General features: G+C 37.5%; 3 protein-coding genes and 1 non-coding gene across 5 annotated transcripts; 1 reads left to right on the top strand and 3 right to left on the bottom strand.

Moving 5' to 3' along the window:
- Positions 1–4805: 4805 nt before the first annotated feature.
- LOC148845482 (small ribosomal subunit protein bS16m/bS16c-like) lies at positions 4806–40291 on the top strand. 2 transcript variants are annotated; one of them, XM_088953128.1, is made up of 4 exons: positions 4806–4944; positions 10392–10578; positions 30506–30551; positions 39576–40291. In XM_088953128.1, exons 2-4 carry the CDS (start codon positions 10446–10448, stop codon positions 39808–39810), a joined length of 414 nt encoding a protein of 137 aa, XP_088809254.1. In that variant the 5' UTR covers positions 4806–4944; positions 10392–10445; the 3' UTR covers positions 39811–40291. The 2 variants fall into 2 exon arrangements, with proteins under 2 accessions (XP_088809254.1, XP_088809255.1); XM_088953129.1 differs by lacking the exon at positions 4806–4944 and adding an exon at positions 4989–5203.
- A 3681-nt stretch (positions 40292–43972) lies between these two features.
- BIN4 (double-stranded DNA binding protein) lies at positions 43973–54222 on the bottom strand. Its single transcript, XM_088953127.1, has 10 exons — positions 54084–54222; positions 49330–49636; positions 49073–49128; positions 48874–48927; positions 47025–47142; positions 46475–46521; positions 46295–46321; positions 45290–45365; positions 44710–44849; positions 43973–44615 (listed from the first exon to the last, which is right to left on the bottom strand). The coding sequence occupies exons 1-10, from the start codon at positions 54132–54134 to the stop codon at positions 44520–44522; spliced, it is 972 nt and encodes a 323-aa protein (XP_088809253.1). The 5' UTR covers positions 54135–54222; the 3' UTR covers positions 43973–44519.
- Positions 54223–54255: 33 nt separating this feature from the next.
- On the bottom strand, positions 54256–54327 carry TRNAQ-UUG (transfer RNA glutamine (anticodon UUG)). Its single transcript has one exon. It is a non-coding gene; the product is annotated as a tRNA-Gln (tRNA).
- Positions 54328–67531: 13204 nt separating this feature from the next.
- Positions 67532–94117, bottom strand: LOC148845479 (Ribosomal protein S5 domain 2-like superfamily protein). The gene is made up of 8 exons (XM_088953126.1): positions 93776–94117; positions 93427–93540; positions 92750–92850; positions 83032–83052; positions 82747–82819; positions 82615–82682; positions 72881–73013; positions 67532–67942 (listed from the first exon to the last, which is right to left on the bottom strand). Exons 1-8 carry the CDS (start codon positions 93879–93881, stop codon positions 67827–67829), a joined length of 732 nt encoding a protein of 243 aa, XP_088809252.1. The 5' UTR covers positions 93882–94117; the 3' UTR covers positions 67532–67826.
- Between the last annotated feature and the right edge of the window lie 13831 nt (positions 94118–107948).

Below are 107948 nucleotides of genomic sequence, written 5' to 3'. Positions count from 1 at the left end.
TTGAGCTAGGATGAAGGTGGTGTAAATTTTGCATTTGTTTTTGGGATGCAAACTTTGCACTTGTTAACGTGTGCAAACGTGGCAAGAAGAGACAATTAGAGAGAGGGAGAGAGGGGGGGAGAGAGGGAGGGAGGGAGGGAGAGATGCGAAGGAGTACTCTCACCTCTAATGGCATGTTTGTTTGCTCTGAAGTCTGACATCTAAAAGTGCAATAATTACACTAAGAGGTATATTGGTATTGATGAACTTTTATTTCCTCTGGACTTTAAATGCATAGAATGTTGTTATGAATTCTGAAAATGATCAAATATCCATTTTGACCTCATATATGAGAGTTCTTGTTTGTCTTTTTGGATGTATCATTGGAAAACAAAAAGTTATATGATACACTTTAAGAAGTAAGAGATAAGAGGAAACGAACAACTATTTTTCTTTTAAAATAAAAATATTCCTATTAAGAGATAAAAGTTAAGAGGAAAAAGACATGCCCTAAGTTTGTTCTCTTCAACTAGTTTAACTGAAATCAATCATCTCTTTGTTTTCCACTATGAATGAATCCTTGGACAGGTGACAGTGGGTTCTATGGGAATCACTTAATAAAATCCTTGTATACTGGTGATGGTCCAAGAGAGAACTCTAGCATGGTTTTGTGTATATTTTTAATAGTCTAGGTGGTTCTTCTTCCACCTCAAGCATTGTTTATAAAATTGAAATGGATGGCTGATTAGACCAATTGAACTTGTGGTTCTTCCTAAACATTATAGGGGACTGATGTTAACCAAAGAACTAGAGAATTAATCCATTTCACTATATATGTTTATGCCTCCTTAATGCATATATTGTTTTAATCCACATGCATTTTAAAGGAAATGTAAGTGGATAGGCTTGAACCCTAGTTATCTACCTTGTAAACTAAGGAACTAGCATATATCCGCTACATTCAAATATTATATTATATGTAAAGTATATTATATATAGTGTTTACATGACATGAAAAATATATATGTATGTCATGTCATCATGGTTTGACCTTCCATTGATCATGGTTGAACTTCTAACCATTGAAACTTTCCATTTTAAGATTCTATGTTAGGCTTGGTTCTTTGAACATTGGGCTCAATTTGGGCAGTTATATCTTAAAGCAGGGAGACCTCAAGTGGTGGTTTTGTCCATGTTTTTTTTCCCCAATATGAGCATCAATGGGCCCATGCCTTGCATGAGGGGATTGATGAGCATCAATGGCAAGGTTGTTAAAAATGAACAGTTCAGGGATCTGGTTTTGGGTCAAATGATCCAATCGTTCGAACCGAATGAATGGCCTGTTCTGACAAAAAAAAAATAAATAACAAAAAACCACTATATGGTTCAAACGGTTTGGTTGCTTGGGTCAATGGTTTGTTAATCAAATCAACGGTTTTTTGGCCAAAAGACAGTTATGGGGTAAAACGGAACTAGCTAGGTGACCAATTCCTTTCCCCCCTGATTCGATCGTCTGATCGGGTATAGTTTTGAAAACATTGGTCAATGGGATCATTATATTCAATTTCTCAATTAGTCCCTCAATATCATAAAATACATCAATGATGGACAAACTTATATTGGATCTGGATATTGGTGAAGTAAGGCATCTCAAATGCTGGTAATACTACCTTTACGTTTCTTATAATAGTGAACGACTCTTGATCTGTAATCTAAAACAATATTTATGGAATTTTGAACGACTCTTCACACCAACTTGTTTCCTCAAAACCGATCAATCTCGGACATTTGGATGTATCACATCTATTAAAGATGCTATATCCAACTCATAATCTATATTACCATTAATTAAAGGTGTGAATGAGAGTGTGAAATTTTTGTTTGACTAAAACATCCAAAGTTTTAAATTTGTCCCTTCTAATTGTAATAATAGAAATATAGTTTGAACAATCGCTTTTCTCCACATTCAAATCCCTCCCGTTATGTATTGTATTTAAGGTATTAACTTTCATTAACGTTCATTGAATCCTGTTATTGACTAGAATACCTCAATCTTTTAATTTTGTCCCTCTTTAATTGTGAGGGTATAAAATGTAATTTGAACTACTACATTTATCTTCATTCAATTCTCATTCATGATCTTATATTTTAAGGTATTAACTTATATTCCTATATTAATTAACCATAATAGAGTAAAATAAGTGTGATAAATAATAATTGTTTTTATTGATGATAGAAATAAAATATAATTTTAAAACTAACCCCCAAAGAGTTATTTTCCTATTTGGAAGGGAGTCAACAATTAAACCTTTTGGGCAAATGTGTAAACATTTAATGACGTGTTAAATAATAATAATAATAGTAGTAGTAGTAGTAGTAATAATAATAATAATAATAATAATAATTAAAAAGGATAAAAAGCACAAATGTATGGCATACAAAAAAAATGTAAAATCACTTGAGCACATTTCTAATACTGTATATTCATCATATTAAACAAAATAAGTGTAACAAATAAGAATAATTCTTATAATTATAGAAATATAAAAAAATAAAAAATGTTGAAAACATATTCTTTAATATTACCATCATTATAAAAAGTTGTCAAGTGCAAAGCATGTGCACGTTTACTCGTATAATAAAACAACAAGACAAAGAATGATCGAAATCATTAATGGTATCTCCCATACAATGACTTGGCAATTTTGTGATGAAAAGAAACAACTTCCTCCAACATGATCTGGATTATAGCTAAAGTGTCTCTTTCAAGTATGATCCAACAAAAACTACTTGAGACAGTTATAACTTATAAGAAACCTTTTATCACTTTCCATCCCACTACATATAAGCGAGGTGACTCAGGTTACATGGTGTTTTAAGTTACTAACATCTCAAATTAAATAGCAACATAGGAATGGGGAAAGTGAGATGCTTTGGCACATGAAACACTTCACAATAACTTATTATAGGCAGTGTTACTCCACTTAAATGCCATATATGCATGCAATAACTTCAATATATGAAAATCATATTTGGTTTAGGCAAATGTAACTTTGAAGGATACTTTTTACATTAAGGGCCCATTCATTTGCTAGTAAGTTGGGGGGGGGGGTCAACATGGAATTTGATCAACTTCTTTGCATCCTTTTTGTCAGGAAAGAAGTATAAAGCCCATGAAAAGTGCTTTTCTTTGTTAAATGTTTGGACCACTTTATTAGGTAAGTTTTGCCCTTCTCCGAGGTGGGTAAATCATTTTACCCATGGAAGAGGAAAACTGTACAAATTATTGTGGAACTAAAATACTCCTGTCAGTACATAAAAGTCAAGGATCTTTGGAGAATTTGTCTCATTTGCCTAGCTGTCATTTTCCGTGGAAAGATCATAGGTAAATGCATCTATCCAACCGGGTAAACAAATTCTTAACAAACAAACAACTCATAAGTTTTGTAATGGATGTTTGTGAAAATATAAATAACAGGTTTCTAATATTCAAGGGGCACTTTTGCTCAAGTGTATGGTACCTATGTGCCTAAAATTTATAACCATGGTTTTAAAAACTGATCCGGAAATGGAACCACTTTGACCACCAGCTCCTGTGTCAAATGGTTTGACTGTCCAAGAAAACAAAGATGCTGTCTTGATTGAGTATACCATTGCCATTGTGTTGCCTCTAACAATGAGTAATGGGATAAGATAAACAATCAAGAGGAAATAAAGAATATAATCATGGATAAGCTGATCCAGGGAGACAATGATGCTGTCTTGATTGACAAAAAAAAAAAAAAATCCAGTATTAGAACTGATTTCATACATAAAATGGTTTCTATGTGCATTATTCACTTATTAGTAAACTTTAGAATTTTATAGGAGTGCTGGTTAGAGCTATCTATTGATCCGGTCTACTTAATAGAACCGAACCGACCAAACTGATTATATTGGTTATGGTAATGTGACTGCACTGATCTGTGTCCTAATTAATAATTGGGTTGGGACTGGCTTGTACTGCATGAATTAGGACTGTTAATGGAATGGATATTGGTCCAATCTAATCCCATCAAATATGAGTCCATTATGGATGAATCTGGTCCAATCCAAACCAATGAATGCTTTAGAATATTCTAGACTGGTCCAATTCAATGTCTAAACTGTCCAAACTGTTTAATTTGGTTTTGATTTAGATCGGCTCCAACCTAAACCTGGTCCATTAATACTTGTACTCTTATATCAATGGACCAGATATTAGTTTAATTCAACACAATCCAATATAAATCCATTACAAACAAACCAAGTGCAATCCAATCCGATAAATACTTTTGACTATTTAATTTGGACTGATCCAATTTAATGTCCTACTGGTTCGTTCAATCTATTTAAATTGATTTTGATTCAGACATGTCCAATCTAAATTCGGTCCATTGACACCCCTAATTCGGATCATAAAACTTGAACCGATTAGATAGTTAATAATATAGAACGTCTCCCAATTTTCTTGTCATTTTTGTTATATTATTTATGTTTAAAAGGTGAATTTCATAGGCGGTATATAATTTTGGTTTACTATTTAATGGGTAGTCACAAAATAGGTATAGTCGGGTTAATTGGGTCAAACCCGATTAATATTTGGTTCGATTTTGGATATAAGTAGAACCGATTAAATAGGTCTATCACTTACCCACCGTAACCCGAACTCGAATCAGACTTGAACCGATTAACATTTTCCTTCTGACATTTGCTGATTTTTACCACATGACAATCCAATTGGCAAAATGGTAGTCTAATTTGTCGGATTTCAAAACCAAGGGGGCTGTCAAGCAGTCGGGTTTGATCGAGGTTAGGATAACCCTTGCAAAGTCCGATCCAGGATGGTCAAGCCTCACTTAAAACACGTTTCATTCCCACTCTTGGCACTTCTTTTGGCTGCGGTTGGCCACGACGGCGGATTCCGGTGACGGAGAAACACGCAAGGTGAGTTTCCATTTATCCCCAGCTGCAGTTTCTTCATGTTCGCCATCATTGTCATCTTCACCGTCTTCTTATTTTTCTTGTCCGGCGACTCAACCCCGGCAATTGCCAGTGGTAAAGTAGTTCTGATATAGAAAAGGGTTCTCTTATTCCTTTGTGGCTGTCCCCCTGAAACCACATAGGCGTCGGTTCGGGAGGGGTTGGTGGTATCAGACGGTCGGTGCTGAACAAAGATTTATTTTGTTTCTTCTCCTGCTTGAAGGTTGCTTCATTCCAGCTTCTAACTATAATTCACCTCTATCTCACTCTCTTTCCTGATCAATTCCACAATTAGTTTGGGTGGTTCTAAATTTTGGCCTTAAGCCAAGAAACTCATTTGACGATATATACCATGTCGTTGTTAATGACTATAGAGGGGTTTGCTCTTGTGGTTCCCCCCGCCCCCCTCTTCTCCGGTGTGACTAAATACAGCAGTTCACAACTCCACTAAACCTAGCTTGCTGATTTCTATATCCACCCGTTCTAGATTATAGTTGACACAAAAATGGTGGAAAAACAAACAACTCTAGAATTTAGATAGAAATTTTATGCTATAATTGAACATGTCAAATAACTATGTAGTTTCACATGTAACAGCCAATTAGTGAAGCAATGATCAACTTTCTGAGTGTAGATGCTTTTATATTTCTTTCAATGGCATTTATGATCATTAGTTGGAGCTGCTGAAAGAATTCTAGTTCTGTTTTCTTAGAATGTAAATTTGTATGGATTCCTTCAGAACATTTGAAGTTCTGCTTATGATGACTAATAAGGATTTTTCTAAGCTTGGTGACTTGATTTATCTCTTGATTAGACAAGTTATGAGAAACATGGTTGATCCCGAGTAACCAAAAATATTGGAATTTATTTATTTATTGATAAATGAAGAAATTTATTAATCACAGAACATAAGAGATACAAGTGACCCAAGAAGAGGCACGAGGTGTGACATATTCAGAAAAGCCAAAAGAAGATTCTTAAAAATATTTTGAAAAAGTTACAAGGTAGTCCAAAACAGACTGTCCGAGGAACCCCTTGTTTGGCTAGTGAATCAGCTATAGCATTTGCTGATCTGCTCACCCATTGGACACTAACAGTCATGTTGCTAGTCAGACAATTCACTTTTAAGGAGGTCTCTATAACTCCACATGGCAGAATCTGGGTTCAGGAGCCATCCCACCACCACCTGTGAGTCACCTTCAATTAAAAGATGCTCCACCCCACTCCGGTTAGCAATCTGAATCCCTTGTACAGCAGCTAGTATCTCTGCTCTCGTGGAGTCACCACTCTCACCGGTCCTGAATATAAGGAAATAATGTTGCTATCCTTATTTCTTAGGACCCCTCCTATACCCGAAGGTCCTGGGTTACCCTGACTACTCCCATCAAAGTTCAGCTTAATGATACCCTCTGAAGGAGGTGTCCATTCTACCACTCTTCTAAGCCTCCTAGAAGAAGTATTAGCAACTGTTAGCCAATTCCTCCGAATATCATCAAAGGAAAAATCAACAAAGAAGTATGAAGTTTTCAGCCAATGGATTGCCCTTGTCAATATGCAATCCTGCACTTTAGGGAGATTCCTTTCCTTTTATAGGAATATTCTAGCATTCCTTTCTTCCCAAATAGTCCACACAAGAGCTGCTCTGATACATTTCCTCATAATTCTCCCTCTTTGTGTGCTTCAACTGAAATAAGAAGGATTAAACAACAATTACATCGGATGGCAGGTTCAACCTACATTCAAACAAGCCAAAAATTCAATTCCATAAAGCTACAACAAAAGGACAAGTTATCAGTAAGAAGATTGGAATTTATTTTGCTTGTTGTAATCATACCTTTTTGTTTCTTGTATGAGTTTTACTTTACAAATTTTTTGAAACTGATTTTTCTTAGAGCATGCCATTCATTGAGTGGAATAGTCAAATAGGTTTTGTGTAACTAGCCTCATATAAGTGGGATAATCTTCAGAACTTGTAAGATGTGATCTGTTAAAAGTTCTTTTGAAGAGCTAGGGTAGACCAGAAAAGGACATGAGTTGAAGTAGTGTAAATGACTTAAGGGCTCATAATTTAACAATAGATATGGCATTTGAACAGAATGGAATGGCAAGACAGGATTCATGTAGCCAACCCTATATGGTTGGGAGTCTTGGGAAAAGGTTTGGATGATGATGGGGTTCTTTTATTTGAGTTGAATTGAATACTTTTTCTTAAAATATTTTTACTTACCCAAAGAAAATCAGTTACAAACAAAGTTTTGCTTATAAACACTCTCCTGCATTTCTTATAATTGTTCTGCCAAACCCCATGTTAAACTAAGGTAGTTGGAACCGCAAACGCAATGATGCCTTGTCGGTAATGGCCAAGTTAAGTAAGGCTTCAATTTGTTTGATCAATTCCCCTGATTTTATTTTCATTAGTTGATGTCAACTCCCAACTCAGCTCATTTCAACTAAGCCTTGTCCTAACTGTATAGGGTTGGCTACATGAATCCTGTTCTTTTCAGTGCCATATCCCAGTTTTTCAAGAGAAGAAAAAGAGTTGTGATTAAAGCATGTCTTATTTTTATAAAAGGAGGGAGCACATCCCTAGTTACCATGTCAAAAGTGATGTTTTGAAAGGACAGGCACCCCTATGCACCTGTATCATGTGGCAGCTTAAATTTTAGTTGCATGACAGCCCGACTTTTGACTTTTTGATTGCAGGAAATTGAGCAGTTTGGTTTCTATTTGTGGTCAGAATTTGGACTGATTGACCACTTGATTGGGGTTGTTTGACAACTTGCATTAAGCTTTTTTACATACATACGTTGTCAGTCTCAACTCCATTGTGGTCTGTTGGATCAGTTGTATTGTCTGCCTATGAGTTATACTTATCAAATGTTGGAATATGACTAATTTAATACCCTTGGACCTACTAGGCCATTTTGATAATAAGCTCATGGATTTGACATTCCATGAGTAAGTAATATGACCTGCATAAGTCGTATATATTAATAATGCCTTGGTGTGAAATCTAACTTCACAGTTTTATCCAAATAGTAAGATTAGAATTCATGTGCATAGTTGTCAAGTTCAGAGTTTTATCCAAGGTACATGCTAACAATATACCTTGGTGTGAAATCCAAATTCAGAGTTACTAATACCTTAATAATTGGATTTGGTGTAATTATCAAAAGAAAAAAAGGATTTGGTGTGCTTGGTTAGATTTAATGCATATTTAATGAAATTAGTGATATATATATATATATATATATATTTTTTTTTTTTTGAACATGGTGCATGTTACTCCAACTAGGAAAATAATATAGGGATTTAGTTTTTTTTCTTATTTTCATTGTTTAGGTGATGCCTAGGCAGGTACTTAACTGGCAACAAAGTGCTCCTATCCTTGCCTATGTTCATTGACAACCATGATTCGTGTGTGGACTCCGATAATCTTGTTTATCATTTTGACAATTAACTTTTTATACTAAAAGAGTTCTATTGTAAGCTTTCCAATACCCATGCATCTGGGTTTGCCCATGAATTCCAATTGAAATGATTCAAATGCACCTTGTGATGTAGGACTGATGTGATCTAAGGCTGGACTGATAACAGAGTTATGGGAAACTGGAAAGTAAATTATAATGGTAAAGGGTTAGGTCCAAGGTTCGGGGTCAAGGGGCTAGAGTTAGGTTCTTACTTTATTTAGGGTAATATGGCTGTATGATGTGATTAGATATGCAGAAACTTCTAGAGAGAGTAAACAAAAAAAAAACAAGTAATATCTCAAGATTGGAATATAATTTTTTTAGGTTGTTTCAGAAGAAGGTTTATGTAAGTGAAACAAAGAAGGCGGTTGAATTTGGAAGGGTTTTGAGAACGTCTGGCACAAAAAGATGGGGGTTTTCAAAATTAGAAACTTTTTGGGAACTAGGATTTTGGAGGGAATTTTTGAAAACTGTTTTAAGGGGATAAAAATGAACCTTAGATATAGGGGGGGTGTGGCTAAAATGTGGTTTTTATCAAGGTTTGGTAAGGAATGGAGTGGAGACTTACCTGGGATCAAGCTCAGTCCTTTAATGATATTGAATGGTGGTTTCTGATTGCCATTTCACAGCTATTTGATTGCTATAAGTGTCTGAACTTAAACTTTGAGACTGTCTAGGAACCCTAAGAACGATTTCTAGGCTTTACACAGAGACGTACACACACACACACGTAGGCTATCTAGGCTTGGCCGAACTACTTTCTAAACTAGGAAACCTCAAAAGTACAATTCTGCCACTCATAAACCAATTTAAAGAAAATAACTATAAACTGATCATTTTGAAAACTTAAATAATTAAACTATGACTAGACAAATCAAACTAATAGGCTGGACCTAACAAACACATGCTAAAATGACCAAAATTCTCCCACTGTCCAAAAATACAGATATACATAAAAAACCTGAAAAATTCAAATATTGACTCTTTTGCTCCTGCATCACCTTGTGTTCATAGTTGTCAAGGCAATGCCTAGGTGACAAGGCGCCCTTGGAGGCTCGCCTTGCCTAGTTGCCAAGCAGTTTTGCATACTGTCTTATAAAATACTTTTATATTATTTTTTTTGAGATTATAATTATAAAATAGACATTATTAAACAAAGATATTCATTTTTTGTGTTTATAAACTAAATTCTTTTTATTATTTTCTTATTTGCTAGGGTTTAATCAACACAAACATTGCTAACTGCTGTATTGAACCCTCAAAGACTTCAAAATCTGAACCAATAAGTAAGGGAATAACTTAAAATTTTGTCTAATCAACACATTTCTTCTTCCACATCTTCTTCTTCTTCTTCCACCTTTTCCTATAACAAAAATAGGGGTTCAACCCCTATATTTTTTGAATTTTCTTTTGTTTCTTCTTTTTCTTCTCATACATATGTTGATTTTCTAGACTTAAACAGGAAGCTTATAATTTTCTTATGAAAATTATGGATAATTATTAAGGAAAGATGGTTATGGAACCTAGGGAACTACCCTAGGATATGTGGTTTTTACTTAAAAAATCCATTGCCTAGGCGATGCCTAGGTGCCCCCCTGTTGCCTAGCCTTGCCTAGGCGCTTGAAAACTATGCTTGTGTTGCATGGACACCTTGTAATAGATATGTGCCATTTTTAAACCTGGGTGATATGCATAGTTCATTCTTCTATTTTCATTATTTTACACATTTTAAGGGTATTTTATCTTGGAGGAATCTAATATGGCATGATTGTTAGATTATAAAACCCCTTGCAAGATGTTTTGCATTTGATGAGAAACATAGTTTTATTGTTTTATTACTTTGGTTTGAGGTCAATAGTTAATTAAAAATGGTTCAGCCTTATCTCAAATGGTATGCTAAAAGTTCCTGTATTTTTTTTTTTAATTTTTATTGATTTCCAGATATATCAAAGCATTTGGTGAAGTAGATAAAGAAGAAAGAAATCAATATCTAAAATGGTTGTTAGACTTCGGTTATCAAGGTTTGGATGCAAAAACAAGCCATTTTATCGAATTATGGCTGCTGATAGTAGGTCTCCTAGAGATGGGAAACATTTGGAAGTCTTAGGTTATTACAATCCATTGCCAGGTAATCTTGTGTACAGTAGCTTACTCCATCCATTCCAATCGGTATTTACCAATTTCACTTCTTTGGGTTTTTACTTTTGATAATGTGGTCTTACTCAATGCCACTTTTTTGATGTTGATTTGTTTTCGTCTTTCATCTGTTTCTTCACTTGATGTAAGGTTGAATTTGATATTTTTCCTTGTGTTTGTCTTGTTTATTTGTTAAAATCTCTATTTCATAAATGTAGATGTTTCCCTTCTTTAAAGGTTTGATTTTTTTGGTGGATAACGGATTGTCATCCAAGAGGAACAAAATGAGGATGGGAGTGACCCTCTTGATCCTCTTGCAGTACATGTTTTACCTATACATGGCTAGGTTGTGCTTGATAGGAATCGATCAGCACCCTTGAAGACTTATTCTAGAAAGAAGAAGGCCTTACAACAGGTCCTGATATGGCATAGTAATGGTACTTGGGATTTGGATTGAACTGAACACCAAGGGTATTGTTTCCATTTTATAATTTTCTCTAGGGTCCAATAATAGGGTTTTATCGTCTAGTAATAGTTTGTTTATATTTAAAATTTCAGTCATTGCATAAGTATGATTAGAGTTATTGAGTCTTCTTTGAATTGAAATAGGACATGACAACTTAGTTTGAGTCCTACTAGGAGTATTGAGTCTAATAGTTTGACTGCTAAGACTATTATGAGTCTAATAGTTTGACTCCTAGGATTATTTTGAGTTTAGAGTCTATAAATATGTATGGATGTTTTACACAAAGGAAATGAAGTTTATTGAGTTTTCTTCAACTTATGCTAGCTATGGTGAGCGATTCCTATGCCCTAGAGTGATTCTAGGCACCTTGTGAGTGATTCCAGGTATTTTCTCTCTTCTTTCTCTCCTTATTTTATATCTTATTCCTTCAAGAAGCCATTACAGCCATCAACAACCTTAAAAATCTGATCAAGAAGACCATTCAACATTCTATAAGGACTAAAACTGAGATGGTCCTACATCAATTGGTATTGGAACTAAGGTTATAGGCTGTTATTATCATGGCTACATGTAGTGGCAAGCAGTACAGGGGTCGGCCGACTGATACACAAAGAGATTCATTGATTTCTATCCTTTGTAAGAGAGTTGAAACCCTTGAAGCACAAGTAAAAGAACTTCAAGAAGCTAAGGAAGAAGAAATCCAACAAGAAGCACCCCTAATCAATGAAAGGGATGGAGGGCAAAACAACGGAGCTGTCCATGAAGATGAAAGTGATAAAAAAAAGATAATGGTGAAGATGAAGGATTTGTTAATCTTAGAGGACGACACAGAACTGCAAACTGCACAAGGGTACCACCTACACAAGTTAATCGAGCCCGAAATACTCATCAAAGGATTGATCAAGAAGCATTACTCACAAATCTATTTGATGAGAGGATGGAACAAGCTGAACATGGTGGTTATGTAGATGATATAAGGTGGATGTTTCTAATTTCAATGGAGATTTAGATCCTCAATCTTTTTCAGATTGGTTGGCTGCACTAGAGGAATATTTTGACTGGTATAACATGACTGATGATCGGAGGATCAAATTTGCACGTATGAAACTTGGTGGTCGTGCTAAAGTATGGTGGAGAAGCATGGAGCGACGATTGGAGAATAGAGGTGATGGTCTTATTTCTACATGGTCAGAAATGAAGAAACATTTGAGGGACAAGTACCTCCGAATGGACTTCCAAGATGAGTTAAAAGAGGAATTGACTAATTTCAAGCAAGGTACGCTATCTGTAGTTGATTACATGTGTAAATTTGATGAATTATCTATCAGATGTGATACTATTGAAAGTGAGAGGTAAAAGTTGGCTCAATTCAAGAATGGACTAAGGGCTGAAATAAAAAAAGAGATGGTAACTGCTACTAATGAGAGACTTTCTTTGGGAGTCGAGAGTGGAGAAGAAGGATCATAGGGTCAGATGGGAAGTGGTATGTGGATGTAAGAAGGATGGGGGTTTGGGAATTCGGAATATAAGGATTAGGAACTTAGCACTGTTGGGGAAATGGCTGTGGAGATTCTCATTGGAGAAAGAAAGACTGTGGGTTAAGATAGTGGGAAGTATACATGGGCTGGCAGGCAATGGATGGGACTCTGGGATCTTAGCAAGGACTACAAGAGCTTCTCCTTGGAAAGCTTTTCAAGCCATCTTGCCCTTGTTCTAACCATGGGTCAGGTATGACTTACACTCAGGTAACCCCATTAAATTTTGGGAACATGTGTGGGTTGTGAACTCCTCTTTGAAAGATCAATTTCCATGCCTCTTTGCTATCTCTACCCTTAAAAATGAGCCAATTTTCTCCTTTCTTGTTCTTTCTAATTCACCTTCTGGGTTTGGTTGGAATTTGAACTTGAGAAGAGATGTCAGGGACATAGAGTTAGCATGCATTTCAGCCTTATTATCCATTCTTGATGGGGTCTTCATTGAGCCATCGAAGTCAGATAGTAGAATTTGGACACTCACTCCCTCGGGTTCCTATTCCTGTGCCTCTTTCTTCAAAGCCCTTTTATCCCCCTCTCTTGTTGGACTGTCTTTTCCTGTTAAAGAAGTGTGGTGACGACCTATTCCTCCAAAGGTTGGGTGCTTCTATTGGGAAGCCTTTATGGAAAGAGTTAATATAGGGGATCTACTTCAAAGAAAAAGGCCCAGTAGCTGCTTGTCTCCTCATTGGTGTGTTCTTTGTAAATCTGATGGTGAGTCTAGATATCACTTTTTAATTTCTTGCCAGTTTGTTAAAGTCATTTGGGAATGGTTTACTTCTTTGTTTGGTTGCAGGTGGACTGCCTCTTCGGATGTGCAACGCTTATTTACTTCCATGCCCAACTGGTTAACCAAAAGGGCCAAGATCATGTGAAGATGTGGTAGAGCTGTAGTGTGCTGGACTATCTATGAGGAGAGGATTTTAAGGGTATTTTCTGATAAGGAGAGAAGCTTGGAAGTAATCCTGGAAGCTATCCACATTAGGGTGATTCACTGGTTAAAAACCTTGGAGTTGTTTGCAGTGTTCTCAGTTGATGAGATGGTCAGAAAGTGGAAGGAGATTGTGGAGTTAGGCTCAATCAAGAAAACCTCAAATTCCTACTAGACAACTTCACCTCAGGGGTTTACTAAATTGAATTTTGATGGTAGTAGCATGGGTAATCCAAGGCCCTCCGGAGTTGGGGGAGTCATACGGGATGAAAATGGAAACCTGTTAGCTATGTACTCTGGCCCAATCAGGATGGGAGGTTCCTTGAGGGCTGAGATTCTAGGAGCTCTTAAAGGGATTCAGAGGGCCAAGGAAACAAATTTAAAAAAATTGATCATAGAAGGTGATTCAGAAATTGTAGTAAATTGGCTAAAAGAGGACAACTCTTCACTCTGGAAATACAACAATGAAAAGTGGCTCACCAAGGATATTGAAATCTGTTGTACATGGATAGTGAGAAGCGCTAATGCACTGGCAGATGGTCTAGCTAGGCAAGGGGTGAACAGAAGCTCAATGTTTTGGGCTGTTTTGTAATTGTTTCATGAATTCGAGTTTATAAGGTATTTGGGAGTTAAGATTTTTTAGCTCCATTGTAATTCAGCTTTTCCATCTTATTAATAAAATTCATTGTTATTGATAAAAAAAAGAGATGATAACTGCTCGAGTCTTTGACTTAGAGGATGCCTACCAAGTTGCTGTCAAAATAGAGAAGAGTTTAAAGCAAACAAATACAAGGCAATTTGTTGTATCACAAGTTGGGGAGTATGCAACTTGTAAGCAAGCTGATGGGGGAAAGACTTCTAGGCCGGTGGTGTTACTTAGAAAAAAAAAGCCTAATACTAGTTGCTTTAGATGTGGAGGAAAGGGCCATATGGCTTACCGATGTCCTACCAAAAGCCTTAATATCATTTATGAAGAAGGCATTGAAGCGGTAGGTGACCCAGATGATGACTTAGCTGAAGAAGAGGATTTTTCCTTCATTGATGATGATGCTTTAGATGAAGACAACAACAATGTTGGTGTAGTTCGGCGTATTCTTGCATCCCCAAATGAGGAAATCAAGGAAGATTGGCTTCGTACAACAATATTTCAAACTATAGTAAAGAGTGGAGACAAGTATTGTAAGCTTATCATAGATGGTGGCAGTAGTATGAATGTAATTTCTGAAGGCACTATGGATTGGCTAAAGTTAACACCACAACCACATCCACAACCATACAAGATTCGTTGGGTTGATAAGACAACAATTCCGGTAACTAAACAAGCCCTTGTTACTATTTCTTATGGTATTCTGATTCTATTTGGTGAGACATTGTTCCCATGAATGTTACACACATATTGCTTGGAAGGCCTTGGTTGTATGATCCCTCTACCATTGTGGAAGGGAGAACACTTATCATTTCCTATTTAATGGGAAGCAAATTATCATGAAGCCAATGCCACCGGAAGTTATTAAAAATGCATGCCAAGCCACCTCAAAAGGAGACTACAGCCCAAGAGCCTGTTGCTGAATCTAAGAAAAAATCATTGCATTTGCTTTCCTAAAAAGAGTTTGAAGTAGAAAGCAAGGAGGCAGGAGTTGTATATATTGTAATATCCAAGGAGGTAAAGCAACCAGGTGTTGTTTCACTTACTAAAATGCCTAAAGAAGTGGTCTAAGTGTTGGATGAGTTTTCAGATTTGGCACCAAAAGAGCCACCTAATGAGTTACTTCCCATGAGAGACATTCAACATGCTATTGACTTACGGCCAGGGTCACAATTGCCCAACTTATCAGTTTATTGTATGAATCCTATACAGCAGGCTGAACTTAAACGACAAGTTGATGACCTCCTAAAGAAAGGTTTTATGAGAGAAAGCCTTAGTCCATGTGTTGTTCCAACTCTTCTCACTCCAAAGAAAGACGGTTCTTGGCGTATGTGTGCTGATAGTAGAGCAATCAACAAGATTACTATCAAGTATAGGTTCCCAATTCCTAGGCTTGATGACATGCTTGATATGATGACTGAAATGACCATTTTTTCTAAGATCGATCTAAGGAGTGGCTATCATCAGATACAAATTAAGCCTAGTGATGAGTGGAAGACAACATTTAAGACAAGATGGCTTATACGAGTGGTTAGTTATGCCATTTGGACTAACCAATGCCCCTAATACTTTCATGAGGATGATGACCTAGGTACTTCGATTCTTCATTGGTCATTTTCTAATTGTTTATTTTGATGATATCCTTATATATAGCCATAGTCCAGAAGAACATATTAATCATCTACATCAAGTGATGAGAGTTTTACGCCAAGAGAAACTCTACATCAACTTAAAGAAATGCTCTTTCATGTCACCTAGAGTAATATTTTTGGGGTTTGTTGTTTCTGCTGAAGGAATAAGTGTTGATCCTGAGAAAGTAAAGTCTATCTTAGAATGGTCCCTCCCTACCGGTTTTCAAGAGGTTAGAAGCTTCCACGGCCTAGCAACTTTTTATAGAAGATTTATTAAGGGGTTCAACACTATTATGGCTCCAATTATTGATGCAATGAAAAGAGGTGAATTTAATTGGACCAAGGCAGCAACAAAGGCATTTGAGACTATCAAGAAGAAAATGACAGAGGCACCTATTTTACAACTTCCAGACTTCTCTAAAGTCTTTGAAGTGGCATGTGATGCCTTTAGTGTAGGTATTGTAGGGGTTCTCATGCAAGAAGGCCATCCCATTGCATTTCATTGTGAAACTAAATGAAGGCAAGCAAAAATATTCAACTTTTGACAAGGAGTTATATGTAGTAGTGCAAGTTCTACGACATTGGCGACACTACTTAATATCCAAGGAGTTTGTGCTATATTAAGATCATGAAGCTTTAAAGTACTTGAATTCCCAAAAGAAACTAAACTATAGGCATGGGAAGTGGGTTTCATTCCTACAAGAATATATACCTTTGTTCATAAGCACCAAGCTGGAAATGAGAATACAGTGGTAGATGCGCTAAGTCGGATGGCTTACATACTGTAATTGCGGTGGTAAGGCGACGGAGGTTGGTCAAGTCTCCGAAGGTTCGGAGAGGACGACAAGAAAGACAGAATGTGGGGAGGAATACTGATTGTAGAGGACGGTGGGAGAAGATGAGAGAGAGAGAGAGAGAGAGAGAGAGAGAGAGAGAGAGAGAGAGAGCTCCTCTGAGAAGCCCTAGGTCAGGGTTGCATGGTCTCGTCTGACGTGGGGGAGAGTTATTCCCCTTTTATAGCGAGGACCCCAAGGCTATAAGGAGAATGATCTAAAAGGAGATCTTTAGGGAGGGGGATCTTTATCTTTATGTTGGCTATTAAGGGAGCATCATTGGGATTTTGCCTTGTGTTCAACGAGATCCTTTAAGGACAAAGTTTCCCTTCTCCTAAGGGTTCTTGCACGGTGCATGTAGGCTACGTCCCCTTACGGGTTTCCCTATAGTAGAAATCTGCTGAATTAAAAACTATGAAAGAAAATAATGTTTTCTTGAAGAAGAGAAGAAAGAGAGAAGAAGAAGAGAAGAAAACTTGAGAAAGAAAGAGAGCAATCAGACTTTTCGCCCCCTTCACTTAATATTTATATTAGAAATATAAGAAGAGTACACAGGCTACTATGTCCTTACGGGGCGGCAAACACTAAAAGGCACATAAAAGACTCAAATAAATAATAAATACTGGACCCAACATAATTGCTGTGGTCTCCACTTCCTATCTAACAATGAACATAAAACAACTACTCCTAAAACAACACAAAACAGACTAAATCTTCAATACTCCCCCTCAAGTTGGGAGTAAATGTCACACATTCCCAACTTGCGTAAATCATGTTCAAGCTTGTTCTTTGCAACCCTTTTAGTGAGGACATCAACCAACTGCAACTTTGACGAAACATAATGCAAGCAAACTTCTCCTATTGTTACCCTTTTTCTTATGAAGTGCCTATCAACTTCATTGTGTTTTGTTCATGCTGAATTGGATTGTGGGCAATAATGATTGCAGCCTGATTGTCACAGTATAACATCATAGGTTACTCTGCTTTTACCCCAATCTCGCTCAATAGGGATCTAACCAAAGTAGTTCTGAGACACCATGAGCCATGGATCCATATTCAGCCTCTGCACTTGACTTAGCCACAACTGCCCGTTTTTTACACTTCCATGAGGTCATGTTTCCACCTACAATGGTACATACACCTGATGTAAATCTCTTGTCATCTAAACAACCTGCCCAGTCTGCATCTGTATAGGATTCTAGCTTCAGATTTTCATCATCTGAGAAAAGGATACCTCTGTCGGGGTGCTTTTTTAGGTATGCGAGAATTCTCTCAATAGCTTCGCAATGCTGAACCCGAGGTGCATGCATGTACTGACTCACAACATTGACGACATAGGAAATATCTGGTTGTGCCATACACAAATATAACAGTCGGCCCACCATTCTTTGGTATCTCCCCACATCTTTTACCAACTCACTATCTACAGCATTAATTCTATGATTTGGATCAATAGGAGTGTCAGCTGGTTTGGTTCCCAACTTCCTAGTCTTTCGCAATAGGTCTAGTACATACTTTCTCTGAGAAATGAAGATCCCATGCTTAGGTCTTGTAACCTCACTCCCTAGGAAGTATTTGAGCTCACCAAGATCTTTGATCTCAAATTCTTGTTGCAACGGTTTTTTAAGAGCATCAATCTCCTTCAGATCATTTTTTGTAACCACTATATCATCCACATACACAATCAGAATTGACACAAGGGCATCTCTCTTCTTCACAAAGAGGGTGTGATCTGACTGGGTTTGTGTATCCAAAACGAGTAAGTGCCCCTCTGAACCTGCAAACCAAGCCCTAGGTGTCTGTTTCAGGCCATACAATGATTTTCTCAGTTTACAAACCTTTCCCTTACCAACATTTTCATTAAAACTTGCTAGAATATCCATATATACGTCCTGCAAATCACCATTGAGGAATGCATTTTTAACATCAAGCTGAAATAGGGGCCATGAATGGGTGGTTGCTAGAGACAAGAGGATACTGACTGAACTCATCTTAGCAACCAGTGCAAAGGTTCCCAGATAATCAATGCCATTGGTTTGAGTATACCCTTTTGCAACCAACCTTGCCTTGTACCTCTCTATTACGCCATCGGCCTTGTACTTCACAGTGAACACCCATCTACATTCGACTGTCTCCTTGTCTGGAGGAAGTCAACTATTTCCCAAGTTTGATTTTTAACCAAGGCTTCCATTTCTTCTTGCATGGTTGTTTTCCACTCAGGTTTGGTGAGAGATGGTGTGAAATGCAATGGGTTGTACGCTTTCTCTTCCCTTTGCGAAGTGCAATGGGAAGATCAAGGTCAATGGGATCAACTGCAACAATAGTGTTAGGTATAGGAACATTATTATCAGAAAAAATAACAGGCTTAGGCTCAAGGGGAATACCCGGAACTGTATCTGCTGAATCTGGAGCCTCAGAATGAGTAATGGAGAGTGGTGGGGGTTGAGCATGTGTGGAGTCAACCATCGTCTGGTGGCACTGATAGTGCTGTGAGGCTGCCTGTAGTGGCTTAGGTAATAGAACTGATGGAGGTGCTGATGGTAAAACTAGGGGCACAAGGGAAACGGGAAGAGGAACAGACTGTGAGTTCTCCTCCTCAAGACTCTCCTCCTGAGGAGAACCACCCTAGAAAAAGAAGGTAGACTAAAAAAAGGTAACATCCATAGTGACAAATCTACTCCTCGACATAGGGTCATAACAACAATACCCTTTTTGGTTTTGAGCATACCCAAGGAAAACACATTTCTTGGCCTTAGGATCTAATTTCTTGCGGTGGGGGCCAAGAATGTGAACAAAGGAAACACACCTAAAAACCCTTAGAGGTATGTGAAACATTTCCCCATCCGGAAAAAAAGAAGACTGAATGGTGCCTTAGATCCCAAAGTACGTAAAGGAACACGATTAATCAAGTGTACGGCTGTAAGAATTGCATCTCCCCATAAATAAATAGGAACTGAAGCACACACCATAAAACTTCTTGCCACGTCCACAATGTGCCTATTTTTTCTCTCTGTTATTCCATTCTGTTGCGGTGTATATGCACAATTACTTTGATGAATTATACTATGTTCCAAAAGATATGTGGTCAAATCCTCCTCAAAATATTCTCTGGCATTGTTTGATCTGAAGGCCTTAGTTCTCACTCCAAATTGTGTGAGAACCATCTGGTGGAACTGTCGTACTAAGTTAGGAACTTCATTACGGGATCTCATCAAATATGTCTAAAAATACCGAGTATAATCATCCACAAACAAGAGAAAATAATGGTAGCCACCCATGGAAAGAATATGATATGGTCCCCATACATCGGTGTGAACAACATCAAAAGCAAAAGCACTTCTTTTATTACTTGGTTTAGAAAAATGTCTACAATGTTTTCCCAACTGACAACTCTCACACTCTAAGGTAGATAACTGAGCGGACTCAAACAACTTTGGAAAAAGGAATTTTAATCAACTAAAAGAAAGATGACCCAACCGATTATGCTAGAGCATAATCTGACTCACTAACTTCGATCCACTACTACTACTTTTGCTAACATGGTGACTCTGATGTCTTGGGATCTCATCCAGAAGGTAGACTCCATTCACCTCACGACCACTCCCAATCATCTTTTTTGTTTCCAGGTCCTGCAAAACACAATTACCAGAAAGGAAGGTCACTGAACAATTCAATTTTTTTGTCAAAGAACTAACAGAAAGAAGGTTGGTATGAAGTCAAGGGACATGTAAGGCAGAAGATAAAGTAATGTCATTAGTCACTTTAGCTGTCCCCTAATGGGAATATGTGAACCATCTGTTGTAGAGACTTTGTCTCTACCAGAGCACAATTGATAAGAACTGAAAGGGGTAGGGATATTAGTCATGTGCTCAAATGCTCCTGAGTCTATAATCCAGGGAGGTCCCTCCTTACCTGAAGTGGATGCAAAATTTGCAGTTGCATATGAACTACCTGTATGAGCAAAAGAGGTGGTGTAGTTGGCTCTTGCACTCTGTTGTCCATCTAAAAGGCTAGAACTAGTTGCATCTTTCTTACTTATAAGCTGTCCAAACCTCTCTAATTCTGTTCTAACTACTGCTACTACAATGGACTCCCAATCAGTTTGGGAAAGGGGGCCCGAAGAGTCTCCTGTAGTGGCCACATTTCCATTTCCCTTCTTATTCTTGATTCGAGCAGGCATGAGATGTAGATGGAGCTTCCAACAAGTGTCTCTGCTATGCTTAGGCTTCTTACAATAATCACACACCAAGTCTTTCTTATCCTCCCTCCTAGTCTCACTGCTCCCCTTGTCTCCATTTGGCTTAGGTTTGGTTGTACTAACCATAGCAGACTGGTCAATCCTAGGCTGTCTCAGCATGACATTCCTCCTGCTTTCCTCTCCAGAAACAAAGGCATAGGCTTGAGAGAGTGTCACACTCACTCTAGAAAGGATATGCTGCCTAGCAATGTCGAATACAGGGTTTAGCCTTGCCAAGAACTCAAAAACCCTATTTTTCTCTACTAGTTCTTGATAGGTTGCTGCATCATTCGCACTTTCCTACACCACAGTTTTTAAGTGATCTATCTCTTGCCAAAGGGTTTTAAACATGGAGAAATACATGGCAAGGGGTTTATCTCCCTGTTTTATACTAAACACCTGATTCCTTTACTTATAGTCTCTAGCTACATTCTACTTCTGAGAATAGGTTTTAGTCACTCCATCCCAAATCTCCTTTGCAATATTAGCCCATAGAAATTTTTTGCCAATGTGAGGTAACATAGAATTACACAGCCAGGACATCACCATGTAATTCTCCTGTACCCATCGAGAAGAATCTTATCAGGTTTTTTCTCCTCCCCAATGATGTACCCTAATTTTCACGGGCACCAATAGCCATCTTGTCTGATTGTGCCCATTTTAAATAGGTTGTACCATCAAGCTTTACTGTAGTAATGATTCCAAACCAAAAAATATCACTACTACCTCCAATGCCCAATCCCATGGTACCAGTGGATTTCAGCTTGGTATTCCAACTCTCCATCTTACTTCAAACAATTCAGCAGTAAGAAAAAAATAGGTTGAGAGCCTCCAAGAGCAATTCGAACTCTCACACATAGGAACAAACCCTTTCGGAAGAAGAAAACCCTATCTGGAGTGAAATCTCTCTCCTCCCACGGTTTCCCACCAGAGAGGAGTGAATTGGCCACTCTAGGAGGCCTAGAAAACACTGAAAACCTAATCACCCCTACAGAAAATCAAAAGAAATCCAACGATACCTGAGCGCCCAAGATCAAATAAAAAATCAAGAGTCTAGCTTTTTTAGGACTCTTTCCCGTACTCTAGTTCTTCCTGATTTTGATGCCGAAACATAGATCACCTTCCTGGTGACTAGATCCCACCAAAAAATCCAAGAACTGGGCAATCTGTAGTAGATCGATCAGCCCTTTATTACTTCATGCAGTCGTCCGATCTAGGGCTGCATGAGAAAACTCCAAGAAGCCTAGCCGAAGTTTTGATACCGAGTAGAAATTTGCTGAATTAAAAACTATGAAAGAAAAGAGTGTTTTCTTGAAGAAGAGAAGAAAGAGAGAAGAAGAGAACTTGAGAAAGAAAGAGAGCAATCAAACTTGCTGCCCCTTTCACTTAATATTTATATTATAAATATAAGAGTACAAAGACTACTATGCCCTTATAGGGTGACAAACACTAAAAAGCACATAAAAGACTCAAATAAATAATAAATACTGAACCCAACATAACTACTGTGGTCCCCACTTCCTATCTAACAATTAACATAAAACAACTACTCCTAAAACAACACAAAACTGACTAAATCTTCAACACCTGTGGACACGTGTCAAGGGCAAGACCTGGATATGACTGGTGTGCTCGGGTGTTCTGCCTATGAGGTGCCTTGTCACAACTGGCTATGAACAGAAGGAATGCCAATTTTCTGTAGGCGGGTGTTGCTGTCTATCCTTCATTAGTTACAACGGGAGTTGCCATTTCATGCTCATTTTAGACTTGTTATATCATTTTATGTTCATCACAAGTTTCAGGTGACACTGATTGCTTATCGCAGGTCCGTGGAGGTGTTTTATGTTCATTGCAGGTCTCGGATGGTGCTTCATGCTCATCGCAAGTGTGTGGTACATTACTTTGATAAAATGTCGTTGTGCCATCACAGAGGTGTCCCAGTTGGGATTTCTCCGTTTTTCTTTTAACATCCCCACCGCAGTCCCGGTGATGGTGAACTGCATGTACTTACACATACTTTCCAAGTCATTGATTTTGATCAACTAAAAAAAGATTATGCTGGTTGTAAGGATTTCAGCATCATCTATATTGTCTTACACGATGGGAAGCAAGATGAGTATCCTTCCTTTTCACTATATAATGGTTATCTGTTTTATGATACTTGCTTATGTCTACCAAATACCTCTTTACGGGACTTTGTTATTTTGGAGTTACATGCTGGAGGTGTAGCAGATCATTTTGGTAGAGATAAGACCGTTGCTATGGTGGAAGATAGGTTTTATTGGCCTAGTTTGAAGAATGATGTTGCTTGTATAGTAAAGCAATGTAGGACATGCCAACTTGCCAAAGGACGGAAGCAGAACACTGGGCTATATACACCCCTACCTATTCCTCATGAACCGTGGCAAGATATATCCATGGATTTTGTCCTTGGATTGCCCAAGACTGCTAGGGGTCACGATACAATCTATGTTGTGGTGGATCGTGTCTCCAAGATGGCTCATTTCAACTTTGCAACAAAACACATGATGCTTCACATATTGCTACTATATTTTTCAAAGAAGTGGTTCAACTTCATGGAGTACCTTCTACTATTGTATCAGATCGGGACACCAAATTTATGAGTTATTTTGGAATACACTTTGGAAACTACCCAATACTCTGCTGAAATTCTCTACATCGTTTCACCCCCAAACAGATGGTCAGACTGAGGTAGTAAGGAGAAGCTTGGGAGATCTTTTACGGTGTCTAGTTGGTGATCATACTTCTAGATGGGATCTAGTGCTTCCAATAGCTGAGTTTGCTTATAACAGCTCGGTAAATAGATCCATAGGAAGAAGTCCATTTGAAGTGGTGAATGGTATTCAGCCTAAGCAGCCAATTGACTTAGTTACCATACCACCGGATATACATACTAGCATTGAAGCAGAAGCATTTATTAGGCACATAAGAGAGATACATGATGATGTTACGAGAAAAATTGCATTGAGCAATGATTTATACAAGGCTAGAGCTGATATTCATCGATGGTTGGCAAATTATCAAGAGGGAGACATGGTTATGGTACGTATACGACCAGAGTGTCTTCCTAAAGGTGTGCACAAGATGCTCCACTCAAAGAGTGCCAGTCCTTACAAAATCATCAAGAAGATAAGTTCTAATGCCTATGCTCTAGAGTTTCCAGATGACATGGGAACTAGTCCTTTCTTCAATGTTGAAGACTTGACTCCTTACCATGGACATGTGGATTCTTTTAAGACTCCTATACCTAAATTGGCAACTATTGCAGCTCCAAATGACATTCCAGATGATGTTTTAGATGAGGAAATAATATGTAATTATCTACTGCTAAAGGAGTGTATCAGAAATTCCTTGTCAAGTGGAAAGGCAAGCCTATGTCTGAGAGTTCTTGGATCCCTGCTGAAGACTTTCATCATCTTAACCCAGATCTTTATGAAAGGTACCATGCTTTTAACTTGCCAGGGTCGAGTTTTTTCAAGCCGGGGAGAGATGATTGGAATCAATCAGCACCCTTGAAGACCTATTCTAGAAAGAAGGCCTTACAACATGTCCTGATATGGCATAGTGATGGTACTTGGGATTTGGATTGAATTAAACACCAAGGGTATTTTTGCCACCTTATCATTTTTTGTAGGGTCCAATAATAGGGTTTGATTGTCTAGTTATAGTTCGTTTATATTTAAAATTTCAGAGATTGCATAAGTAGGATTAGAGTTATTGAGTCTTCTTTGTATTGAAATAGGATATGACAGCTTAGTTTGAGTCCTATTAGGAGTATTGAGTCTAATAGATTGACTGCTAAGACTGTTATGAGTCTAATAGTTTGACTCCTAGGATTATTATGAGTTTAGAGTCTATAAATATGTATGGACGTTTTGCACAAAGGAAATGAAGTATATTGAGTTTTCTTCAACTTATGCTAGCTATGGTGAGTGATTCCCATGCCCTAGATTGATTCTAGGTACCCTGTGAGTGACTCCAAGTATTTTCTCTCTTCTTTCTCTCCCTATTTTCTCTCTTATTCCTTCAAGAAGCCATTACATCCATCAACAATCATAAAACTCTGATCAAGGAGACCATTCAACATTCTCTAAGGACTAGAACTGAGCTGGCCCTACATTGGTGCTCCTATGTCTTGTCAGGCCAGATGATCCAACTGACAAGTTTGCCTGCCTATATAATGTAAACATATGTAATCCAACATCATAATCATCAACTAAGTTTGTAATGTTCTACCAAAGTTATGTTTTTGTGACAGCGCCAACTTTATCAACATTCATTGCAGGTCTCTGAATGTTTTTTTAGTAATAAATAAAAAGAAAATTCATTAAAAATTCAAAAAATCCATTACAAGATGGCAGGAGATGAGAGATCATCCAACAACAAGAAGAAAAGCATCAATGCAGTTAACTTCTCCCATCTTCCAAATCTAAAATTGACTAAAAACCCAAGCCAAAACTCTTTTACAACTCCTAGAAGTTATGGTAAGAGCAAAATCCAATCCAGAAATTTCCGGTCTCTGAATGTTGAGTTGGTTAGCTGAACCTATTCCATCCCGAAAAATCGAAGCTTCTGCAGCAATGCTGAACCTCTTGCAAATAGATTTTGATAGAGCCAGCATGGTTAACCGATCAGCCCACACGGCCCAGGCCCATCATGAATGAGACCCAACCCAGGGAATCCCTCAGATCAGCCGTTCGAGACCACCTCTGAAAATTTGTTTACACATGCCGTCCATGTCAGGAGAGCTGAACGTGAAACTGTTAGCAGCCACCATCTATTAGCTACGTGTAAGTATAAATATCTTATAATAAGCATGAAGAGGATATGAATGAGAAACCCTATTTTCTATCCCTCTCTTCTCCTTCTCTTCTTCTTCTTCTTCTTCTTCTTCTTCTTCTTCTTCTCTTCTAATTTTCTCTTCTCTTACCATTTCAGGAGGGTGAGCTCTCTTGAACCAGCTCGTTACATTATCATTCAGCTTGAGAGATCGAGTACCTAACAATTTCTCAAAGCTCCTAAACATTTACCACTTTTGTTGTGGACTAACCAATGCATACATAGGTTTTCCAATAGCAAATCTCACAAAATTAAGTTTGAGCTGGAGTCTTTGTGGAGGCATGCATTGAATGCATCATATAATTTCTTTGTGTCATGAGGTAGGCACCACTTCAGCATTAATAAGTTGTATACATCTCTGGATTACCTTCCTGACCATAGAAGATGGTGTATATGAACTTTCTTTCTGAAAAAATTCATTCTTTATTAAAGCAAATACACTAGACCAAACATAGCAGCTTTTTTTTTTGAATAACTGTCAATAGTATTATTATTAATGATAAAGAAAAGTAAAGTGATAATTTGTACACTCCTATGAGGTAGCTAGCCTTGGCTAACTCCCTCAACAGAATGTACACTCATTTTACATCACTTCATCCCGGTACATTTATTCCTTCACAGTCCCTTGTTTTTCCAAAACATCTTCCAAACTATTGACAGATCAAGATATCCGTGTTTCATTTGCTCTCAGCTCCTCTAGCATCTTTTTTCAGAGCAATTCATCAAGCCACAATTCCTTCTTATTTTTTTGGTTGTTTTTTTGCTCATCTTCCCAAAGGTTAAAGTCTTCTGTTTGGAGGTTGCATTACAAATTATCATAACTTTTATGAGATGCTTCAAAAGTGAAGTAAGCATTGGATTGCACCTTAAGTACAGAACCACTTTATCTCTCTCTTTGGGGTACTTACACACGCCATCAAAATGTAAGTGATCTCTTTTTGGTCCTGTTAGTGCCTCGTGGCAATAGAAAAGCAAGAATTAATTTGGTACTGCACAAGAATATTGTGAGGTCTATGGGGTGAAAGAGATGTGTAGAGCAAGGAATCTTATTTACATCAGTTTATAGAACTCATCATTGTTCACTGGTTATTATCAAGTGGTGAGTTCAAAGGGATTTCCATGGACAAGAATTGTGACAGCAAAGAATTGTGACATGGAGGCCTCTGGAGCAAGGTTGGAAGAAATTCAGCTTTAATGCTTACAGTCTAGGCAACCCGGGAATGTTGGAAATTGGAATGGTTAGAGATGATATAGGAAATATTTTGCTTAGTTTCTTAGGAGTTGTAGGCAATGTTGATTCTTTGAGAGCCGAACTTCTAGCTTTACTACAATTGCTGGCTAAGGTTAACAGTAAGGAATGGTTGGATAAACCCACAAGTGGAAGGGCACTGTCAAGTTGTGATTAAATGAAAGACACTAGGGAATAAACACCAAGGTTGCCAAGGTTTCTACTTTTTCTTCAATGAAATCAGAGAAATCAGACACTATAAGATGCTGTTTTAGATGAGTTCCTAGAGAGCTTAATTGTATAGCCAATGGCTTGGCTAAAGCTGGGGCGGGAAGGGATTACTTGTATAGCAGGAATACTTTACCAATGTAAATTCTGGAGGGCTTCTTTTTTATGTGTTTTTGGTTTTTTGGTTTGTACATCCCCCCTTTTTGTTTTTAATGGAAGTTACCTTTTCTCAAAAAAAAAGGTGCTAAGGTGTCTGATTAGAGAAGCAATGGCCTTGGCCATAAATTTGAACTGCTTGTTCAAGGGGGTTCTAAGAGATTCAAATTCCCTAGAAGAATCATTAGCAAGATAGGAAGCTACAAGGGATAACATTATGGGTATATCCAGGGCTTGGGGATGAGCTGTAAAATCATTACTGTTTTCTGTCATCTAGGTTTTCTTTTTTTATCTTCCAGTTAACAGGGTTGAATATATGATATTTTCCTTGCACCCTGTTCCCCATGATCTAGGAATCATTCCTAGATGTAGTTGCATAAAAGAACTAAGGCTTGCAGCAACAAACAATCAAAATTCATTCATTAACCCCCAGCAGTTTGATGTTGACAACTATTTATATGCCAACATAATAGTGGGTAGGTTACTCATATAGATTAAATGAACCAAAATACCCTTGTAATTAAGAATTGAAAAAATGACAAATATATGATTTAGACTAAGTGTGCTACAGCTGGGTGTTTCCTGAGCAAGTTTTGGATTTTCTGTGACAGTGGCATGGCAAAGGACTAGGAAGCAGAGGTAAGCTGTACTGGAGTACGGTGACCCATGCAGTGTTGTGGGGTGCTTGGGAAGAAAGAAACAACAGGACCTTTGAAAGCAAAACCAGAAACATCGAAGATCTGATCTTTCATATTACTTTTTTATGCAACATTTGGGCTCTTAATTCTGAAGTTTTTAAAGGCATTTCTTTAAATGATCTTCAGAGAAATTTAGTAGATGTCCTCTATTCCTCTCCTGGGAGTGGTTTAACTCAAAGACTTTGTATTAGGGAGGAGGGACTGATAACTCTAAATTTGATGGGAGTGCTCAAGGATCCACAGGTCAAGCGGGAATTGGAAGAGTAATCCGTGGGAGAGGGGGAACATCTATTGGGCTTTTAGTGGTCCCATTGGGAGATCTGACGCTACCAAGGCAGAGATCTTAGCTGTTCTCACAGGTCTTCGTTATGTCAAAATGTTAGGCCTATCCTCTCTAACCATTGAAGATGATTCTGCTAATATGATAAAATGGCTAAGGGAGAAGAACAGAGGGCCTATGAGGCTTTCTCATCTGCTGACTGAGGCTAGAGATATTTTGGATTCTCTGAGTGCAAAGCTGGTTTAGATTCCTAGAGAACTAAACTCATAGCTGACAACCTAGCCAAATCTTGAGCTCATAGGGAGTTTATGTTTACTGATACATCTTTGCCTGTGTAACTCTGTGTCTGCCTCTGTAAGGCTTCTGTACATCTTCTCATGTTACCTGTTCTTTAAATAAAATTCTCACTTAACTTTTCTCAAAAAAAAAAAAAAGATTTAGACTAACCTCTTACGTAAGAGATTCAAAACCAACGACAAGGAAAGCTCAAAGGTCACCTGGAGAATACTAGTTAGGTTCATACAAAAGGGTAAAATCTACCTTTTAGACTAACCTCTTATAATTGCTTATGATCCCCACATTTATGGTAAAAATATTTCTTTGTACTTTATGCCAAAGTGAATAAATTATTTCCCTGTTCTATTGATTATCTTGAGTGATCAAATCATCACTCTTATTTTTTTAATCTCTGTTGTTGTAGACTTTTGGTATTTGAATAAACCAGATCTGAGGGTTATTCATTGATTAAAAAAACCCAGATCTGAGGGATTCTAGAGCAGTTTGCTAATTTTTCATTACCTACCATCCAGCAGGAGTCAACATGCAAAATTTCTGTGTTGTATCCAGAATCATATTTCCTACCATCAGAGTAGTATAGGCTTCCAGATTCATGCCCTCCACCAGTGATTTAAGAGGCACACCTCGATTGCCCAAATGAGGTGCATCTTAAGGTTTGCACCTCGTGTAGGCCCCAGAGCAGCCCCTTTGAAAAAAGGTACATGCCTATTGCTGCCTAGTGCACCTGGTGCGCCTTGTGCCTCAGCCCAAGTGTGCACTGTTTTGTTTTTTGATCAATAGCAGAACACAATTTTATTAATGAACATTAAAAGGGTACAAGCCTATTGCTGCCTAGACCTGGTGCGCCTTGTGCCTCAGCCCAAGTGTGCACTGTTTTGTTTTTTGATCAATAACAGAACACAATTTTATTAATGAACATTAAAGGGGTACAAGATGCCACAATAAACAAGGGGAGAGGTAAACTCCCTCAACCTTCCCCAAAGAAATTGTTTATTCAGGATTACAACAGTGCCCAAAACAAGCCATCTCTTTCCACCCTTGCTTAGCAAGTGTATCAGCAAAGGAATTAGCGCTTCTCTTCACCTACTGCAGTTTTATTTCCATACCCTGGGTTAGCCATTTAAACTTCTTTTTTATCTCCTTTGCCTTTTGTACGCCCCCAGGCATGTACCTTTGTTAAATTTTGCACTTTTCTGTTCTTTTTTAAGTACAGTGGCTGGGCCAGGGGCTCCCCTCCTCCCAGACCCTTGGGGCAAGCTCAAACAAGTCCATGTTAGGGTGTTAAATTCTTTCAAAACCCCTATAGCTATTGACTTTAGACATAAGACATAAAGCAGAAAACACTTATCTAAAGCCAAGTCCTCTAAAAGAGATTGGATTGATCACCTTTCTCTGCCTCATTATATGACCTCTATTGTTGTGATTTGAAACACCCTAAAGGAAAGGAAGCTACTATTGGGTGGATTACTTCTTGGAGTCACTGAGATGACTGACTTTATCAAAGACTCAAAGTTAGGCATAAGAGCTGCTGTTGTTTTATCCTGTCAAATATTAGTTGCAGATCAGCCTTCTTTGTTTCTTAGAGAAGAAAGGATACTGAGATATTAACTTGTCTCTTCATCTCAAACGATTCAATCGGGCTAGAGTTTTATTGAATATTTTAGGAAGGTTTTGACTTGAAAATGGATATACTTAATTCATTAAAATAAACAGTATGTACAAGAAAAATACAAAATGTTGAGAGCATAAGAACTATCTCCCCCCTCTTCTGTTCAATCTATTTGTTAATCAAATTTGTACTTTTCTATTAACATTTACTAGCTTTCTGTTAAATGTTTAGTGATTTTATGATTGTAAGCAATTAATTTTTCATTTATTTCCTTCTCATTTTTATAGGACAAGATGGTGGTAAACGAATGGGTCTGAATTTTGATCGAGTGAAGTAAGTTACCATTCTTTTGCAGCCATCTATTATTTGGGTGTAGATATGCTTCCTATTTTATTTATGTTTTTTCATTATTCTGATTAAGATAAGCTATGTTGATCAAGTTGTAGCAGTTCTTTCACAAACAGAAATCATGGAATTATCAAAAGAAAAATGGACAATAATAAGTAAAATGAGCTTCTAATCAGAAGTTAAATCATAAAAGAAGTTGAAAAACAATTGAATTGAAAAGAAGTTTTTTTTCTTCTTTTTTGAAGAAAAGGTAAAGTATGATGTATTAACTTGAAGAAAAGGTCCACTGTACAAACGGTATCTGTACAAGTGAATCAAAAGAAGTTTCAGACAACTGTCAGAAGAAGATAATGAGAGAAGTGTAAATATGCAGTTCAAGAAGGTTATAATGTGTTAAGAGATCAACTGGAGGCAGAATTTTAGAAGTAGATGTATTAAGTAACGGGATGGGAACTTTAAATACTTACACAACCTAGCAAATTGATGAAAAATAGAAAAAAATTATCTCTAAGCTAGTAATGGAGGATGAAGAGTTGACCACTCGAGATCTAGCACTTGTAGCCCCCCTCCCACACACACACACATACTCACTTTTCAGTGGAAGGCCTATCCTGGTTTAGGATTCTAGACAATGTAACCAAGAGTTTAGAGCAATCCTTTGATGTGGAGAAAGAAAAAAGGTGCTTTTGGAATGGGCAAGGTACCCAGCCTAGATGGTTATATCTTATATGATAGGGTTTTGTTAATATCATTGGGAAGTCATAAAGACTTGATAGTTGATAGCTGTTTTTGAGAAAAGTTTGTCAGGGACATAATCATTAGTGTTAATATAGCTTTCATCACCCTGATCCCAAAGGAAAAAGGAGTCTCTCTGCCCTAGATACTTCAGATCAATTAGTTTGGTAGGAAACTTATCGAAGGTTATACTTGAAGTGCTGGCCTATAGAATTAAAGATTTCATGGGTCATTCAATATTTCCTCAAGAAGGTGTTTTTGTTGACTGGTCTATTTTTTGATATGGTTATGAAGTGGTTTGGGTTTGGGGAAAACTGGAGGAAATGGATGGGGTGCCTTCACTCATCACACTTTCTCTTTGATGGATAACTTTAAAATTTTATTGAAATTGAATAAAAGAAATAGCATTTAAAATATGCCTACCACTCCCTTTCTTGCATCCTTTTTGCATTTAGTAGTCCCCAGAAAACTGTTCCCTATGTACTTGTTTTGGCGAAAGTGTCAGCCAATCTGTAAGCTGATCTTTGCATCCATGTGAATGTGATATCCCCCCTCCTTTAATATCTACCAATACTGCCAGTGTTGTTGTCCTTGTTATAATAGCCAACCCACTGCCACTCTTGAATCACCCTCCACTTGCATGTTGCTGTAATTTAAGGTTCTTGCCAATCTCAACCTTGCAAGGCTGCACTTGTTTCAGCCTCAATGGAGTTTCCTAAGCCCATAGGACCAAAATACATTGTTTGGATGGTTCTACACTTATCCCTGATAACTCCTCCAATGCTTGAAGGGCCTAGATTATCCAAGCTACACCCATCCTGCTGCCACCTGCTGCCATCCTCCAATTATATTATCCACCGATATGTGAGTGTAAGTGTTCATTGTCTTAACCTAGTGTGCCACCTTCACTGGTATTGAAATACAACCTCTTTTGTTTTTGTTCTTTCTTTTGATTTGAGGATTCTTTCATTCCTCTCTTCCCATATAGTCTACAAAACTGCAGCTCTAGTATATCTCCATATTATCTTCCCTCCCTTTCTAGGTGGGTTAAACCATGAAGATTTGAATAAACTCTCCATATCAGAAGGAGGGATTTACCTGCAACCAAAGAGAGAAAAGCCAATCCCAAATACTAGTGACAAATGGACAGGAAATTAGCAAATGATAAGTAGTCTCTCCATTTGTCATGCAAAAAGAGTAAAATGTGGGGATAAGTACCAATAGCATCCCCTTTTTTTGAAGAACATCATAGGCATTTATTTTCATATGATAGACTTCTCATGTGAAAGCTCTAATCTTTGGTGTCACTGGCTAGCACCAAATCTCCTAAAACAGAAAAGACTGAGAAAAGGGCAAAGTTGGGAGGGCTTTAAAAAAAGAAGCAACAGAACATTCCCAAAGACCCAAGTGACAAAATTCTCCCATTAGGGGAGGAAGGATCAAGGGACTATCATTCAAGGAGTTGAATAATTCAAGGACCATTGGAGTTTCAAAATTCCTCACACCTTTTCTAGTGCCAAGGTCCCAAGACAAAGCACCCATAGCATATTTAGCAAAGAGAGACATTTATTCTTATAGGTGGTTAAAGAGTATAGAGAAGGAAAACAGTCCTTTAAAAGAATGCGTTGGAGGACCATAGTGTTGGTCTATCATCTTCCCCACAAGTGCTGCTTTCGTGTGAAGACCAAAAAGTTTAAGACGAACAGAATCCCTTGAGGGGAAGCTTTCGTTGGGTTCCAGTTGCCAATTCTAAAGAAGTGGACCAGGATAAAATGGGAGAAGATAGGCCAAACCCAAGATATTCAAGGGTTAGGAGAGATGATTTTGAAGAGGAAGATGACGGGTGGGTAAGCTGCGATTCTTTAGAGGATTACTTTGAAACAGGGTCGAAAGCAGAGAACCACAGTCTAGGGGAGAATGCAGATCATAAAGGGGAGTTGGAAGACACTTTCAGTACAGCCATTCTCTTTTCTGAGGAAGCTGAAGATGTTACCTCTGTACTGAAACCCTCCACTGATTGTAGGGTGTTAAAGGATGCCGAGCTCTCCTTGGATGCTAGGGGGGAAACCAAACCTTGGGTAGAAAAAAAACCAAGCCAGAAAATAGACAATGGGCAGGGGACCTGTGAAAAAATAGCGACTGATCACCAGTCTTCAAACATGGTTATTTCAGCTGGGGATGAACAACAGAGCCTCGGAAGTTCTCACAAGGGTGAATTAAGTCTAGGTTGTGCCCTGGAAAACCCTATTCTGTTGAATGTCCTCCTTTCTCAGACCCAGATATGTTTGTTTTTTCGGGTTTTGATACCAACTCTTGCTCTGCCCCTGTTGATTGTCTTCCAGATTCCAGACCTGCCTACTTGCTGATTGCCCATGGTTTGGAAATTGACAGAGTTGGTGGTTTAGGGGAGATTCAGGAGGTGAGAGGGAGGAGAGGGTGTGGAACTTAATAATTTGACTAGGGTGGAATTAGAGAAGGAGAAGGTGATTGAGAGTAAGGATAGTGGGTCTAAAGTAGTCGAAGAAGAGATGGTGGAGCAGGAGAGGATGAGTGAGAGGCCTGAAGAAGGCAGAAGAGGAAAGAATGAAAAGGGAGAAGGAAAAGAAGATTCTCTAGCTGAATTTGTAGAAAAGCTAGGTTGAAAGTTAAAAAATCCGAATGAGCTGAAAGTTTATTTGAGGAATAAAAAAGGGGAAAGGAAGATGAGAAAAAGGAAGTTAGAGGTTGAAATTGGATGTGGAGGGGGACAAAGAATTCAGTGAGAGGAAGGGTAGGGGAAGGAAAGGAGGATCTTAGGGAGGAAGGTTAGGGGTGGGGGTAGATTAAGTTGGAATAATGAAGATTGTGAGATGGAATGCGAGAGGCTTGGGGAATGTAAGAAAGAGAGCTTTAATAAAGGAGGTCCTAAGGAAAGAAAACCCAGACTTCTTTCTAATCCAGGAATCTAAACTCATGGCCTTTGACAAGAGGTGGGCTAGAAGCGTATGGAGAGCAAATGGCCTTAGTTGGGTAATGAGCCCTTCTTGGGGTTCATCCGGTGGGTTACTCACTTTGTGGAAGGATGAAGTTGTGAAGGGAGTTGAAGAATTATATGGAGGATTCTCAGTTTCTGTCAAATTCAAGCAAGTGGAAGATGGGTACGAATGGGTCTTAACTAATGTTTATGGCCCTAATAGCTATGTACAAAGGAATGAATTATGGGAAGAACTAGGAGATATTAGAGGTTTGTGGGAACGACCTTGGTGTCTAGGAGGGGATTTCAATGTGATTAGGTTTAGTGAGGAGTGCAATAAGGTGCGAATTGTGTGACAAAGGAATACTACCAATATGAGGAAGTTTAATGAGTTTATTAATGCTTTTGAACTCAAGGAACTAGACCTCTTACATAACAGTTTCACTTGGTCTAATCTCCAAGCTGAACCAATTTGTTCCAAATTAGACAGATTCCTATTTACTACAAATAGGGAAGAACATTAGGGAGACCTGGTATCAAGGGCTTTACCTAGAGTTACTTTGACCATTGGCCAATTCTGCTAAGTAAGTTTGAGACTGGAACCAGTGGACCCTCCCCTTTCAGATTTGAGAATATGTGGTTGCATCACTCGGGCTTTAAGGAGAAAGTGAAGGACTGGTGGAATGAAAGCAATCCGAGGATAAATTGGGCAGGAATGAAATTCCATTGGAAGTTAAAAGAGCTGAAAGTCAAAATCAAGGAGTTCTTCACTTTGGGAGGTTAGAAGAAAGTAAGCAGCAATTGATTAACCAAATTGAGGAATTAAATGCAAAGGAAAATCTAGGTTGCTTTGGGGAAAGGGACAAAGAGTTGAGAAAAAATATGGAGGACACACTTTTTAAGGAAGAAATTAGTTGGAAGCAAAAATCTAGACACAAATGGGTGAAGGAGGGAGACAGGAACACAATTTTTTCCGTGCCATAGCGAATGGCAGAAGGAAGAGGAACTTTATTTCTAAGTTGGTGGTTGATGGTACAACTCTAACCCAACAGAATGAGATTGCAGGGGCTTTATGGAACATTTCAAATCCATTTTCAGAAGGCCCCTAAATAACAGATTGCAGATTGAAGGTTTGGATTGGCCTAGGCTCCCTGAAGGGTTGATTGAGTAGTTGGAAAGAATGCTCGAGTTGGAAGAAATAAGGGAAGCCATCTTTTCTATGGATAGAGCTAAAGCTCTAGGTCCTGATGGTTTCACGATGGCTTTTTATCAAGACTGTTAGGAGATAATTAAGGATGACATCCAAAGTGTGTTCTTAGAATACTTTGAAAGAGGGGTGATTTATCCATGTCTGAATTCTACATTTATTGCCTTAATCCTAAAAAAGGAGGGAGCTTGTCACCCTAAAGAGTTCAGACCCATCAGTTTGGTTAATAGCCTCTATAAGATCATTGCTAAGGTTTTATTCAAAGAATTAGAGAGGTGCTTCCTACAGTCATTTCCCCTAATCAAGGCGCCTTTGTGAAGAATAGACAGATTGTGGGTCAAATCTTAGTAGCAAATGAGAGTGTGGAAGGTCTAAAAAGAAGAGGGAAGGGATGGTGTGCAAATTGGATCTAGAAAAGGCTTATGATTTGGTTGATTGGTCTCTCTTGTTGGAAGTCCTAGAGTCCTTTGGTTTTGGGCAGAGGTGGTGTAATTGGATAAAAGGGTGTATCAGGACTTGCCACTACTCCATACTGGTGAAAGGCAGGGTGGTAGACCACTTCCCATCTTCTAGAGGTATCAGGTAAGGGGATCCCTTCCCCCCTTCCTTTTTACCTTGATTGCTAAAGTTTTAGGGAGGCTTATTGAGAAGGCAGATTCTAGAAGCTTGGTTAGTGGTTGGAGAATTGGGAGGGACAGGGTTCCGGTCACTCACTTACAATTTGCAGATGATGCAATTTTGTTTTGTGGTGGAGAGGAGATTAGGTGGATTAGGAATTTAAAAAAGGTGATTAATGTGTTTGAACAAGTGACTAACCTCAAAGTCAATTTTGGTAAGAATTGTATGGTCGACATTAACATGAGTGTTGGAGATGTGGAAAATAGGACTCGAATTTTGGGTTATGAGATTGCTCAGTGGCCATTGAAATATCCAGGGCTTCCACGAGAGGATAATCCTAGCAAAAGGAAAGGAGTTTTTGGAATCCGGTGATTGATATATTCACAAAAAGGTTAGCCTCTTGGAAGAAAAGCTACCTCTCTTTGGGTGGTAGGATAACTTTGATTGAGTCAACCTTGGCTAACCTTCCTGTTTACTTTCTGTGTGTGTTTAAAATTCCTAAGGGAGTGTGTAGGGTTTTGGAAAACTAATGAGGGATTTCTTGTGGGAACCAAGGGAGGAGAAAAGGGACCATAAAGTTAGGTGGGATTTGGTTACAAGAGCTAAAAGTGATGGTGGGCTTGGTTTGGGAAACTTATAGAAAAAGAATGAAGCTCTTCTAGGGAAATGGTTATGAAGACTGACAAAGGAGGATAAGCTGTGGGCTCAAGTAAACATAAGTGCTCATGGGCAAGAGGCAGATGGCTGGTATACGGGAGTCTCATCTAGGGATACAAGAACTTCTTCTTGGAAGCCCATCCATGCGATCCATCCTTCCTTCCTTCCTCTCATCAGGTATGACCTTTGCTCTGGCAATACTGTGAAATTTTGGGAACATATTTAGGTAAGAGACACTCCTTTGAAAGAGCAGTTCCCTTCCTTGTTTTCCCTCTCAAGGTTTAAAAATGATCTAGCAGCCACCTTCCTAACCTCTAACTCTGCTCTCGTTTGGAAGCTGGGATTTAGAAGGGACCTTAGAGATTCTGAATCGGACTCCATTGTAAATTTGCTTAAGATCCTGGATGAGGTAGTTATTGACCCCTCTAGATTGGATAGTAGGATTTGGGTTCCCTCTCCCTCGAGTATCTTCTCTTGTTCTTCTTTTTTCAAAGAATTAACCCAATCCCCTCTGGCCCTTGGTTATCCTTTTCCAGTCTTCGAAGTTTAGGGTAGACCAATTCCTCCCAAAGTAGGTGCTTTCTGTTGGAAAGCTGTCTTAGAAAAGTGTAACACTTGTGACTTTCTTCAAAAGAAAAGGTCTAATTGGAGTTTATCCCCACACCAGTGCATCCTATGTAAGGAGAATGGCGAGAGCTGCTATCACTTGTCAGTCCTGTCCTTTCGTATAAGAAATCTGGTGTTGATTTTTCTCTCCTTTTGGATGCAGGTGGCCCTCCCCTCCAAATGTGCAAAGCTTGTTTAACTCTACTTCAGTGAGGGGTTTAAAAAAGAGAGGTAAAATTTTGTGGAGATGTGTAAGAACATCTGTATGCTGGACGGTGTGGGAGGAAAAAAATCAAAGAACTTTCCATGAAAAAGAAAGAAACAAGAAATCCATCATTGAATTAATCTCTGTGAGGGTGGTACATTGGGTCAAGACTATGAAGCTCTTTGAAGGTTACTCAGCAGGAGATATCATTAGAAATTGGAAAGTGACTTGGTCTGCTCCCTTGAATACTTCCCCTATTCCAGCTTGGACTCCTCCAACTATGGGGTTCATTAAATTGAACTTTGATGGCAGCAGTGAAGAAACCCAGGCCCTTCAGGTATAGGTGGAGTGTTCAGGGATGAAGAAGGTTGAATTATTGTCATGTTTTCAGGACCTATAAGTTGGGGGGATTCTCTGAGAGCTGAAATTTTGGCAGTTTTGGAAGGCATTAAAAGGGCCCAGCAGCTAAATATTAAAAAACTGCTGGTGGAAGGCTACTCTAGGCTGGTTGGCTGTTGGCTGCAGAAGGAAGACTTAAGTCTATGGAAGTTCTTAAATGAGAAAGAAAATTAACCAGCTCACTCAGAACATGGAAATTCAGGTACAGTGGTCCAAGAGGAGTGCTAATTCTATGGAAGATTCTTTGGCTAAACAAGGGGTGGGAAGAGCTAATCTCTTTTGGGCATTGTTGTAGTCTGTTTTATACTTTTAGGGAGGGTTAAGTGATTTTACCCCTCCCTGTTGTAACTTTCTCTTTTCTATTCCTCTTAATAAAAGTTTCTATTATTGATAAAAAAAGGGAACCTTTCCTAACCAAATAACTTCCCTAAAATGTGTCTTGCCACCAAAGCAAACATCAAAACGAGTGAGTTGTAGAAACTGAGTATAACATGAATCGCTTTCCAAGGGGAGGTGAGAGTGACATGAATTGCCAGACCTGCATCCTAGCTGTTAGCTGTAAATCATGAATACTTGTAATCACCTTATGCCATAATTTGTATGTGTCGACTGGAAATTTCCATAGGGCTCAGTTTGAAAGGAGTACAAATACAAATATGTAGAGTGCAAAACCTTGTATTTTGCAAGTATTTGCACTATACATATTTGTATTTGTACTCATTCCAAACTCAACCTAGATGTTTTCCTAACAAGACCTTATTCTTCAACCCCAACTTATCTAGTCCTAAACCTCCATATTCTTTCTCCTAGAAATTATTTCCCATTATATTATTGACTCATCACACTTTACAATCCTAGTAAATGGGAATTAATAGAATGCTATCAGCTAAGAGCTAACTTAGACAGGGAGGTCCACTATCTCTCTTTCTTTTCTCTCATTGTTTCAAGGCTTGAAGATATGTTGTATGGTTTTGTATATGAAAAGCTCCTTGTCTTTTAGGCATATTTTATGGGACATTGCTAACTTCCAATGTGAATATCAAACTTTCTCAGATACCCAAAGTTTCCTGTTTTCAGTTGCAAATGGATGTTTTTTTCAGACAACACAATAAACAACTCTGGCCACACCCTAGTTTTGCGCCATCTGTTCTCAACACATGGAATTTTTTAAAAGGCAATGCACATAAGCGCATGTTTCTCATTGTCGAGGATGGGGTGGTGATGTGCCTAATGTTTAGTTACTAGCAGATCTGTACTCGTCTGAAAAGGTTTTATGCCACTGGCTTCTTTGCAGGCAAGTATAGGAGCAAGGGCCTTGGGAGAGATGATTTCTTTAGGGCTACAAGATTAAACAGAGATTCCTAAATGCCCTGGATACATTTTTGTTGGTAGTTCCATTCTAGATGGTTCTCGTTTATGTTCTGTTATTCATATTTCAGAATGTTGTATCCTTTTCTAAGATGGTGGTTGGTTTCTTCTAAACTTTCCAAGTTATTGTAATGTATTCTTGTTAGTAGATGTTGAGTCCTAATTATATTATTTTCTTGAAGTGAATAACATGGATTATACTTGTATTTGATTTCATCGTTTACTTGTTCTGCCTTCGATATATTTTTCTTTCTTCCCCAGGTATTGGTTATCTGTAGGTGCCCAACCTTCAGAACCTGTTCAACGTATTCTCTTTAGGGCAGGGCTTCTACCACCACCACCAATGCTTGCAATGGGCCACAAAGGTGGACCCCGTGATACCTGTCCAGTTGATCCTTTAAGTGGACGATTTGTGACCCCTGCAAAGCCTGCTGATGGTGATCAGGTCAAAGAAGTAGACAGTGAAGGGAGTGATGTTGAAGATGACAAGTCTTGACTCATGATGGACCCGGCTATTCTTGGATCTATGTTGTCTCGGGGGGTGGGTGGGAGGGTTGTTTCAGCTTCTTCATTTCCTAATCTCACACCAAGGATGGGCTTAATTTTGCAACCTTGTGAGAACTACTATAAGCCAAAGGACATCTTAGTTCTATAAAAGATGATATTTTTGAAGGATTTTTTTTTTTTTTTTTCTGCCTGCTAGTAAGAGTTTGGCGGCTTGGTGGAGAATTTGATACTTCCAATCCAGGGGGATTATGGTAGTTCAGCTTTTTAGATCTTGATTAAAAAATCGTCCTTATCTATGCAGAAGAAACTTCAGGTTTCCTATTCCTTACACGATCCATAATGCATCATCGTAGGGCAGTTAATGACCTGCCAACATCCAACGATCTTACCTCCCATTGCTTTTGTATCAGACGGTTTACATTCTTGTATTTGTATTGTTATTTTGCTATATTCGACCTTATTAAACTGCAGATGCTATGGATTCAATGCTTTGGAATCATGGGGTAGGACATATGATTGCGGGTTTAAGATTCAGTATGGAGATTGGGTCGGTCGAGACCCGTGCAATAGGAATTGGGGTATACGTGCAACCCCTGATCATTATAAAATAAAGGGTTTTTTATAGTTCAGCCCACCCCTAGGGGGAGCTAGGATTTCTAGGGGTGGACTGAATCCTGCCCGTGGATTGATGCTAAATTCACGGGCATGATGTGGTTTATAGGGGGGGGGGTATTAGTAGGTTAGGAGAGGGCTGTAATTCAGATTTCTGAGGTGGATTACAGTTCACTTATCCCTAAAATAAAAAGGAAAGAATAGATTATTGGCCTTATCGTACCTATACCTATTATGAAAAAAAAGTATACAAGTACAGAGATATGGACCTCAGCCAGTGAATCTTAGACCTTGGTTATTGCATGCAATAGATTCAGTCACCATTTCCCACATTTAATTTGGCTTTGTTATCAGAATTAGCATAGCTGTTTTACACAACTAAACTTGAAAAGGCATATAATTACGGGGCTTTTCTGATTGGAATATTTGAAGTCTACTTTGCAGTTTGCACCCAATGTTTAAAGGATTAATAAGTATCAGTCCATGTAAGCCATGTTTGCCGTTATATGTAAGCTTATGGAATGACCAAATTTTCATTCCATTCCACATATATCTATGGTATCAGTTTATAGTATTGGTATGCATCAGCTGATTCAGACCTGATTTGTAAGGTCGAAACGTAGAGTATTGAAAAAGCAAATTTAAGAGATATGCTTTAGATATACATAAAAGGTTGGAAAAATTAGGATACACATGTATACCCTAGGGAAACTCCAATAAATCTCAAAAGAATACATCAATAGCACTTGGTCCAAAGTCTTTAGATGATTACAAATGGAGTATATACAAGATTCAAAATAAACACAATGTGTGCAATACAGCTTGTATTTTATCAGTATCCAAAGGCATGGGCACATGGAATAGTGGAACATCACATACTGTTTATGGACCTATTGTAGTGGTCATACCACTTCTAAAAGTTCACAACTCAATTAACTTCTTTTTACCATCATCCAAACTTTTTGACATTTTTCATAGGCTGTCATGGTAGTTGGTCGGCCAACATATAACCAATTACACCTTGCGGTCCAACATTGTTAATTTGTTAGATCTATGGATTTTCTCCAAAAATTGAAAAAATCTAAAAATTATAAAAAATATTTTTTTATATGTTTTAAATGATTTTCATAGCAGGAAAGAACCATAAGATGGATCTATAAATGACATATTAAACTCATTGTTATAATGATATTTTATGCCAAAATTTTTGTCTTGTTTTTTAGAAAAACCTAAAAATATATTTTTTTATGTATTCTAAATGACTTCGTGATAAGGAAAAACCAAGGTTCAAAATGTCCATACGCCCGATATGCCATCGGGTGAATCAATACACATTTTGGTCCTTTTTTTTTATTTTTTTTTGCAACCGGTTCAGGGGACCGGTTTAGGTATTCTCTACCCCCTGAATCGGTCAGACCTCCGATATACCCATTGTAGGGGCGTATCGAAGGGGTCCCAGAACGATACGTATCGGCCAATACGTGTCAATACTTTGAACGTTGAAAAAAACTATAAGATAGATCTATTAATGATCCATGAAAATCATTGATCTAACAACAATTTAATATGTTTTGTAATGATTTTTTAGAAGATTGGAAGCTCAAACATTGTTTGATATATTATTTGTAAAGCTATTATATCTTATATGATATTCACATGTTCTAAACTACCGCATTGTTTGTTGTAATATATTATTTCATATAAACTATTAAGTGTGAATTTATTATATATACTTTATTCATAGTTATTTCAACCCAGGGGTGGAGACAGGGGAGCCATGCCCCCCCCCCCCACCCACTAAATCCACCTTGGGTTTTGGCCCCCCTCAAGAAATTTTTTTACCTCTGCCCCTATTTCAACCTTAGATTTATTATTATTGATGTATTTGTGGTATCTGTAATAATTTTCCCAATATATCTAAGCAAATCCACATCTTTCCACCATATTCATGCATATCAAAAGTGTATTGTGATATATATATTTATATTTTATATCTAAGCTTACCAATATAATACATGATGAACCACAGGGGTGTAGGCTGGGTAAGAAGGTGCCCTCTCTTTGTTCTTAATGATAATAGATTGCTATTTCAAGACCTAAATTTTATGCAAAGATTCAGAGGTTATAAATGAAGTATAAAATTAACATTTTTATGCGTGTTTGACCTTTTGAGACATGACGGAAATTCTCCAATTAAAGAACACTCGTTATAAATTTTCATAATCAATTTTTTTTTTTTAATTTTTTTAATGCACTAAGAAGAGAATTAACTAAATGATAAATCTTAAACAAATAAAATTGTAAGTAGGTATGACATATTGGTATTATTTGCAAGTTATTGATGGTTCAAATCTTCTTATTTCTCATATCCATTCTCTTTTTTTTTTTTTTTTTTCCGAATAAATGTCTCTCAATCCATCTTTGCAGATCTTGGAATCTTTAAATGAAAATGAAAAGCTGGAGGATGAATGAACTTGAAGAGAAATGTATTTTGTTGGCAGGTGATCCAAACGCCAAAATGGAGCTGTCAATGCGTCAAGTCAGGGTGGACCAATCTTGAACCAATTATTAATTGCTTGTTTTAGATAGACCTAGCCAGAACCAAACCAATTATTAATTGGAATAATCAGGTCTAATAATGGTGAGTTACTAGGGATCTAGTGCTTATTTGGTTGTGATGCTTGGAGACATACTACCCCATCTTGTGTAGCCCATTTCAATCTATGAAGAATAATTGGGTCTGATCCAATTGTGCTTGACATTTATATTTAGTAATGAAAAATGACTAACTTAGAAATTCATTTTATAATATAACCCAGTGTTTTCAACCCGGTTGAACCTCTCAAACTATCATCCCATCAAGATTTTAGGTCCGATTTGAGTAAAACCCAAAGAAAGGTAAAAAATTGTTGACTATCTAAAACCGTATGACTCAAGTGGTTGGACCATTTACCCATTCGACCTGATGACTGGGTCACAAGTTGCACACTAATGCATATTCAAATTTCGAGAAGCCATAACTTGGTACTCAAATGTCTGATTAAGGTGATTTTTTTTTTCATTTTCATTAAATTTTTGAGATCTATGCATCCTAAGGCACCAAAGGCGCCTTGCTCAGCTATTTTTGCCAAAAAAACACTTTTTTTTTGCCTCAAATTGCAATTTTTATTATTGTTTTACAAATAAAAAAAAAATTAAAATTAAATATAGGATAATATATATTACATGTAGAATATAATTATATATTATTTATTGATAAAATATATGTTTATCAATATACATCCATCTTGCTAACATAGCACAGCCCAACTTGTTCAACCCAGACAATCGAAATGGTAACCCATGACCTGAAGGCAAAAATGATTTGGCCTCCAAAGTTGGTTTTTAGAACATTGATATAACCTTAATAAAATGGCAGTAAAATAGTAAGCAGTTTATATGTTGATAAAACAAGTTTAACCAAAATTTTCTTATAATATTATTATATATCTGTAAAATTTATCCTTTTAGACAAATTATAATAAAAATTACAAAAAAAATGGAAAAAAAAACAGGAGACCTCTATGTATTATTAACCATATAATCAATTTAGAACAAGAACGTCCAACTCAATCATTAATCAGGCCACAAGCTACAGAACCGGAACCAATATAATTGGTATAATTGGTTTGGTTGACTCGGTTCTATCGGGTAGATCCAACCCATTGACAGCTCTAGATGGAAAGCAGCACTACCCAAACTAGGATATAACATTCTGGGTCAGCCGGAAGAGTTGGGCTCCCTTAACTGACTAATTGTCTCATTTTTCAGAGGAACTGGACGAACCATTAAGGATCCCATCCAAGAGATACTGAACTTGCTGATATGAAACGGCACCCTTGTACAGATACCTAGATATTTCATCCCATCAAAGAAGCAACCATGCTGTGGTCATCTAAATATGGGGTATACAGCTAGCTATTGAACACCAGACATGTACAACAACAGCTCGATTGGTATAATACTATAACAAGATGGCCTGCTTCATCAATCCCTAATTCCCTATGTAAACTTACAGTTTCTTTTGGCCAATGAATGCAATGCTACTTATTTTTTGGCACTTTTTGCCTTCTTTGGAGCTTGAGCTTTCCTTTTTCCTTTTTTTGGAGGTTTTCCTGCAGCTTTACCTTTCTTTCTGACCCCCTGCATCCAGATTTCATCCTATTAGCATACATGCATATTAAAATTTCACAGTTGGGTTTTATCATTTATGGAGAAGTGATGGCTCATGGCATACCAATGTCTTATCAACCTTTCCCTTGGTCTTTCCAGTGGTCTGTTCTTCAGCTTCATCGTTTTGGTCAGTCTGACAAGCAACAGCTGTAGGTATCTTGTCTGTCTCCTCCTCCGAATCAAAAGAGAATCCATCAAGCGTTCCTATACAAAGAAAATGGTGATATATGTTTGTTATGGGTAATAGAAATTAGAAACCGTGTTAAAAACATCAACTATACTAGTCTGCCAATTAAGTGAATAGCAAAGGAAAGTGATCTGAAAAATAGAATAACCAAACCCTGAGACAACCGACTTTGTAAACTAGTACAAAGTTCTTCAGTCTAGCTTGCCTCCTGAAAAAGAAAATGAATAAAAAAGGAAAAAAAATCTTGTGGCACAGTTGGTTGGTCAGCCACATCTTGATCATGAGATCATCATATTCCCAAATCCAGGTTATTCACCATCCAACTTCAAGGCTCCATCTCTGGCTAAATGGGTTGGCAACCACATTGCAATAAAAGATATATGTCCCAATCCAGGCAACCAAAACAAATAAAAAAAAAAGATAAAAAGCAAAAACATACGGTAGAAGAAGACTTAACCTTCAATCATTGTTTCAGCCTCATAAACATTAGATTGTGGCTTCAGCTGAATAAAGTCATTCATCACGGCTTCTATCTGATTAAGAAAGATAACATGTCAAAAAAAAGTATGTGTTTTCAGGATTAAGTACCACTCCTAAACCACGGATTAAAACTTTGGTGGTTATCGTTGAAAACTGTCTTAGCAAAGTCATAGATGATGTACAAAGTTCAGACCAACGCCACAACTTTCACTTATTATGTGCTATAAGTTGCTTGAAGTTCTACCTTTTTACAGGCTTTAACAAGTGTTCCCAAAATGTAACTAATTCAATGTACTATGCTTGAAATATATAATTATTTGCTTTCTGGAGATGAACTGGAAATTAAATGTCTTTTAAACCTGGCATTCAGAGTCCTTGTTCTCTAAAAGAGGTTTATTTCCAATGGGATTTGTCAGAACAAACAGATCAAACCGGCAGAACAATCCAAATTAGAGCTAGTGATGCTACAGTAGGAAAGTAACTACAAGGATTGCCAAACTAAATTCCATCAAGATGATTATAACGTCTTGGAAACTTTGTTTTATTCCCTAAAATTCACAGCCAATTTCTTATCATTCATATAGTCTTAGCAATAGGATACAAATAAACAACAAAATAATTTATTCTGTTCTTTATTGGTAACTAGATGAAAGAGATTTTATTTAAAATTAAAGGTGGCAACCCTTCTCAAAAGTCTGTGGTAGAAAAAGAGATTTTATTAAGAAAAGAAATGAAATGTAGGCAAAAGGAAAAACATTTCAAACTATATTTATTTTTTGGATCAATATATTTCAAACTAGAATTTGCTTTCTATGTATCAGGTGACTTGAAACTAAATCTCTTTGTATCAGTAAAAGGAATACATTGATCAGGAAGAAAATGAGGAGGTTGAGACCAGTGCATCCTATTAGTTTTGAAATTGGAAATGTATAAATTGGGGAAGGCTTGGAGAAGTTTCAGACCAGGTAATTCATTGACACACCTTTGCTTCTGCCTGACCAAAGCTAACCTGAACAAGGAGAGTTCAGTGTAAATTGTTAGCAATATAATCATTTTCTAAACACAGACAATTCATGTAAGCTTTTCTTAATATATAAGTAATAAAAACTTTGAGTGTACAAATGGCTGATTTGAATAGTTGAAATGGCAATGGATGACATACAACGCAAAATGTTCGGCATGGAAGTATGGTTGTTTTGTATATGGTTCCTGAAAATTAACACAAATACATCCAAATACTCAGATGATGCAAAAATACATTCGAACCAGAACTGATGGCTAACAAGTAAAACTAATTGAAATGGACTGTATTTTAATAAGGGGTCCGTCCCACTCATGAACTCTTTTTTAACATCAGGTTAGAATCTCTATAATGCCCATACCCAACTATGTATTTCCATATGTAATCTGACAGAAATTTTGAGGCAAAAGCTTCCTTTCATGTGAGAGGAAACTTATTAAATTATGACAAATTGTAAATAGGTCTTCCAGTGATGATATTAGGGCAAAATCATCATCACCATCAAGACCTTATTCCCGATTCTGGCTTCAGCAAATGAATCCTGATCTGCTACGGTCTAGAATGGTTTCAAACAACAAATCAAGATTCATCAAATAACATCACCAATAAAATGGATACTCAAGGACAAGCTAAAGTTTCTAGGATAGCTTTGATATACTAAAGGAAATGCCAAAATCAAAACATCCCATACCTTTTAAATCTAAAAGCATTTCATGATTTTTGGATTGTGTTTCTGATATTATTACTCGACCAACAGCACCAACATCACCACTCATATCTATGGATTCTCCTTCGCACTCAACAAGTGCCTGAATATAATACAAACATTTTTAAAAAAAGTGACAGATCCAATGGCATGGAACCATGGGTTCAGTTTCATGTAATAGGTACTACAGTTGCATTGCTGTCGTAAGTACAACTAATCTGCATCATCCAACTACATTTAGTTGGATGGTGCACAACGAAATTCAGAAATGCAACAATTATAGTCAGAAAGCACTGAAAATCTACAAAATTCAACCAAGCGTTGTATTAACCATTCAGGTTTGAAATTATGGTGCCGATTTAGAAAATCTGTGATGCCGGAAAGATATGATACCAGAAAGGTTTGAAATTATCGGTTACCACTTTTATGATGCTGGTTGGTTGGTTGTAAGCTTTTCTGGTATCATGTCTTTCTGGCATCATAGTCAAACCCTACTTTTAATTCTGGAATTCTCTCAGTTAAATAAAAAGTTAAATGCATTTCATTCAAAGAAGATCCCTTCAGATCATGATCCATTTATAGCCCTATATTATAAAAATTTTTACACCATATCAATGCCAACCCTCCATGGTTGGAGTTGGACAGCCCTATATTATAGCAATCATTAAAATCATATTTAGAAGGGAGTGCCTTGTTGTGTAGGTGCCTGGAGGCCCACCTAGGTCATGGATTTAAGAAATTAAGTCCAGTGTGCAGGACATTTTTCCATGGCATGTTTCCACTTTAATATTATTTTATATAGAAAACAATAATTAAAATGAGCCAACGAGCTTAATCCATAATCCTAACTAACAATATACTACGCCAATGATTCAGCATGCAATCAATTACTAGGCAAATCTACCATTTCTGATGCATTTCAATAATTGGGATAAATCCCTTCTTCCAAAATTTGACAAAGCAATAAGAAGAAGGTCAAGAAGAATGAAGCAGAACCCCTATTTTGCCATGAAACACCAAGAATGAGGTGAATGTATATCAAACACTTTATACCCTTTTCTTAACCCACATGTCCCTCTCTATCATGTTGAGGAGTTCGTGCAAGGTGACCCTAGGAAAGCACCTTGTTACTTGGGCATCATCTAGGAAACCCCCTAGGTGATGCCTTGACAACTGTGCTTCTACCAAGAATTTCTCTTCAATTCTTGCATCTTTTGGTCTGTTGTCATTCTCTGTATATTTGTATGAATGCTATTACTAAGAGCAATAAATCCTCATAGCAAATAGAAGAGTTCTCATCATTGTTTGACTTTGATTCCAAGTAAGATCTTTAAGAGAAAGAAATCACAAAGTTTCCCAATTTCTTGTTTGATCATTTCTGATATGTGATATGACAAATATAATTAAGGAACAGATCTTCAAGTTAGGTTGCTCAGATAAGAAGTCTACATTATTCAACCCTCCCCCACTCCACACCCCCCCCCCCCCCCAAAAAAAAAAAAAGGTACAAGTTTAAATGACCCACAATTTCCAGCCCAAAAACCCTTGATAGGTCTCTATAATAAACCCTTTTAGTGTCATTCATTTCAACTATAAATGGGAACTTTTGAACAGCTAATGTCACCCAGGGAGAACCCAATATAGGGTTGACATGGACTGCAGAGTGAAAATGGCCAATCTAGAAGTTCCCATCTAAGATGTTTGGTCTAGATTGTCAACATGATAAATCCAAGAAACCCAAATGGCAGAAATAGGTAGGTTCATCCCAGTAAGACTACCATTGTAAATGTGTTTACATTAGCATATGATAACTGAAATCAGAAGATGGGTCTACCTTCGAACGTTGGACTTTATCAGATAACAACAGAGGTAACCTTGAAGTAGAGACCTGCAAGTTATATACAAAGCAACATGTGGTTAATTCAGACAATCCATGACAACATTATATATTTTACGTAGCTTGGCTCCCCAAGGAGAACTAGTGAACTGATATAAATTGAGTTGTATGTGTAGTAACCATTGCAGCATCTTACATGAGGTTCAACATGCTTCCTCTCCAATACTTCTTCCTCCATGGCTTCACCTTTACCTTCATTCCATGTATCACTACTGGGTTATCACATAAAATATAGCTTAAAAAGGGTTACATAAACTAGAAGATGAAACAAGAAAACTCAGACCAAGACAAAGTGACAAACCCAATCTTTCATTTATATTTTGGTAGAATCTGTATATCTTGCTTATCTAATTAAAGTTGTCTTTAAACATTGTCATCCCTCCATCTACATACCTTCTATTTGGTTTTGATTTTCCACTTTCTTCTTCTTGGTTGGTTTTTTATTTTCTACTTTTTCCTGGGACTTTGGAGACTTTTGTTTCACCTGGGACTTTGGGGACTTTACTTTTGGAGTCTTAGTCATTGGAGATTCTCCTCCACTGTCAATAAGAAATTTTTCTTGATTCTGATCTCCTTCTGACAACTGAGGTGTTTTATGAATAGATTGTTCTTTGTGATCAACATCATCCTCTCTTACTCTGCTACCATCTAGAGAAGGCTCAGAGTCTGATGACAACGTCACAAGTGACTGTTGTGGTGCCTGCTCAACAAAGAAAATCCTTACGATTAGTATTGGGAAATGAAAGATATTTTAGTAGATTGTTTCTATTAGACAATGTCACAAGTGACTTTTTTTGTGCCTGCTCAACAAAGTAATCTCTTGCAACTAGTATTGGAAGAAACAAGATATTCTTGAGATCTTTTGTGACAGTTTTGAGGGGGCAGTTTTTGGGACATGTTAAGATTTTATTTTATTTCATTTTATTTTTGGATGAATTTGGAACATGTTAAGATTAATAAAGCCTAAAAAACATTTGGCAGTGCCATAATACTATAAGACCTATTCTCCCCATCAATTAGAGTACACTCTGGTCTAGTAGCAGAATATGCATTATGAGGATGCTGAAGGCCAAAAAGAATGATCATCCTGAAAATATGACCTTTCATATGTTTTTAACTGGTATAAATATACACTTATCTAGAAGAATTATAAAGATTAAATTTGACACCACATGGTTAGATCGTTTTCATTTATTTATTTATTTATTTATTTTGGATGGTGACAGATCAATAATAATTTGTTAAAATGAACAAAATGCAGATAGAATATGAAACACCCATTACAGGAGAATTGAATTACTAATACAAAGCCACTACTCCACCCTCAGATGGTAAATCCCACATCATATTGCTATTGGGGTGTAAAGATTTCATTTTCTCTTTCCAAAAGCCTAATTCACCCCAAATTTTCATTTTTCCTGAAAAGGGTTCTGCATTTACAATTTAATAGACTAATAAGATCCCACATAAATCCTTCTTAATGGCCATTCACTTTACTTCATCCAACAATAAATTTAACAAGGTTCAGAGTATTGAATTGTGACAATAACGACACTATCTATCGGTACATTGTACTTTGTAGCACACCCTTCCCTTTTTTTAGCTTTTTTTTTTCTCAAAAATAGGGCAAAGGGGAGGGACTTAGGCCTGCCTACCCCCTAAAATGGGTCAAACCCCCAAAATATGTATATTTTCTGTATCAGTGACACACTGATACGATACATATCGGCCAATACGACCCAATACGTAACGAAATTGTGAACCTCGAAATTTAAGTACTTGAAGTTGAACAACTCTTATGTACAAGATTTGTAGACCAACAACCTCCAAAATAAAAATGCACATGTGCACACACAGACATACACACAAAAGGCCTCTAATAACCAAAAAAATTCTGCCAGTGCCATAATTCAGAATATTTGCACTCCAATGTTTTGTCCGACATCAATTCAGAACTGTTGAATATCAATGATTGCAACACCTTTATCAACCCTTTGGTCATCTCATTGGTATATAGCCTCAAACCAGTAAGATTGAGATTGATCTTCCAATTAAATGCTATAAGATGGTCCAATACTTGTTCAGAAGAAGGGGATTTTCCCACAATGATATGTAGTTACATAATTGAAGGGATGGAAGATCCATCATATGAATGGTCGAACCCTGTAGGAAGATCGGGCGAAATTTCAAAAGTTTCTTTACTCCCATCCGAGAATCCTATTCCCAATTTAGAAAACTGCATTTTCAAGGTTCGCTCTTGTAACCTAACTGGAACAAATCTGAAACCAAATTAAGGGAGGGATATACCTGATACAGAATCCACGCAAGAATACTCCTCCCAAAGTAAGTGTTCACGCCCAAAGAGTGTACCAAATCCTCAATCCACTGAAGATGACACAGCTAAGGATGAGGTAGGATCAAGAAGTAGTTCTTCACCAAGAACTAGTGATTCTTCAGCAAGAATCGAATAGGACAATGAACACAACTTCTAAATTGTTTTTTTTTGACAAGAAACAATATCAATATCCAATATTGATCAAATCCAAGAACTAGAGATCGAACAGGGTAGGGCGGCAAGAGCAAGAAGAAAAAGAGTAGAAAGCAAGAGCAGTCTAACTGTGTTGTCTTCTCTCTATATCCAGCGAATGTGTGTTTGGAGGTTCGCCCTGCTCTCTTATTTATAGCCTTAAATGTAAAATCTCCTAATCCCATTAGGAGTTTCCTAATCCAAATCTTATATTTGGATTTGGACTCTTTAAGTGATAACGATAATCTCTTATCTTATCTGGAGATAAAGATTAACCTTCCTAATCAAATTAGAAGTTCCTCTTATCCAAATCTTTATTTGGATCTGGACTCTTTAAGTGGATAAGGATAATCCTTTATCTTATCTGTTGATCCAAATCCCAGATCCACCCCTATTTAATTAATCTAATTAACCTAGCTCGAAATGGGATTTTAGGCCCATTAAGCTTCCAGGCTCACTTCCACTTTAATGCTGTCTAGCTTGGCTTTCTTTGTATGGTGTGGGACCCTATCATTGATTTATAAATTAACCACATGGGTTCAGCCTAGCCTCTGTTACAAGGCCTGGCCGAGTTCTCTACTGAATATAGTGAACCCCTAAGTCCATCACTATGGTCTCTTAATGGGCCCAACATTTATACTAAATGATCATTGGGTCCAGCCATCTTATGAAGACCCAAGGACTGTGGGCAGATGCAAGATTAGCCTATCAGGTATAATTCTCAATGGTTTTACACTTAATCTCTCAGCCCATAATAACCAAACATTGTCCAACAAGAGAGGACATCTCCCTCGACTGCAAGGTGCAGTATATATATATATATATATATATATATATATATATATATATATATATATATGTATGTATATCTCTATATAAATATATTTTGCAAAACAAATTTAAACGATTGAAATCAACTGCCGACAGTTTAGGTTTCCATCAGAGAGAGTGCATCCCCGATCATTCACTTTGTCCGACAAAGGGGCTGATCCTATCACTATGATCACCCACTCAGATGAATTCTTTGATTGTCCCAACATTCCTAGGTTTTGACCCCCTCTAAAGATCTCACTGATTGGTATATCAAAGGCAGCCTAATCCGACACCTAGTGCAGTATCATAATTGAGTCTAGGGGTCAGGTGTAACATTCCAGTTTTGCCCATTTATCTCTAAGGTCCAGGGCAATATTGGAATTTTGGTCCGATTCAGGGTTTCAAGAAAACTCACACTGCATGTACCTCAGGTCTCACCCTGGCAACTGAGACAAGTCACCCCAACCAACTTAGTGGTACATTAGTATCAACCCTGATAGGATAAATCTCCCCAGATCTATCCAACGGTTGTAAAGATTCTAAACTAACACGAGTCTCATATGTGTCCAGTTTAAAGGTATTACACAGAAACACATCATAATAACATGAATCAAATATATACTTTATTCATTTACAATAAATGTCATAATGTACATGTTGATTGGAGCTAAAGACATACATTGTCTAACAATAATTTGGGTAAATATCACATAGGCAAGGGTTTTTTTTTTTTTTTTTTCATGTCTTTACTTGTAAAAGGAGGCAAGTTGTAGATTCAAGATGTATTGATGAAGCATAAAACTCCAAATTAACTTAAATATGTTCTTAGTCAATGCAATCAGAGAATACACAGCATTTTTTTCTTCAAATAAGGTTCTCAAGTATCCTTTGGCAGTATCTACCTAGTTCAACTACAAGAGAACTTCAAATCGAAATCGTCCAGGACAAGATTAAATGGCTAAATAAGAGCTTCCAAGGGTAATGATCCTGCCATCTACAAGGATGGTAGTTCCCACGTTTGAATGGCATCCTCTATTTAAGTTGAACGATTACATAAAGTTTCCCAAAACGAGCAGCTCATGTTGCAGAATACTACCAAAAATATATCCAGCGAAAGAACCATATGGGGTCAATTTTCCTCATTCAACTTCATTTGTATTCTTACGACATGCTTTTCGCTTCACTCAGCATAAGAGACACAATGTACGACCAAAATAAAACATTAAGCAGATACAACTCTTCAAACGTAGATCATGTAGACAAAATCAATCAGGCCATGGGCGAACTTTCATATCACTCACCTTCTTAAATCTATCTTCCAATTGTTTAATTAGGTGGTGGACTTCTTAGAAGTTAGGGATCTCCATCAGGATTCTGATTTGGATGACAATGAAGACTTGGGCGGACTAAAATCAAGAGTAGATTCACAATGTGTGCAACTCTGATAGATATAAACGAAAAATACGCATCTGTTTATAGCTGAAAAGTTAAAACACTCTTTCGAACTTTGAATTTACAGTAGAAAATAAATACAAGAGACTTATGCATTCGAGATAGTAAAACACTAAAATCATCACTAAAGAGAAAGACGGAAGGGAACAGAAATTGGAGTGAAGAAAATGATAACCCAGTTCTCAGATTCAATGATTGGTTCAGCTACAATAAGATATGAAGAAACAAAGCTACCATTCAAGTAGAAATGAAGAAATAAAGATGAAGAACATCCACCGTATGAGTGTTAAAGAGAGACAAACAACTGAACCAGTAAACACAATCGAATGAAGGTCACTGTAATTAGTAGTTTCACCTGGAAACAACGCAACCAGTCAGGGGATCCTTCGCGTGAGCTGCTCATCATTTGTCTACTCTGAAAGTGTAACCTGGTCAAGAAAACCGCGCGCCCCTTTTGTTTCTACAATTACTAGCAGAAAGTCCGTGAGATGCACGGGAAGTTAATTTGAAAGATAAAAAAGCAGATAAGGTCCTACCGGGAGTCGAACCCAGGTCGCTGGATTCAAAGTCCAGAGTGCTAACCACTACACCATAGAACCTGTTTGATTGCATCATGTAATTATTTTCTTATTATGATAGTTTGAAAAAGCGTTGTATTGGGAATCCATGAGGCAAAAAGAGGCTTTGATCAATCAAAACCTTATGACTTCGGGGGATGGCAATTTCTACCTATCCATCCTGTTTTCTTTTTTTGTTTGAAAAATGAATTTTGGGGGTAGGAATAGGTTTTGGGATTTTACTATCCATACATGTACATATAGGGTATGGTATTTGACTAAACTCGACTCATATGCCCTTATAATTAAATTGTTGTTGTAAGGCATATTAACGTGTGTATTATCAATCAAATATAGAATTTAATAATGTTTTGAATCTTATGTAAAGGATAATTGATAGCTTATGAGTTTTTTACATGTTTCAATTAAAAAATTAGAAATAAATGCAGGTTCTTGACCCAATCTACCCCACACTCAGATGCAAGAAGGGTAGGGCTGAGAAGGGTTTTGCATTTTTATGTACAAGAAGGGTTGAGCTCTAAAAATCCAATCCAATGTAAGGTTTGGGAAAATATGAGTTAAGAGGTTTAAGGAGGCAAGGAAAGCTTAGAATTCACAAAACCCTCCCCGAATCCATCTTTTTGCCATCCCTAGTTGACCATGCATCATTGTAATGAGTTTAGGTGGACTCCCCATGGTGTTCGTGCACCCACATGCACCCCACAACACATCACCCATCACGCGCTAGAGTAACAAGTTCAGATGGGTTCCCAACACAATGTCTGTGCACCACACATCTCCCCCATTCCAAAGATGTTCCTATTGCATGGGGGTGATGTGATGTGGGGCATGCTATATGGGGAGCCCATCTCAATTATAGAGTAATGGTGATATCATGCATGGTGAGGCCCACCATGAAGATCCTAATACTTTTACATATGAGTCCAGATTTGATCCTCATAGAGCGTCCTCACACCAACCTCATGACGCCTCTCAGCCACATATTGAGAACATCTACCGTATTTCGTGTTGTTATTCAATGGGAGATGTTCTCAATAAACTGTGGGATGGGATTGCGGGGTCATTGTGAGGTGTGCTCTGTGGGGATCAAATCTCGATTCTCTACATACCTGATAATTGGATATGTGTTGCTACGACATCCATGTCACTCATATGCTCTCCAACTAAGTATATTTTTATTGGGTCCAACTATATGGGACCCATCAATGAAATATGCCAATCTTGAACATCATACATGTTGCAATTTCTTTATGTGACTTTCCATTCACGCCCCATTTGCTTTTTAGTAAGTTGCTTACTTGGGTAAATGCATTTATCTACCCATATTCTTTTATTTCCCAAGTAAATAAGGCAATGACCATTTTAATCATAAAAAAATAATTATTAAAAGGAGCAATTTTATCCTTTTATCCCATTTAAGTGTTGGCAACTTCTCCCAAATGGGAAAGTTATTTACCTGCCCAGGAGAATGGGTATCACTTGCACAAGTAAGTAAAACCCAGGAAAATAAAATTTTCTTAGTCCCTACATAAATCTAAAAAAAACATGGATTTCTTGGTCAATGGGAACCAAAATCTTATTAACGAAATTTCCCCCTCTTAAAATCCAAAAACAGAACGCACTCTCAAAGCAAACCAGCTCAACTTAGCCATCATGATCCACCTGACGGTGGCCCAAAATGGAAGTAACAAATGGTTGAACCATATTATAGTGGAAATGGGTAGGATTAAAAGAGTGGCCACTTTTGTTGAGAGGACCCAAATAATTACATCTGAGTAAAGATATTCGGTACCATTGTTCCTATGATTGCACAAACTTTACTCTTTTCGAGCCTAAAACCCCTATAGCATGCATCCACTCAAGAATCAAAATATAGTATCACATATCATATCAATAAGCTTTGAAATGGATATGTAATGGCAAAATTTTAAATTAAAGAGAAAGTAATGAGAAAATTTGGAAAACCTTGATTAATGGGTGTAAATGGTGGAACTAGAATTAAATAATAGACATGATAGAAATGAGGATTGGATAGCTTGTATAAAAAAAATTGAAAGAAAACTTCCTAGCTCAGCAAGAGCTATTTTGGAAATAGAAAATCAAGACAACTTTGATTGAGGCAAGGTGATTTAAACACTTCTTTCATTAAAATCCGACAAGTGAGAATGGAAGCCAGATCATGAGGATATTGCTGCAATTTTGGTGAAGGCTTTTACAGATTAATTTACATCTTGTAGAAAAACACCATTTGAACCAATTGAGGGTCTTTTGGAGTAGGTGATTTCAGAGAAGGACAATGAGATGTTCATAACCATCCACACAATGGAGGAGATTAGAGAGTTAGTATTGTCAATATGCCCTCTAAAGGCACCTAACTATGATGTACCAAAGATTTTGGCAAGCTTTAGAAAAATATATTTATGGATTTGTGGTGGACATTTTCAAAAATAATAAGTTTGTGGGAAGGATAAATCAAAGTTTTATAACTTTAATTTTCAAGATTGTGAATCCTAGCATGGTGAAACATTTCAGACCAATTAGCCATAGCAATGTTCTATAAATTTCAACATGGCTAATAAGTTGAAACTCCTCCTCTATAAATGTGTCATTCTTCCAAATTGTGTTTATTCTAGATAGACAACTTCAAGACAATGTTGTAGTGGTTCAGGAAGTAATTCATTTCATGAAGACAAGGAGAGGCGGAGATGGCCTAATGGCAATGAAATTGGATACTTTAAAGGCTTATGACTCTCTTGAATGGGATTTCTTGTGGTGGGTTCTGAAATCTTTGGGATTCTTTGAGAATTGGTGTCATAGGATTAGGGCTTGTGTTTTAATTGTTAAGTTTTCTATGTTAATCAATGGCACTCTAAAAGGACAATCAGAGGTTTGGAGCCGATTAAGGCAAGGGGATCCAATTTCACCATATTTATTTGTCTTGGCTATGAAAGGTCTAACTAGACTGATCTATAAATAATGAAGAGAATAAATTCAAAGGAATTAAAATAGTTCAAAATGCCCTAGTTGTTTCTCATTTGCTTTTTATTAATGATGTGCGCTTGTTTGGAAAGGCTACTTGAGAGGAGGTTGTGGTTCTTGTTGAGTCGATAAATACTTGAAAAAAATTATCTAGTTTAATTGTCAATTCTCAAAGTTTTAAATTTATTTTAATAAAAGAACTCCTCTCTAAGGCTCTAGAATGATTAGATGTCAATTAAAGATGCCCCAACTTGGGGTGGATTTGAGTTGAGCCGAGCCAAATAGTACGAGGCTCAAGCTCAGCTCACCAAGGAAGTACAAGGCTCGAGCTCGGTTCGATCTTGGTTTGAGCTAGAACCTTGAGCTCGAGCTTGACTCGGGTAAAAAACTCTTAAACTCAAGCTCGATTTGAGAAAAATGTTTTATACAAATAAAAAAATTATATACAAAAAATATTTTTATTTGATATTTAAAAAATTAAGAATTATAGTAAATTTATTTTATATATATATATATATATATATATATATATATATATATATTCAAGCTCGACTCGTATATTAATTGAACCTGTAAATTGGGCTCGAGCTTAGCTCGAATCTCATTTGAAACCGATCCAAGCTGAGTTCAAATAGCTCGTGAAGAGATCGACTCATGGCCACCCCTAGCCCAACTAGTTCTAATGCCAAATACTTGGGGGTGCATCTCTTGTGGAGAATTGATAAATCAAAATCCCTTGAATTCATCTTAGAAATACTGAGATCAAAACTAAGCAATTGGAAATCTATTCCATTATCTTTTGCTAGCAAGCAGGTTTTAGTGCAATCAGTTCTCCAAACTATCCGTTACAATGTGTATACTTCACTAATTTGGAAAACCATAGCAAAGCAGTTAAAATGTATGTTCCCTTCTATTGGAGTCTAGGTGCCCATAAACTCTGAACTTAATATTTGGAATGTAGCTTAGGTTCTGTCTGATCCTGGTCTTAGATGCCTAATGGGGCCTGAACCTAGAGCTTAGCGAAATGTTACAAATTAAGGACCTTTTTAATGAAAATGTAAGAGAATGAAATGCTAACCAGTTGCATATCTTTGTGGATGAAAATGTTGAGAATATCTTGTCCACACATCTCTTTAACAAAAGGATGGATAGAATGGTTTGGACTGGTAATCCAAAAGGACTGTTCTCTATCTAAAATCAAGATATGAACAAATTGACCCTCAAAATGGGACTTTATAATCTCAAGGAGCAAAATGTTTAATTGGGGAATGTTGCAAGAAGACAGTTGTACTCCAAGTGGTAATGAAAAGGAAAATGTTTGGACTGGTAATCCTTTTGTGAGAGCTTTATTTTTTACTAGTCCTTGGGCTTTTACCTTTCAACCTAATTTGTTCAATGATGTTAACCAGTTTTTTTAGTTTTTATCTAATTTAGGTCCATCAAGTGCTGATTTTAAAAATCTATTATCTTGGATTGTTGTTGTTTGGTTTTTTTATGGCAAGCGTGCAATGAAAAAAAAAATTGTAACATAAATAGGTCTTGTAGTTGGGTTCTTCGTTCTGTCCAAAGAATTCTATACCTATGTTTCTGAGTGGATACCCCTCCCATCAAACTAAACTCCTCTCTGGATCAAAACGTTGTTGGCATGGGAAATAATAACATTTTTTCTTTTTTGTGATAGAGGAGTTGATAAGTTCTCTTTTGCAACTTTTGGAGTTTGTGCCTTTTCTTACAAGCTTAAATGTTTAATGACCATAGGTAGGAGATTAGAAAAGATTCTGGATCAATTTGAAGTAGAATGTGCTGCTATTTGGGAAGCTCTGTGCATGGCAAAATCTCTAAATTGGTCATTAATTTGCATTATTTTAGACTCTAAAATCTTTAATGGAGGGTTGTAATGGATATCTGAATGGCATTTCTTGTCAATTTTTTTGTTGTGTCAATCAAATTTTGAAGTTGGTATATTATTTTGAGTCAATTAAGTTTTTGTATAAAAACATATCTCAAATAGTTTGTGCTCAAACACTGGTTGAGAAGGCCAAGTTATTTAGGTCTAGGTCAATTTGGTGAGGATAATCCCTTATATTGGTTGGAACCTTATACTTATTTTTCCTTCTTAGTTAATGTTATATCTCATTATAAAAAAATAAAAGGTGGAAACCACAATCAATATGGGACATCAGTTTAAATTTTGAATTTTAGAATTGCCAAATTTATACTAGTTGATTATGATATTCACCTTTGTATAGGGCAACATCGATGTACAAAACAAAATGGGGAATGACATTAATATTATACCATTCCACGCATACCATGTGTTTTTTACCTTGGAAATCCTGTATTGGGCATATCGCATTTGTATCAATGTACCCAAATACACTTGGATACATCAATACACAAACTTTTTAAAATATAAAAGTTCTCAGACCTCCTCCCCAACCCCCTAATTATATAAAATAAAAAAATCAAAATAATTAAAAAAACATGGATATCGGGTCATAATGGTTCAAACATCACCCATGCCATGTGCTACTAGCCCATCCCCAAATCCATAACCTGCCTAACTGTGTTGAAAGTGGGATTCGATCCAACTCTCCACTACAATCACCTGGAGAGACCTTATCAACTAAACCAGCACCTTCCCTTACATCAGAGCTTGATGCAAAACTCAACTAAGGCTAACCTGATAGTTGGGTCAATGTGGGTATATTAAACCAACCCACTAATATTCCTATATAGGGTGTTGGGTATATTAAACCAACCCACCCATGCAACCATGCAAGTGGCATGGAAGTATCCCTACCACCTATGCCTATGTGGAGCTATTTCTTACTATCATTCCAATTACATTGTTCCTACTATTAATATTGGTAGGAGATTGAAGTGATACAGTGAAATAATTCATTGAGTGGTGAAACTAAGAATAATTTTAATTCCCTTTCATTTTATCTTTAATCCCTTGAAGATAGGTATTTTAGTATTTTATATGTTTGACCCATTATGATTTTGGAGAAAGAGTAGGAAAATTAAATATATATATATTAACATTTTTAATATCAAACTCATGGCTTGGGTAGATGATCCATGTAACTTTTGCAACAAGGGATGGGGGTTTTGAAATCCATTCTCAATCCAATATCTTATAAAAATGTAGTTTCTCTTTGGATGATGATTGATTAGAAACAAATGAATAAGGGTTATTATCTGAAACTCCCTTTACTTTTATAACATTCTCTTGAATTTACACCAACTTTTCAATACCTCCAGACACCCCTCCTATAGGACCCCTTTATTTTTAACTATTTTTTGGTAGAATTTTATTTTTAGCATACATTTACCCTTCAACAAGTCAACATCGGTAACCATAAGATAGAAGTGATCCATGTATACCATTATTAAAACTAACTTTGACCAAATCCTTTTCTCCACTATGTCACCATTGTTTATGGTTACTCATCTCGCAACCCACCAATGGTATTTTTTTAACAATAGGTAAAGTAAAATTTATTATAGAAAGAAAACATTTTTTGACACCATTGTTTCATGTTTACAACAAGAAGTGTGCATAGGGATTTATAAAACATTGTCCAAACAACCCTATACCCTCTAGCTTTGATTTACAAAAAGATTTTCAATAAAAAGAGAATTGTAAGTTCTACCCCTAAACAGTTTGTTTATAGAAAACCAAGAACAGTTTTTCTACAATTTTTTGGAAAATTGAATTTGAAGAACTTTGTTTAAGCTTGAAGGTTCTTGTATTTCTCTCCTGCTAGATGCACCAAAACATTATTGTAGGGGTTAGGTTCCAAGCAAGCTTTCCTTTCTTAGATAATCCCCTAAGGTTATGTTTGGGTTGAAGGAAAAGGTAGGGAAAAGAATGGAAAGACAAAAAAACCAATACAAGGTTTTATAAAGGTTTCCCTACCTTTCCCTACATTTTCCTTCAAATCAAACATGGCCTTAAATACCAACAAGTCACTCATAAATTCCTCATGCTCCTCACAAAACACACAGTTAGTGGAGGCCAACTGCTTGGATTTCCTCACCAAATTGTCCTTGGTTAGGATCTTATTCAAATAGATAGTTCGCATAAAGAAAGAACTTTGTGGGCACATTTTTGCACAAAACAATCTTGATTGTAATTTTTCAATCCTCTAAGCTGGATAAATAATTGTAAAAGGATTTAACTAAAAGGTTTCTAGATTTGTCCCAAACATAAAGCCTTCTATCATCTCTTCTCAAGTCCACTTGGATGCTATACAACCTCTATAGCAAATCAATCATTGCTTCTACTTCTCATCATTCAAATGTCTCTTGAATTGAGGGTGCATGCCACTTCTCCATTCTATACTTGTATATTCTCGGCCATGCTTACTTCTTTCTTTAAAGCTTCCTCATAAAGAGAACTATAAACTTCCTTCAAAGGTATATCTCCATGCCACACATCTTCCCCAAATTTTACTCTAAATCCATCTCCAATTTTGAACTTTCCCCCTTTTGAGAAAAGGTGTCATACTTTCTCAACTCCTTTCTACACTAAGCACCCATAATTTTGATTTGAAGTTCCTAGTTCCCACAATGAACTACTAGAACCATACTTTGCCTCCACCACTCTACTCCAAAGTCCTCCCTAATTATTACCAATCTCTAGAACCACTTGCCCAGGAGGGCTGTATTGACACCTTTCACCCTATGCACACCTAAACCTCCTTGTAGTTTGAATTTGCACACCTTAATCCAATTAATTAGATTATATATTTTTTTCCTTCTCATCCTACCATCCTCTCCACTAAAAATCTCTCATTTTCTTCTCTATACAATTTGTCACACTAGTTGGAATTGGGTACAAAGATAATAAGTATAATGGTAAAGAAGAAAGCACACTTTTTAGCAAAGTTATATTGCCTCCATATAATACATACTGGCTTTGCAAAACGCCAAACTCTTTTATATTCTCTCCACAATGGGCTCCCATATTGCCTTGGAGTTACATCTTGTTCCTAGCGGCATTTACAGACACATAAATGGAATCCTCCCCGCTTTGCAACTCCATTCCTCTACCTAACTTTCCAACTCCAAAACTTCACCTACAACCACTAGTTCACTTTTATGAATGTTCAAATGAAGACCTGATACTACCTCAAACCATTTGAGTGTCATTATGTAGCCAATCCGATATCTAGATGCATCACAGAAGATCAAAGTATCATAAACAAACTGTAATAAAGGAACCTCCACCCTTTCACTCCCTACTACAAAAGCTTCAACAAAACCTCTCGAGACAACCCTTCTCATCATTCTATTCGAGGCTTTTGTTAAACAAATAAACAAGGAAGGGGAAACAGGGTCCCCTTGCCTTAGTCCCCTCGAACTTTTGAATCTCCCACAAGATGTTCCATTCACCAAAACTGAAAAAGTGCTAATGGTAATGCAAACCTTGATTTAGTTTCTCTATTTTGTACCAAAATTGAATCTTTTAAGAACATAGTTCAAGAAGTGCCAATTTACATGATACTAAAGATCAACTTCACATGATATGTCAATGCTTTGACTCCTTAGCTTAGAGTTAATTAACTTGTTTGCTACCAACACCCCATCCACCATAAGTTGTCCTTTTACAAAAGCTACTTAATCATACGAAATTATGCTCTGCAACATCGATTTTAGTCCCCTTGTTAAAACTTTGGCAAGTATTTTGTAAATACTACCTGTCAAGCTTATTGGCCTATAATCCTTGAGTTTCTTTTTTGGAATGAATTCAGGTTTTTTTTAAGTGTTGTTGAATGATAAAATTCCTCTAATACTCGCAAGATGTCTCTCTTTGTGAAATTTTAGCATCCATACCTCCTCTTCCTTGAAATCCCTCTCTAAACCTCTAGCTTGCTCCTTTGAAATGGTATCAAAATCAAGCCCACCAAATAAATTGGGTTTGTCTACCTAGTCCATATAGATTTTCATAAAAGCTCAAAATATGATCCTTGACCTTGCTTTCCTCCTTGATCACTTCCCTATCCACTATCAACCTCTTGATTATTGGTCATTTTGTAGAACTTCGTGTTTCTATCTCCTTCCTTCAGCCAGAAACACTTCAAGCATTGCCTCCACTTACTTGTCTCTTGAAAAGCAATTTTTATCAAACTCCAGCTATGCATCCAATCTTATCCTCTTCTCCTCTTGTGAAAGTTGCCTTTCTTTCTATACTTCGTCAAATTTTAAAATTGTTTCTAGACAAAAATTTTTCTTATGGTTTACCCCTTTAAGCATTTCAACGTTTTACTGATCAGACGGCTGGATGGCCCTTCCACATGCAAATCTTCCCACCACTTTAACTGATCCACAAAGCCTTTCTCTTTCAGCTGCAAATTTTCAAACCTAAAGGGTGAAATCTTAGGTTATAAACTACTGCAGTCTAGACAAATGAGGGTGTGATCAGATAAAGGTCTTAACAAAGCCTCAAGAGAAAGGTCGAGGAACTTCTCTTCCCATTGTATAGACACCATAAACAGGTCCTATTTTACCAGGGTTGCCCCCTCTTGATTGTTTGTCCAAGTGTATTTCGCACCCAACAAAGGTAGATTCACCAATTTGCACCTTCCCATAAAACCTACAAAACCCCTAATTCCTCTACTTGTTCTGTTACCTCCTTTTTTTCTCATAATTGAAGCGAACAATATTGAAATCTCTTTCTATCACCCACATTTTGTCTTAGTCCTCTTTTGTCGCATCTAGTTCAACCCAAAAATCAGCCCTACACCTATTATCATTTGGACCATAAACTAAGGATAAAACAAACTCCCAACCTTTTTCCAAGGTTTGAAACAAAATTAAGACTAAGAACTACCCCACCTTCTTACCCTTTGCCTCTACTAAATTTACGTCCCAAATCACCACCATGCCTCTTGTTGTGCTAATAATTGGAAGAAACTCCCAGTCACAATCACATCTCCCTAGACATTCCTTATTGTCTAAACTTCCATTACCTCCATTTTGGCTTCTTGAAGATAAAGAATATCCAGATTCCATGAATTTAAATATGATCCCACCACTACTCTTTTGGCATGAATTTGGCCTCTAATATTCCAAAATACTTAACTTTATTTAAAAAGATAAAGGTTTTGGTGTGCTGCCCTAGCCCTTTCTTCACCCCCATTGTCATTGAGGCCTCAAGAGAGCCTCAACAATTCCCTCTCTATTATCCTCCCCTTTCTTCCTCTCTCCTCTAACACCCTATTCTCAACCTCCATTAGTACACCTTTGTTAATCCCTCCATACTTTTTAAAGATACCCTCAAGAAAGCCCCAAACTCCAAAAGGATTTGAGAAAACCCAAGTAGAAGGTTCCTTAACATAGCTTCTACCCTCAAGTGATATCGTTGGCCCTTCAACCGTACCTATTTTCCTTAGAGTTGAGATAGAGACCTCACTAACCATCACCTACTCCTCTACCGATAAAAAAGGCAATAAGGCTCACATCCGGTAACTCCTCTAAAGCTTCCAATGAACCTTTGTCATTCCCTTGCACAACCACCACCATTTCTGATTCGGTGAGAGCCATCCCAACTTCTCCATCTATTAAGTCTCCTGGTCATCTAACCTTTTTTTTTTATCACACCTAGTTAAAGGGCATTCAATGGCCTCAATAAGATCCACCGACTACATTTGAAGTTGTCCTTCCTCTTGAAGCCCAACTCAAGATCCCTTTCGACTAAGGAAACATTTGGTGACGTGAAGAGTTCAACTACAAGGTTTAAGGCAGACTTTATTGAACCCATTTTCTCCTAGGTCTGGCTGGGTTCAAAAAAGGCTCAATAGAGAAATGGGTTGAGCTAACAAGTGGCATGACCTCAATTGGCCCTTTCACATGGGCCGTAGTGGTCCTTCCTGTGTTGAGCTCGCCCCCTCAAACGAGACTTTTTGTCACCCCACAACCAACCGATGAGCATCTTTTTGCAGTTTACTTCCCCTTTGCCCTAACTTCTCCCACCCAAGACCCAACTAGCCCAATCTCTCCATACCAAGTACACATCACTCTTTCAAAAAAAGTCCTCTTCATTTGAAATTTGAAAGTCTCAAATCCAACCTCTCTTGAAGCTGCATTTGAAAATGATGCAAATGGAGTGTGAATCCCATCCCGGTGCAAGGTATGCATTCTGATTCACTTTTACCTGTGTCTAGCAACATTACATTTATGTATTGACAAATGACAGACCAATGCATATTTACATTGATACTAAGATGTAAAAGCGCATCAATAAAAAAGAAGTAAATCTGCATTAAGTGGGCTTTTGATAAAAAAAAAAAAAAAAAGCATATGCTTTACTGGAATTCATGTTTGCATCCATCACAACTAAAAGTTTGTTTGATAAGAAGATAAATTTGTTAGTGCAAAACCAACCCAACTTTGCAACTTATATAAACCGTTTTACACACTACATATTTGCATTCACACTTATTTGCACCATTTCCAAACGCAGCCTTACTAACAATTCAAATGTGTCAGAGTGTGACCTTGCCACTTCACCTGAATACAAATATACTCCGTTGTCTCTCTAATACTAGTGAAGTTTTCAGTACTCAAATAACCTCCATAGAAGTTACCAATCTTCTCAATCACCTTAGCATTCCATAGATGTAAAAGCAAGCCAAAGATGCAAACCCAATAGGCCGGCCTTACCTCTCCATTCCAGTGCAAGCAAGCTACATTTCACGGTACTAGGCATATCTACTCACCATCTACATTCCTGCTCCCTGAAATCCAAACACTTCTGGCTTCCTCTTCATTTGGGAAAATGAAGAGAAACCTTTCATTTGGTAACTTGATTGCCTCAGACCTCCTTTTGTTCCCCATCTCCACACTGCCCATGCTCTTAACTCTTCTAAAGATTTTGTAGATTCCACTACTACTAGATGGCCTTCAAAAAGTTTAACCTTTCCCTTTATCCAACTCTCCCACCTTCTGACCTTCATGTAGAGACCTTGATTTCCAGTTCTAACGTCTGCTTCACCCTCCCTAGACCAGACATTTCCAACGATTGCCTCTACAAACAACCTCTTCATTCTTTGGCCCGTCTCCCCTTTCCCAATCCTTTGAGTTCACTCTCACGTGGACCAACTTTGTGCGGACATCCCCCCCCCCCACCCCCACCCCCACCCCCACTTTCTTTCCTCTCCACCTCCCTATGAAGTGTCACTTATCTATCATCATGAAATGCCTTCAGTCTTCATCAATCACTATCTTCAATCTTTGGTCTTGAATTATGGGGTTGATTCAAACACTAAGGCTATGTTTGGTTTGAAGGAAAAGGTAGGGAAACCTATACACCTGATGGCTTAATTTGAGTAAATGAATGAGCCTATTTTTGGAATTTTTGTTAAAACGATAGAGTTCAATAAGGGCATCAATGCATCATTGTAATCTAATAAGGGGGTCTCTATGGAGTAATCAAAAAAGTCAAGATAGGCTGATGGTGTAAGTTTAAGAGAATGGTAGAAAAATCACGGAGAGTTACAGATAATAGACCAAATTAATAATTATGATTTTGTGAAGTTCAAGTAAAGTTTATGCTAATAAATAAGCTCATAGATGAAGGGACAACCTCTACCAAGGACTAAATGAACGTCAGATGGCTGCACAACTATCCAGAACCAAGAAGTCAGTAGAACCCTACGACTTTCAATGTCAAAACATCTGATCCAATCATCTACTTAAGAGGCTATAGCAATAAGCAACTGATTAAGGGTAAATTTATGATGTCAGGGCATCGGAAGAGCTTTGACCTTTAAACAATCAAAAGATTCAATACACCCCCCCCCCCCCAAAAAAAAAAAAATGATGAACACCTGATTCATTACCACTTTTATGACACCCGTTGAATGGTTTATATGTTTTCCTAGTATTATGCGTTTTCGGCACGAGTCACCCCCAACCCAAAAATATATATAGAATACAAATAAGCATTTGCCCGTCTTTTCAATTGAGGTTGTGCCAACACACATTCCAACCATTAAAGCAAATGCGATTCTTTCAACACAAGAAAGAAGAATATAAGCCTTCAGAAAAGGTAACATTGATTTGCTTATTGGTCCCTGGTCTTCTGAGTTGGTCAGTCCTGACTTATTCTACTTCCATGCTTCTCTCTTTCACAGGGTATTTCTCTCCTCTATCTTACGGGAGAAGCACATATATAGAACAGAAACAGGAAGTAAATCTTGGAAATAAATTCCATACCTAAATCTCAAACAAGGGATTGGTCTGAGTTACTATATAAAATTCTATAATAATGGACCTGTTGTATTTTGTTCATAAATTATCTGCCTATAAAACCTAAAATCTTCATACAAATTATCAGAGTACAGAAACACTATGGAACTACTTGCCAATAAACATGGCTATCGTTTGGTTGATACTTGACACTTATAAATTAGTTTCATCCCCAGAAATGTCAAATAAATATTATAGGCTACAAGATTCACCAACAGCCTCGCTGCCTCTAACTTTCCTGATCGATATAGGTGCAACTCCATGTTTTATCTATGTGTTAATCATGCAGCCTTCGATCGGTCACTCGGGAGTTGTGATTGCAAGCTTCTCCTTAGAAAATCTGAGATTTTTGCACTTGCAGAACACCCTCGTTCTAGGCAGTGGAGATAATCATCCACTGAAAACAGAAGTTTGACAAGAGCCAAGTCAGCAAATTAAGGTTATATAGAATAAATCAGATCAGATGAAATAAACCAGAATATCGGATTATAGAAAATAACTACTGCAGAAAAAGCATTCCAGCTTGTGGGTTCCCATAAATACAGCCTCAAGATGGATTCAAAAAATTAGTCTTCCAGATAAAGCAGCATCATAAACATCTGTTATTTTATGGTTTATATTCTCTTAAGTGATGAAATCCTAGGGGAATTTTCTTTAATTTAAGTCACATTGCAAGCCTACTTTTTAGTTGTTAAAAGTTCTATGTGGTACCATAAAAAATTCTACCTTGAAGTGATGTTTGAAATGGAACATAAAAGAAAACGCCCCCTCCAAAAAATAAAATAAAGCCATTGAAATGCATCATTTCTCTCCAATTTTCCAGTACTATTCTTTTTCTAAAAAAAAAAACAGCCATGATGCCTTGCAATAGGGCATGGGAATGTCATCCAATCTTTGGTCATTATACATGTCCAATGGGTCTAATTTTGAACGAAAACTAGATATACATGCATGATAGAATGGTATTAAATGGATACTTGCATCCGTATTTGCATTCTCATTTCCTACATGTATCTGTACCTGGGTATCATAGATGGTAAGTAATTCCATAAACCTAGAGTGGTTCTAGGTTCCTGTTCAGTGATTTTGGGTTTTCTCTCTTCTTTATATTTCTTTCTTTCTTTCTAATTATGTAAGCGTTCATTACAGCCATTAATAACTCATAAGTCTTTTCAACAAAAGAAAAATCCATAATGCCTACAGGCTCTACAACAACCCTCTTCAAAGTCCTGCAAAACCTCACAAAAGCTACCCTTCCTCCTCAATGCCCATTGTCACTGTCATTAGCAATAACCAATCAATCAAATAGTACACTCTTCTTTCATCTTTCTTTCCACTTTTCCAGGACCCCCCACTCCTGGTGGAAAATAAATTGTCTTTTCAGTACTGTAAAGGGTATTCTTCTACATTATCATCACATATCTGACACCTTGTCTAGCCATGTCCTTTTTCATCATCCACAATCCAGGTAACATAGGAACCGATAGCTTCTTTTCCCCATCTATCTTTTCTTCCTCCTTTGGTTAAACATACAGACTAGTCACACAAACACATGCATAGACAAGGTGCAACATAGCAGATGCTGACATAGTGGCATCCTCTCAGTTTTATCATGGCCCTGCAACTTACAACATAGCAGATGCAACATTTGACCCTATTAGTTCCAACTAATATGATCCACTTAAAAAGGCATAAAAAAAGTTCCATGACACCAACAAACTGTGGGATTGCCCAAGTCAACTAAAATAAAGAATTTAGCACAATCAAGTTAAACAGTGGAATAACAAAATGTAATACTTTTTTTATGGGAAACAAAATGTAATACATCATGTACTCCAAGAAGAGTAGTTTGCTTATTAATGATAATTCTGACACCCACCCTAATGCAGCCAACAAAAGGAGAAGCAAAAATAATTGTTGAGATTGTAAATATTTATTTGAAGGCATAAATGGCACCTCTTGATACTCTTATCACCTTTGAACGATGCATTTTACACGGCTAAATGAAGTTTCAAGGTTATAATTAGATTAGTAAGATTATCTATTTTGGTGATTTAGTTATACTTTGTTGTGGTTGAGTCATCTCAAAAGAGTATTCTATGTATTTTGACTTTTTATATAGGGTTCATTGGATATGAAAAGTCAGTCTTTAGCTTTGTTAGAGTTTAGATTCTATTTCTCTTTTTTATTTCATCCTGTTGCCAGTTACCACATTCTAAGTAGGTGACAAGGAGGTGAATGTGTATGTTATGTTATCATCTCCAAGTAACAAGTGATTAGTAAAAGGTATGACTAAAAGAGACAACAAGCTGTTGATGGCAGTTGCTTATAGTTATGGAGGAATTTCTTAGTTCAAGTCCATATATACTTCTGTATTGCATAATTTTTAAAAGTAAAATGAAGTACCACCTGTTTACCTTGACTGGGATTTCTCTCCACCTTTTAAAAAAGTTGATGCTTTCTTCCTTTAGGAGTGAATCCTAGAACCCTACTATGAGGCTAGTTTATTTTCTACTTTCTGTTGTGAACATAACTACAACGTTTATAGCAGATCTACCCTCTCTTTACCCCCCCCCTCCCCCCTCCCCCCCAAAAAAATCAACAAATCTCCATCTCTGTTGAATGTCTTATCCTGCATCACACATCTAACTTTTACTACTAATCAGAATTATGTTTTTTATAATAGAAGGAAAAATTTATTCAAAACCAATGTTTTAAAACATAGAGGCATGATGCGAGGCGTTCCACTACCTAGAGACATGAGACGTAGTTCAGAACGCAAGAGGCGTAAGCCTCCCCAACACAAGGAGGCGTAGGCCTCCTTAAGAGGAGGGGGGTTAGGAGGAGGATGAAGAGGAAGGGGGGATCTCATTTTTTCTTTATTTTTAATAAAAATCTTTTATATTAAGAAGAAAAAAAGCTGCATAACATTAGTTGGAATGGCCATCCCCCCTCCCCTGGGAATGAAATCCCATTCCAGCTGATTCCAATTCTCATTCTGATTCCTGTTTGAACCAAACAAACTCTGGGAATAGATCATTCCAATTCCAACTGTGTACCAAATGGATCCTAAGAAATAAGAGTATTATTTAGTTATCAAGGATGTTTTACCTTTGGATGTTCCAAAGCCTATCTATGATTTTTAATCCTCAATTGTCGGTGGTATACAGTGGGTTCTAACTTCTAATTTTACATTTTTAGTGTGATATTAGACCTTTTTTCAAATATTTCCTGAAGCTGTATTAATAAATTTCACATTCTTTCTAATATTGCCAACTTTCCCTTTTTGACAGCCCTTCTAACCACCAGCTTTGCATGAACTCCATTGCTGAACCTAGGCAGCATGCCTTCACCCCAAACAGGCTCCAAAACCTAGACCAAACATCATAAAAGAATCTGCAGTGAAGCAATAAATGGTCTACAGATTCCAACAATAAATAGTCCACGGTAAACAGTCGGCTGAATCCAGCACCATTCCCCTGATGAACAGATTGTCCATAGTAGGTATTCTGTTTAAGTATGCAGCCCATGCGAAGAAAGCTACCTCTGTGGGGACATTCTTACATCAAATGATGTGTACAGGGACTACCTGCTCTTTAGAACTGACAAGGGCTTTGTAAAAAGATTTTACTGTGAATCTTCCTGTCCTCTCCCACTGCCAGACTCTTCTGTCTGAACTTCCAACCTACACTTGAGCACTGTATAGAGAGTCATTCAAATTTCTTCTGTACTCTAACGTCTTTGTCAACAGCCAAGTCAAATAGCACAAGCAAAGCTTCCAACATAGATCAATCCCCACACCATACATCCTGCCAAAATTTCACCTGTGATCCATCCTCAATCTTAAATCTCACTCCTTTCTTAAATTAACCAAATGCTTTCTCAACACCTTTCCACACTGAGAAGCTGTGGGATTATTTAGATGCCCCTGGGTTCCAGCCCAGACCTCTGACTCCATACTTTGCTTGAACCACCCTCCTCTCCACAAGCCCCCTTGGTGATCCCCAAACCTCCAAAACCACTTTCCCATCAAAGCAATGTTCACAGCCTTGATTCTCCTTACCTCCAAATCTCCCTGGATGTTCGGTTTACAGACCTTGTTCCAATTAACTAGATGGTATTTCTTCTCCTCTTCCCACCCTCTCCATAGGGATTACCTCATTCTTCTTTCTATACTGTTTTCCATACCAGCCAGTACAGGATAAAGAGAGAGCAGGTACATTAGAAGGGAGGATAAGCCACTTTTCACCAAGGTAATTTTTGCCTCCATAAGAAAGCTACTTCGCTTTCCAGGAGGTCAATCTCTTATCAATTCTTTCCATGATTGGCTCCCAACTTGATTTAGATTTGCACTTCATGCCCAAAGGCATGCCCAAGTGTTTTAAAGGTAACCTTTCCACTTGACAACCCCACCCTTCTGCCCATTGAGCTAACTCTTGCACATCCCCCACAGCCACCAACTCACTTTTGTGCAGGTTCACATGCAGCCCAACACTACTTCAAACCATCTTAGCATTCCATTACATGTTGCAGGTGACCCTGAGAAGTGTCGCAAAATATCATCTAATCGTCTTAAACTTTCGTATAGCTGAACAAAATTTCCCCACTTGCACATGGCAAAACTCCCTAGGAAATTGAAACTTCAAACCAAGGTCAGTAAAACCTTCTGGGTTTCACATAAAACTATCTACATTATTCAGGTTTGGCCCATTTTCATGCACACCCAATCCAATTGGCAAGCCAACCTGGAAAATCTCTCATAAAATTGAACCACGCAGGAAACCCTTAAAATCTAATTGGGCAACCATTTTTTACAGCCAACCCTACATACACCCCCTTTCAACAGTAAATGGTTTCCCAAAATTCCCTCCATATTTTAAGTTCTTGCAACTGTCCTCTTTTCTTCCTAGAGATTTCTGTATTTAGCAAGAATTTGAGGCCTAGAATCACCTTCTATTCACATCACTTGGTTCTAGAACCCTAAATATCCGTTTCTAAAGCTTTCCTAGACCTGTCCCCCTTTCTCATATCACTAACTTAATCATTCCTTCCATATTTCAGATCCAACCCTCTGTAAAGTTCACCTACCTTTTACATCAGTCCTTTAATTCTTGCACCCACAAAGTGCTCATACGAATTGTAGGCATCCCTATCCTATATGACATCTTCCCATTAAACACAGAAAAAAGTCTCTAGTTTTAGCCTGATTTTTTATCAATAAGTTTTAGCCTGCAATAGGAAATATATTTCCAGACATAGCATAAAATACTACAATAAAAGCTAGCTACCAGAAAATAGAAATGATATGCAGAGAGGGGTTGAGTGTGCAAAATACCTGACATCACACCATGGGTAACAGAAGTAATGATCCCATGCTCTAGGGGTTCACTTTCCACACTTAATGATCCTTGAGGAAGGACTGAAAGAACTGAGTTGGGGAAGACCAAATATGTGAAGGCTTGCATTTTCTGCCATTTCATTGAAAGAGGCATGTGAAAACCCAACGTTCAAAATATCAAACAATTCCAGAAACAATTTCAACAACCAACCACCAAGAGTCAGACATGCCTTTGGCTATGCATGTAGTGCATCCAACCTGTGCACATTTAATTTGATAATATGATATGGATAATTGAAAAGCAAGCATACACAAGTGGCACGATAAGAAGCAAAACAGTAGCTTAAAGCCCTAATTCATTGGTGATGATGCAGGACCCACATTGTAGCTTCTATGGAGACTTGATGAGATATATCTGAAATTAATGTAACAATTTATTAGAGATGAGTTTGGATCGGTGGTAGCACTATTTTCACGCCCAATATGAAGTGGGAACTCAATAAGAGAATAACTGCTGGCTGTCATGCATGGACTGAGGTTGGCAAAGATGATTAATGTTAGAAATTGTGGTTAAAGGGGATTCTAAAATAGTGGTTGGTTGGATGAGGAACAACAAACAAGCACTGTGACAGTATAGACTAATCATTAAGGAAATCCGATGGTTGATTAGGGAGTTAGGTGCAACATTTCAATGGGTGCAAAGACCTGCAAATGCCATGGCTGATGCTTTGGCCAAACAGGAGTTTTTAGGGAACAAATGTTTTATACACAGATGTTATGTAAAATTTGTTGGGATAAGCAGTTGGTTTGGCCTATTTGTGGGGCCATGTAGCTTGTCAATACAATTCTTTTCGTTCAGCAATAAAAAATTTTTGTTATCCATAAAAAAAATTATTATTTTTCTTCTTTGTTTATGGTTAAGTTTGAATATATGTTTATGTTGGCAGTTTAGCTTTAGTCCTCTTGTCTTTATTTATGTAGCTGGGGATATTTTGAGGATTCCATTTTATGTTAGGATTGCAAGGCCAGCATATAATCAGAACAAATTTTAAGAAACAAAGAGAGCAGCTTGAATCATTTGAAGGTTTGAAATTCTCTCTTATAGGAGTTATTAGAGTTCGGTCTGCCTGTTAGACTGATAACAGTCAAGGAAAAGAGAGGAGAGAATGAGAGAAAGAGAGAAAGGAGAAGAGTAGAGGAGAAGACAAGGAGGAAAAGGTCTGGTTCAAATGAGAGAAAAGTCAACCCTCCCATTCGGCCAGATTTGTTTTGTACTACTAAAATATTGTGGAAAAGTTACATGTGCCCCTACTGAAGTTAGGGACATTAGATCTAACATAAACTTACACATCAGCACCTAAACATAAGCACCAAGACAGAAATACCCCTACATACTCGACACTAGCACTCTCCCTCAAGTTGGAGAGTATATATCATATAATCCTAACTTGTTACATATGTAGTCCACTCTACCCCAACTCAATCCTTTAGTAAACAAATCTGCCCACTGGTTCCCTGTGTTGATATATGCAGTGCCTATCATTCCACTCAGCACCTTCTCTCTAACAAAGTGACAGTCAACCTCTATGTACTTGGTTCTCTCATGAAACATCAGATTAGAGGAAATATGAACTGCAGCCTGATTGTCACAGTAGAGCTTCATCGGAGTATCAATGATGCATCCCATCTCCTGTAGAAGGTTCCTTAGCCACACTAATTCACAAGTACTATGTGCCATAGCTTTATATTTTGCCTTTGCACTGCTTCTTGCCACAACTATCTGCTTCTAGCTTTTCCATGTCACCAGATTACCCCCAAGAAAAGTGCAATAGCCATGTGGTAGATCTATCAAATACCAAACCGGCCCAATCAGCATCAATATATCCTTCTATTTCAAGTTTTCCACCACTTCTGTATATCAAACCACGACCAAAAGCCCCCTTTAAATACCTCACAATCCTTAGAACCGCATCCCAATGTGGAACCAGAGGCTTCTGCATGATTTGACTTACCATACTAACTACGAATGAAATGTTTGGTCAAGTGATGGTTAGGTAGTTCAATTTACCTACCAGCCGCCTGTATCTACCAAGGTCTTCAAACATTTCACCCATATCACTGTCAGCTTAGTGTTTGTTTCCATAGGTGTTTCAGCTGGTTTAGCACCTAACGAACCTATTTCTTCAAGCAAATCAAGAACACATTTCCTCTGACACAAGTTAATACCATGCTTAGACCTTGCTACTTCTATCCCCAAGAAATACTTCAATTTACCAAGGTCCTTTGTCTGAAAATGTTCCTACAGAAAAGTCTTCAACCTGCCAATGCCCATTTATCATTTCTGGTAATGACAATATCATTTACATACACCACCAATAGGATCTTCCCTACCTAAGAGTCATGACTGAAGACTGAATGGTCACCAATAGGATCTTCCCTACCCAAGGAAGGATCCAAAGACTGCTCCCACTGAAGATGGCGTAGTGCAGGATGGAGCAGAATCAACAGTGTTCTTCCCCAAGAACTCTGTCCTTCGCAAGAAACACCAGGATGGAATGTGAGCACAGCTCCCTTTTCAACCCTTTCTCAAAGAATTGATGTCAAGATCCAATCTTGACTTCTCCCACAGCTGGAGATCGAACTGGCAAATAGGGCGGCAAGAGCAGGGAGGCGGCAAGAGAGTATTCGCAGGGGGCAGAATTCTCTCTTCTTGATTTCAGCACTAAAGAGGATCTGATGTGTTTCTTGGTCTCTCTCAAGGCTGCCGCCCCCTCCTTCTTTTTGTTACCTTGAAAAGATCTACTCCTAATCCCATTAGGAGGTGCTTATCCAAATCATATTTGGATCAACCTTCTCTTCTAATGATAAGGTTAAACCCTTATCTTATCTGCAGATTAGATTAGTTTTATCATAATCTCATTAGGAGGTTTCTAGATCTGAATCACATTCAGATTTGGACTCTCTGAGTGGATAGGGTTAAGACCCTATCCTATCTTCTAATCTATCTCAGAATTCGCCCCTTTAATTAACTAAATAAATAGCCCAGTTCGAAATGGGCTTTAGGCCCATTAAGATTATGTGCTCACTTAACCTTTCTAACTGCTGCCCAGTTGGGCTTCCTTGTATGGCGTGGGACCCAAGCATTGATCTATACATCAGCCACATGGGTTCGGCCCAACCTTTGTTACAAGGCGTGGTCGAATACACTGTTAAAGACAGTGCACCCCTGAGACCCATCAAATGGGCTCTATGGGCCCAACACTTACCCTAAGTGGTCCCTGGGCCAAGCCACCTTGTAACACCCAGGGACTGTGGGCAGATGCAAGATTAGCCCATCAGGTATTATCCTCAATGGTCTTACACTTAACCTCTCAGCCCATAATGATCATACACTGCCCGACAAGAGAGGACCTCTCCCTCGGCTGCAATGAACAGTGTTGCACTCTCCACTTATATGGATCCCGGGAATTAAAACATTTTGCAAACATTTTAGAAACCATAATATATATACTTTTATATCTCATATAAAATATATTTTGCAAAACAAATCTCAACGGTTGAAATCGGCTGCCGACAGTCTTGGTTTCCAACAGTGAGAGCACATCCCCGATCATTACCTTTGTCCGACAAAGGGGCTGATCCTGTCACTATGATCACCCACTCAGATGAATTCTCGGATTGTCCCAACATACCCAGGTTTTGACCCCCGCTAAGGATCTCACTGATTGGTACATCAAAGACACCCCGATCCGACACCTAGTGCAGTATCATAATCGAGTTTAGGGGTCGGGTGTAACTTTCCAGTTTTGCCCATCAATCGCCAAGGTCCAGGGCAGTACTGGAAATCTGGTCAAGTTCAAAGATTCAATTAATCCCACACTGTATGTACCTAGGGTCTCACCCCGGTAGCTGAGACAAGCCACCCCAACCTACTTGGTGGCAACACAGTGTCAGCCTTGTCAGGATAGGTCTCCCCAGACCGACCCACTGGCTGTGAACAATCTAAACTAACACGAGTCTCAATAAGTGTCCAGTTTAAGGGTATTACACAAAAACATACCAAGGGAACATGAATCAAATATGTACTTTTATTCATTTACAATAAACTCATAAAGTACATCAATTTTGATTGAAGCTAAGGGCATACAAAACTGTCTAACACCACCTCCCAACAAAAAGCCTAAAATTTTGGGGGTATAGGCTGACACCAAATCTCCTTTGAAGGAAAGCTCCTTACATGGTTTGATGATTGAATGAGGATATTAAAAAAGGAGAGCAAGTGAACACACCAGAAGGGGAAGGTTTCCAAATTCTACTATCCACACAAGATTAATCCAAGTAAGTTGACCCTAGAAGTTTAATTAACTCATCCACCATTGTCATTTCCGACTCCCTTAGGCCTCTCCTCAAACCCAAGTCCCAAGAGTTATCAGTAAAGAACAAAGAGGTCACTTTTTTTTTATTTTCAGAGAGTGAATAAATAAAAGGGAACCTTTCATTAAGGGGAGTGTCTCCAACCCAAGCATCTTCCCAAAATAAGACCTTATTTCCTGCACAAGCACCGAATTTGACATAAGGAAGGAATGAAGGTAAAATACCATGAATAGCTTTCCAGGGAGAGCATTGGGAAGCCCCTAGGTCGACTCCTACATCCCAACCATTGTCTGCCAATCCATGAATGCTAATAATCACTCTATGCCAAAGTCTATCATGTTCCAAAGGCAATCTCCACAACCATTTCCCCAATAATGATGTATTTCTTAGCCTAAGATTTCCTATTCCTAGGCCCCCTTCATCTTTACTTCTAGAAACCACCTCCCACTTCACTAGGTGGTCTCTTTTGGTGTCTCCTGGTTCCCAAAGGAAGTCCCTCATGATCTTCTCTAACTGGTTTGCTACTTTCACCGGTATACTAAAGGTAGATAGGAAATACACTAGTAAGTTAGCCAACGTCGACTTTATCAGGGTTATCCTACCTCCCAAAGAAATGTAACTTCTCTTCCAATTCGCAAGTCTCTTTGTAAACCTCTCAATCACTAGGTACCAGAAACTATCCATATTAAGATTTCCTCCCAAAGGTAGTCCCAAATACTATAATGGTCAATCTCCTACCTCACACCCCAATACTCCAGCTAATCAAATCACCTCGTCACTCCCTAAGTTTACTCTTGCCACACAACTTTTGCCCCAATTGATCTTTTAGGTTAGAGATCCTCTCAAATTTATGGACTATCCTTTTTAGATTCATGAGTTCTTCAATTTTCCCTTCACAAAACATAATAATGTCATCTGCAAATTGTAAATGTGTAACCACCACTTCATCCCTTCCAACTCTCCAACCTCTAATTATATTGTTGGCATCTTCCCTTATGATCAACTCACTCAGCACATCAGTTACCAGAGTAAATAGGAAGGGAGATAGAGGATCTCCTTGTCTTAGGCCCCTTTTGACAGGAAAAAAATCTCTTGCTGCTCCATTTACCAAAATTGAAAAATGACATGAAATAATGCAGTTGTTCACCCATTTACACAATCTCTCTCCAAAACCCCTGCGCTTAAGAATCTCCAACAGAAACTCCCCATCCACCATGTCATTGGCTTTCTCTAAATCCAATTTGCACACCAGTCTCTTTTGTTTTTCCTTCTTCTAACCTCTATACATTCATTGGCAATAAGGATTTGATCAATGATTTGTCTCCCAAACACAAAAACCCCTTGATTTGGAGAAATCATCGAGGGAAGAACATATTTTATTCTTAGGGCTAAAACCTCGGAAATGATTTTGTACATGCTACATATTAGACTTATGGGCCTAAAATCCTTTGGTTGAAGTGCATCCACTTTCTTTGGTATCAAAGCGATGAAGGTTGCATTTGCACCTGAGTTAAATTGGTCCCTCTCATGGAACTCATCAAACACATCCATCAAGTCACCCTCAATTATTTCCCAACAATCTTGATAGAAAGCCATCGTAAAACCACCAGGTCCTGGGGCTTTAGATCTCGCCATCGAGAAAACTGCATTTTTTACTTCCTAAACCTCAAATTTCCTTTCCAAGGAGTCCAAAAGCTCTCTGTTCCCAACCCTCCAATCCATGTCCTCTAAGTTAATTGGGAGATATTCAGTGTCCACAAAGTTATAATTCCCCCTAAAGCTCCCCAAGATTGTGTGTAAGCCCAACTTATGTCTCTTGCTGACCAAATACTTCTTACCCAAATCCTATCTATCTCAGACAATTTAGATTCTTGAATCAACACAATATATGGTTTTTCTCTTTGCAACAAATCCCTAATCACTCCTCTTTTTCCCGAGCTTCCTAACCCTCTTACATTCCAGCTAATCAATTTCATTGAGACCGCGACAAAAACCCTTTAACCAAACAAACCACTCACCGCTTCTTCTCCTTTTTTGCAACAGTCCCTTTATCATAATCACCTCACATCTTAGCCTTTCCACCTCACTTAATTTTTTCTTTCTCTGCTTTTTTACACCAACTCCTTTAGAACTAGGCTCCTCTAGCTTCTCTTTCCCCTCTTTCTTTCTACTTGGGCCCTTTTTCTTTATTTTCCCCTTTTGTTTTTTTGACCCATCGTCTGCATTTAATCTACCATCACCCTTTACTTCCTCTTCAACAATAGGATTAGGAGTGTCACCCTCCTCATCCCATTCAATCTGTCCAGCCATTTCTTCCTCCACCTGAATTCTAAGCAGTTCCATAATCAGCTCCCAAATTCTATCCCCGACTTCCATGTCTACATTTTCTGAAAATAACTCTCCTATCACCTCTGTTTCCTGTACTTGATCATTCTGATTGGCAGGCTGCATGGTTGTGTTAGTATCCCCTGTAGGCACAACATACACAGGACTAGAAGAAACATTAGTAGCAACAAAAAAACTGGTTCAAAGGAGACTTTAGTAAATAGGTAGGAATTACCGGAGGATTTGGCGACCCTTTAACCCCAATCATTGGGCTAAAGTCAGAGGTATTACCTTTAGAATCACCCTCTAGATAGTTAGCCGTGGGAACAGGGCAGTTTGTAGCTCTACTCAGAGGTTCTGGGTTGACTTTACAGCCCCTACTAATATCTTGTATTTCGTCTTGTTCTGAACACAGAACTCCACTATTCTTTGTTCTAGATTTTACTTCCCCCGAGGTGGTGCCTAATCTTCCTTCCCCTGTGTCAAGCTGGATTAAGAGTCTAGGAAGAGTAGTACAAAGATCTTCATCAAACAGTAGTTTCACGCCATCTTCTGCTCCTTCCCCAAGTCGAGAGTGGCATTTGCTTTGAATACTTCCAAGGCTAAAACCTCCAGATTTCTCTCATTCCGTACTGTCTTCCAAACTTACCCACCCTGAATCTGAAGTTTCATCTCTGTTTTTTGTTCTATTGTACCTGGGGTTCAGCTTCTCTGGACTAGTAGAGTAGGAGACCATTCTTGGCACCCAAGAAAGCACCAAACTAGAGCTTCTCATCGAGTCTGCAGCTGGATATTTGCGTCTGGAAGTAAAATTCGCCACTGCTACAGCAGTTTGGGTCGATGATACACCCAAACAAAGGTCCACTAAAGGTTGACCTCTTTTAGTAGACAACCTTCTTAATGAGCTAGTCTTAATTTGTCCAACAGCTCTTAATGGGCCAGGCCTTTTCAGCCCAGAAGTCCCCCATTCTCTATTAAGGTCACGTGCCTATTTAAGTTGTCATGTGACTGGGCCAACCTCTTTAAGTTTTCTTGTGAATGGGCCGACCTATTTAAGTTTACTTGTGACTGGGCCAAACCATTCAAAGGCCCACCAGAATTTACTTCTCTTCCATTTGTCCCCACCCCAGGCCCTTTGTTTGAATTTGAATCTGCCACGTCTCCAACTTATAACAAAAGTTTTACATCCGCCCGTTGAATTTCTGACCTGCTGCTTCGAAATGCCACACTGAGAGGTAGCTTGATTTATACCTTTCCAATTCTCTGTCTTTTCAGTTTCCATATCCATGAAATTTCCTTCTTTTCTCTGTTCTCCCTTCCCAAGGTTTCCTCGAAACCAGGTTTTGGCCACATCAGCACCATCTTCTCTGGTCCTTCCCTTTCACCAATGAGCTTCCAGAGAGGAGGCTATCCAAGCTTTGAACATTTGACCATCTGAGAAAACATCTACAAAACATGGGATGAGTTCTGGTTTCGCTCCATTCACCTCTATATGCACAGCTCGGAGATCTGAGGCATCCAAAGTTGAGAGTTCCCCACGAGACAACTTTGCAATTCTGTTAAGAATCTCATCTGACCATAGATGATAAAGCAGCCCCAGAATTCTCAACTCAATGCTATCTGTTGGGTTTACTGTTTTTTCATTACAACTCGGGGACCATCTTCCTACCACTGTCAATCCTTACTTTGTTACTGCCGACACAGCTTCAAAATCCGGCCAGGGATTTTTACAAAGAATCACAGCCTTCTGCCCAGAATTCTCAACTCAATGCTATCTGTTGGGTTTACTGTTTTTTCATTACAACTCGGGGGCCATCTTCCTACCACTGTCAATCCTTACTTTGTTACTGCCGACACAGCTTCAAAATCCGGCCAGGGATTTTTACAAAGAATCACAGCCTTCTGCCCATCAATAGGAACAATCTGCAGTCTTTCTGATACCTTCAAAGTTTGTTGAATCTCTTCACCCAGGGCTTTCCAATCTGTAACATCCTTACTCATGGATAACACTAATTTGTTCTCCCATTCTGTTTTGGCTTTATTGCCACACTCGTTGACCCTAACCTTGCATCAATCTGAACATCCTTATCTGTGTTGGCTCCCTTACTTTGTGTTTCCTTCCAGTCTGTTAATTCCATCTTCTCTTCAGGCTTCTTCTGACCCTCTTCCTTTCTGATTGGATAACTTCGTCGTTCATACACTAACACCAGAAAATCCTGCATTGCTTGTATTATCTTATCCCAACCCGATGTTTCTCTCCCTTCAGGGAAGCAAGTGAACTGTTTCATACTATTACCATAATATTCATAGATACCCACAAATCTTCCCTTGTTTTCTTTTCTTTCAGCAGCATACCTTCTTCCTTCTTCCACAAGACTACACTTCCATTCTATTGTTCTTGATGTTCTCTTTGCTCCTTCCAGGAATCTCTGAATCCAGGATATTGCTTTCTCTTCAAAAATCAATGAAGCTTTTCTTAGTTCCACTATCTTCAGGGCAACTCCTCTTCTTGTCCAAACTTCTTCCAAAACAAATGTTTTTGCCTCAATCCTCAGAACTCTTCTCCATCTCCTTGCTGGTGCAAAATCATCACGTTTTCAACATATTTGTAACACATTTAAAGTGAACACCACATTCAGGTAAGCAAACCTCACCAAATGAGAAAAAAAAACAAGGGAAACCCTTTGACCCATTGTTTTCCTAATTTCGGTGTTAATTGGAAAATATCTAGTAAACAATGTATCATTAGTTGTATAAATTGGAAAAATATAAATACTAGAGTGACCTATTGGGCAGCTTAAATGGTTGATCACTTTCATATAGTCATATAGAAGCGTTTAAAGTAAGAATAAGTAATTTTGGAGAGTTGACATGGGTTTGGTAGATCTGCCTGATTTGCTACTGGTTCCCGATTTGACAAACCAATAGCAGGAGATTACAATAACTATTTATTGTTTTGTGAAAAACTGGGTTTGAATATACAATTTCATTGATAGCTAGACTAAATAGTTGAAAAGGGTAAGAAGAAAAACCTGCTCCTCTAACTTGGTGGGGTCCAGAACCACGGTTCCATTTTCTTCCAGACAACAACAGATTGCAACTGCACAGACCAACAAGTATGAATGTAAAGATAAGAAGCGACAATCACAATAAGAATTTCTTACCAGAAAGATGCTTCAATGGAATTCCAGCATCCACAAGGGCAGCACAGGCTGCATTTATGGCACATGGGAGGAGCTAGCAAAGGTTTCTGTTAAGGAAGTTTTCAACATCTTAATGTAAAACAGTGGTGGTCACAGCATGTACTTTAAGATACATAATTATCTCCTTAGAGAATCCTAACATATAAACCATTAGGAAAGAAAATGAGAAATCAAATGAATGTTCATATCAAGGTTCTTTTTTTCAGTTCAACCAGAAACAGCTTAGGTTGAAGCCGTTAAGGATACAGAACCATCATCATTAACAACCTGCAAAGAAAGAGTAAAAGTACAATGATCATCAGTGAAGAATCTAGAGATGCAGCTAAAACTAGGTAATTTCCATACAGTAAGTGTTAATAAACCCAGATAAACAAATAATAAATAAGGATCTCTTGTAAAGCAACTAAGAAATGAAGGTAAATTTAAAATCAATGAGGGGATGGGAAGAAAGAAGCCCTATTAGGTGAATGTGGTAGATAAAGAGGGAGACTAAGGATCTGAATTTTAGGAAGAAGAGATTCAGATCTGAAATAGAGAAAAAAGATAAAAAAGATTGCACCTTTAGAAGACAATGAGGAAGAGAGCAAGATTAGAAAACTGTACAGACAAGTGATGATTGATGACAATAAGAAACAAGATGGGGTCAAGAAAGAGATTGAAAAAGGAATTGGTGGTCAAAGCAAAGAAGAGCTGAAGTAGATTGGTGCTAAAGATTAGAGAAGAAGGAAGGGCTACCATCTATCTAATCTCTGTTAAAAGTAATGGATGGAGTTCTCTGGAATTCCAAAGAAAAAAAAATCAGGTGATACTAAAGCGTAATCAAAAAGGGTGGTTTGTGATGGTCTCAAAGACATTTGGTGGTAACAGAAGACAACTTATCTGTATACCAGAAGGTCGACAAGGCCTCGGCTGGCAGCTAATGGCATCACACAGTGATTTAAAAGGCGTGCCTCAGGCGCACAGGCGAGCCACATTTCAGGGTGTCTCACCTAGGTCCTAGGCGCATTTCAGGGTATGCGCCTCGCCTAGGTCCTAGGCACAGTCCTTTCAAAAGGCGCACGCCTGGTGCACCTAGGCATGTGCCTAATGCACCTTGCACCTCAGCCCAGGCGTGCACCTTTTGAAAATTTGCCGCTTTTTTGCCTTTTTGAACACTGGGTCGGGGGCTCCACCCCCGGACCCCTGTGCCACACCCCTCAAGGCAAGCCTAAACAAGTCCACGTTAGGCTTGCTCACCGAAGCTCCGAGAACCCCCAATTTGGTAATGTTGTTCATTCATTCATCCTAATAAAATGTCTTCTTAAAAAGCAAGTAAAACTATAAAATCACTATTTTTTTGTGTGAAAACTAAGAACTTAAGGCCTAACGTCGACTTGTTTAGGCTTGCCTCAAGGGGCATGGCACAAAGGCGGCTCTTAGAATCAGGAATGTAATATGTTTTACATTACATTAGCTATGCGAAGTAATGCAATTGAGTGAAAAAAAAGATTAGAGGTTTTAAATGCTTGAAAATGTTTTATATGTTTGGTTTTATTTTTAAATTCTCATTTGAATATGCTTTACATAATTACATCTTATGTTTATGTATTTTAATTTTAGATAAAGGTTTTTTAAAACATTATTTTAAAATTTAAGTTTATATTTTTTTATTAATATTATGTTTGGTTTTTTTGAATTTTTTGGCATTTTTTGAATTTTCTGACATTTTTTTTATTTTTTAGCATTTTTTTTATAATTTTGCACCTTGCTTCAAAAAGACGCGCGCACCTCATGCGCAAATTGACCCCTACACCTTTTTTGTGCCTTGCGCTTTTAAAACACTAGCGTCACGACTTCAGGATTTCTTATTGCATAAAGAAGATTGTGTGCAGACTTCTTCCAACATGGTTAACCCTATGGAGGAGGATGTAATCCAAGTCCAAACCCAAGAAATATCCAGCATTTGATTTCGATTGTGAGCACAAGTCCAGAGAATTTTACAGGAAAAGGAAGAGAGTGTTTGGGATTGAAGGTGGATTGCTAAGGCTGGAAAGAAGGTGAATAACTGGGGTACAATAGTCAAAGTTCTCATGCAGAAGCTCCAAGTTCATTCCAGTGTGTCATTGTACCTTTTTGACGAAATCTGGGCAATTCTGGAGACAGGGGGAAGAACATTGACTTTCAATTGTTGAACACCGAATTGGGGGTAGAAATTCTTGAAAACTAGTCGATTCTTGCAACTCTAAAGAAATTACTGATGAAACCTTTGAGATTTTGTTGGTTGGGCTTCCATTTCCCTTGTGGAAGGAGAGTTTCTTTGAAAGGGTTGCTAAAGTGTTGGAGGTGATCTATTTGAGATTAACTTTAACAGTCTAAGGGTGGTGAGGATCAAAATCACTAGAGTTCAACTGTAAAACATTCCAAGAGCTATTGATATCAACGTCAGTGAGGTGTGGAATAAGCTCTGGTTGGTGACAGAAGTTGAAATGTCGCTCTGGAATGGAGGGCAAGAGGTTGAAGGTGATGAGGGGCAGGACGGTGGACACATGGCAAAAATGAAGAGGTGAAAGCGGAGGTGTTAAAAAGAGGAATTAATTTGGGCTTTAATAAGGAAGACAAAGGGGTGGAGGCTGAAATAGGCCTCGAAAAAGGAACAGATATGAAATTTAATAGCTCAAACTTAAATGGGTCGAGCCTGAATTCCTTTGCAGAGGCAATAAAGATTGGGCTCATGTCCAAGCCAATGGGTGGCCAAGCCCATAATATTTTGAACAAAAAGATCTCCACGGGTCAGTTTTTGTTAGAACCTAGAGGAAGTGTTTTGGGCCGAGAATTGGGCCCATTAATAAAGAAAAGGCCAACTCTTTAGACTCACATGATACTTCTAGTAGTCACATTTTATTTGGCTACTATACTTATAGTAGTCACATGAGGTGTGGTCTTTTTTTGACTAGGAACCAAATAATCCTCTACCTTCATCTCAAGTTGAGATTGGCCAGCGGTTGAAGATGCAATCTCATCAATCGTCATCTTTGCAATGGGATCCAAGGCCTGAGGCTTAGGGACAGCAATTTTCCCCATCTCCAACGGGTACCCAACTTCCCCGATCCAATGGACAGGGATTAATAGGGATCCCCGATTGGGGTTGGGGTCAGGGATGGGGAATTAGGTCCCCGCCCCACCCCCGATTATAAATAAATATATATATAATGTTATTCATATTATATATATGATATTATTTATATTTTAAAATTTTTATTTATTTTAAGTAAATCTATTTAAAAAATATACTATTAACTAAAAAAATTTGGGGATTCAAGTCCCCATGGGGAACTCATCCCCGTCGAGGATCGGGGATGGAGGACAATCTTTACCCCCAACAGGGATCGGGGCCAAGGACAAGGACTGTGACTATTGCTTTCTCTAGGATAGAGGATGATCGACCTAATCCCAAATATGCAAGGAACTGGCCAAGAGATTTTGAAGAAGCTGACAATGGATGGGTGGATTGTAGCCAGTCAGGGGATGATGACAATGGGTTTGATTACGAAGCGGATTCTATAGCAGAGATCATAGAAAAGGGAGACAATTGTGGTGGAACTGGAGGAGGATTTATGTATTGACATATTGTTTGTTGAAGATTTGGACGAAGTTATTAATGCCTCGCCTTTGAATCTAGCGACAAGTGGTGGTAATCACTATCAAGAAAAGTTCATTGTGGTTGCTAGGGATAGAAGCCAAAAAGCCTAAAGAAGGGGATACCAAAGCCAAGCACTAAAATTAGAGAGGATGTTCGTAAGGGTCTGTTGAAGACTAACTTGAAGTCTTGTAGTGGGACGTTGAGGGAGAATAAGCAACAAGTTAATGGGAGTAAACAGAATGACGATGATACCAAAGAGAGCTTCCCAATTTTGATATCCCCTGATCCTAATAGCAAATTCCAAACCATTTGCTTTGGAAAATTGTCCGACCACTCGTATGACTGTTGAGTCCGACCATATTCTGAACCTAGGCAATCTTGTAAATTCTGGTTTAGTGACTAATCCTTGTTGTTGCTCTTTGCCTTAAGCCGTCCTTCCAAGACAACCTTCACGCCACAAGACGGAAACAATGATATGAGTGAGAAAGAAGTAGGTGTGGAGGACGAGAAAGGGAGGAAAATCTGGGAGTTGATAGAGAGCTTTCTGGAGGAAATGAAGAGGAAAGAATTAGATGAGGCCGAGAGGTCAAGTGGGAAAAGAATAGGAGTTAATGGTGGTGCTTTTAGTGGGGAGTGCTCTAGGGTTCCAAAAGCGGAGAGGATACAAAGAAGGAAAAATTAGTTGCTGAATTCGCAGATAAATTAGGGTGCAAATTAAAAGAGCCAATTGAGGTAAAAACTCTTGTGAGAAAGAAGAGGGTGGGACTAGGAAAAGAAAACTTAGTGAGGTTGAAAGATTAAAAAAAAGATGTGGAAGAGGATAAGGAATTCAGTAAATAGGAAAGGGCCAGGAAAAAAAAACACTTGCAACTTGCTACAAAGGAAAAACAAAGGTAGATTGTGTATCCCCCCCACTTGCATTTTGTGCCTCACCAATGGTGAAACTGTTTTTTTTTTTTTTTTTTGAAAAAGGTAAGGTATTGTATTAAACCGCAAAAAGAAGGAAGATATACAATCAGCCCAATTCCTTGTACAATGAGAAACTTGCTAAAGGAAACCCCAGAAACTCAATAACACAACTAAGCCATTAGGCATTTACAGACAAAACTATCCAAAAATAAACTCTTTGTCAAAGAAAGAAACTGTGTCTAGATTTGAAAAGTGAGTGATTAGCCAACCACGAATACAGCATGCCCAATAATATTTTTAAGAACTTCCTCCTTTGAAATTTGACAACCTTTGAAGATTCTCTGATTCCTTTCACACCAAACTGCCCAGAACACAGCTGCAGGAACAGTGTTCTAAGAAACTCTTTTGGCCTCACTTAGACCCTTTAGCCACCCAGCAAGCAAAAAACTCTTCACATCAGATGGAAAACACACCTTTACCCCAAACAATTCCAGAATTTTCCCCCAATTCCAGTGGGTGAGTTCACAGTGGACCAGAAGGTGATTAGAGGTTTCTGTGCTTCTCTTGCACAGAACACACCTTTCATCCTGCACTTGAATGCCCCTTCTAACTAGGTTTTCTTTAGTCTGAATTCTGTCCAGCACCGTAACCACACAAAAAAAGACACTTTTGAAGGGACATTCCTTATCCAAATCTTCTTGTCCGCGAAAACAGAAAACTCCTCTCTTGTCAGGCTGTTATAGTAGGATTTCACAGAGAAAATTCCTGAGTTTTCAAATCTCCATTTTCTTTTGTCCTCCAAAGCTCCATTCTGCAGCAAACTTAGGAGAGATTTTACCTCCCAATCATTCAGATTTCTACGCAGTTGAGGATTCCACACACAGACTCCACTCTGCATTTCCAAATAATCTGCCACTGTTGCATTCTTGTCCATTGCTATCCCGAAAAGATCAGAATATCTGTCCTTGAGAGGGCCATCTTCACACTAAAAATCCTTCCGGAATAGAACTCTTTGACCATTCCCGACCTCGTATTTATTCCTTGTAAGAACTGTGATTCAATTTTTTGAATTGCCTTCCAGATTGAGCAACCTATGAGGATATGGAGTTTCCAGTCTCCCAATCTCTCGCTGCAGGCCCATACTTGGCTACAATTAGCCTCCTCCACAAACTGTTCAGCTGATCATTAAACCTCCAAAGTCATTTTCCTAGCATTGCAGTGTTGACTTCCCTTAATTTTCTAATGCCCAGACCTCCAAGGTTTTTGGATCTGCAGACTGACTTCCACCTCACCAGATGACATTTATTTTCCCCCTTCCATCCTCTCCACAGGAAATCCCTCATCTTTTTCTCCAAGAGAGCAGCAGTTTTCACTGGGATTGGGAACACCGACATGTAATATACTGGCAGAGATGAGAGCACACTTTTAATCAAAGTGACTTTCCCGCCTTTTGACAGATACTTAGTCTTCCAGGATGCCAGCCGCTTGTCCACTTTTTCTATAATAGAATCCCATATGCCCTTTGATCCGCAGTTATCTCCCAGTGGCAAACCCAGATATTTGGTAGGAAGTTTCCCAACTTTGCAGCCCCAATTCCCAGCCCACTCCTCCAAATTTTCAACTGACCCAACAGCCAATATCTCGGTCTTAGAAGTGTTGATGTGAAGGCCAGTAATTACCTCAAGCCATCTCAGAACTGCTTTTACCATTTCAAGCTGTTCCCAAGAAGCATCAGAAAAAGACAGGGTGTCGTCTGCAAATTGTAGAAGGAGAACCTCTACCTGGTCACCTACTGCTTTAAAGCCTTCCAACAGCCCTCCCGAACATGCTCTCTCCACATTGAAGACTTCCTTTGGCAATGGCAAGGAAGAGGTCATGGAAAAAGGGGGGAAACTTACTGGCACACTGGTTCAAGCAGTTTTGTGGGGGGTGTGCAAAGAGAGACAACCAAATCTTCAACAATAAAGCTAGATCTATGGATGATTTGTTATCCCACATATTCTACTTGTTCAATATGTGGGTGCTGAACTCGAAAGAGTTTAAAGGTGTTTCTTGATGATCCTCTCTAAAAGCAACAAGCATCCCTAACTAAAGAGTAGAAGAGGAGGTAACTCTGAATTTTGATGGAAGTGCACTTGGGAGCCCTGGTCTAGCAGGGGAACGATGGTGTGTTTAAGGGAAGGGATGGAAATTTGTTGTGGGCTTACAGTGGACCAATCAGGATAGCAGACCTTACAAAGGCTGAAGTTCTAGCCATGCTAACTGGACTCCAAATTGCAAGAGACCGTGGCTTGTCTTCCCTATCATCAAAGGTGATTAGAGTAATACTATTAGATGGCTTGGGGAGAAGGATGGAGGGCCGTGGAGGCTAGTAAATTACCTGGATGAGGCCCAAGATCTTCTGGACTCCTTGAATGTAATCTGTTATAGATTCCCAGAGAGTTAAGCACTATAGCATATTGGTTGGCTAAAATGGGTGCTCACAAGGAAATTTTACATAGTGAGAGTGTTATACCTTTGCAACCTGTGTGTGCTGCTTCTTGTACGTACTCTCATGTACTCTCTTTGTGGTTAATGGAATAGACTATTCATATGATGTAGGTAAAGCAAACTCAAATGTGGGGTTAAACATGGAAGAAGTTTGTCAAGAGGAGGAAGATGCCAAAACAAGGTAAGTGAAGCCCAGACTTAGAACCCAAAATTTTTGGGTAGAAGTGCTGCACTTACCAAGAAGTTGCAAGTGCTTTTCATGGGGTAATGTCAGATCCAAGGAATATGTCTGAAGAAAAGTAATGTCAAAAAAAGATTAGGCATCACTATGAACTAACTTAATTTGTCAACTGCCCCGTTCAAACAATTAGAGAGGAAAACCATATCCCAATCTATTCCAAGTGAGGCCTGCGAGGAGGACAATCGATAGTGTAGTTATGTTCATTATACCCCCAAAACAAACCAAGTGGTACAACGGCCATTGTAAAGCTTTTTTTATATAAGTAACAAAATTATAACTTGAATGACAAAAAGAAAAGCCATGAAAATAATGAAATTATTGATGAGGGAGCCAGTCAGCCAGACCCCAGCCCTAATTCTGTTTGCCCTGTCAACAGGGTGATGGAATGTATAGTTTTTTTATCAATAAAAAGAGATTTTGTTAAATTGAAACTCAAGTATTACAGTAACATGGGAACTCTCTCCACCCAAAGGATAAGTTATAATTTTGCCCAAAACATTTGGTGCCTAGTTGTTCCTTGTTTAGCCAAAACATCTGCCATCCCATTTGTTGATCTTCTTACCCATTTAAAGACAACACTTAGCTCCCTTATTAAGTTTTATATTTCCCGAAATGTAAGTCTATAGATCCATGGGATTTGGGACCTACATCTTGTCCAAGAAATGACCACCTGAGAGTCCCCTTCCACCTCCAAGTTTTGGAAGCCAAAATGCTTAGCAGATTTTAGACCATGGAGTAATTCGTAAGCTCAGCTGTCAAAGCATTACCATCTGCTAAGGGTCCTGAATATAATACCAAAACCTTTCCTTCTGTGTCTCGGAAGACCCCTCCCAGTCCATCCACATTACCATTACCAAATATAACTCCCATCAAAATTGAGTTTAACAAAGTTGGCTTCTAGGGGTCTCGATTCCATAGAAGCTCTTTCCTTTTCTTTAGTTGATAAAGCCACTTCCTCCAAGTTCTCAAAATGTCATTGAGTGACAACACTTGGAAATCCTCTAGGGTCTTCACCCAGTGTGCTACTTCTATTTTAACTGTGTCAATGATCTCCATCTCTGTCCTACTCTTCTCATTGAAAACCCTCCCATTCCTTTCTTCCCAAACAGTCCATAACATGGCAGCTCTCACTGTTTTCCATGATGGAATGTTTAGTTATAAAGGTGATTCATCATTTCATTGGATGAAAACATTGGATTTGTTTGCACTATTCTCTTTTGGTGATATTTCGAGGAATGGGGACTAAATGGCAAGAAGTTCGTCTAAGAAGGAGAAGATCACTTCCCTTTGGTCATTACCAATGAAGATTTTGTGAAGCTTGACTTCAATGGGAGCAGCCAAGGAAACCCAGGCTCATCTTCTATGGAGGGTTTCTTCAGAAACAAAGAAAGAAATGGTCTTGCACTCTTCTTGGGACCAGCTGGTCTTGGAGGTTCAGCTAGAGCAGAGCTCTTTGCTGTACTTCAAGGGGTACAAATAGCAAGACAATTGAATTTTGATAGCTTAGTCATTGAGGAAAATTCTAAGATGGTGATTGGTTGGCTAAAAGATATGTAGACGGTAAGATGCATTTATAGAGAAGAGATGAAGATATTAAAATGGTTAAGTAGTGGGATGAACTTAAGGATCCAATGGAAAAGGAGGTTGGCTAATGACAAGGTGCCAACCAGCTGGTTGGTAAGGTCTCCTGCCAGTCATAGCGGAGACATGGGATCAAATCCCATCTGCACCTGGGTTGAGGGATGGGCTACCCCCGTTCTGTAGCCCTTCAAAAGATATCAAAAAAAGGAGGTCAGCTAATGGGATAGTTGACAACGAGTGGTTGCACCTCACACCTCCCCTTGGACCTTTGTAATCTTTATGTTTTCTGTTAATAAAATTGATATTTTTACTTATCAAAAAAAAGTGAAGGAACAAAGCACTTTTAAAATTATAATTAAAGGAGACAGTGAATTTGTCAGTGTGATAGAGAGAGAGAGAAAAGTGAGAAGAGACAGTGTCTATCTGTGTGTGTGTGGGGGGGGGGGGGGGGGGGAGAGAGAGAGAGAGCTGTCACCAACTATTAAAAGGAAGAAAAAAAGAAAAGCAAATAATTTGAATGGGCATCTACTGTGCCTCAACCAGAACCAATCTTAATCTATGATACCCAAATACCTGCACAAAGTGATGTATTGTGTCAGATAGTTTAATTTTTATTGTAAATCCTGTATCTGATACCGTGTCCTTCTATATCTGGGACCTTTGGGTAACATGGACCTTAACCTGCTTGGGTTCATATCAAACCCAATGCAGTGGAATGAAAGATGTCATCCCTTTAGCCACATCAACTGCCTCTGCAGTCTTGAGAATATAAACCCTAAACTCAATGATATATTGTTCACTAATCACTATATCCATATCAACATTTCAAAATGAAGAGAGATATCCCCATGTCCATATTATAACAGTAGTGCCAACATCTAGACATGGGAATTTGCCTTCCAATGTTGTTATTACATGTGAAACATTGACAATAATTGGCTATAAAGTCAAAAGGCACTAATAAGAAATGTTTACTCTTAAAACACCTTGTTATCCTCTTTTTCTAGAAGAACAACACAATAAAGGAAAAGGAGGAGAAGAAAGACAAAAAAAAACAGAAATGGATGGAACAACCTATGAACCTGAAAAACCTTACTAGATAAATAACAACGAAACTACATTACCTGAACTATGACAGAGGTTGTTGTATTTGGGTAAACCGTCAGAAGGCAAATACTTTGCAAGGTTCTCTTAAGTATCATTTCATACTCCTTTTCCGGTTTGCCTAAACAAGGACCAAAAAACCACTTGTATCAGTAACTAAAATATTAAGAGGGATAAGAAGGCTATAGTTAGCATACACATACGCACATGGGGTTATATACCCCCAACCTCAGTTCATGACCCAACTTTGCCTTCTGATAAACAGCCACTTACTATTTATAGTCCTCTATTAACGCCATATATGTATATTTATTTGGCTCTGGACTCTTTATAACATTGCAAATCAACAACTTGAATATTGTATTGATTATCCAATTCTAACAAATGCTGTGCAAGCAATTAAACAACTAATAATGCAAATCAAGAAATCTGTATAACATGGCAAATCAAATAGATTTGTTCGTCCTTTTCCTTCCATTTTGGCATAATAAGTTATTTAGCATGCTACTAATTTGCATATTAGCATAATTAAAAAGTAGTTCACTACTTGTTTCACTAAATAATGAATGGCATCAAGTGGCAATTTTGCCATGCATTTGTTCAGGAGACCACCCACTAGTCTAAAGGACATACCATTATATATAAGACATAAGGCATCTGATTCCTACTATAAATGAGAAGTTCTACAAGAACTCACCAATCTGCCCAGTTTTGGGCTTCCAAATAACTTCGATGGACGCCTTCTCGGGATTCTCATTCTTCCTGGTTCCTGCTTTGGGTCCATAAACGGCAGCTAAAACAATTGTATCCCCTAATTCAAACAGCACAGATGACGCTACTCAAACCCATTGCTGAAAAGAGAACAGAAAGAACGAAGAACAAATTGAACCCTAAGGCTGGCTATGTTTGGTTTGAAGGAAAAAGTAGGGAAAAGAAGGGGAAAGGCAGGGAAATCTTTACAAGCTTTGTATAGGTTTTCATACCTTACCCTACCTTTTCCTTCAAACCAAACATAGCCTAAGTTACTTTTTTATCTCTAATTTTACCTTGAGACCAACGAGCTGAACCATGAGCTCGGTTAAGAAGATTCCGAGAACAAGCCAGTGGTCTCAATTGATTCCTCGTACGTCCGTCTACTCTGTCCACCTCCATAGCCGCTCAAGCCACAACCTGCAAATTTTAAAACTGAAATATTCGCGGGAAACAAGATAAAACAACTACCGCAATCGACCACCGGACTTCTGAAACCAGAAGTGACAAGGGTTTTGACAAAATTTTGGGTGTCCACTCCACTTGCTTGACTGAGTTAAGGTCAAGCGATTGAAGACCGTTATAGGGTATAAGCAATTCTTTCGCAGCCGCTGGCCCTTTGCAAGAGTTGTTTCTTTTCTTTGCCCCGATTGGACGGGTGATAAAAAATACCGAAAAACCGAACCGACCGAAATCGAATCGGAAATTCGGTTAACCAAATCGATCAGTTCGGTTTTGGTTCAATATTTTAAAAAAACCGAAAGTATTGATTCGGTTTCGGTCCAAAATAAAAAACCGGCGGTTAACTAAACCGACCAGTATGCATATATTTATATATATCTTATGTATATTTATATATTTTTATAATATATTATTTATTATTTAAAATATAATGTTATATATATATATTTCTAGTATTTTATTATATATTTGTATATTTTTCTATAATAAATATTATAAATAATAAAAAACCAAAAAAACTGGCAGGTTGGCTTCGGTTTGGTTTTGGTTAAAACCAATAAACGATTTCAGTTACCAGTTTTCAACCCTTATTCAATTTCAAAAATTAGTCCACGATTCAGTTAACCAAACCGTGAGCACCCCTAATTGGAGGCTCCTACAAGCTAGTCCTGGAATCTCATCACCGAATGTGGAGAATGAAGCTCAACTTGTCGGATTTCCGACTGAGGGATAACTCTCCGAGTTGGGCTAGCTGTTGAAACCTCCCTTGAAGTTTAGTAATTGCAATCACCTCCCCTAAACTTTCCAATACAAATTGCAATTAGACCCCCTCCCGTAGAATCTTCTAAAAAAAGGCATGAAAATGTCCAAAATACCCATGAAGTTACTATTGAAGTTAATTTCTATAGGAAAAAAAACAATACAAACATTATGAACAATAAAAATAAAAAGAATTTAAAGTTGTAGCTTTACCCTTGAGTGATCGATATGATTGGTAGATTTAGAAAATAAATCAATTTTAGAAAAATGATTGGAAGGGTTTGAGGTATTGATTCATATGAATATAAAATTTGGAAAATAAACATTTTTTTTGTCAAAAATAAATGCATGGATTTGGACATTTTCATGTCTCTTTTTAGAAGATTATATCAGAGGGGGGCTACTTGCAACTATGTCAAAAGGTTAAAGGGAGGTGATTGCAATTATCAAACTTTAGGGCAGGTTTCAGCAATTTACCCTAGAATTCTTACAAACCCTACCAATCCTTTTGTCTCTTTCTTCTCGCATCCTTTGCCTCTCACTCTATCCTCCTCATGTTTTGCCACCGCTATTGATAACTAATCACCAGCACCACAGCACCAATTCCATTAAGGCGTTTCTATCACTTATTCTCCTACCGATGCCATAACAAGAAGGATTCGCCATTCTCCTTCTTTCACTACTACACATACGTCCACGTTTGTTTCCTTTAGACTTGAGATGGTGGAATAAGAAATCGAATGTGCTTAGATTTTGGAATTTCAATACTTATTTTGCTTTCTTTGATCCTACTATAAGATGTCAAAACCAAACCAAGTAAGTTTGGGCTTTCATTTTTTGAATTGGAGCAATGTTTAAACAAAAGGGAAGTTTCCATATTAGTGCCATATACTTTGGGGGTAGTCTTAGTTTAGTGCCCAAACTTCAAAACATGTCATTGTAGTACCTGAACTCTCAAACACTGTCAATTTAGTCACCGTTGTTAGTAGTTCATTAGTTATATGTATCATGTGATGGCATGTGCAATTTAAAACTTTTAAAATGTGAAAGCTACCCTTCAAAAGAATACACCGTTCATTGTCTTCTACCTTGAGATTGAACAAAAATAGAGGGGCATGCAATCTTCACACAAGTAGTGCCGCCACACTAAATATCTATCTCCAAGTTAGCTCCCAACGACCAATCACAACCAGAGAATATGTGAGTTTGGCATCATCATTCAATTGCTCAAGCTCAACATAATCATGAAGCGAAGCAGAAACTCATTTTAACTTTTTAAGAACCATATATAAGCAGCGTGCAGAGACAATTTTGTTCCTGTGCTCTAGATCCTTGTTAAGAATTTTCTTCTTATCAATGCAATTTACATAGTTACACGTTTATTGCTCTATCTCTGTTTATGCACGTTGTACGCTGTGGCCCAAATCTTTATTGTTTTATTTGCTATACGATTGAGACGTCTTTATTGTATTTTGTATTTTGTGATTGAATTGGCGCCAAGAAAATCTTGCCATGGTTGCTCTCCCAACACATGTGGAAACCAATTTTGGGAACCCTAAACCCATTCAACTTCGCAGCCTGCAACACTCACATGTTGTCTACAACCCAAGTTCTATGTATCTACAATATCAATTAGTAGCAAAAGGGGTAATTGATTAAGTCACTATAAGTTCTCTAGATTTCTTGTTTTTTTTTCCCTTTTCTTTCTACCTATTTATTGTTTTTAGATTTTGAATTTCCCTCACTTTTTTTTGTTGTTATGGCCACTTGGTAAATAATGCCATTAAATCTCTTTGTAATGATAAAAAATGGCAATCATAACCAATGTTGTTATAATGTTCTTAGCGAGACATAGTGACTAATAGACCATCTAGGTAAACCAAGCATGTCCCAAAATGTTTTTTGAACCTGGTAAGCTTGTAGACTCAGTTGTTGCTTCACTAGCTAGTTAGGTATGACTAGATTTGGGCTTCACCTAATATTCTCGTTTGGATTGGAGATTCTGAACCAATAATCATTTGAAGGTTCTTTCCATCCTCATATGGCCCTTTTAGTGGGATGTGAACACCAGAAAAACCTGTATATCCACTTCATAGTTGCACAAATGAAGTTGCTACCCATCAAAACAAATAAATGGGAGTGATGTACCTCCCAAGATTGATTTTGTGAAATATTTAGAAACTAATAATGACTCCATACCATGGCCGGGACGAGGCCACTCTGGGTCAACTGAGAGGGAGAGGGACCCCTCTTTCTTGTCAGTGCATGCCAAATCCCTTTTTCTAATTAATTTTTTTAACAATGAAGGTTTCCATAGTCAGATCGAGAGCCAATGTTCTCCGATAACATATTGGACATTAACAATGATTCTTTCTCCTCTTTTTGATCTGGCCCCTTTTGGATGCGGTGCCTGAGCAAAGGGTGAAATACTATGTCTCCACCCCTTTTTCTATCAGAACCCCCACCTTCAGACTTAGTTGACCAGTCTGAAGAATTGAAAGAGATTTCCAATCCTCACAAAACCCAAGAAACACAACAATTATCGCACCCAAACTCAAAACACGATAAAAGCAGAATCATAGAACAACAAGCAATAAATGAATACGAAGAAAAATAAAGACTAACTACCTATTCGATAAGAACTTCAAAGAAGAGGAAGAGGATATGAGGTAAGGGATTTTTCCTCTCGTAACCTTTGAGCAACTAGTAGATGATGCTTTGGGGACTTTGATGGACAAGTATTGAAGTGACAACGGTGGTAAGCCGATGACGTTGACAACAAACTGGAACTCCAAGTACAATGGCCTACCGACGTCAACTGTGGTCGTCTTCCCCTTTGCTTTTTATCTAGTATCTTAAACTTTCACCCCTTTCTGTGTTATCACATCTACTATATTTCAAAAATTCTCCTCTCCCTCCTCGAAACCATCCTCTCTTTCTATGCGTTCTCCCTTCTTCCCAGCTCAACTGACCCCCCTCCTCTTGCCAAAATGGTTATCAGGTTTTGAAAACTGACTTAGAAATGAAACCGTCTTGGCCACCAGTTTTTGGGTCAGAGGTTCAATTGTCTGGGTCAAACGGTTTAGATTGGTTACATTATAAGGGCAAATGTAGTCTTTTAGACTTTTGGGTATTTAGTAAAGTGTGCACATGCTTTGCACGTGATAATTCTAGATGACCATAATGATAGTATTAATGTATCTAAATTTTCTATAAACTTTATGTATTTTTTATTATTAATTGGATGTGTATTGCAAATCCAATCTATTTATATAAACACCTTATCCAAATATGTGTTGGATCAAGTTGTGAATTTTCAAGTATCATTGATAGGCCTACTTTCTTGGCTAAATTCATCTTTTGGTAGTATTTTGGTGTATCATTTTTTGTTCATTTATCAAAAAAATATAAGGTTTAAATAGAGGGAATTGAATAGGGTGAAAAATAGTAATTCAATTTACAATTTACACCTCATAATTAAATAGGGATTAAGTTTAAAAATAAGTATTTTAGTGAAAAGAAAGTTTCACAATCTTATTCATATTTTTAATAGTAGTGTAAATATATAATTATAGATGTGTTCAATTTTTTCTATAACTTTTTGTTTTGTATTTTTGTGTGTAAAAATAACTCTAATAAGCCACACATACTTTTTGCTTAATATGATAAATATATGATATTATACATGTGCCTAAATGCTTTTTTTTTGCAAAAATTATATATTTTTTGTTTTTATATTTTATTAACTTTTATTGTTTATTTATGACATTAAAGGTTAACATGTTCAACCCACAATTTGAACTATTGATCATTTCCAAACAATAAAATAATTTCATTTTTGGTCAATTCTAAATTATGTATTTCTTTTTCATTACCAATAAAAACAATCCCTATTTATTACACTTGTTTTTTTTAATTTGATTAATAAAAATATCATAAATGTATATATTTTTTCTACATTTTTTGTAAGTTTCTATATTTATTTATATTTAAAAAATTTTATTACCTAACTATGACTTCATAGGTTGATCAATTTGATTTGAATGGTTGAAGTGCTTAGGCACCACTTGAATTAAAGATGGTTTTGTTTTTGAGACAATTTTAAAATCTATGGTTATATTATTAAAAATATTGACACAAATCTAATTTAATAAGAGAAAATGAGATTTAATAATTTAAGTATAAGACTTAATGAGAGGGGGGTAAATGAGGTGGGAAGTAATACTTGAAGTTACATTTTCAACCTTACCATTAGAGATGCACTAAATACACAACTATGAGTATTTTAGTAGCCATTAAAGTTGTAATAAAATGGCTTTTATACCCTTTCTCAAATGAAGAAGTAACTTTTATATGGCAATCTTATTCAAAAAAAAAAAGTTTCACATCGCATACACACTTTTTATATATAGTATAGATTAAGATTTTTATGAGAAAATAGAGGTTGTGGTTGCCGACTAAGAAAGAAAGAAAGAAAAAGAGAAGGAAATAAGAAAAAAAAAAGAAATGAATGAGAGAAAGGAAAGAAAGGAAGGAAGGAGGGAAGGAGGGAAGAAGAAAGAGGTGGAGGAAGATTTGACCTTCACCAGCGATGATAATGGCAATGGTGAGGGCAGACAATGGTGACTATAGAAACGTAGACAATCATATCTGGTTTCTCTCCACTCTCCAACCTCTACAATCTTCTTCTTCTTCTTATCTCAATTGTATCTGGGATAGAAAATATCACTTCAACTAAAAGGAAAATTTTATAGAATTGTTGCAAGGCTAGCTATGTTGTATGGAGGAAAGTGTTGGATAGTCAATAAATAACATGTCTAAAAAATTAGTGTAACAGAAAGTGAGTGCTAAGGTGGATGAGCCTAATGAAACTATAAATGATATGATTAGGAATATTGAAATCATCATTAGGATCATAAGAATAGTCCCAATACGTTATAACATGAGAGAGAACAGGCTAAAATGCTTTGGCATGCGCATAGAAGGCTATCAAAAGCACCAGTTAGAAGAAGTGATTTGTTGCAAGCCGAAAAGGGGATATAATTGACTTAGGGTATACCAAAAAGGACATGAGTAAAAATAATATGAAATTATTTAAGCACTAATAATTTATCAATGAATATGGCTTTAAATAGAATAAATTGGCGAAATATGATTCATGTAGTCAACTTAATGTAATTGGAATAAGACTTGGATGATGATGATGGTTTGCACAAGTGGCATGTTATTTTCTGAATTTTAGGAATAGAGCAATGGTGAGAACTAGCTCACTTGGTAAAGTCTTTGGCCAGTTGTAGCATAGACTTGGGATCAAATTTTGATGTTTCCAAGGTTTGGGAGTGGGGAGCCAAAGGTTTCATTGTGTAGCCCATGAAGTAAAAAAGTACTCCTTTTGAGCTTCAAACTAGTTTGGCACATTCAAGGTTTCTTATCATATTACAAAGCTATGTACCATTAAAACGTTGTTTCCTAAATAAAACTAGATAATTAGCTTATACCACACTTAGTGATAAATCAAATGCTAAGTTCTTAATTGAAATAAAAAATCTAGTGTTTTCAAGGCAATACATTGGTGTGTCACATTCTTTTGGATATAGTGGGTTATTTAATAGGAAAAATTCCTAATTAGTACCCTAAACTTAGAGATTGTGTCAAGTCAGCCCCTAAACTTTAAAACATGTCTATGCAGTGCCCAAATTTTCAAAATGTGTCTAATAAGTCACTGCCATTAACAGTTTGCCAATTATCAGTATCACGTGATGACATGTGCCACTTAAACCTTTTAAAATATCAAAACTACCTTTGAAAGAAGGCATTGTTCATTGTCTTCTACCTTGAGACTAAAGAGTTGCGCCATTGCTACGATGGTGTTGGGAATTGACCAAATTCTAGCAACGACTGAAACTGCCACTGCTACTATTTCTTGTATATTCTTTATTTTATTTATTTTTTATTTTTTGTAGTTGATGAAAATTTCCTATATATTCTAAAATCCATATTGGGTAGTTGTTGCACCCTTCCTATCTTAGCTAGGATGCAAGGGGAAATGATGTCGATCTTAGTATTTACAAGGGAAAAAGTTTCTGTTGATTGTTAATGTTGCATCACAATGATATAACTTAATTTCTTCTTTGTTTATTTCAAAATTTACTTGTGTTTGGATTTGTTGTAGTCTGCACATAGATTCATTATTAGAAACAAGTAATATATCATTCCACAAATTAGAAAACAAGATTGATTGGAATCAAGGTGGAACGAGATTCATCATTAGTAACAGGTAATATATCATTCCACAAATTGGAAAACAAGATTGCTTGGAATCAAGGTGGAACGGCAACATAGTTTATTGGAGTCAAGATTTAAATGAAAGAGTTTTGTTTAAATTGGTTTATGAAAGTGGCTATGAGCTTCAAGAAGCTTATGGCCTTCTCAAAGAGATGGAGTCATCACCCATTTTTTAGAGAAAATGTGCCCTCATTTTCAGACTTAAAAAAAATCGATTTAAGTCTTTAATAGTGACTTTGTTTTCCATGGAAAAGGCACACAACCGAGAGATTTCGGGTCTCAAGGATTGGAAGAGGGAAGGTATTAGGCATCTTCTCTCCAAGCTGCTATAGCGGCCCAATATGGGAATTGTCTAGGCTTAGTTTCTTTTAGAGAACAACATAAATAGTTGTAGGAATTTCTTAAATTTGGGGGAACATACTTCCAACTTCTCCTAAGACCGATTTTGAAGTGATGTTATCGGGTCTTAGGTACTAATTTTCCTAAGATCTTTGCCTTTATACCTCTATTCTCAATTAAGAAAAAATTGAAAATGATGGTTTTCCAACATTTAAGAACCTCAAGCAATCTAGAAAAAAAAAAAAAAAGACTTATGCTTTGCATATACTTTGTTGAAAGTCTTCCAATAGCTAGGATGAGACAAAATGAAGTTCAAATGGGTTCTTGAGGTAGGGAGTGCTTTTGTTTGCAACAATTTCTACTAGAAAATGGAGGGGATGAATTTGGAATCTGAGGTTCAGTATATGGGTTGGGAGAAAGTTCTCTTCACTCTCTCTTTTTATCTCTTTAGGGGCCTCCCTCATGTTTCCTCTCTTCCCTCATCTTTTCCTCTTAGGTTTGTTCTCCCAGGTTTTCCTCCTCCTTCCTTTCTCTTTCTTCCCCTTTTCCTCTTTGTTGTCTTCATCTTCAATTCAAATTAGATCAATATTTATAGAGAAAGGGAGGGGGTTAGGCCCGAATTCGCTCAACTAAAGTGCTTGAGATTCAATAGAGATTTTTCACACAAATAGCCAAAGATTATTTAAAGAAATAGATTCCCAATCAAGCTTTCATGTTTAGTGAAACATTTTCTTCGATTTAGGGGTGGTTTTTATGGGTTTTGTTCATCCAATGGGAGATTATGGTGTGCCTATTATGGCAGTCTCGTATTTGGAGTTTTTAGTGGTAGAAAATATAAATTTGATGAACTTTTAAATGCTATTTTGTCTTTTCTGGGTCTTAAGTGGGAAGTGGAGTCTGTTTGGTATTTTAAGCTTTTCAAGCCTATTAGGCTATGTTTCATTGCTCCAATTTAATGGGTTAAGAATGGGTCTGACATCAACCATCACCCTTTTGAGGTTTCAGGTTGTAACAGATGATGTGGCAATTTAATCTAATGCATCGAAATCGTATCCTTTTAGTTTAATAGTTAAACAGATTAATTTAATCATAAAATTTGGCATACTAGGGTTTTTTGGGTCTCTGAACACAATGATGATGTCTGATGGGATAAATAGGGCCAGGAAGATGGAGATCTATGGTTGAAAAATTCAAATTAACGATATTTGCTTAAATAAAATCTTTGTTTGATGAATGGCTAAATATGAGAATTTTGGGATGAAAGTTGGTGGGCTGAAACTTTCGAAAGTCTATAATCTAATGAAAGTGATGGATCTTTGATTAGAGGTGTAGATTGATTGATTTGGTTTGGGACTAGGTTTTAGCTAATTGTTTATCAACTAATGAGAATGCTTGAAATGGAATCTCAGTTTTTTAATAGTCAAATGGTGGAGTTTGGTCGTAAAATTTGATGTCTAGGGTTTTTGGGTTTTTGAACATAGTGGTGAGGTCTGATTGGTCATGTGAAGTTGGGATGATGAATGGTAGGCTTTTAATTAATGAGATTTACTGAAATAGGATCTAGGCTTGATGGTAAGTTAAACGGGTGAATTTTGAGCTATAATTTGGTAGGTAGGCATGGATTAGGGTGATGAATCAAGTGGATGGTTCTAATATGAGAAAGATATTGGTCAGTCTTGGTTATCGTTCAAGGCCATCGGAATGGGATTTTGATGTTTATGTGGTTGGTCGTTATAAATTTGTGGTGAGACTCGCTAGTTAATTACTTCGTAGTGATCTTGAAGTGATGGGCATGTCGGATTTGATTTTAAGGAGTTGGAGTTTGAATATTGCATAGAAAGGGGGTTAGCATGATGAATGATGGACATTTGGAGTTTAGTTATGAAAGTTGATGTGTAACTAAGTTGTATTTTTCCAAGTCTAAGGATGATGTTTGATCGAATTTTGATGTTGATCTCAAGGTTATTATTTGTCTTGAGGATTGTGTCAATGGAGGGTATTTTGGGTTTTGAAAGTCTCAAGTTGATTTGGTTGTGTTTCTAAGTTTTTGAGGTCTAAAAAGAGAATACAAAAAGGTTGGGTGAAGGGATCAAGCAAAAATTGAGTGGTAACAACATGTAAATAAAATTAGATGACATCTAATGGGTAATTTTGACATTTACAAAATTAACTAACAGGTTATTAATGAAAAGGACCTATTAAACACAACCTGAAAGTTTGGGTACTGCATAGACATGTTTTGAAGTTAGGGGACTGGTTTGACACAACCTCTAAAGTTTATAATAATGATAAAAAAATTTGCCTATTTAATAACAAATCAAACCCTATTTTTGCCTCTTGAAAGAAATAAAGTTCCTAGCCTAAATGCTTTTAAGAATTAAGACACACCATGTCGTATTGGTTCTCAAGGTACGGGGTTATTAACTAGTCTAATTTTAAGTGGAGTCTTTAATTGCATTATTTAGACTCATGGGTAAAAAACGCTAACATAGTTAAGGCCATATCCAGTCCATCCCTCCCAAGATTCCAAGTAGTCGAGACCAACGCTAGGTTATAACCTCATGATTGCATTGTAGAATGTCAAATAATTTAGTAAGTTTTCTATATTTATTTCTATAGCAAATAGAAACATTAAGAGAGGTTGCAAATAAAAACCAATAGAAAACAACCTCTATGTACATGCACGGGTAAGGTTGCATACATATGTCCCTCTCCGTACCTTGCATTGGTGGGAGTCTCATGCACTAGGCTGCCCTTAATTATGCAACAATGGAAACAATTGGGTTAAAACATTTTATCATTTTCTTTTTTGCAAGACACTCAAGATGAATTATAAACAACAAAATATAGATAATAATCTTTTATATATTTTTTGAAAATGAACTTTCTTAAATTCTTAAATATTAGACAAATAATCACATGATGCCAAGCATGGAGTTATTTGCTACTCTATGCACACACATCATAGGACGTTTGGCAATAGTTGAATAAGGTTGTATTGGATAAGCTTTGGAATTATTTGTGCTTTTAAAGTTCAAAACCACAAAGTCTGAGCTTTAGTATGTGATTTGGGGAAAGTGTTTTTGCTTTAGACCATATTGTTTATTTCAACAACTTTTATTAGATGGTCAAGATATTTTCTGATTTTTTTTTTTGTTGCAACTTGCTCACGGCCAAATTGTAGGCTTATTTTTCAGACCGAATCAGCACTACTATTTTCTGGAAATCCAGTAACTGAATTTGCACCGAATCCAATCAATTAACCGTCGGTTCAGTTTGTCAGTTTTTTTATATTTATAATATATATTAAGAAAAATATATAAATGCATAACGAAAATATTAAAAAACCTAAAAAATATTATATTATAAATAATATATATATATAGAGAGAGAGAGAGAGTGCATGCGTATCCGTTTATAATATATGGATAATATAAAATATATGAAAAATATATAATATATATAAATATGTTATACCATTCAGTTTGGTTAATCGGAATTTTAAGACCATCAACGGTTTGGTTCAGTTTTTCAGTTTTTGGTTTTTATGATTACCCCCATCCACAATCCAAGCAAAAGCTTATCCATATATGGTGTACTGTTCTATCCTTTGGTGAATGAGTTATTTTGGTGTTTTTTAAGTATATTTATCATTTATAGTAAGTTATTTAGCAAAGAGTGACTTAACACATAAGTTTATAGGCTATTATATTTGGATAAGCTTTTGTTTTTGAGTTGTGGGCCATAAAAAATAAAAGAGAAAATTCTAAATTAATAAATTGTACTTTGGGCCTAATGTTATTTTTATCAACCATATCAATCCATTACCCAAACTTTCAAAATGTGCCAATTTAGTATCTATTGTTAATCAATTGTTAAGTGCCATGTAAAAGGACTCAAATGCCCTTTGGGTGATATCTAATCTTTTTTATCAACCATCCAAATGCTCGAGTCTCTTAGAAGCCAATTTGATGGAAGGAAATTAGTACTTGAATTGAACATACCATTTAAATGTCAAAGGAAGAAGCATCTTTATGCGGTTGCCATTGCCAAAATTAGATGGAATTCCAATGGAGGGATTTACATTATTGTCAGAATCAAATCTCGTTAGTTTCAGTATACCAAAAGAATTCATGCCACCATAGCTCAGGCCACAAGCCACACCAACCTCATACTATATGTCCTCTCTTGGGATGTCTTTGCAGGGAAAGTCGTATAGACTCTGCGACCCAACCGTATAGACTTTGCAGGGAAAGATCGATCCTTCATCTGTTGTTTGTATATTGTAAGCTGGATCGGAGATGGACTACGAATCTCCGCCTTGATTTCTTCCACATATTTTCTCTGACTTCGACCACCTCCAGCTCCCTCTTTTAGAAAATAAACCTGGGAACCGCCCCTCCATCACCACCGACAACTCCAACCTCTCCACCATTTTCCCTAATGACCTCTGCATCCTTGTATGTGCCTATATAATGCTTCATTTGCAAAACTCTTCTACTCACTATTTTTGTTATTTATTCATTCTTGATAATTTACATTTTTTCATAACAATTTATTTATTATTAGCATTATTTTTCCATATAGAGCGACAATGCAGCAGAGCTGGAATGGCTCTCCAAGTTCGTAGATGACTCCTACACTGATTTCCCTATAAACGACCTCGTTGGAACCACAAGTACTAACCCGATGCTTTAGTTCCTGGCCTAAGGAGCAAACGATCAAGAGCAACATCTACTCATATCAGATCAGACGGACTTTCTTGTGGGAGTCTTGCATTCCGGTTACCGCCTTACCAACAAGTCCAAACTAACATCAACTCTAGCTCTAGGAAGAAAGAGGGTTCATTGGCTTGGAATTGTTTACCAATGCTTTGGTTCACTCTTAATTCCTGAGTGGAAAAAATGATGAACAGTGTTTTGAAGGACAATTTTAATATTTAAAAAAATTTAAATCGCATACGTGATACTCTTAATTGACAGATGGTTAATGATAGGTACTAAATTGACACATTTAAGTCCAAAGTATAAGGTACTAATATAGAATTTTCCCAAAACAAAATTGAGCTATAAAATATTTTCAGAGTTTGATAAAAATTGCTTTTAAAACTCTAAAAGTCAACGGACTTTTTAATTAACCCAAAGCGGATTTTTCTGCTTTAAAAGAACCAACCCCGAAACTTATCCAAACACAACGTTACTTATGGTTAGTCATAAGGAAGTTATTACTTATCACTTAACAGAACTATTTTACAAATGTAAACCACAAAGAAAAGCCATTTTAAACTTTATTATAATTTAAATGGGTAAAAGTTACTTTGTAATGAACGGAATGCTCCCAGGTGCTTACAGTATTGAGTGAAGCTGAAGTTGGGTTTGTTACCTTATTCTCTAATATTTTATTATTTAATTATCTTATTCACTTGCTTTTGAGAAAAAAATTACCGTACTCATTAAGGACAAAGCAATAAGTCATTTGGGTCTGCTAATATCAAACGGCCAATTAGGCTATATTTGCTTAAAATTTTATGTTTTAAAGAATCAATTCTTAAAACGACTTTTGACTCCTACCCAAAATATATATATATATATCTAAAGAATCATAAATTCATCAGAATCAATTCTCCAGGGCATGCGCTTTATTTTGGTATTCGGAGAACATGCGCTTTAACTTTTAAGTGATTTGTATGGCCAATTGGGAGGGCTGTAGCATTGGTTGAACTGCTTTGGAGAAGCCACGGAAATAAGCTTATAGGAAGGCCTTGTTGATTTACCTGCATTCATTGACACACTTCCAAGAAGCTGCATTTTCACCAAACATGACTTCATAACTTTCAGAGTGGGGCTTACTTTGAAACAATGTTTTCGAATTGTTGTTGACTTGGATGATTGGACCATTTGGCCCGGGAACCGTCCAGACAACTGGTTCCGTTTTATCCCAAATTGGTTATTGAAAAAAAAAACTGTTGAATTAGTCAACGACCCATTGACTCAGGTGGTTGAACCTTTGACCCATTCAATGATTTTTAACCATTTTTTATTTTAATTATTTTTAATTTTTTATTGTCAGAACGATCTATCTGTTTGAATTGGATGCTCGAACCATCGACCTAGAAAACAGATGACCATAATGATTTGGGCATGGGTTTGGCTTTTGTCATTTTTAAAACATTGATTTGAAATACCATAAGTAGACCTATTCATGATTTGGGCATGGGTTTGGCTTTTGTCAAAATTGAATAGGCTTGGCCCAAAGCTTGAGGCCATTGCAATGTAAAATCAGGCCCAAAGCCCCGCTAGTGAACAAGTCACCCGCAAGGATCCTACCCACAGGACACTACAGATATCCCCAGTGTATAGCTGTAGTGTCATGGGGTAGGAGATCCAGATTGTCAAATGGGTACTTGGCTCTAGGGCTGTCAACGGGTCAGGGTTGGGTTGGAACCGAAAACCAATTGGGCCTGACCTGACAGACCTGATTATAATAAATAAAAAATATTTATATTTTTAATATATATTAAATATTCTATATATATTTTATAATTTATTTAATATATATATATAGGGTCGAGTTTGAATCGGTTTGAGACTAGGTGAAACCAGTTCTGAACCAATAGTAATTGGG

Source organism: Nelumbo lutea, chromosome 7 (assembly GCF_056320005.1).
Source record: "Nelumbo lutea isolate HS-2025 chromosome 7, American lotus-T2T, whole genome shotgun sequence".
NCBI classification, from domain to species: Eukaryota; Viridiplantae; Streptophyta; class Magnoliopsida; order Proteales; family Nelumbonaceae; genus Nelumbo; species Nelumbo lutea.
Note: the sequence above shows the minus strand (reverse complement) of the source record. Positions and strands in the feature narration are given on the sequence as shown.

What these genes read in the sequence shown, in the direction of transcription:
- LOC148845482 (XM_088953128.1), top strand. Translation starts at nt 10,446, where the DNA reads ATGGTTGTTAGACTTCGGTTATCAAGGTTTGGATGCAAAAACAAGCCA. An exon ending in TTATTACAATCCATTGCCAG is followed by an intron (nt 10,579 to 30,505) that starts GTAATCTTGTGT and finishes TCATTTTTATAG; the next exon opens with GACAAGATGGTGGTAAACGA. An exon ending in CTGAATTTTGATCGAGTGAA is followed by an intron (nt 30,552 to 39,575) that starts GTAAGTTACCAT and finishes TTTCTTCCCCAG; the next exon opens with GTATTGGTTATCTGTAGGTG.
- BIN4 (XM_088953127.1), bottom strand. Translation starts at nt 54,134, where the DNA reads ATGATGAGCAGCTCACGCGAAGGATCCCCTGACTGGTTGCGTTGTTTC. An exon ending in GGAAGCATGTTGAACCTCAT is followed by an intron (nt 48,928 to 49,072) that starts GTAAGATGCTGC and finishes TATAACTTGCAG; the next exon opens with GTCTCTACTTCAAGGTTACC. An exon ending in CATGCCGAACATTTTGCGTT is followed by an intron (nt 46,322 to 46,474) that starts GTATGTCATCCA and finishes CTCCTTGTTCAG; the next exon opens with GTTAGCTTTGGTCAGGCAGA.
- LOC148845479 (XM_088953126.1), bottom strand. Translation starts at nt 93,881, where the DNA reads ATGGAGGTGGACAGAGTAGACGGACGTACGAGGAATCAATTGAGACCA. An exon ending in GCCCAAAACTGGGCAGATTG is followed by an intron (nt 92,851 to 93,426) that starts GTGAGTTCTTGT and finishes GTCCTTGTTTAG; the next exon opens with GCAAACCGGAAAAGGAGTAT. An exon ending in CAACCTCTGTCATAGTTCAG is followed by an intron (nt 83,053 to 92,749) that starts GTAATGTAGTTT and finishes CTTTCTTTGCAG; the next exon opens with GTTGTTAATGATGATGGTTC.